Here is a 144,179-nt window from a genome sequence, read left to right as displayed (position 1 = left end):
GTCTCTCCGTTCCCTCAGGCCTGTGGTGTGGGCACTGACTCTATTTGACATCAAGTTGCAGTGCTGAGAAAGACAGAGTGAGGCAGAGACAGAAACACAGAGAGGGAGACATCAGGGCTCTTATGCCTTCAGGGGTTGTGTAAATGTGAGTCATGCCATGATGGGGCGACTTGTTCAGGGTAACATCACCCATATAACTTTCATTCCGTTTGGGGAGTTCAGACAGTTTCGACTTCCTTGCTCCTATTCTTTTCTGAAGAACTGAGATAAAAATACAAAAGTGGTAAACTGAGTTTAGATATTAAAGGGGAACAAGGTGATTTCTCACTGTGTCTGAACATAAAGTTCATGTGCTTTGGAAAAAACAAATAATAGAACTGAGATCAGGGAGGAAATTGTACAGTCCAATAAATACTGTAAGTACACAGCAAACTGCACATAGCAATAGAGCAGTGGTTCTCAACCTTTTTTGGGCCAGCGCCCCCCTATCCATTATCCAGGTCCCTTACCACCCCCCCCCCCCATCAAATAAAATGTACGCTTATTATTATTATTTAGTATTTATAATTTATATTACATATTGATTATATTAATTTAGTATTTCAATTCTTATATTTTTCTTATTATTAGGTGGCTATATTCTCTGAGAGAGCGTGTTATTAACTTCTTATAACAAATGTTTTGTTGTTTTTACCTTCAATTGCCCTGATACACCATGTACCCAGGGAGCAAACAAAGACATTTTATTAAGGAGTGTTAAACAAATGCAACGGTAGAAGATTCAAACTTTAATCAGTGTCATAGACTGCAGCCAATCAGAGACGGGTCAGACTTTCAAACTGTAACCGGTGTTAAACACAGCAGCCTCAGAACTGTGAAATAATTTGCACTCTCGATAAACGAGCACAAAGGAACAAGTCTGAGGCGCTGCCCCCCTCCAACAGAACCCTGTGTTTTATTTTATATAAATATATAGCGCCAAATGTGCACTTTTATTAGATAAACCAAACGCTAATTTTATTTATCTCATTTATGTGCATGTTTCCGTGTTTATGGCGTTGCTTTGCGCATTCACATTCTCTCCGTTTCACAAACAAACGAGAGGAAAGGAGAGGAGAGAACTACAAAGTGCAAAAAAGTCAAAAATCCAACACATTAATTATAAATGGAGCGACGTCGACCCCAACGTTCAGAAACTCAGGCGAAAATATCCACGTTTTTTAAACACACTGAATCAGCAGCTGTGATGCTAGTGTTAGCTCTGCAGATGTTAGCTCTGCTATAACGTTAGCTCTGCTGATGTTAGCTCTGCTATAACGTTAGCTCAGCAGGTGTTAGCTCTGCTATAACGTTAGCGCTGCTGATGTTAGCTCTGCTGGTGTTAGCTCTGCTGTTTGCTCTGCTGCTGTTAGCTCTACCGGTGTTAGCTCTGCTGGTGTTAGCTCTGCTGGTGTTAACTCTGCCGGTGTTAACTCTGCAGGTGTTAACTCTGCTACTATGAGCAGCCAGAGTGCAGCTCGTCTGCTGCTGGTCCAAGTCCCGACCAGAGTGTTAATGTTTTAACATTAATTCAGATTACTTTTATTCATGGTGTATCTTTGGAATTACATTAATGCTTTCGAACAGTGGTGGCTGAGGGGGACGGCTGCTTGTTTTTGTTTTTCTAGCAGCACTTTATCGCTCAGTAAAATAAAAATAAAAGCCTAAAAACACACCATGTTAACTTTATTCAAACGCACTCGACTCGTCCTTTCAGCTCGTGCAGTTTGGAATGTTTCGTGCTGTAATGCAGCTCGAGAGCCTTTTTCATGACCGCAACCACACAAACACTGGCCTTTTACTTCCACAAAGAAATAATAGTTTGTCTATTTCTCCTGGAACAGTGTTTATGAATTACCTCACGGGCCGTACACAGAAACGCCCCCCTTTCTAAAATATTGCTTCCAGCGCTGCCCCCGTTGAGAATCCCTGCAATAGAGCAATAGATAAACACTTATTTATACCTGACTTTAACTTTAATAAGCAATAAATCATTCATGTTTTGGTTCACGCTCAACGCTCTCACAGTGTTGTTTTAAGAGAAAAAGCTTTTTAAACTCACTGTACACCACCTACCCAACACTAAACATAAGACAGACAAAGCTAGCGACTAGCTGGGGATCATAATGTAGCATTTAGCCGCTAAATAGCTATATATTTTTCTCAAGAGTTGGTTGAGACCAGACCAAGAGCTAAAATAGAGTGAATATTAGACTTGCATTCAACATGTGGCAATAACCACTAATACAAATTAATGCTAATCTTGCTTAGTATCTTCTCTAATAGTACTATGAAGCCTGCATTGTTTCTATCCACGTTTGCTAGGTAGCAGTATTCTCCTTCCCTACATTTCTTGTGGCACATTGATACATTTCTTGCCGTGTTACTGCCACCAACTATTGATTAGTGCAGCGGTTCTCAACCTTTTTCATGTCAAAGACCCTTATATTGAACACAAATTAGGTCACTGACCCCATTTTATAAGATTTTGCCTCAGAGACCTCCATCTGGAAAGATTTCGGTTGTTAGATATGATTATGACCAGAATTCTATAGTACTACAGTTGAGGAGATGACAATAGTCACTCTTATGACTCTAACTCTCATTGGGCTCACTTTTAGAGTGAATTAAATAGTGAAAATAAACTATTCCCCTTGAATCTCCCTCAATGGCCCCTGGTTGAACCATTGGATTAGTGGAATAGCCAGAACATGGCAGCAGGAAAGTGTATTTTGTTGGCAAAAATGTAGGGATCCCCTCACATAAAAATTGCTCCTAGTGGTCACAAATTCCACAGGGTACCCTTGAGTGTTCCCTTGTAATGTGTTCATAGTCAATTTGAAACCAAGCAACCAAATAGGAATGTATTATTGCAAGAAACTAAAGTACGTTATCTTTTGCCTATTTTTGTTTGAATGCACCACTAAGAGAAGTTGGTTTCTTCGTGCAAATGCAACATCACATATATTTGTAGTCTAAGGTGACTGCTACCATCCTGAGAAAATGGAAACCAATAGTTGACGACTGGGTATGAAATCCATCTAAAAGCATGGTACGCTTTGAAAAATTGTTGGCAAAAATGTAGCATCCATAATTAGTGGTTAATGGGCTAAGACATGCACAAGCTTCAGCGTGGTCTTTTAATTAGTTTTTGGCCACATAATTTATTTCTGTTTTATGCTATTAATCATTTTTGAAATAGAGCTGTTGAGCCATTTCACAATGAAAGTGGAGAAGAATAAAACATGACTCTTCTCCCTCAGTGTTCAACACATAAAGCCTTCTCGTAGCCCTAACTCTATAATGTGTTTGACTGCAACAGTGAAAAGTGAGGCCAATATGAGACTAGCCACAAACCACTAGGGAGAGATGGGAGTAAAACCTTTGGGTAATGCACTCCACACAATGGCCCTATTTACTGAGGCACCTAAAAGAGAGCTACAAAACTGCACATTACTGTGTAGGAGGACTGTGTAGGATTTCGGACCAATTACACGGTGTCCTTCATGCGACTGACAATAAACGTGCAAGGGGGAAATTGGATATTGGCAATTCTAGGGTGTGCATGTGTTTAGGGTTGTATGGATGACAGGGAATCTATATATAGATCAAACATTGTGTGAGAATATACTATATGTGTGTGCATGGCATCTTCCTGTATAGTATGGGGTGTGCATACCTGCTGCATTGTTACATAAACAACCTTAAAAATACGGATGTTTATCTTCTCGGATGCTTTTATGAAATGTGACATAAGAAAAACCTGAAATGCATTTCCCTGAACTTTGTAACTGTTCACTTTTCTGGCAAAATAAATCTCAAATGAAGTGAAATGAAATAGACCGTTGGAATGCATTTCAAAGCACGCCACCTTGCCCTCTGTGAATGTGTCCATTTATTTGTCTGCATGCCTGTGTTGTATACCAGCTTTTAGTTTGTTGTACCATGGTTCATTTGGCCCCACACAGTAAGAACCCGAGTGGCCGGCGTTACAAATCCCATCTGAATTCCTCAGTGAAAGGGATTGAGTGCCCACCTTCTGACTGTGCATTCCAAAAAGCAGCAGGGTGCCCTCTTTGATATCTGCCCGAAGAACAAAACACAGCTCCATTGCCTATAAGGTGGCATTTTCTATCAAAGCAAAAGGCCATAATCCAGATTTATACTCTAAATCCAATGTACACTGACATAATGCCCCCTAAGCTGTCTAATTCCTTCTAGAGCCCTCAATGTTTTCTCCACTGTCTCCTTTTTCTGTCTGTCTTGCTGTTTTTCTCTCTCTTACTCGCACAGTGTATCTTTCCTTCATGTCTCTTTTCAATCCCCTTTCACATGCCTGTCAGTTCACCCACTTCACAGTATTGTTATTGCTTTTTTTTTTTGTATTCATCTTTCTCTCTGGACTTCTGTTTGTCTCCCAGCTCATACTTATACTCTCCCGCTTTTTCTCTATTTATGTTTTGTTTTTGTTCCGTGTAGGCTCTCATCACAATAACAACAACAATATTCTGTACGTTGCACAAACAAATGTTCGAGAGCTGCCGGTTGCTAGGATACCCCGCAGCCATTGCCATTGGTTCTCATTATAGCTGGGATTTGCCGTTTAATCCGGGCTATGTAATTGGCCTGCTCTCCAGTGTTCAGGCAGGCTTAACTCCTCAGAAGAGCACGCATTTAGCGATGATGCAGTGCTATCATGTATCAACAAATACTGCAAGCTAATACAGAATACTCAATTTCAGCCCTCTTGTCGCTCTGAGGAACACAAGTGATGATGAAACAATGTGTGTTCTGTTTGCCGGCCGGCTGGCCGGCTCGACAACAGGCCCCGTCAGTAGCAAAAAAGAGTCAAAAGTTATGTGTGACACGTGGTCAAAATTGCGCTCATGTACCACTTTCTGTGTGTGGGTGTCATGAATGGTCATCGTGTCGACACACACACACACACACACACACACACACACACACACACACACACACACACACACACACACACACACACACACACACACACACACACGCACACACGCAGGACTTCAAGGCGGCGTTGACACATGGGAACAAGCTGCCGATTCCTGTTGGGAGATGTGTCACACGTGCTGTGGGTGCACACAAGGGCTGTCACATGTGAGATGACTGTCAGTGAGGCAGAGTGGTGATGAGACATTAAAAAATGACGCAGGATGTGTGTGTGTGAGACACACAGAGAGGCTGTATTGATTTAGACACATGTTCACAGATGGTGACCAACTTGACAGAGAACATGCTGTTTCGTCGTCTATACAACTGGCATATTTCATGCATGTACATGTAGCTTTGATACGAGCCAAATGTATTCACACAGTTGCATAAGAACTGCTATGAAAGCTGAATCACATGATAAGAATTAAAGGGTTAGTTCAATCAATTCACAATTTATAGATAGAGGTCTGGCTCCAAAACATCAGACACAATGGAGGTGAATGGAATTTCTTTTGAGCTCCTTAAAGCATCAAAAATGTATTTTATTTTCAGGAATAGGTTACTTAAGATATTCTACACACCTAGCTGTGAACAGTTTATAACGGCTAGACTTCTTTTGTAGTTCCAAAAGAAACATTTTGAGAGTGAGGTCTTTGGATTGGTGACCTGAAAGAAAAAAGTTGAAAAGAAAAGTTCTAATCCAGTGCCTCTGTGGTTATGCATGTATCTCTTGCATAAAAATATTTTTGATAACTGACCTTGAAGAACTGCGCTTTCATAAAGATATCCAAGCTGCATTCCTTAAGCCACCTTTGATCAATCAAATCAAATCTCACAACTAGATTGAAATTCCATTCACCTCCATTGTATTGGGGACAGATATGAATGCCAGATTGACATTTGACCTCAGCAGAACCTCAACAAAACTAAAATACAACTTGTAAAAATATGTAATTTTAGTGAAGTGACCCTTTAACATGGTTTATCTTTGTGTCTTATATAATGGTGTCTGGTTTAATAATTACGAAAACGTTTTGCTGCTTTGGACACAGGTCACGCTTTCACCTACACTCAAACTTTAACTGCCATTGTTAATGGGCTACCAGTTTGACAGTGCACTTGCAGCTCTTTGAGTAAGTGTGTGTGTGTGTGTGTGTGTGTGTGTGTGTGTGTGTGTGTGTGTGTGTGTGTGTGTGTGTAGTGGTGTCTGGCTTCTGTTTCCCACCCAAGTAAACCTAGCAGACTGTTTATGTGCTAATGGAGTTATGGCTCCCATATGGCAGCCATGATTGTGTCGGCTAGCCCAGATATACACACACACACACACACATACACACACACACAAATATGGCGTCTAATACATGCATGCACACACAAACACGCACACACACATGCACACACACGCACACACACACACGCAGCAGCCTCTCCTTGTGACAGACCCAGGTTCGAGAATCTTAATGGTGCCCAGTCTGAGATGCAGGACCATCCCAACACAAACCGTATTTTTCAAACAATTTGTTAGATATGAATTACATCATTGCTTAATCACAAAACCAAATCAATAAGATAGCAAATTACCTAGAGATGTTTGGGTTAATACCATAAATCAGACCTCAAAATTAGTACATGATTTTTGCATAGGCTTTGCCCACATCAATATTTAACCTTTTGAACATGAGTCAAAGCAACTGGCTGTCCTCTGCAAATTCATAGCAGATACGGATTATATGGCGCAACATCCAGCATGCATCTGAATACAAATCTTAAGAATATAAATGCACCTGTATATATATTACACATTTACACTAGTTATCATAATTCTGTGAGTTATAGAACGTTATAATAAAATAACAATTAAAAAAATAAATCTAGGATAAAATATCTGCCTTTGCAAAATAAAGTGATTTGAGTATGATATTTGTGTTACCTTGATGTCACCTGTGTGCCTGTCAATAAAAAAAGAAAAGAGAATGCATTTTTAAGAATGTGTAAATACCCTTTTTATTTTTCTATTGTTATTCTCTTCGCATATCCAGTGAAAATGCATGTTTTGTATGCTAATGATTAGTACACAACACAGTACGTGTACACGTCTTGTGTGTGTGTGATAAATGCTCCTCACACAAACTTGATTAATAGCGCTGAGAAAGTATGTGATGATGGTGGCGATGAGGATTCCTAAATAAGGATTAGCCCATGGCCGTATTAAACCTGCTAGTCAGGCAGAGGAGCAGTGGGTCATGGAGTCGACGGCGCCTGCCATTTATCTTCATTCGGCTGTTTTCACTCCATCATTGCTGAAGGTCAAGCTGAGAGATACATGTGAATGAAACACTCTCCTTTTTTGCAATCAATTACATGTTCATGTGTCAAGGACATGATGGAGAGGATGTGCGAATGTTGGATTGTGGAGGCCTATGGTATTTTTCAATTTTAAGGTAGTAGCATCACATTGCTTGATATGGAGGTATATCATGTGAGGTGTGCCGGTGGGGAGATAGGACAATGTATAGGCCCATAAAATGGGCTTATCTTGCTTTCTTTCTGTCTTCATTGTTTTTGTGGACAAGATAGTAAGATATAAAAGAAAACTACATTGTGTCTATGTGGGTTTGAAAACACATTTTCTTTTAAATCAAATTACTATGATGTTTGCGAATGTACTGTAGCTGATGGCTAATAAATGATGTCTTAAACATTCACTTCAACTAAATTACACACAAATATATTTATTATTTTACCATTTAGACATATCTAATCATGCAGATGGTGGAGGTGGCTGGAATTCCATTTGTGCTAATCAAATCAATTAAAAATGACACAACATGACACAATGTACTAGCTATGCTGGATAATGGACAGGTCACTCATAAAGAATATTTCTTCACAAGGAAGTAGTCCCTGTAAAAGCTGTAAACACAGTGAAGTTGTCTGTTGATTGTTTCTAGAAAGAGGAGCACCACAAACCAAATTCCATTTTCTTCTGTTATTCTAGAGTATTGCCATTTTAGACCATCACATGGGAGACAGCCCTGGATGCCTCCCATTTAAAAACACTTCCAGTAAAGCATAAATCTCTCTTGTGCAGTGGACAAGACAGTGGCCTAGGGCTTGAGACGTTTTGACAGCGCCATCTTGTTTTATTGGAGCCAGAAGCCTCCCTATTTGAGCGAGACGGTAGACTGCGGAGCGGCAAGGCCCGGACTAGCCAGGTACCGCTAGCGCTAGATAACTAGCTTGGTTAGCAAGGTGAATCCATTATTCACCTTCATTTGGATGCTAATTTAGGCTAGCGAAAAACATGCTATAAAAGAAAATGTACAAACAGCCGTCCACCGAGCGCTGAATTGATACCATAAACTCATTAGGAAAAATTGACTCAGGTAATAAATCAGATGATAAGTGAAGTCTTTTTCTAATAGACTTCTATACAATCGGACTTGGTTATGCAACCAGCGGAGTTGCCCACTGCTGGCCATTTAAAGACTGCTAATTTAAAGCACTTCTGCATTGGCTTTACTTTTCAGGAGGTTGTCCGTTGGGTTTGAGTCAGACTGGGGACCTTTGTTGCATGTCATTCCCCATACCTCTCCCTCATTTCTAGTCATCAATTACTGTCAAAACCTTTAATGAAAAAGGCATAAAAATGCCCCGAAAAATAAAAAGAGAAGATGCCAAAACCTGTGGAAGCGAAACCATAACTATCTGTATTATTATTTTACATATTTGTATATGTGGTTGGTTAATTTACCAGGGACACTGCAAATAAATTGGATTGTATATGGGGGAGGAAATGGAAAGCAGTTTTCTGTTACTTTATTAAATATCATGTGACTATGAATATCAAGTTTCAAACTCATATGACTGTGTGGAGAGGGATGGCGGTGGAGGATAAAAAAAGCAATTCACGTGCTAGGCCAACCTTCCCAAAATGTGTAAAGGTTACATCAACCAGTGCTGCTGTCCATCCAACTCCCCCACCGCAGTCTGTTCTCAACAAAGCCCGACCGAGTTGCCGTTTTCATGTGTCTGACTTGTGTTGTTGTTGTTTTCTCTTGTGGGCTGAATTTTACACAGTCTGTCAATCTCCTGAGCGTCACACATTAGAAGGACCAGTGGAGTGAGACACTAAGAATGGTCCCTCTGGGGAACAACTCTTCTCCCACCCCTACCCCTCTCTGTTTGTGTCTCTTTATCTTCCCTCCCTCCCTCTCGCCTTCTCTATTTTCTCTCTCTGCATACGCTTCTCTCTCTCTCCTCATCCTCCTCTCATCCTCCGAATCCATCAACAACTCCCCAGACTCCTGGCCAAGTTTGAGCAAGTCAGATCCCCTCTGTTTGGCGAGGCTACGCTACATCTGTTGGCGCGCTCAGTGCTCGAGTGGTCGGCCAAGCCCAGCCAACATCCCCCAGCATGCATCACAGCGAGCATGCAACTAATGAACACGACTGAAGAAATGTGCCAGTGCCCGTCCCATGCCTATTTGTTTGATAAGTTTCACTCTCAATAGGGGCACTGTTTACAATGACTCAGTGCGGAACAAGGAGCGGAAACATCAAGTCAGATGACCGTGTAATGTTTGTGGAATCCTCTCAAATGAAACAGGAATCACACTCCGAACTCTCTTCTGACTTTGAAGGAAGAAAGTCAGTAAATCACATGAAGATCCCGTGTGAGCGGCTTCTCAAAGAAGCAGGAGTTTGTAAAACTTTAAAGGGGTGAGAGCATCCTGACCGTGTGAAGGCTAGAATGACTGCAGCCCAGAGATCTGAAAAGTCAAATGAAAAACAATCAGAGTCAAACGTGAAGTTCAACTTTCTTTGCTCTTACAAGTGACTTTATTTGAGGGATTGTGTCTTTGAGTATGGAAATGGGGATATGAGGGTAGGAGGGGGACTGAATGTTAAAGAAATATAAAAAGAAATGCAGAGCTTTTGATTTGATGAACTCAAGCCTCTGTGTGAATAGCCCCGACATTCTTCTGGATTTAATGAAAGCTTCCAAAGAGTGAAAGCTTTAAATAGCATTAGTTGGCACACAATAGTGGCCTTAACTGTAGGTATTAAACCTTAACAGCCAAGACCTAATTGGCTGACCAGTGAATAGACCAATGGGTGGCTAACTCTGAGGCTGCAATGTCAGAATGCCTAACCTTCTAACAGTTTGCCCTTGTCTCCTTCTTCCTCCTGCAAATGAGAAAAAGCTTGGACTCTTGATTAAACATCCGTATCGACCTCACATCTCCCCTCATGCCTGTTCTTTTGTTTGGGGGATTTTCTTCACCGAAACGCCAGTTAAATTCTTTATTTAACGTGAAGGTTTCAGCTTCATTTTTTTCTTTTTTTTGGGCCAAATGTGACCATTGTCAGTTCTTTTGTCTGTGTGTACTGGTTAGAGTTTAGATCCATTCGGCTTCTTGGTTGCACATTGCTGCCTGCATTTAACTTGCCTCCGTGTGCCAAAACCAACACAAAAACACTCAGTCAAGTGAAGAAAGCATCAGACTCTTGGATCTTTTACTACAGATGGTGAAACAGGAGGGGGTCCAGGGTGCATCCAATCACTGACTCCAATGAAGTGAAGTACTCCCTGGCCAATAGAGGAACAAGACAGTGGAATGGCGTAGTACAATCATGCAGTGAAACCCCCGTTATCCAGCCAAGTGTGCTAATCAAAACCTTGTGTGCCTGATCAATACCAGTGGACAGCAGATTGCACTCCTGGGGAACTGGTGGAGGCTAGAGGGGTGTATCAAAGGCCAGGGGAGAGGGGACAGATAAGAGACCGTGTGAGGGCTAGGGGGGTAATGCGGTAACCAGGGACGAGTTGAGTGATTTGAGTGGGTATAAAGTGAGACACTGGCTGGCCCAAGGATGGAGAAAGATCACACAAAAACACACACTGGGAAGTCATTTAAAAGGGCTTTGCCTGGTCTTTTTCAGTAAGAAATTCTTAAAGCGCAAACAGCTTGACAAAGGCCTTGTCCTCTGTAATGCAGATAAATGTTAATACACTCTTTTCCACCATTTTAGCCCATTTTCGACCACTAAAAATTAGCACTTTGAAAATGAGTTTGATAGAAATCAGTGGTGGCAGACATGGCTGACGTACATTCGCTATCACAAATTATAGGTTTTGCTTGAAAACATATCTGTAAATGTTGCTTATATGTTACATAAAATTGTAACATATACTGTATAAGATGAGGAAAACCTGATTTTCTTGTATTTGTTTCCATTTTTCTTCAAAAAATAACAGTAAAGATTTTCTGATGATCAAAATACTTGCTGCATTTTTCTGCCAATTGTCTCGAATATTAACTGAATAATCATTTAAGTTTTACTTACAGCATGTCATTGAGAGTCCTAATGCAAACTTCCCTATACTGTAATTATCTTTGGTAAGCAGGCAACAGGTACTTGCCTGTCTAACCAGAACAGGAAGTTACTGTACGTTATACTGAAAGACAAAATAAGATTTAGCAAAGCATTAAAGTAATGTGATTATTTTGTTTAGTAATGAAAACAATTATTGAGTCACTAAAATGATTAGATTTAGAAATTAACGAATGAATTACTTTATTTATTTTGACATTGTGGGCAGTCACTGATGCTAAGCTAGGTGCTAAACTGGTTAAATACGAGACGTGTGATGTGTGGGTATGGAGGATTTCGAGTCGTTTAAAAGCACCTTTGACGGAGAAAATAAAGAAATATTAATGTCACAACTTAACTTTTGCTGCCGAGTTTCCGTGAATCTGGGCAAACCCCTTCGTCTGAAGATTATGTGATTGGACTGAAAGCTCCAGCTCCTAAACTGACCTTGTGGTGAGATTCTTTCTTTTTGCGAACTGCTGTTTCTAAACTCAACAGTGAACTTTGAAACTCACCATTTTGCAGTTGGCCAATTAGCATTCAAATATAAGAACATTTGTCTTTAGATTCTATACTTTTGATGCAGTGTGGGTGGCAAACTTATAGACTCATCTGTGGAAACACAAAAGTGTCGACACCATTGGGATGTGGCCTAAATTCCCCCCACTCCTCCACACTATCCATTATAAAGTTTACATTGGAGAACAGCAAGAGAATTGGCTCTGGAGAGATTCAGGTGAAGACCTACCCGGTGGAAGTAACATTAATGTCCACAGTTTCACACTTTTAAAAGAAAAAATATGTTTTCACATCGTACACTTTTGATTAATTGATTAAAATCCAGCTCATTGAATCGAACCGCATTCCCAAACTTCAAGCATGAATTACATAGATGTCAATTTCCATAAGTGCACACAGGATCAGATTTTTACACTGAAGAGAGCAGATTTGTCTGCTGAATACTTTCTCTTATGAATGTATTAATACTAAACGGTATAATAGTAGGCCCGGCTGTAATTGATGCACGCAGATCTACAAAAAATTAACAACGTTCTTTAATCCGTCTGTCATCTCTGCATGCTTTGAAACAAAAGAGATCAAGGAGGGGGATTTAAAGCATTACACTTTTAATTCTAATCACATCAGTGAAGCCGGAAACCTTTTATCCCTAAAAAAAAAACATTCCTGTTGCTATTATTCAAAGATGGCAATCTGGAATCACGCAGCAGGAGCCTCTTTCTGATGTTGACCAAGTACTGTATTCTGCGATGTGGATAAACAGGAGCTAGGTGTGAAGGTTTGAGATTAATATGAGTCTGAAATACTAAAGTTGATAATCTTTGCGATGGAAACGAATGATTCAAGAGGCAGTTTTGAAATGAAACATTAATCTAAGATTATTTATTGATCAATCCTGATGATCGCATTAATCCTGGCAAATCACTGTCATTGATACAGCGCCATAATGGATTACTCCCCTAAAGAGCTGAATATATGCCAATGTGAGTTTTACTGTAATGTACAGGGGGTTTAAAAGGAGCGTATTACAGTGCAGACATGGCCTAACAATACCTATGATCTATAGAAATTCAATTACATAGATGATTAGTGGTGTGGTGATAAATCACTACACTATAAATAACCTGAGGTTGAATTAAAAAGCATGTTTTGCCATCCTTCATGTTTTTTTCCCAGCACGAATGACACAAAACGGTTGTCGACTAAGCAGAATATGAACGACAAATAAATATTCAACCTTTCCAGAATTGAATTTCTAACCAGATCTCGCCACTTTGTTGTTGACAGCTGCGTCTTCGGCAGGAAACACTCCAACAATAATACCAGCGAATGACACTGTAGCCATTATTATCAGCCGGTTTGAGCTTCTTGAGCGCGACAAGGATTTATGTGATTAGTTGTAATGACGATAACTAGTTTTGGATGTTTACGTGACGTGCTTCTTCGAGGTGGAGAGGGCATACTATTTTTTTTTTTTACTTTACCTGCAATCTTAGGCTGCATGCTGGTTTGGGGTGTTATTCATTGAAAATCAATATTTTCCATTTCTGAGGATGCAGAATGAATTATGACCGAGATGGGCATTGTGGGGAGATTGAAGGCTTAGTCTGAGGCATCACTCATCCGAAGACTTTCACAAGGACATTTACTTCGTCCCCCTCGGAGTTAACTCAGCGAACATGGATCTCACCACTGTCAGGGCACATATCACTCTCCGTCCTGAAGACTATATCTCACAGTAGTGGATGCATATTTGAAGATATTCAAATAAATACTGTGTGAATCGGTCAGGTCCTTTGACATTAATATTCTTTCCACGGTTGTCCTCAGGGGTTAGGATTATCAGATTTTCCAAAAGTTCTCATGTGGGGCTGGTCGGGGCGAAAAACTGCCATTTTTAATGAACGTGTCCGAAGAATGCCAACCGTGTAATTTGACAATGACCTCAAATCCTTTTTCGGAAATGATGAGCTAAGCACAGACACACTCTAATTAACGAGCCACTCACAATAGAGACGAACAAATTATGGAGCCAGTTTGAAATGTCAAGATAACCAACTATCAAATAAAAATGGCCATTAGGTGGTTCCTTCTGGCCACAGGTGATGAAGCCACCTGAAATAATGGGGAAAGTACAAGCATAATGGGCTTTTTAGACATGGTCAAAGGAGAAGTATTAGATTAACCATTAATGTAAGATGCCTTGGGGACCAAATTTCAGCAGATAGATTTCTCAAGTGTCCATACCTTGAAATGAAGGATGATTGGCTTCTTAAGTGATTGATGTAATGCACGAGTAATGATATTTTTAATGGTAGTATAGTGAAACATTATTCTGTTCATGTTTATCATCACTGACTTCTGCATTCTCAAATCCCTTGATGGATTACATGGCCAAAAGTATGTGGACAACTTTTGTGTACTCGTGGAACAGGATATGTACGTACGGTAATTATCTCCCCTACTTTTTTTTTTAACTTATTGTTGACAGTAGTGCATATTGTTGACAGTATTGAATATTATATAGTTGGGTTTTTTTGCTCATTATTTGTAAGTAAGTGTATATTTTTTCTTTATCTTTAAGATGCTGTAACAGTAAACATGTCCTGCTGGGATTATTATAGTACTCCATCCATTAATCCATCCATCCATTACATCATTAACAAGTTAGGAAAGAATAAAAACATTCTTTGTGCTCTATAGAAGGTAAATAGCACTGCATAGTTTTACATATTTAGCTCTTTAAAATGTATTTCAATTCATGGGAATCAACTGTTTTTAGACAATAGTGTTTCCAATAGTTTGGGAAAGGCTTTTCTGTTTCAACATGACAATGCAAAGCAAAGGTCCATAAGAAATGTTTAACTGTTGTTACCTTCGCCAAGGAGGATATGGTTTCGTGGTTAGGGTATGGTTGTAGCGTGGACCAAAGAGGAACCCATTGCATTTTGGGAGCGGCTCTGAATCACAGGGCAGATGCATGCATTATATTACACTTATGGAAATCAGTATCCAATCTCAAAGTCAAAATGCTTAGCCATGTTTTCAATATAATGGTGTGCTCTGTAGTATTTTCCGATGTAAACTATAACTAAGGTTTTGTTGACAATGATTGAAAATACACAAGGCTGCCCTTTCTCTGAATAACGTACATCAATTTCAACAGCACATTACTGTATGTCGGAGATTGATTGCAGGATTCACATTTACGTCGTAACTGTTTGTACTGTAACTTGTTGACGGACAATGTGATAAAGACAAGATAATGACAGCACTTTACATTCCTTTGTTGTTCCACCATTATTATCAGAAATTGTAACTCTGTGTTGTGCTCTGTCTATATATGGCGGCCGTTTGAAGGTTCATGAGATGCACCTCTGAGCTATTTCAGAGAAGTGGTTGATCTTACGCTTTAAGTCAAGATTCACCTGAGAGCAATTCATCAATTCAGGACACAAAAAATGGATATAAAATATACCATTTTGCATGTAATGACATAACTAATTCCACAAGGTTTTTTGGGGGGTAAGACTATGACACGTAAGACGTAGGCGATTGATAATGTAGGAAACATCAGACATTTGTACAAAATCCTTTGAACGAATGCGCAAAAGCATTTGCAATTTGCTCAGAATAATGAGGAATTGCTTTTATGATATGCACAAGTGACGACATGATATGGTTGAACCAGAAGTTTAAATTCTCATCTGAAAAATGTACAAAAGCGACAGAGGAAAAAACAATAATATGAGTATCGAGAGATTCTGACTTATCCAAAATCGTATGGAAAGTCTTTCCATACGAGGAGGCTGTTCGAATTAATGCCATGATTGTAGATGCAATTGCATATAGATAAATGTCTGGGTGTCCACATACTTTTGGCTATAAAGTCAAGAAAAAAGAAATCTAAAATCTGGTCAATCTAAAACATTCAAATGTCCCCCGCTAATTGACCCGAATGATTCATTTTGTTCACTTCGCGTTTTGTTTGTGATTTTGTCGGCTACAAAGATCATAATCGCATCTGACAAAAGGTACCAAGACCTGCACTGTTCTACAGAGAGGACCCAGGAGATAGACATCATGTTTTAGTGAAGAATGGACTTCTGAGTGACTGGCAGATACCTCACCGAGACAGAAAGCTCTGGCGGGGCTCCAGCGAGAGAGAGAGAGAGAGAGAGCGAGAGAGAGAGAGAGAGAGAGAGAGAGAGAGAGAGTTTTTATTCAGAGAAAAGGCAGTATTCAATGAGAGCTTCACTGGAGAGCATGAGTTGCCCTTTTCTGTGTGCGATGAAGGATGGACAGAAGGGGGGAGGAAGAGAGAATGAGGGAGCGAAAGAGAAAAACAACGAGGAAGAGAGAGAGAGAGAGAGAGAGAGAGAGAGAGGGAGAAAAAGGAGGAAACTTTTCAGTCTGTATTTTCCATTCAAAGACATTTTGACAGGGCAGAGCCCACTCTGTGGCGGGGAGTGGAGCCATTTTGAAGTCTCCTACCGGCAGCTTGAGGGAAGCGGGGAGCCAGAATTGATATATCTCGGTGCTGCCTTGGTTTTTTTTTTCTTCTCTCCTACCACCACACTTTCTTCCTGTTTTTGACAGCCAGCTCCGAATCGCCGAGCAGGTGTCTTCTTCTTCTTCTTCTTCTTTTTTTGCCGAAACAATGGGACAGTGCACACAAACACTCCAACGCTGTTCATAAACAGATAAACACACCAGCAGTCAGGGAAACAGACACACACACTCACACATGCATAATATCATAGCAGTCAACAAGTAACTATGCATTGGAAATTACTGTCCTTCAGCCCTAATGTTTTCCACACGTCTGCTGAAGTTGAGGGAGGGCGCGAGAGAGAGAGAGAGGAGGGACACACTCTGTGACTATTCGCACTGACACCAAATGAGTGTCACAAAACAGAGCCGCTATTTTCACTTTAATGTATGCAAATAACAGGCAGCCATTGACACCGGGGCAAGATTTAGTATGCTCTGAGATTTTTTGGTCACAGGAAAGGGAGGGGTAATTCATCCTTATTATTCCCTCAACAGATCCTAATAATGCAGCTAGTGTTGCATGCTCCGGCTGGATTTTTCTTTTCTTTTTTAGAGTAGGGAGGGGGTGAGGAATTACCAGGGTTATTGTGCCAAACTTCCCCTTTTAAGTGTCAGATTTTCAAGGCTCTTTCTCCGCGACAAGAGGCGAGCTCTTTGACGATCAGCGTGCGGAGGGGAGGAGTACAAAGTGTTGACACTGGAATTATCACAATACAAGTTGCCTCAGACCACGTTCGCTCCAAATCAATCTATTCATGGCAGACACAGCGACCCTTATCCCATTGGAAGAAAAAAAAAAGCGTACTCTGAATGGCTGCTTTGAGAGGTCGTCTTTTGAAGTTTGAGGGGCTTTGGAAAAGCAGGGTGTCTCTTGTGTCACTGGTGTCAGTGATTAAGTTGTGACAGACTAACTGGGTGGGGGGTGACTAATGCCTACAATGTATGTGCCCCTTGTACTGATGGGAGTGATATGGGGTCAGTACTTGAGAAACCTCTCAACTACAAGTATCATTTTTTTTTAATAATTACATTTAATGAATGAAATTAAGAAATAGGGAATACATAAAATAAGAAAAATTAAACAAAATTAAACAACTGAAAAATATATTTCTTTTTCTTGCATGTCAATTTAATTGAATATTAAATAATTGATGCAAAATAGCTCTAATTCTCGTATCATTACTTAATAGTAAGTATAGTATATACACAGCATCTTGCCTTAACCAAGCAGTTTTGTTGCCTAAACCTAACGACTAGCGACTGTTTCACAACGTTAACCGCGTGTTACAAAGCTAACCGCAACCGTTTCAAATCGTGTGTTACAACGTTGACATTTTGCGTCAAAATACAATGCAAATGCGTTGAGCAACAAGATGCCATGTATACTGTTTGTTTTATGTCCAGTTGTTGTTTATACAGTATAATATGTATTTATTGTATTACCCAATTACAGGGTTGGTGCTTCAATCCCTACTAATGTACACATGTCAATGTTTCCTTGAGTAAGATATTAAACTTCTCAAAGATTTAGGCAAGTGCTTAACAAGTTAGCTAGAATTCTTTTTGTGTTTATTAAAAACAGGTAAAGTAAAAGTGATAAAAGAGGGATAAAACTAGACAAACAACCAAATTACTATAAACAAGTCTTCTTGTAGAAGGTACTGTGTTTGCTTATCTGAAGTTCCTCAAGTAGGGAGTTCCACAGCTGCGGGGCTCTAACAGAAAACACCCCATTTCCTTTTGTAATGAGGCGGGCTATAGTACAAACCAACAAGCTGTATCACTCATGATAAGTCAAACCAAGGTCAATATGACTCAGGAACTCAGCAGTAATCCCACTGGATTTGACTTATTTTTAACTGAAGGAGAACAAGACACACTACTTCCTTTTATTATTCAAAGCATGGCTTCATCCATTTTACCCCCTGTGACTACCTGAATGATCTGGGTGGTATTGAAACTTTCTGAACCAATTCTATTGTGTATTATGATCTCTTCAACAGTTCTCGCAAAGCCCAGTGGGGGAGAAGGCAGAACAAGGCGTCGGGATTCCCGAAATAGCAACCTCGCCAGAGGGAGTTGGAGAGAAAAAAGGCTTGTAGAGCTACACTACCACAGTGCTGGACGCTTCTTTCCCTGCACTGTTGACTCACTCCTTGTTGATGTTTCTCTCCAGCCGTTCAAAGTGGAGGAAAGCTGTGACATATTACCGCGAGGGCAACACTACAAAGAGTCGCCTAAGAGTGGCCTTGTTGGCTTGCTGGCTGTCTGCCCGCCGTCAGCTGACTTTTTACACATTGTTGACGGATGCTTGTCTTACTCTCCCGAGGGCTTTGTAGTCAGAGAATACACAGCGACAGGCGCGGAGTTCATCCAGGGACAATGACTGACAGATACAAAACCTACACATTTGCATCGCAAGTGCAAATCAATGCTTGCACCCACACATGCAAAAGATGCATAGGGAGGAAGGAAGATAAGGAAATACACATTCTTAGTTGCTATGTTAAGGTCATTCCTCTAAAATCAGGGGGTGTTGGCAGAATGATGATAAGAGTGCGTGCGGTTTTCTGTGCTTACATAGCTCTGATAGGCGACACTGCAGTTCACCAAGAGGCATCGTCCGAAGCTCTTCTAAACATATCTTACTGCCTCCATTCCATTGCTTATATATACACACTGCAGACAGGAATAGCTTCACTTGCAAAAAGCTACGAGAGGAAATTATTAATTACAGTCCAATAAGAAAAGACGTGTTGAAGAACTCAACAAAACCCCTGGTTTGGTGTTAATGGGAATGAATAATGTCTCGCTATCTTCTAAAAATACACAAACGTGACTATTTCTTTACTTTTTGTTAAAAGGTAGCTGCAGAGTGCAATGTCATCATTAATTGGGTCCATTCACCCGCCAAGTGCGTCAGCGAGAGTGAAAACAAAACACACGGCAATGTGATCCGTCAAGCACCCACTTCAAAAGAGACAAAGTCTTGTTATTAACTGTCCAAGCAGCCGTCCAATAAGAGAGAAAAATCTGCTGAATTTATTCGTAAATGTTGAGAGATTGATGCTTAATGCACGCAAATAAAGTTGGAAAATGAAAAGCAAATGAAGAAGTTTTAAGCATCTTGGATCCATAGTCCAATTGTTTTTGCTTCTTTCCCAACTTTTGTGGTGGGCTGAAAATAAAAACTAAATGGAGGATTGGGCGTGGGGGGGGGGGGGGGGGGGGGTCGGTGAAGCTTTATCAGAGTGACAGCTTCCCGTGGATTGTCGACCTGATATTACTTGAATACTTTTCTCACATTTCTCGAAGCAAACTTTCACACTTTCAAAGCTGTAAACACAGCTTTTCAGTCCAACTTTTCAGTCCAACTCCTTAAATTAACATCATCTCGTGTTATAACAGAAGATGTACGTCTATAAATAAAACATCTGCTTTTATGCAGTTGTTATCCATCATGTCTTGTTTGCTTCTGGACAATATGCAACATTTCTATTTTCATCCTGGAGATTCTTCAACATGCGGTGTTTTCTATGTTGCTTTCAATTTCCGATCTGAAATCCCGTCAGAAATAAACACCTGATGTGTCGCTGGATAGCACAGCTGAATGCCAATTAGGAGGATTTTCTGTCACAAAGGAAGACTTAGCAATCACACAGTTGGAATGTGACTTTTCAAAGCGACACGAGACATGTAAAAAAAAAAAGAGCTCAATGGCGGCCAATTCACCTGCATTCTACTTTCAATCAGTATCAGTCAAAAAAGTCCAAAAGAAGTAGAAAAACAAAGACATTTCTCCTCCCTTCTCTTATCCATTCATACATTTGTCTAAAGGATGCAACGGCGTCCTAGTCTGAGCAATCCAATCAAGTTAAGCTAATATTCCCCTCACCTAAAGCCGATCACTAATCACCATCCCCTTTATTAATCCACTTAGCCGCCAGTGTGCGGCTTCCAGCTCCTACTGCCAACATCCAAGCACCAGCTCCTCCATCATCGCCAGCATCGAGATTCCACGCAGAGCCGTAACGATGGCAGCCAAGCTCGAGGTGGTAGATTGCTCATCGCCAGAGTTATCCCCATAATTAGGCATTAATCAACAATGTTTGATATTTTATACAGTAATATGACTGTTTGGTCCGTGGGCCGTATGTTTGACACCCCTGGCTTAAACATTTGGAGTTTTTGACCACTAGTAGTGCTGTGGAGCAAACGCATTTATGAATGAGGCCCATGTTTTTATTTTCGTGAACACGTTCTCGTCGCCGCTTTTCACGCTATTCCTGTGATTGTCAGTTTACTGAAGGTAACCTGCACACAAAAATGTGTTTTGGTGAGAAAAACATAAAGAAAGTTTTTGGTTTACAATAAAAAAGACTCCCCAGGGTATAGTTAACAACCATGAGCAGTTTTAGCTTCTCAGAAAAAAACTGTATGTGTGAATAAAACGGTTCCAATACCATGTTGTGAAAGGTAAATATAGTAAAACACTTATGTTACACCTCGTTTTTCATGTCTATTTTTTGTCTATGCTTCTATGTTGTTCCTCCATTCCTATTCACAGCAGAGTCAGACCCTCTACTCTTTAAAACTTATTTATCAACTTTAGATAATAGAATAACTTTATTGTCATTGTATACGTATGACAAGATTAAGTTTGCAACCTCCTTATCGATGCTATAATAAATAAGGTTATAGAAATAGCAATAAAATAACATTATAAACAGTGTTCAGCAGTATTCAAATACCACACGTCCCCCCCCTTAGATGTGCAATCCAGCATTAACACCAGAACAGATGAGTATTGGTTCATGTACGCCACTTGGTACTCTCAGGTGATTATTTTTCAACTGCAACATTTGTCACATGAACAGTGTGTGTGATAAAAGTAGAGAATGTGTGTTGCATTGCAGTACGACGAAATATGAACTATATAAAAAAGGCAGCCAGACATTTCTTCAATTCTTCATTTTTTTTCTCTTCCGACATTTCATTACGCTTATAGACTGTGCATGGGGGCGTGAGCAAAATAAGATAAAAAATACAAAAATTACTTTTTTTTAGGGGGGGGGGGGGGGGGGGGGGGGTAAGTGAATAATGAATCATCTCTTGTCAGGACTTGTTTTAATTCTGTGCTTTCAGTCATTGCGTGGGAGTATGAGTCACTTTTTCTTTTTTTAACACCTCGCTCAAAACAACTCGGTTTTTTTTTGCCGACGAGGTTATTTGCAACAGCGTCGAGTGCTTTCCCTAGCCTTCATTTTAGACCACTCATCCACTCGAGAGCAAGATCGATGCTACATACAGCTATGATAATGATTTCCAGTGATGATTTTCAAGCTTTGATCTACATGGTTCTGATAGTAAACACTTTTCTCCAAATTGCCTACGAGCTCAGTTCCACTCTGTATGGCATAACTACTCAATTAGCGGCCCGCGGGCCGGATACGGCCCTTCTGAACTTTTTTCTGGCCTGCAAGAGGTTGCCTGCAAATCGGGCTGGCATATATGCTATAGCATAAATAAAACTAAAGCCTGATTCACACCAAATGCTGCGAAAACGCAAGGTGTTTCAATTCCACTCCGAGCTGCAGCGCGTCCGGAAATAAACACACTCTGTCCGCACCTGCCATCGGCTCAGTCAAGCTCACGCTGCACGCTGGGTTGGCGGGCCACAGAGAAAGTCACTCCCTTACTTTAGCTCGGCACGCTAACAACACGCTTCAAGATGTTTCTCTCCAAGCCAAAGAAACCCAAAGTTGATTCTGAAAATCGTCACTTCCAGAGCGAATGGACTGACACATATTGATTTACTTTGCCAGCCGCAACAAGTAAAAAACTGGTGTGTTCATCGTGCAACGAATGTATTTCCGTGATGAAAGAATACAACGTGAAGCGACACTACAAGTCAAGTCACAACTCGTTTTCTGCCAGATTTCCCGTGGGCTCAGAGGAATGGAGAAGGAAAGTACAGGGACCTCTAGCATCATTTAACGGAGTCAAGTGGCTTTTGGTCGCTTTTGCACGGAACAAGAGAGCCACGATAGCATCCCTGCTTTGTTTTAGTCCTCTCCTCTCCTTTTCTCTGCTGTGTCTGACTGACTGTAGATGTGTGCGTGTTCACGTGTCGCGTGGTTGTGTGTGTGTGTAGCAGAGGAGAGAATGTGAACGTGCAAAGTAAGGCAATAAACACAGAAACGTGCACATAAACAAGATACATATCATTTAATAAAAGAGCATCTGTTCAATGTGAAAACTGAGTTCTGAATATAAAAAAACCCCAAAAGTGTAATTTCTCACTGACTCAAACAGGCTCAACATGACATGATATGTTTGTTAGTTCTATAGGAGTACATCACCTGACTCAGGCATGTAATGCATTCTGTTACGACTCGGACACAGGAAAGGAAGACTCAATTGCATGACTCCAGACACAAAGGTAGTGTAGAATAAACAAAACTTTACATCCATAAATCAAAACAACAACTGAAAACGCTCACTAGGAGGATATACAAAACTGATAAGCACACTTCATGGCTCGCTGGTACGGGCATAGGCGCTTACAAGGATATGACAAGACAAACTGACACACGACAAGGGGAGACAGGACAATTTATACAAGAGGTGAGTGGGAACAGGTGAAAACAATCAGCTGACGATGGAGGGACACCACACCAGGACAGGAAGTAAAGGGATCTGGGTTGAGAAACAAGAGGTAGGTACAAAATAAAACAGGAAGTGACAAGACAACATGAACTCAACAAATTCGACGAGACATGACACATTCTTAGTGTAAATGCAAAGGCAGATCTATGTTTGACAGATTCAAACAAGCCTACTTACTGTTAAATTGTAAAAATGTATAAGATATGTATGTTATTGTGAGTCTGATGCTACTGTTTCACTATGTTCTATTTGCATTTTGTATTTCTGTTTATGAATATGGACATGTTTCCAAAGCACCTTACATCTGTTTGGAAGTGTTGAGGATATTATAAACAGGGCTACTTACTGGTAATGTGATGAATACTGTTTTACTATATTCATCTTTTCTTTCTACATTAGTGGACATGGAGCTGTTGGGAAAACAACTCATGTCTCCTTGGTTTTCAAGATGCAACATTTTGCACATTTTGTGTGAAGCCTTGTAGCCACAGCTTTCCTACTGTTCTGAATGGACTGGTTGCTTTCTGTAATGAATTAAAGTGATACAAATAACGAAGAAAAAAGGGGATGCACGTGACTAGTTCATTTCATGTATTAGTAACTATCAACACTACTGTAAGTAAGAGTTATTTGTAGTGATTCATTGACAAAGTATTGTGTCACCCACAAACCCCCAGTGATTTTTCCTATTCGGCCCACTTGCTAATGAAGTTGAATAGCCCTGCTGTACAGTATGTGGCTATTCCGAAGACCTCGGGACACAGCGTTGTTATTTCCTGCGAGTCTTGTTTGATGCAGTGGATTCATTCTGGCTGATGCATACGAGGCTGTCAAGAAAGAACCATGTGTTGATTCTTTGGATGTTTTTGAAAATTGCCTTAAGGGTTGATTCAAATTTCCCCAAATTTAGTTTGATAATGGTTTTGATGTACCCAGTACCAATTGTCTTGTACCCAAGACAATTCTTTTCTTTATATATATATATATATATATATATATATATATATATATATATATATATATATATATATATATATATATATATATATATATATATATATATATCTGGGTTATTCACCCAAAGTAGTAAAGTATGGCGTGGTTGCAAACTGTTAATAATCTACTTTTTTACTTTAAAAACTATTTACTAGTGATTGTTTTGCACTTTTAATGCCATATGCACATTGTTTCGCACAACTTACAATACAGCTGTGACAGTTAAAGTGAAACATGTCTAACACAGGGGTCTTCAATGTTTTTCAGGCCAATGGATGCAGATGGAGCAGGGACCCCCCTACTATATATATTGTATACAATTGTGTTTTATATTAAACTGGGCCAAGTGCCGTGTATAACATAGCTACCCTGTTATTGTGCATTCAATACTAAGCTATTCAATTAATACTGAATGTGTGCATTGCTTGACTGAACGATAACGTCTTCTGCCTCCATTTATCCGTTCGCTACAATATGTCGGATTCATGTTAATGTATATTTAAAGACATTGAAATTTGTGGAACAAATAAATAAAAATAGAAATAAAATTGTCTTATCAACCAAAAATGTCGCGACCTCCCTGCAGTACCTCCTGCAGACCCCCTGTTGAAGACCTCTGGTCTAACATATAACCCTGTGTCACGATAACCATATTTTAGTTTGGGTAAAAAACACAAACAATATTATTTAAATAAAAAAACACTGACCCTGGGTCACAACAATCCATCAGTATGGGTTTAATTAACATACATGTGAGTTAATTGTTGATATTTAACACAGTTATTTTAAGTGTGTTAATTCTAACCTTATTCCTCATGCATCATAGTCCAGTATAATGTTGGTTAAATTACATAACAAAACATGCTCACATGTATCATTCTAAGAGAAGTCAGACCAATTCCCTAAGACGGAAATATTCTATATTAATATATGATAATTAAAACTGCCTTACTACATTCAAACACAGCTTCTGAATCATATTTAAAAAAAGATTCCTTCCCTATAATTATCTACCCTTCATCTAAATCAACCGCTATTGTGTAGGCTGTGTTTCTAGTCTGTTATTTGATCCTACAAAGAGCGAAACTAATCAACTAAAGGATGAAATTAACACGTCTACAAAACATGAATGGACCTACTCTCTATCTGCTGTACTTCCACTACAGCATTTTGAGAGGGTTTGGTTTTAATGTGACGATAGAGGGCGCTAGTAAGCAAGGATAAATCCTCTGCTGGAATTCAGACGGCAGTCTGAGAAAGATGCAGCTGCTGAGACTGGCTGCCTCTTTCCCCTCTTCCTCATACTCTCCCTCCCTTTATCCCACTCTGCCCCTCACTCACTCATTCACTGTATGATATCAGACACAGCGCCGCACTAATAAAACAGGAGAGCATCCCCAATTCCAAGTTAGAGGAGAACATCACGCACGCGCATTAAAGAACAAGTTTCTCCTTCTTCCCCCCCCCCCACCTTTTCTACTTAACACAGCAGTACAAATGCGCAGACGTGCTGTGGATGTCAGTGCGCCCTTTGGGTTGAATTTCAGCACGATTGTGGCCAGAGTGACCGCCTGCATCACATGCATGTTTGCTCAACACTGAACCCATCACAAGTACTTGGATGGCAGCTGTGGTAGGACACACACCGCGCACACTAATCTTACAAAAGGGAGTTGGGTTTGCGCAGTGGCCGAAAAGGATGTTGGGAGCGTTCACGCGGGAGAGGATTTCTGTCTTTATTCCTCTTTACGCGAATTAATTCATAGCCAAATATCTCATGTTCTTGGAGTGGACTGATCAGCACGCAGGCGAAAGACACTACAGAGCCCGCTGCGCCGGGGAGCACAGCCATTGGCGACCACACGCATTCATATTAGTAACCACAGGGAAACCACAGCACTGCGCACACAAGCCAGCCCCTTCCCGTCACGCCTGTCCGGCTGCTGTGTGTCCGCTGCTGGGCAGAGATTTGGAACTGATTCATATCGTGCATAAAAAACACAACTTGTTTCAATATCAGAGTGCGTAAAAGTAAGCTTTGAATTTGCGTTTTCTTGTCACACAATGAATCTCTTGCGGCTGCAATGTCCGCAACCACACTGCTCAGCCTTCAAAATGAAATAACGTCATTATTCAATACTCCTTGAAATAGTATTTTTTAAGGCTTATCTCGCCATATTGCCCACAGTTGCATTCTTATGCATCTCGAACTGTGCTCACAAAGTGCTGTGCCACGTCTAGAGAAAATACCGATAATAACGACCATTATTAATGCAATCCTACTTCTCTGTCCTCTTTTGGTCAAATAGTGTCTGGACCTGGCGATCAAGACCAAGTCCGACCCTGTTTACGTGCGCGCTTATGGGGAGAAGAAACCAGAGGGTAGAGAGAGAGCGAGAGAGAGAGAGAGAGAGAGAGAGAGAGAGAGAGAGAGAGAGAGAGAGAGAGAGAGAGAGAGAGAGAGAGCGGGAGAGAGAGACTGCAATATCATTTGTGAATCCCTCTCACAGTGCTGCAGATAGGGGCTGCCAACACATGCGGCGCGTCTGCAGGTGAGGGAACAGGCTGAATGTGCTGGACACACTGAGGAATTCAACCAACGTTTCTTTAACAAAAAAAAAAAAACTGCGTCGGATATACATTTTTAATTGTTTTGATTTTTCTTCTTAGTGCAAACTTCGCATTGTGGAGTTGCAAAAAAGAAAAGAAAAGAAAAAAGGAGAGAGAACTGTACTGCCTGCTGGCTGTGAGTGACTTGGAGGAAGAGAGCAGAGTAGGCAACCGGACAAGTAATTTGCTACGTATTCACATCCTCAAGATCGGAGAGTTGACAGGCTCCGCGCAGTCAACACTCAGTTTGGAAACTGCGCGGGCATTTAAATGATCCTCTGACATATGTGGACGTATCGTTGGGCAGAGGAATATTGTAGCCTCACCCAAAGAAAGGAGATTCGAACCACAGACTGTGAGTAAAACGGCGGCATATGGACTGAATTCACTTTCTGGTGATATGATACTCGGACTATAACGTTTTCGGCTCATACGCGCATGCAATTCAAATAATTGTGGGAGCGCACGGAGGCTCTCTGTTGAGTTTTTGATATCATTGCGGTTTTTTTTTTTTACTAAAACAAGGAAAGAGCAACTATAACATCCAGTGCTGGAGGAGCAAAAGCAGAGAACAGACGTGCACTTGCTGCTTTGCACTGCAGCAGGAGCGATGTAGGAAGTCGTCCGGAGGATGAAGTCTCACGCATCCCGCAGCAGAGGGCTTTGCGCTTTATGAAAACGATATTTCTCTTCCACATTCGGACTCTACGCTAGTGATTAAAATCTTTTTTTTGGACATTTTTTTTTCTCCAAATCTAAGTGGACATTTTTTCCAAGGGGGAACAATGAGGACTACTGGTGCAGTGGACTATTTGTACTATTGCATGCTCATCCTGCAGTTTGTGCATCAGCCTGCTGCCAAGCAAGTGCTCCGGTACCGTTTGGCTGAGGAGGGACCCGCCGATGTCAGAGTAGGGAACGTAGCCGGCGACCTAGGCATTGTTGCCGGGTCCGGCGAGGTGACATTCACGCTAGAGTCAGGCTCTGATTTTTTCAAAATAGACAACATAACAGGTGAGCTCACCACCAACGAGAGGCGCATAGACCGTGACAAATTACAGCAGTGCCAAATGATATTTGATGAAAATGAGTGTTTTATAGATTTTGAAGTGTCAGTGATTGGACCTGCCCAGAGCTGGGTCGATCTCTTTGAGGGAAAAGTAATCATATTAGATATAAATGATAACACCCCGTCTTTCCCCTCTCCTGTCCTGACACTGTCTGTGGAGGAAAACAGACCCATTGGAACCCTTTATCTGCTGCCCACAGCCACAGACAGAGATTTTGGCAGAAATGGAATAGAGCGATATGAGCTTATACAGGACAATGGGGAGAACTCAAGGCGCTTGGGCTCTTCTGGGGATTCATTCTCGGGGAAGAGGAGATTTGATGAAGGCGCAAGCAGGAGCAGCGTCTTTGAACTGCAAGTTGCTGACACTACTGATGGAGAGAAGCAGCCTCAACTTATCATTAAAGGGGCCCTTGATAGAGAACAGAGAGACTCCTATGAGCTCACCCTGCGCGTTAGGGATGGAGGAGATCCCCCTCGCTCCTCCCAGGCCATTCTTAGGGTGATGATCACTGATGTGAATGACAACAGCCCTCGCTTTGAGAAGAGTGTGTATGAAGCTGACCTACCAGAAAACAGCTCCCCTGGTGCCCCCATACTGCAGCTCAAAGCAGCTGATGCAGACGTGGGGGTTAATGGTCAAATAGAGTATGTGTTTGGGGCAGCCACAGAGTCAGTGAGGAGGCTGCTGAGGTTGGATGAGAGCACAGGGTGGCTGAGTGTCTTGCACCGCATTGACCGTGAAGAAGTGAGCCAACTGAGGTTCACAGTAATGGCCCGTGACCGAGGCCAGCCGCCGAAAATGGACAAGGCCACTGTGGTGTTGAACATCAAGGATGAGAATGATAACGTTCCTGCTATAGAGATACGGAAAATTGGACGCATTTTCTTAAAAGATGGCATAGCCAACGTGGCTGAGGATGTGGTGGTGGACACACCCATTGCCTTAGTTCAGGTGTCAGACCGCGACCAGGGGGAAAACGGCATTGTCACCTGCACAGTTGTGGGGGATGTTCCCTTTCAGCTCAAACCAGCCAGCGAGATGGAGGGTGAGCAGAATAAAAAGAAATATTTCCTCCACACGTCTGCAGCACTGGACTATGAGGCCACACAGGAATACAATGTGGTCATAGTGGCTGTGGACTCTGGAAGCCCCAGTCTTGCAAGTAATAACTCTGTTATCGTCAAAGTTGGCGACACTAACGACAACCCTCCTATCTTCAGCCAGAATGTAGTGGAGGTGTCGTTTCTAGAAAACAATGGCCCCGGCGAGAGGGTGACAACAGTGGCAGCCATCGACGCAGATAGTGGGAAGAATGCTGAAATAGCCTATTCCCTAGACTCATCAGTAAATGGGATTTTCTCTATCGATGCAGACAGTGGAGACATCCGAGTAAACACAATTCTGGATAGAGAACAAACGGAGCGCTACGAATTCAAAGTGATAGCCAAAGATAAGGGCATAAACAGTCTACAGGGCTCTGCAACAGTGGTTGTCCTTGTGGCAGACAAGAATGACAATGCACCTAAGTTCATGCAGGATGTGTTCACCTTCTATGTCAAAGAGAACCTTGAGCCAAACAGCCCAGTTGGCATGGTCACAGTCATCGATGCAGATAAAGGCCAAAATGCAGAGATGAGTCTTTTCATTGAGGAAGAGGAGGAAAACTTTTCTATTGAAAATGACACTGGGACTATTTTCTCCACCCTTTCCTTTGACAGAGAGCAGAAAACTACATACACGTTCCGTGTCAAAGCTGTGGACGGTGGTGACCCTCCCAGATTCGCCACCGCCACAGTTTCACTCTCAATCATGGATGAAAATGACAATGCACCAACAGTCACTTTCCCAATAAATAGCTCCTACACCCTTCTTCCTCCCTCCAGCAACATCAGAACAGTAGTCAGAACTGTCATAGCCACTGATACCGACACTAGCATCAACGCGGACTTGAACTATAGCATCATTGGGGGGAACCCCTTCAAGCTGTTTGAGATTGATGGGAGCACTGGGGTCATTTCACTGGTGGGGAAGTTGGAGCTGAAGCACTATGGCCTCCACAGACTTGTGGTCCAGGTGAGCGACAGGGGCCAGCCTTCACAGAGCACTACCACGCTCGTTCATGTGTATGTCAATGAAACTCTTTCCAATTCAACAGTTGTGGAGGCCCAGGTAGCTAGGAGCCTGAGCACATCTCTCAACACCAACATTGCTGGTGACCCCAACTATGATCTAAGCAAACAGCGGCTAAGCATTGTAATTGGAGTAGTTTCAGGCATCATGACGGTCATCCTCATTATTCTAGTTGTCGTCATGGCCCGTTACTGCCGCCCTAAGAATAAGAATGGCTACGAGGCTGGCAAGAAGGATCACGAAGACTTCTTCACGCCACAGCAGCACGATAAGGCCAAGAAGCCCAAGAAAGATAAGAAGAAACAGAAGTCCAAACAGCCACTCTATAGCAGTATTGTCACTGTTGAGGCCTCCAAACCCAATGGGCAGCGCTATGATGGTGTCAACGAGAAGCTGTCGGACAGTCCTGGCATGGGCCGCTACCGTTCGGTCAACGGAGGGCCGGGGAGCCCAGATCTGGCCCGGCACTACAAGTCCAGTTCACCACTCCCTACTGTCCAGCTTCACCCGCAGTCGCCGACAGCTGGAAAAAAGCACCAGGCAGTTCAGGACCTGCCCCCTGCTAACACCTTTGTTGGCACGGGAGATAACATTTCCCTTGGATCTGACCACTGCTCTGAATACAGCAGTCAAACTATCAACAAGTACAACAAACAGGTAAGAAGACACATCTCCATGTTCTTTTTTCCCCCTCCACCACTCTTAAATGTCTTCTGTTTCTTCCTCTTAGTGTTCTCTCTACCATAATGCTTTCTGACAGGGCTAGTCTCAGTAGTCTTGTTGCCTTTATGGTGCTAATGTGTGTCAAGTTAGCGGTATTGATCTGTTTTGGTTTGGAGTGCCATTCACATGTAATATTGAAAGGGAAGAGAAAGGTTTAGATTATTTTACGTAGGGGGTATTGATACCACTCGACCAAACATGTCCAACTTTTTCCCTTTCATCATGGCATGTGTTGAGGCTACCTCTTCCGTCCGCGGTGTCACATCTACTAACCTCAGCAACTATGTGTCGGAGTGTTGTAGACAGCTCACATAAGGGTTTGGTTTACAGTTATTTTATCCCAGAGGGGAACATGCCAGGGGCCGGCTACACTTCCCCTTAGCCATGTCAAGCCCTGCCCTGCCCTGCCCGTCCATCTGTGACAAAGCTGCTTTGTCTTCTTGTGAAAGAGAGATAAAAAACAAAACAAAAGAGGATAAGAGAGAAAGGTAGATGTAGGGTAATGCAGCACAAACATGGCTTTGTGAGGTTTTTTGTCAATTTTACAGTCTCGGCTTGAGTAGGAACATCTGGCCAGGAGCTCTCATTAACATTCTTCTGCACTTCGGGGTCTGCATCAATTCACTGACCTAGCAGTGAAATTGTGCATTTTTATATCATCTCCCATATTGTGCATCAGCTTCTTTTACTCCCTTTATCCTCATATATAAATGTCTACCATCTTATACCTGCTCTCCTTCACCCTCCAGATTGTCTCATCTCCTTTCTTGTTTTTGCTTTCCTTCCTTTTCCCTCCCAGTAACTATTTTCTTACATTTGCTGGAAAAAAAAAAGGGTGTAGGTGGCATGATGTGATATTCAAATGTGGGCTTTTATCAATCTAGTCTTTATAAATGTTGGCTGTTTTACTGCTGTGATGGGCAACAACAACAAGAAACAAAGTTAATACATAATAAAGTCATCTGATTTGCATTTTCATGAAAAAAGAACACTATTGTTTTATGTGTTGTCTATGTCAGTCTAATGAATTATTGATCCTTCTTTTACTTAGTGTCAGTATTACTCCTTCTTGATTTCTGGAAAGCTGTTTTCTCTCGGAACACAGCTGGATTGTTGCCTTTTTTCTCGTTGTGCTGTTGTTTTCCCCCTCTTTCTTTTCCTTGAGAAATCTCTTTAAATTCTTTTCATATTCTACGCCAACTGTCGCCCCCTCAAACCTTCCTTTGGCCCCGTGTAGTACATCCTTGTATGCCTCGCATCCACCCGTGCTGCTTGTTTTCCCACTGTATTCCTTTTTCTCTCCGTTTTTTCAGCCTCCGCCACATCATACCCTTTACATTAGTGCTCTCTGCGTTGCCTTTTTTTTTTCTTGCAGTGGTTTCTTTTTAAATCTCTACTCTCATCTCTCTATATCCCTCTCCCCTCCCTCTTGCTATTACTCCTCTGAAATCATTTCACTCCCCTTTTACTTCTCTCCCTTCTGTTCCCCTGCTCTGTCTCTAACAGCTTCTAATATGGTGTATTCACTGAGCTGTTTCCCAGAGTGTGAGGAGTGCTGTTGCTTTCGGATGTCTCCTGCATAATTAAAAGGGCACTCTATTTGCTGCTGCGGCAGCAGCATGTATTGTGTGTCACTATGCTCCACTTATATAATTATTTATTTACTCTCTACATTAATGCTGTGGTAACTTTTATGGACTGTGAGTTTGTTAGCAATCAGCGTCATGGGAAAACCATAATGCACAAAGAGTATTTTCTTATGATTCTTGGCCATTCAGTTTGGATATTTAAATTGTAATAGTGAAGAAAGTGTTTACTGGTGTTCTGGGCAATATCATCCATGTTTATTGTGGTGTAGCCTGTTTGGTATTTAATGTACAATAGCTAGTAGGTATTCAAATGGCCTTTTAAATCTCATGGGCTCAGTAAATACTCACTGTTGATACATTGTGTTGGGGTGAATAGGGTGTAATTTAATGGCTGCACAAGAGAGCTAATTGAGGAGAAGGTGTGTTTTCATGTGCTCCAACTATGGCATTAAACAGCCACCTCTGTATTAGATTAAGTAGCGAAGCGGTCATGCTCTCGATGTTAGGGATGGCGCATCTAGAAATGTTCTGTTGTCACGTAAGTGCCACTACAGTTTAAAGATATAATAAAACACTCAAGGGCACTCGTATTTCTCAGTTAACGGAACAATTTGGGTAAGATCTGGATAAAGGGTAGAAAATCATGCCGTCAATGAATACCAGTAACATCATATTTGTATTTTATTTTGTATTTTTCAAAACAATATGCTTTAACTTAACTGTATTTATATTACAGAGGTTGTATTTCAATCTTTTTTTTTTATCACATTTGGCCACAAACAAGGTTGAACCTGTGTATGGTTAAGATTAATGATAAGGGACGTTTTTCATTGTGTGTGCACATACACTCCCTCGCCCACAAACTCTTCTCTTTTACCACTCCCTCTCTTTTTGTCCGCCTGTGGAAAGAGATAGAGACAGGCACAAGAAAGAAGGCCCTGTTAGCGGTGTAGAGAATGGCCCCTACTGTTTCACAAGGGACTCGGGGGTCGGGTGGAAAGATAGAGAGTGAGACGGGAGGGCGAGAGAGAGAGAGAGAGAGAGAGAGAGAGAGAGAATAGTGCTGACCATTGACTGTAATCTCTAAGGTATCGGGTTCCGTCTTTCTCTCTCCGCACCTACCTAATCCTACAATAACTGAAAAGGCAACCTGCTCGGGCAGGTAACCAGGCAACTGAGGGAGTTAATCGGTGAGACGAGCCTTTCTTTTTAGCCCATCAGATATTTAAATAGTGATTAAGCTGATCTAACTGTGAGGAGAAAACAGCGTGTCACCCAGCATCTGTTGACGGGCAACAGACTTGACATTTCATGTCTTTCTGTACCTCCGTTGATTGCGACTTATGTTATTCGTATTTTCCTGTTTTTTGCTGGCGACATTAACACTTGGTTTATCTGCTCCTTACAAACCCGTGTCCGATTCTTACTTCTGAATGCTGATGAGTTGTGCGTGCACTTAACAGAACACTTAACTGTATTACTTTTGGCAGTAGCTTCTGTTCTATCCACTGCCAGAAAAATAATGCTGTCCAACCGTAATGTAGTGAGAAATGAAATCACTTAGCTATCGAATTAGCACGAGCCATCAGCTTTTGTTTTATCATTGCACTTCAAAGCGTCCACTCGTGCCCAGGTGCATCACTTTTAATCAGTGGTGAGCCACAGCAGCTTGTACTCTGTGCTCTCACAGCGTAGCCTTCAGGGCAGGCGAAACCCCGGCCCACATACTTATACCAGGTTATCCTGCCTCAGGGCTGATGCAGCAAGCATAACTGGACATTGTCCTTAACCCAGCCCCCCGCGTTCACCACCCGTGCTCTGGCCAGCTGTTCCTCCTCTGCCTTATTGTAGCTGCAACCTCTCCAGCACGAGCCGAAATACAGCCGATTTGCATAGGGCAAATCCTCACCCCGACGAACAATATCACCATGCAAATGGAGGTCACCTGGATGGTGTTTGTAGCCAAAACATAGGATGTGACTGCCCTTCAGACTACAGGCAGATCAGGAAACCAATATGGAAATCAAGTACTTTGCCTCTGGCCTCATTTGTTTTAATCTACAAAATGTAGCTGCCTAAAACACCTACGGAAAGCCACAAGTGACCTAATTAAAACACTCAAAGCTCGGGTGACACAGTATTTCAGGTGTCTTAAGTTTCATATGAACACCTGTGCACAGGATTAAATGAATACTTCATCGAAAAAAGACCATTTGTATTTCAATTACTTACCCTATGGATAACAGAGAGGAAGAATAAAAAAACGGAGAAAAGTCTTGACTAATTGAAGTCAATGGGGGCTGCGTTTAACAACAGTAAAACTATATAAAAACATCTGTTTAAAATATCTCACACAACTCGTGCAGTAGAATCAAAGTTTTTATTTATCCGATTGTTTGCTCACTACTTCCCAAACACGTGACCTTACGTAGAAAACATACTATTTAATACACTTTGGATATCCACGGACGATTTGTGGTAAGGCTTATGTGAAAATGCACGTGTTAAATCTCCATCTATGATTATTCGTTCACCTTGGAGGCTTGCGGGAAAAACAACGTTTGTTTTTACGAATTCAAGACGAGTAATTAATACACAAATTGGCATCTTGGGGGGGGGGGGGGGGGAGTATTCCTTCAAACAATCATGTTGTCACTATTGTCCGAACCGTTGTTTTTTTCCTTTGGCAGTCATCACCACTTAACTCCCCTGATATAATCTGTGGAACTGTTGTGGCAGTCAGTCACTCATTGAGCTCAATAAGGTAATTACTTGACAGGAGGCTCCACAAGAGCTTGTAAAATGTTTGTCCATCCCCTACCTTCCATTGTCGCTGATTCAGGTCATCTTATTTATTTTAAAGAAAGCAGAGAAAGTAGTAACTTTTAGAAACTGTCATTGAATCTGACTTTTTAAAACAGTAGGTTGCAAAGTCATGGAAGCAATCTGCTGATTATCACATTGGAAAAACAAAATTTAAAAACTGTTTTTATACCATCTTCCCTGAATTTGAAGATAAGGTGCCAAAGGTGAAAAAAACACAATCTGGAAATCTTGCATTCAGTAAGAAACGAGATTATGTGGAATGAGCTGGTTTGTTTATTGCCACATTATTATTAGGGTTTGCCCTTTTCTGTGGTGCTGCGTACCGCCGACTGTGGCTAATTTTATCAAAATTGTTTTGGATCTATTACGGCTTAATTCAATAGATAGCTGCTCGGGCTTTTGTTGTTTATGTTCTCAAAGGAAAATGGAAGAAGTAAGCATGCACGGTAATACTCATGAAATTGCAGCGGGCAGCATTTTCTGGTATAATTTGGTTTCGTGATTTAAATGCATTCGCTCTCAGGCAATTACTAATCTAAGGATTATACTTACCTGATACGCCAGCAGAAATGGTGGGGACTGAAAGAGGAAGTCAGAGAGAGATTGCTGGTTTCTGCTATATTACTCTGCATAATATGTTAATACTGAGGTTTTCCACTTTCTTTACCGTGAAAAGTGTTGCTTAATTTCTACTTCTTTGTCTTCCCCTCTCTTCTCTACATACAATAGATGAGCCAGTGAGCTCAGTTGTCTTTGCATGGAAATAAATACTTATGATTGAAGAAGTCCCAACTCGGTCGCCAACGTTTGTAATGATAAGATGCCAAAACACAGAGCAAAAGGGGAGCGTGAGGGAAAAAACAGACAAGAAATTTAAGCCGCATGCCACCTTGATTGCTCTCCACGCCGCTGATTGTAAGTGGCAGTGTCGGGGATGCCACCTTCTTCTCGCCGCTTCTTTCAATTTGATGTCATCGAAAATGGAATTTCATTTCATACTCGGTAGCGATTGCATTAGATAGGGCTCACCAGGATAAAGCCGATTCATCTTTGCAGATTTGCCTTTCCTCTGGTACTATCAATCATTGCATACACACTGTATTGAAGACTTGTTTTTCACGCCGATTGTTAAGAGGAGTTTGTACAGTAAATTGACTTTTACAAGGCTCCTAAGGTCTATGATATGCTATGCTAGCCTTGTTGTTTTCTCTATAGCTGTCCTCTTGTATCGACTGCACAAGCTAGAACTGACTAAATGAGAACATCGCTTAGCTCTTCTGCTGTACAGCCCAGGGGAATAGATCTCTGTCGACAAGCTGGATCACAACACGGATCAGGCGATAGGCTTGTTGTTTGTGAGACTAATAGGCAAAACAATATTGTTTTGTTTACAGTGACACTGTATCTCATCAAAATTGCAAAAATGTCTGGCAGAGTTAGTCCCATAATGATTTGTTTTTTGTTGTTTTGCAGGAAAGATCACTGGTCATTTGTTCTCTTGATGTTGATTCAAACAGGTGGCAGAGGGGTCTTTGCATTTGTTTTGTTTTTTAGATTCTCAAAGTTCTCAAAGCGTGCCTCGCTCTCCTCTCTCACTGTAGAAGAAACATGGCGATGAATCAGATAAATCACTCCCTGTCAGTGTTGCTCACATGGGTCCAGGGATGTCAAGGGAACTGCCAGCGGAGTCCGTGGCCCACCCGTCAGGGGGGTGGCGGCGATTTAAACCCCACCCAGCATCCAGCCATGTTGTCACACACGGCCTTCGTCAAAATGAAGATAAGAGCCATGAAAGCCAGACACGTTGATCTATGATTTATCCCCATGCACCACCTTTTGATCCGCCTGCCAACTGTAAAACTCAAAGTGAACTTGTTTATTAGAGGGGAATTACGGCCATAAACAATGAATTGGGTAAGATGTTATAGTGCTATATGGGTACATTTTTAGTTTCAGAATTGAGAACACTCCAACAGAATAAAGCTCATTTGGGTATTAAAAAGAAAACGGTGTCATGCCATTATTCCGAAACCCCAATAGTCCGAAAAATGTCCCATTGGACCGAAAACCCAACAACAGAAGCACATATGGCTAATTACAATGCAGAATGGCAGTGAAGGCTTGGCTTACCCTGATATTCTTACCCTCTCCCTACCAATCTCGCTCCTCATGCTTACACCTAACCAACCTAACAACAATGGCAACGAGTACTAGCCAATCGGTCCAATGGGAGATTTTTCGGACGATTGGGGTTTTGGAAAAATGGGCCTTCGGGAACAATAGGCGGTCCCCAAGAAAACAAAGCAGCTCCAGACTTAATAATTGATGACATCACAAGTTTGAGACTTGCTTCTTTGGTCTGGCTTTGAGAGAGAGTAGCTCATGATCACATATTTTGATTGTTTTTTCCTAGGCCATTTAGGTGGTGTTCCCCTTTAAACCTAAAGAGGTGAAGAAAAAGTGACTTAAACTAATATGTTGCCTTCTATGTGCACATAGGGAAGGTGCCAGACATAGTAAGAAGATGCGTTGACGGGGGAAAAGATAACAAGTTCAACTGTGTAATCGAAGTGCACTTAATAGGTACAACCTTCATCTTGGGTTCAGGTTCACATTGATTTTTCTTTTCTAAAGCTCTGACAGATCTGCACCTGTACTGCCTCTCTGCCCACATACTCCCCCATTTTCACTCAGACCTTCCTCTTTTGTATTGAGGAAGTGGTGAAATATTAAGATGTGCTGAGATCTCCGGGCTGCGTAAGACACATTAAGAATCGTCCAGGTTAAATAATGCATGCAAAAGCTTTTTTCTACTACAAAAGGATATAGCTTTTTATTAACAGGCTGCAGTCAAACATATTTGCTAAGCAGCAGAGTATAGTGGATATGGCTTGACTAAGAAAAGGGAGGACTACGACAGTTTGACTGCTTCTATTAGCCCTGTTTTGGTGCGGCTCCCACCATGTGGCCCCCAAATGAGATTATGTGTGTATGAAACAGGAGGTAGAGCACTCACCGACCATCCATCAAAGCCTAGGGGGACCTGTGTGAAAGTTTGTGCACGTGTACTCAGCGGGTACACTTGCTGTGTACACGCGTGTGTGCATGTGTAAGGGTGTGATAAAGCGTGTGGGTGTACAGTAGGAATGTGTGTGTGTTTGTGTATCCTGTGAGGGCTGGAGAAGAGGAGAGCAAATGGGGCCTCCACAGTTCAGCCTCTCCATCATCCTGCACGCCAGGCACACGCGCGGCGACATGCCTGAGAGGGTTTCAATATCCTGTGTGTGTGTGTGTGTGTGTGTGTGTGTGTGTGTGTGTGTGTGTGTGTGTGTGTGTGTGTCTGTGCTGCTGTGTTTACCGAAGGAATGCAGTTCATTATATTTGTATGTGTGTCTGGTTATTACATATACTCTCTGCACACACGAGTACAGACGCAGATGGAGCCTGAAGGTTGGAGTAATGCTTTATCTTCAACTATAAAAAATAACAAGCTTAAGAAGTGGATGATGTGACTCTCGGTAACCGCGAGTACCCTCGAGTACCCTCGAGCAAGGCACCGGGAGATCCTTCGCCCCCATTTGAGCTATTTATTGGACACTGCTGTGACCAATAATGTTTATTTCAAGCACCTGAATTAAACTCTGTAGGCGTGTGCAAAAGAGCTGAACTATTTAATAGCAAAGCCCTCGCAGGGGGGCAAGAGAAGCCCCTGTATCAATGAGGCCTTACCGGGCACAGAGCAGGCTATTAGCCGGGCCCCATAACTCTTGTCAGAGGCTGGAGGAGTCTGCCTGCCTGCCGAAGAATGAAGGTCACGGGGCAGCTGGAGTTACGAGCGGCCTCGCTAGGCACCTGCGATCAAATAAAATGAAATATTAAGTCCAGACAATTTTTCTTTTCTTTTTTTAAATGCTAATTTTTCAATTTGCCTCTTTCTTGTTGTGTACTTTCTGCTGCTCGCTCTTTTAGCATGCGCCAATGTGGGATTACATTGAAATGACGATAAGGTTACAGCCTTGGTATAGTTTGAAATGTACTGCTGACAGTACACAGACTTAGAAATAACATTGATGTTGAATCTTCACAAAACATATTCAGTATTTTTGTCCATCATACATCTACTACTCAAATAATGATTTAAAGTTATATAAAAAGGGAGGACAGAGAATCCTCTAGACATCCTTAAAAGGACAAACTGAGTAAAGGGTGATACTGACAGTAAGATGAGGCAAATCCTCCATTTGTTCTATGCTTTTATAACTTTATCTCGGTAATATTTAGACCGGAATAGTCTTTTAAGTCAATTATCAAGCAGAAATGCCAAACATTTGCTGCTGCAAGCTCCTTAAATGTGAAGTTTTTAAGCTTTTTATTGTCATAATATGAGAGTAAACTGAATATCTTTGGCTCCGGGACAAGTTCATATTTCGCTACTTTTCACTAAATTAATCAACAATGTAAATAATCATAAGTTGCTGTCCGATATTGATATCAGAATGATGTGTAAACAAACAAATGATCATATCTGGCCTCATGATATATCCAGGGAGTTCCCATACACTGTTCGTAGCTAATGCACTGTAATTCATGTGTATCCCACAAACATGAATTTGCATGTATTCCACTTAATTGTGAACTAACTAGGAAGTATCTCCCCTGATGGAAACTGCATCTACAGTCAGTGGGGATGACTGTAATGCTGGCTTTAGTCAGACAAATTCTACTGCGGATTGAGGAGCTCTAGACATTTAATATGGTTTCAGCTATTGATTTGAAGCACCTTGCCCTATAGCCTGTTTATTATCTAGCTTAGCTTTCACCTTTTTTACTTCTTTTCTTTGCAGTATCTCCGGAGATGCGAGTCATCCTCCTTATTTCTCCCTCTCTTCCCCAGCAACAATGTTCTTAGCAACAACTACAAATAGTCAATCAAACTGGCAGAGAACGGCCATTTTGGTTTTGTGAACGAGTGGGCGAACTCAGGTGCTTGAATAATAGCGCGTTGTGAGCTGTGGCTGTTGTTCAATTTGCTGCAATTATGGAGGGAGAGAAACAAGGGGATGTAATCAAGACTGAAAGACTGGTCTTTGACATGGTTTATTTACTATGAGTTGGTCCAATGCAACACTTGGGACACAATAGCCAATTGTAAATTACAGAGTGGATTCAATGGCGAGAAGTGCCTTGAGGGGGGAGCTAGTCCACAGAGGCGGGGGAAAATGGGGAATGTTGTTACATTTGTTGCTGGGTTTTTTTCCAGGTTGATGAGGTCTGGGATTAGGGGAGGGGGGGGGGGCAAAGGCAAGGACATCAATCAAATTGACATGTCTGGGGGCGGTAAAATTATTACAATAATAGTAAACAAAGCAGCTTGAACGAGCAGGTTCTTCATATTTTACCTCAACTTTATTTCAAACCCAGCCTTTGCTTAATAAGCTTCACTTAACGTCAGATTCATCACATTTAATCCGTCCGCGGTGATGTAATAATAATAGACTTCAGCGGAAGGAGGCAAACTGCTGGGAACATAAGTGCATAAAGGAAGCCTATCACAAAGTGAAGCGGTCTAATGAACCGGTGACGTGAGGGGAGCTCATAGCGACTTTGACAAGCAGCTAAGTGCCTACATGGGTGACATTTACCAGTATATCAAGTATACCCCCCCCACAGCCGGACTTAGAGAGGGGGAAGACTGTAACTTTCTGTGTAATCACCATCAGAATTCTGCGGGTGCTGCAGCAAATGTTTGAGTAGCGCAGATTACTTCACCCCGTGAAACCAATTGCAGGACGATCGTTTGATGTAAACTCAAATGTGCTTAACATGCAAACTGCTCTCCTTCCCCTCCACATTTGAAAGATTTACGTCAGGGTGTGTGCATGTGTGCGTCTGCTCTTTTGAATCTCTTTGAATAAGCCTTTCTTTGCCGAGGCAGCCTCTTCTCTCGGTGAATAGGGGACATGACATGACAATTGGAGACCTTGTAATTTATCTTTCAAATGCCAGCGTTATCTGTGCCAGCATGATTTTGTTTGAACAAGGAGGCACACTGGCGGAGGGTCCTCAGTCGCTGTTTAAACCATATGTTTGCTCAGGAATCCTTGGTGGGCTATCCATTGTTACTATGGCAATATACCTCCACAGCGCTCGCCCCCCCCCCCCCACCTACTCGCAACTTCTCCCATGGCCATATGCCTGAAGTTAAAAAAAAAAAAAAAAGGTTTTCACTGCTCTCTCATCTTGCTTGTAGCCGGTAATTCAGACGCATCACTGCCAAAAGTGGAGCTCAGGGGCAACGTCCTCCCGCAAAAAGCAAAAAAAGTCACGGTATTCTAACAGCAGTGTTGGCCTGGAGTTGGATGAGGCGTGGGAACGTTATGTTCCACTAAACTCTTTTGATAAAGCCACCTGGGCAAGCGGGGAGTGTTTCAAAGATGAAGGTCCCTGAACACTAAATTGGCAGTAGTTGCTTCACTACAATGGGCTCATCTCTTCCCTGTGTCACAGCTCCTTAGGGACCCGTGATTTACTGCCCTCTCCACTTTGAGTTCTTGATTCATGAGATCAAATGAGACAGTGAGGGGTTGCAGAATTATTTGCTCTTTAAAGGGGACATATACATGAACAACTCATTCTTTCAGTGTTTGTGCGCATACATTCGGGCATCTGGAGTGCCTGTAACGAGACAACCAGAGTCCGTTTGTTTAAGGGCTGCCTAGATCAGAAAACACGAGATTCATATTGCAGGCTCGTCTGAGTATCTCCACCAACAGGTTGAGAACTACATTTGCAAAGGTGCGCCCTATTTTTCTCGCAAGTCAATCAGAGCAGACCAGGCTTTTTTTTGGTAGGTGGCCTTAAAGAGACAGGCGGTAAAACAGAGCATTTTATACAGAAGGTGAAAACAGGTATATTCAGATGGACAGTATGAGAAAAATAATGTTTGTTCTGAACATTAATGCATGTAATCATGTTCTACTAGAAACCCAAAATACAATTACAAACCTAAAAAATAAGCATGATTCAGCCCCTTTAACTCAAGCCTAGTATTCCGTCACCGCCACCCACTGTGTTAGTTGCTGGTTAACCATTCCCCACATATATTCCTGCCCGGAAAATGTCCTGAACATTGTGAATTTCAAATACAATATGTCCACCATATTTAGTTTTTTTTTAGCCAGGAGAGAAGAATGAGCTTGATGTGGTTAAACAAAAGCATTTAATAAGATCTGAGCCACACATCCAAACCCTTTTGAGGAAAGACATGCCTCGCAAGGTCAAGTCTATTATTAATGTGATGCGCCACGTAGGGAATCTAGTGTTTTCAAACATTCCAGAGTATCAAATATGCTGTGAATCTTAACGACAGATGAAACAAGTCCTCTATATTTCATCCCATATCTGAGCACCATGACAGCCGAATAGCAATGAATTCATTCAGACAGATTAAAGGAACTGGTGTCAAGGATCAAAAAGGAGGAATGTTGAATACATACTGTGCGTATTCGTATTCATAATAAGGAACAACTCAAATGACCGAGATAGATTGGAAGGCGGCGTGATTCAAAAAAAGGTGTGCGGACGACACAGCCCACAGCTTAAAACCAGAAGCTAGAAAGACAGGAATGAGCTCAGAGACGTGTGTGTGAATCTAGCTGCAGTGACTCTTGGCACGCACGTGTCCTAATGAAGTGGGAATTTGCCTCTGTGGCGAAAGGAATGAGTGTGATTGGAAGTCACAGCAGAATCGCCCCGGGGGGTACCTGCAGTGTTTTAACATGTCTTTACGATAAATACTCACCTTTTTTAACCCTTGTATTTCAGCACCTTCTCAGGCACTAGCTCAACGCTGTCTTACCGTATGAACAGGTAGGATTTTATGCTAAGGGTTGGCAATTGTTCAACAAATGCAAATTTTAATCAAACAGGAAATACTAACCTTGCGTATATGGACTTCTTAAGGCATTGCCAGGCCTCAGCAGAAGCTTTAAATATAGTATTCTCCCGACTTAAAGCAAGGATTGGTTTCCTTTAGTAACACTGCGGCTCCTGTTTGATTATAGCCTCAGCGTCTCTGTAGACTTTCTGTCAAAGCTCATAATGAACACTGTGGGCAGTGAATGGTGTACACCTCTGTGTGTGTGAAGAAGAACAAAGGTGTTATGTGTGTCTTTGCATGTGGGAGACATGTTCCTCAGGCGTCAACCTCACCAGCTGACTAAATTCCACCTGCCATTGCCTGCAGTGGCCCGGTGGTCTGTTTTTCACGGCTTTCTGTGCGGCTCACCGAAGGCGAGACGCCGTCTGAGTCTCAGCTGTTTTTATTAACAGCCACGAGGTGTAAAAAGGTTGAGACTGAGGAAGACAGAGGTACAAAAAAAATAACATGGATCGCCAAGCAACTACTTCAAACTGCCACTGTTGAACTGCCACTAGCAATGTGTACAATCCTCTCATTGCTCAAACCATCACCGCTTATTTACACCAGTCATATTTCATTCCAGGTGTCCGTGTGATTTTTCAACACCTACTAAAATATGCTACGCGGATATTGTGTGCTGTCAAACTGCAAGTGCTAGAAAAAAAGAAAGAAAAGAAACGGTCCCTCCCACAGTAATGTTACAGTGTCATCTGAGAATGGGGAGGATGGACGACACTGCCTCACGTGTTTACCTCGCGTTGGCACAATGACAACAGCAATAGCGACTGCACTCGGAGGAGGCCCCTTTTGTGCGGTGCGAGCTGATACACCGAAAGGGAGTGACAGGTTTGAAAAATTGGCAAACAGTGTTTGCTGGAAGGCTTCCTTAGGGCTTGGGTACCTTTGGAATCATGTGCGAATGCAGAGGAGTGTGAATGAAAAATAGCTGTGTGATCCTGCCATGTTGCTTCTGTCAAGAATGCGTGATTTTTTCTTCTTCTTCTCTCTCCTTCCCTCCCACTACTTTGCTGTCATCCTCATCATCTGCCCCTCAAAGCTCGCTTTTTCTCTCTCCTCTCTCATCATCTCTGTTTTTAACACTCCATTCTCTCACCAACATACCCTCCTCCGTGTGTCTCTCTCTCTCTCTCTCATTCTCACACTGCCATCCTCCCCCTCTTTCTGTTCCTTCCAGCTTAGCGGACGTGGTTATTTGAGGCTTAGAATCCATAAAACCCACCTTAGGTGTGTTTGCTTTTGTTACTTTCCCAAAACGGTGCAGTGACTGCCACATTGTTAGCTGTTGATCCGTGTTCAGCCACTGCCCGTCAGAGGCGAGTTTCATGTGGTTTAGTGGCGACTTAAGCCTAGGTGGAGCCCAGCGATCCCATCAGCAGGTTTTAAGTGGTGTAGCTGCCACTTAGCGGGGAAGTCGGGAAGACATTCTCAGGATACCTGTCCCTGCTTTCCTTTCCTCCCCCCAAAGGAAAACCGTCAGGGACTCGCCCTGCAGCGCTGTGGACATAAGCTCTTTACTGCTTAGATACAGATTTACAGCAGCACATGCAGTTCTCAGAAGCGAAATTGCCACGACATTGTACAACAAGTGTTGGAATTTCTTGTTTCTGTCCCTTCTGTTTTCATGGGTGCAGCAGTCCAACAGTTTCAACATAAGCTCCTTAACAATACAACAAGACCATGCTTGCAAACCGTCACGCATGTGTGCGAGCGCGTGTACAGGAAGTTCTCAGAAACAATTAGTTATTTTTGTCTTTCTGGAACAGCGAGACGTAAACCGAAAACAGTCACAGGGTGATCCCTCCTGCAACAACATCTGTCCCAGATTTCTCTACCCCTTTCCTAATTAAACCCTGTTTACCTCAACATTCGTAAAGCAGTCTACTGACTAATTATAAGGCATAAGCTCCTCAAAGCCCTGTTTAAATCTCGCACACTGATGAGAGCGCTGGTGTCGTAGCTGGTGAGCGAGCGTTAGAAATTAGACAAGAGTGTCCTCCCCCCTTGAGCGTCCCCCCTTCTTTGCGTCCATGTCTGGCCTAGATGATGTCAAGACTCCACCAGAACGTATTGGTCTTTCACTGAAAAAAATAAAACTTTAATTAATACCCGGGAAGGCTCTGAACAGTGCTTAAATATTGTTTTCGTATATTCAACGGAAGGCAGTATAACAGGGGAAAAATAATCTAGAACTTGCGGCAATTTCCAATCATACATTTTTAATGTTTATTTCGCTGTTTCTTAATTAAACCCATGCATCTGAACACAGTAAGAAGCCTCGTATCAGGAGCGGGTTGAGGAGTAGACAAATTTATAATGCATAAATTCCCAGGGAGTATCCATGAGGGATTTGAATAGATCTTTTCTGAAAGAGATTCTCATGACTTTGTTGTAGAGTTATATATTTTTACCCTCTGGGTCTTGGTAGAAACGGGCGTTAAGGCTTGGTAGGGTTGTGAGTGCACATGCGATATTGCCATTCTGTTCACGTCCAAAATATATTGGATGGTTATCTGAAGCGAGGGTCAGACACATTTTTAACGATTTTAAAATGTGGTTTAACAGACTCCTTGCAAACACACATCTCCACTGTCTTTCTCACTATCACACACACACACACACACACACACACACACACACACACACACACACACACACACACAATTATCCTGGGCAGCAGCCTGATTCAATTAGTAGAAGGTGAGGAGCAGAGAGATGAGGGTCACACTTGCCATTCCAGCTCAAATGGAGAGGCTTCCTGGGAGACCCTGCTTGTCTCTAAATTTGGCAGCTCCTGGGTCATTGTTTCATCACAGCCCAGAATTGCTCCCGGGCTCGCTTTGACTCTATAAGTCTGAGTATCTATACAACTGTAAGGCACATTTCAATTTAAAAGCCCCTGCTCTCTCGGCGATGTTGTTTTCGCTCCGCATCGCTGCAGTCACAAGCCAAGACCCGCTGCAGCTACTAAAAGATGCGTTCTTTGCACTAGCATATCAATGAGGCAGAAATGTACAATTTAAAAGAGCTACAAGTTATGTATGCATGTAGCCTTGCATATTAAATCTTAGATATTGTTTGCATCCTCAGATTCTGACTGAAGGGGGTGTTTTTTAAAAAGTTATTTTTTTAAAGATGGCGGATGAAAATACTTTAAACAACAGAGTAAAACACGTCTACACAATCACTTATCCTCACCTACCCCTGAAGGAATAATGATAACTGCCGCAGTTACAAAATAAGCATTCCTAATAAGGACGGTATTAGGTATAGATTTCCTGTAATGGTAGTCCGTGACAAGGTGTAATGGACAGGGGGGATCAATGGTGGATAAACACCAGGCCTTTCGAGTTTGAAAGTTATTCAAACAAGCGCCGGTTCCAATCTCTAATGGGAGTGTTTATAAAGAGCACCTGGCACTGCAAAGCCTCCTCCGCCCTGTCTAGACGACCTCCCCTGGGTCTGATAGGACAGAAAGAAAAACTTCAAATGTGAATTTGTGTTGAAAATAACTCTTAGCTGTAATAATCTCAAAGTATTTTGATTATCGATACAGTCTTTACAGATCTTTAATACTGCAAAAAAGGTCAGAAAATGCTGTTTTTTCAGCCTTTGAAATAGGAAGATTTCCTGCTTTTCTCTGTTTTGTATCATTTTAAACTGAATATCTTTAGTTTTGATAGTGAAAATAACAAAACCCGGCCTCTTGCTGTTTGTTATGGTTGCTTTAACTCAGAAACCCTTACTGTATCTTTAAGGACTTGTTGTTTGTTGCGAAACATTCCAGACCAACAGTCCAAAGATTTTCTGGAGCGTTGTTGGCTTTTTGTTTTCTGAGAGGATCTGGATTTAATAAACAATAACTCAGGCCAGCAACATGTCCCGGAGGGGCCAGCAGTCAGAGTTACAGTAGTTCAACTCAACTCGTACAAGAGCAAAGATACACGGCGAGAAAGAGCACGAGCAGTGGTTTGCAAACATTCTACACTAAGATGGACAAGTGAAAAGAAAAAGAGTTTTACTTTACTACAGGAAAGGTGGATTTAAAAGAAAATCTTTTACCTGTTGTTTCATTTGCCTTTATCAAATATTCAATATAATAAAAATAAAAGTTGTATGCCCTGAAGCACAGCTTTCTTCTAAGCATCAAGATCTCTGCCGCTGTCTGTTTGCGTCACCTCTGTAGAGTGATATGTATCAAAGACAGAGAGACAAAGGCATTTTTGAAGCCACCCAGGTCTTTGCTCTGTTGAGAATGAAAAAAAAGACAAAAGACGTCAACATCACACACAAGCGTCTCACCTCTCTCACGGACGCGTCTGTTTTTATTAATAGCAGATCTAACAGGTTGTAAATACCCGGGCACGACTCTCTAATAGTTAACATTGTCTGAAGTCAAGTGAGTTCGGTTCCGGCACTCGGCTCTGAATCAAATTGTGTGTGAGGCGTCTTCCCCTCAGGGGAGAAAGGGAAGACGGGAGAGGAAGCGAGGAGCTCAACAAAAACAAGTTTGTCTTGTTTTTTTTTTATTCCTCTCAGTGATCACTAATTACATACTGACTATGCTCTTGTATAAAAAAAAATAAAAAAAACACACAAAAGGAGAAAAAAAAAACCCATGAGAAAAACATTAAATACCCAGTGTAATTACATTTATTGTGATAACTTGGAACAAACACACGCCTTTCATCCTCCAGGGACTTGAGTGCGTGTGTGTGGAAATGCATCTCTTTTATTTTATTAAGCAAACACTGATATCTGAGTAATACGCAATAGGTCTTTGAAGTAATGAATTATGTCAAAGTTAAGAGTCTGGCTGGGAGTTTGCAGTGATTTCCCGAAACCCCACTGGAAGACGCATTAGCATGCAATTTGGTGGAAAGACGTGCTGTTAAGTGTGATGGGGATATAAACAAGGATGCTTTCATGTTGACAGAAGGTGCTGACGAGGGCGTCGCTGCCCTAACTAGGCCAAGCTCGTGGCACCGCAACCGCTAACCCCTCCACAAGCTCCCCTCCACCAGAACGCACATGTCAGCATACCTACTGGAAAGGAAGGAAGGATGACTCAAATCTTTTGTCTGTACAGTATTTCCGTCTTAAATGCAGATTATGATGAGAATGGTTGTAGTGGAATTTGGATTAATACCATAATGGGCACACGGGTTAGGAGGTAGTTGGGTGTCGAGTTAAACATGCAGTGTTTCCTTTCCTAAAAAAAAAAGAATTGTTTAGGAGAGTGAAGTGGAAAGACAGCATTCACTGCCGCTAATGTTTTTGTGTTTGAGAGGGGTGCGTCTTTCCTGTTTGCCTGTGTCTGCATTGTCAACAACTTGTTGTCAGAATGGAATTTAAAAGCGGCTTTCTGTCATGTGGTTCGAAGGTATGTACGTGTAGCTATTCAGAAAACCCTGCCCATTAGTGGAAGACGCATTCAGACACGGAAGTAAAAGTACTAATACCACACTGCAAGTAAAAGTCCTCCTTTCAAAACTTAAGTATTATCATCAAAATGTACTTAAAGCGTCAAAAGAAAAAAAAACCTCTGCAGTACAGTGTTCCCTATCAGTGTTTTTACTACTATATGATGTTTCTGGATGAATATTACTCCTGCATTGATGTGTAAGTGGCGTTTTACTGCTGAGATGTTGTGCTAAATGTAACTGCTGCAACGGTGGAAGAATGACTCAGATCTTCTACTTAAGTAAAAGTAACTTTACTACAGTGTAAAAAAATTACAAGTAAAAGTCCTGCAACAGAATTAACAAGTATAAAGTATTAGCATTTAAATATACTTAAAGAACAAAGAGTAAAAGTACTCATAATGCAGATAATTCCCATTTCTCAATTACCGAATTACAATTAGTTATGCATTAATGTGTACGTCACTTGTTGCAGAAACTTTATCAATAACAATACATCATCCTTTATTAGTTGATTTATATTTATATTAATAAAGTTAAGCAAAGTGACTGAAGTGTAGTAAAAAGTACAATATCTTCCTCCCAAAAAATCCAGTGGAGTAGAAGTACATAATGTAGCATAAAATAGTAGTTTCCTTCGCCTTTTTTAAAGTCATAGAAGAAGAAGAAGTATGAGTCACTGCTTTTTTTCAGATTTTTATTTTTTACAGCAAACACTTTTTTCTCTCCTTAGATAAGGCCTTTATTATATTCTTAATTCAAATGGCTACAGTGAGAGTAATGGTGGCCTTGCATTCGCTGCTACCCACGTGACGAGAAGAAGAATTTCACAGAACTGATGTTCACATCGACTCCAGAGAAACTGGAAATGGCTTCTGTGAACTCATGCTTGAACTCCTCCGCAGCAGACGAACCCTGTCTTCTTTTTCCGCTCACATCCTCACATCTTTTAGGCCAACGCGACACTCAGCTACCTTTTTTTCCATCCCTGTCGAGTTTATGAGATACTACAAGGAGATTTTTGGCTTCTGTATACAGTAATAATTCAGTTCATGTCTGAGGCTCAGAGGAGCTCCGTCTGTTGCTCACGTTTCTCGACCCCTGGATCATTAAAATGCCTCTGGCAATGCACTCCTCATGTAAGCTGTTTCTTGTCTTACACTTAGCTCCAACATCTCATTTTGGCAAGCGCACGGTCGAAAAAAGAAAAGTCCAAATAAGGTGTTTTCTGCACAAACACCTTTTTTTTCCCCCTCCCTCCTCTCTCCACTCCGGCTCTTGCAGCATGCTCTATTAAAACACAGCCAAACAAGGCGCTGTAAGCGAGGAAACAAACTTAGGAAATTCATTAGTCAGGGCGTTGATATCACAAATTAAACATTAACTTTTCATTCTTCATTTTTTCCTTCCCCGTCCGTGACTCGCATGAGACACGGTTGCCCGGGTCTTGTTTGTAGCGGTTTCATTCGCCTGGGATAATGAAAAGATTCTGCATATCAATATTAGCACGAAGAAATCTCATATCCATACTGGGATGATGTTGGTTCATTTGAAATGATACAGTCTACAGTCTATGCTTTTCATACAAGAAGGCAACAAGAAAGGATTGCATGGTTTGGTTAACTTTATCACTGGAACCCACATTGGTCGACACCCTTTTTCGTGGCGTTCTTGCTCTCTCGTCTGCCCATGTACATAAATTATATTAAAGCTTGTTGGTTGGGGAAAGAGGGAGCTGGTGTTTGCTCAGTCATGATGTGCTAAACCAGGCAGAAAGAGAAGGATAGAGCCTCGGTCTTTGTCTCTGTCATGAGGTGGGTCTCACAGGAAAGGAAGCCGCTGCCACTGCTTTATGTCTGGTCTCAGGTCGGCCAGTATTGGGGCCACCAATGTAGATACAGGTAGCTGTAATTCTGCCTGTTTTCTCCAACGTTAGGGATGTTTATTGTAGTTTGTTTCTTCCGGAGTGGTACCTGGGTACTAGAAGGACCCAGATCCGGCACCACGGCCAAATATAGATCAAAAATAACTTTGCGAGTAAATAAACAAATGAAATTACCAAACAATATGCAATCATTTCTGCTTGTAAACCTCTGAACCAATTAGAGAACTAAAATATGTTCACCTTTAATTATTAATAGACATGCTTTTCTAATACTCCCAGAGCACACGGTGCTGTTAATGTACTACTTGTGCTCTTTAGAGTAAAAGAAAAGAAGATGCCCAAGAGGCTGCCATACTTCCTGGGGTCCTCTGTGTGGGTTGCCTTGGTGATACTGACAAACGTCCAATTTTTTGATGATGAATATTCCTTCAAGCATTCATAAAAGATTCTGCTTGGAGGTTTATTTAAATGTCATGGGATGAACAGCTTTGAGTGCTGCATTCAGAAAGTACTCACGTGTATGCTTATCAGAAGAATACACACAAACATAGTACAACCACACATAAAACTAAATTCAGCAATGCCCTAAAACCATGTAGCATAAGGCCGAAGCGTGCCACCATCGCTCGTCTCGAACGAACGCATAAATTGGAGCCCATCGGTCAACTCTCAAATTTCACTTCATTACTGGAGGTAACCGAATACATTAACGTACCTCCACATGCGGAAAATGTGTTCGCCTCAGCATTTTAATCCATAGAAGGCCCCTTTAATTAGAGGGATTTTATACTACAGTGCATTATTCAATTAGAAGGAAGGAGTAAAGGAAGGGCTGCTGTAAAAGTCCCCATTGCGGGACACTCGCCAGGTGGCTGCAGGATCAGAGATGAAGAAAGAAAGGATTGAGAAGGAAAGGGATGATAGTGTCATGGAGGAAGGAAAGGGCGAGAGAGAAAAGGAATAAGCAACGCAATGCATGACACAGATTGCATGAATACATTCAGTCCCGACCAGCTTAATAATGTGCTACCCACTTACACACACGCACACGCACACACACATACATACATACATACATACACACACAGACAGCTATAGCCTTGCCAGTGGCAGCAGCACCATCCACATACGAAAGCAGAATGATAATTTTATATTTTGGCTGGATTGACGTAGTATGCATTACCACTGATGACAGTCGTTGAATTGCAAAAGTCCTCGACGGCATGTTTTTGCTTTGGTGGATTATTAACCCAGTTGTTTAGCATTTTGCTCCCATTTCTCGGTGTAAAAAGCAAAACAACACGTTTCTGTGTTCTCCAATAAAAGCTCAAGACCATTTTTTTGGCTGCTGTTTGAGCTTGAATGATGAGTAAAATTGATATCTGGAACATTGTCGCTTCATGTCTTAACGTGTGCCAAGTCGTGTTTGGTTTTGGTTGCTGGCAGAAAACATTAAAAAGCAGGCAGGTGCACAAACATACTGTAGCTGCACGGAACAACACTTGTCGATGGTTCCTTCCCACTCTGTCACTAGTGAGGCTGTGAGCTCAGTTTCTCGGGGTCCCTGAACAAATGAGCACTGATTGAGCCTGATGTTTTATAAACGCTTCAGTGCTTTCTCTTTCTCCCTCTCTCTCTGTTCACACACACAGACAAGCATACACATAAAAGAGCGGGAGTCCTGTAAAATGACCACATTGACCCCCGACCTCACACATTTTGAAACAGAGTGGTAATAAAATAGAGAAAATGAGCGAGATTTGCCTCAAAATGGGAGCTGCCGTGTCGGTTTCTGCTCGGCGCGATTTCTCTTCCCGAACAATAACCTGGAATCAGAAAGGCAAAAAAACTGGGACACAATGTCGCTCAGTGGCCAAAGCGGGATAAGAATACAAATGCCCATTTTGTATGTAGGAGAGAAAAAAGCGAGGCAGGCTAGGATTGCACACAAAGTCCTTAAAATTCTCTGAGGCGCTAGGGGCCGTCATGTGCCGAGCGGTAAATTGATCATGACATAGCAGCGTGGAAAAAAGAACCCAGAACGTACAAGCGTGTCAAAGGCACAAAAGATGAGGCAGTGGATGCAGGGCCTGAGAGAAAGGGAACACACACAGACCGCACCATTTTAACATCTTTACTGAAAAGCGGGCAGCAGAGCTTATGTGTTGGTGTTTTTATATTGACACACATGTGTGCATTCGCATATGCAAAAGATGCTGCTGTACCATATATAGAGGGAAAAGTCAATCCTTTGCAGTGTCTTGATGGCTGTACTGTCATGTTCTTGCCTTGCCTCCTCTTAAAGTTGAATTTGGGTTCATAGCCAAACCCTAGGCTGTGTACACAGATTCAGATACACACACTTTGAAACCATCCATTTTATTGAATTGCTATATTTTCTAGGTTAAACACACCCTTCATTTGAAGTGAATTTCCCTGTCCCAGAGCATGCAAGTATTATGCTCACAACCTTGAAATATTAAAGGCAGAGTGCTGCAAAGATATCTCGGTGAATCCTCTCTTTTCCCTTTTATTGCATTTTTTCGACTGTCGCATACTGGGTGGTGGCCATCTGGATAAACCTTGTAGGATTTAGTAATATATCCAAAGGGCCAAAGAAAGTAAATCTACCAATGAAGTATTAGGTGGGAGGTCAGACGATCGACTGGCTTAACCCAAACAATCTGGCGTTCGGAGAGCGAAGACAGTGGAGCATTGTGGCTTTCAAACTGCCTGAATTTAATACTTAAATATTAATCATGAAATATTTTATTTGACAGGCTACTTTGTTTTGGTTGAGTGAGAGCTAAGGTTTGGCTAGACGACAAAAGGCATTTATGTCAACACTCTTTTTAACACGTAGATTTGAATAGTTAATCAGGGGCCTTGTCACTGAGCTCTGTTTGGACGGGAATGTCAAAGCGATGACGATCTCTAAATGCGAAGCTTTTTCACTACAGACTGTAGCTGTTTTTGGTGGAAAAATGTGTCCTTGTGTGAATTGAGCGATTATTGTGTCGCTACAATATCTGGATTGATTTGAATTATGGTCTAAATTGAGATTCGTGAATCAAAATGTCTTCGTTTTCAAATGGAATGCAGCTTTTTAGTCAAACCTGTAGTTATCAGTTGGCTTCCGAGGGTCTGTTGGCAGCCGAGTTAAGTGTCCTCTTTGCTAAGCCATTGTCCGACTCTCTTCCATACAACTGCGCTGCCTTCTTTTGAAGTGACGCTTACCCTCAGTGTGCCCTTTGATCTGCTCGCCTTGGCCTCCCTTGAACTCTCAACACAAAGCATTCCTACACTGCGGACTACACGTAACATGGGAATTAAAGAGCAGGCTGAATGAGCAGGGATAAATAGAGGCCATCACCCTATCATTGTTACTCCAAGGGAGCGATGAAGCATTCTTCAAGATATTTAAGGAGCTCTGGAGTGGTCTTTCTTTTCTTTTGCTCAAGTGCCTAGTAGACGGATTTCTCCATATAAAAGGCGTCCTTGCAAATGACAAAAAAAGCGCCATTGTGTTGCGAAGAGTAAGTGCCTCTTTCCGATCGCACATTTAGCTTTTGACCACAGAATTATGTTGGAATATTTCTGTCTCTATTCATAAGACACCCTCTACCCTGTTCTTAGCGAAGGATTTGGTTCACCATTGAACAAAGCTAGTGGTGAATCTTTATGACTCATGCCAACATCTTTTCCCCTCATCGTGGTGGGGGGTACCACTTTGTCTTTTAAACACCCAACAACAATAATAGGAAGTGCTGTTGAGTTTCATTCCCCTTTTGACATCAATACCGTTTTAGAACTATGCTGAGAAGCAGCTCTTCTGCGAGCTGGCCTCTCTGCCTGGGGCTACCGAGGATGTGTGCAGCATACCTCAACAGTGTTACACAGCTGAAGAACCGTTGCTACGGCCCCTTCTTGTCTCCAGTCCCCTTTTCCCCTACTCTCCTGGCCAATTACCAATTCCCTTTTGAGATACAATGACATTGAGTTTTGACAGCTGAGGGTGTTTTTGTTGTCATTTCACTTTTTTTCTCCCCCCCTCTCTCTCTTTCACCCCTCTTTTTCTGTCTCTGTCTATTTTTTGAAGGTCTTTAATCTTGGCTCAAAGACAGGTGAGGTGGTTGAGCTGAGCGCTAAATGAAAGCATGTGGAATTGTAGTTGCCTCTTTGACCTTAGGTTCTCCTTCCTCGACAGCAGGCCTCGTTACTGGCGGTGGGATGTCGCCTCAGTGCGAGCCAGATCAAACGCTGTGTGAAGTGTGCGCTCGCGCGCGCACACATCTGTGTGTATCTGCCAGAATCCTATTAGAACACCTGATAATGTCAAAAACTGACAAGAAAAGAGATTTAAAAAAAACAAACTCGACACGGACACATTTTAACAAACTTTTCAGAGTTCAAACTTCTCTGACGGACTCAAAGTTTTATCCGAGGAATCAAATCCCCCTCGGTTGTCATTCTATTTCTGCTTGTCTCCCGATAACCATCTGCGATTTACAACCTAAAGGTCAAAGTCTGAAGACTGAAGCTAATCCATCCGCTGGGGATAACTCTTTTTTGATGACACTTTGTGATGAATATGGCGACATCCTGGGTTTGGAGAAGATCTAATATTTGCAACATGCTGTGTTATTGAAAATGAGATTTTCCATCGAGGATAGAAAAAGCCTCAGCAGACAATAAAACAAAACTATTTATAATATTCTTCCCCTGTAGCCTTGTGCTTTTGATGCCTGAAGCAGCATCATTCTTGCCTTCCCTCTGTCTTTTTTCTTTCCCCTGTTTATTTAGTTTTCTCTCCCGTCCGCTCATTCAATTTTTTTCTCAATCTAGCGTTTCTGTCTACTGGTGCGGGAACAGGTCAAGGACACGAAAATGATACCATTCGCTCATTCTTTGGTCAAATTAGGAGAGCAGCAACCTGCACAACCACATTGTGATGACGAATGAAAGGTCTTACGCCAAGGTTCTAAACATGATTCATGGCTTCTTCGTGGGTATGAGTCCAACACACATCCACATAAATGTTCACACAGAATATCAACTGTACTTCAGAAATGCACTCTTTTGTCAACACATTTCTTCATAATGCCAGATGGATTCCTCCTCTGGCACTTCACTAGCTACAAAACCTACTACACTGTTTGAATGTCAACAACAAGAAAGAGGCAGTGAGCATTCAACACACTGCCTCCAGTCAGTCACGGCAGGTGGAAGCAGGTTCAAGGAGGTGTGTTATACCCAGACACACACTCAGACGCAGATGTCGAATGCCTATGATAGTATTAGCTTTGTTTACACGCGCAGTCACACACACTTCAAGCGAAATGACGGGGCGACTCTTTGTTGATTAATGTTCTTTTTGCGTCTCTTAAACAGGCATACATCAGTCTTCACAGAGTCTCAAAAACTGAGTGGGAGGAAGTGAGAGAGAGAGAGGCAGGCATAAAGGGGAGAGAGATGTACAAAGTAGGGATGAAGTGAAGAAGAAGGAGGGTGGCAGAAAAAAAATAAATGGAGTTAAAAGAGACAGAACTGTAGAAAAAGACAGATGAAGGAAGAAAGAAAGGGAGATGCCTTTAGGGCAAATATGCTACCATGTTCTATCAGTTATGTTTAGATATGAGTCCCCTCCAATGCTCTCTGCAAAAATATATGCAAGACACACTGGGTACAATGGATCAGTACTGCAACACAGGGAAACAAGACCAATATACAGTTTAGTAGAGTATACAGCCACGCTAGCAGCTCTGTGAGGCACAGAAATGCTAACATCGGCATGCTAACATGCTCACAGTGACAATGCTACCATGCTGATGTTTTGCAGGTATAATGCTGACCAGTTTTAGCATTATAGTTAAGCTCATTAGCTTTCTAACATTTGCTAGTTAGCCCTAAAGACAAAGACTGTACTTCCATACCCACTCTTCATCTACTTTCCATCTCTTCTCCCTGATTATTTTCATCGACTTTCTTCTTCTCTTTATCATATTTTTAAGTCAACCCCAGAACAACACAGAAATCTTTTTTTCCCTCCTCATTCTTCTTTTTTCTTCTGTGTGCTTTTTTGTTGACACAGTACAGAAGACGTCTGTTTTGTCCCTGTGCTGGATGCTAAAGTATGACCTATTTTTGCTAAAAGACTCGGAGGCAGGTTTTCAATCCAGTCTAGCAAAGCAAATTGTATAAAATCCTCATCGCATCATCTATTGCGAGACATTGCTACCAAGGTAGCCAAATACAGATAAATGTTACTGTCACTGTGATTTGAGACGACATTGACGACGCAGACAGCAATCTCTCAGAATACATTTAATTAAATTCTCTTATACTTTTTCATCATTTGTCGCAACAGACATTTCACTCCCTACACATTGCGCTCGCTAATTCTCTCAAGCTTCTTTCTCCCAATTACTGTCGTCTTTGACCATGGGAAGGCTCATGGCTCACCCATTGGGTGCCGTCCAACGGATTTGATCCCCGGCTCTGGCCACGACCATCTGTGTCTGTTGGCGTTGTAATGAGGGGGAAAAAAACGCCCACTGGTCTCTCCTCAAATCCCCAGCCTTCAGTTTTTGTGCATGAGCTCTGGACAACAGTAATTTGGTATCAGCCTTTCATATGTTCAACCTCATGGCCCTGTCTCTGCTCATGCTTGCATAACCTTGTGGATGATGAAAACCGGATAAAGGGATAAATATATATTTGGAAATGGAAAATGAGCCAGGCATAAAAAACTATTTTGCTGTTGTCTGCTCAGTTAGGCTGAACAGATATGGGAAACATTCTGCTTATCCCCTGAGCTAATCCCTTTAGACAAACGTCCAATCCCTCAAAGCATGGTGCTCATTGCTACACTAGCCAATGTACCGCATTGTCAAATCATGATTGTTTACAGTCCTATATTTAAAATATTTGATTTGATTTTTTTTTTTGGACTTTCTATTATTGCCACAGGGTTTTGGCTTTATATGTTTTTTTGGAGAAATACAAAATGTTATGTTTGATTGGTACAAAAGGTCACAGCCTGTACAGGTTTCAATCCCAAAATCTTCAAAACAGTACAAATCAGTCCATGCTCACAAACTATGAGCACGGCAAAAGTTGTTGCTCAGCTACTACGAGTTTTTCAGCCAATCCCCCATATAGTATATAGCCTAAAGTTCAATGATATTGTCATTTTCAACACACGTTTTTTACTTTCTTGTGTGAGAAAAACAATACCACTATCATGTAAGTATAAGGTTAGCCAGTTAGCTTAGCTTAACCTGGAGCTCTATGACTGGAAACAGAGATGAAAAGCTTGCCTAGCCATGTCAGAAGCTGACAAAATCCAGCTACCAAAGCCTTAAGCTCACTAGTAAACACGTTATATCTTGATGGTCTAATTTGTATACAACTCAAAGTGTTTAAACAACAAGGAGTTACACATCTGATTATTTAATAATAATAATAATAATAATAATAATAATAATAATAATAATAATAATAATAAATTGTATTTGTAAAGCTAAAAGCAATCTCAAGGCGCTAAATTATTTTGTGGCTGGGAGCTTCCAAAACCAGGCTAGCTGTGTTCCCTCGCTTTTATGCTAAGCTAACTGAAATAAAACAGGAAACAGAAATAAAGAGATCTCCCAAATGTATAACTTTGATAATGAAGATGTTTGTGAAAAGAAATCACAGAAGTACTGGCCATAACTGATTGGCTGGGTGATATGTAGCATCGGATGAACAAGCCTCTAAATTGACTGATGCGCGTGTGTGTGTGCGTGCGCGTGTGTGTGTGCGTGTGTGTGTTTGGCTTCAAATCCCATAGTGGGTGCCTCCCCATAATAATGATGCTATTAAACCCTGCTCTTAAGCTGACTTTGCTTTCCCTTTCCCTCCTTCTTTATCCCCTCTTCCTCCTCCATCTTTCTCTGTCTTTACACCCAATACCCCCCACACACACACACTTTGTGAACACTCAGTTGACCCCCACCCCCACGCCACCACCACCAACCTCTCCACACCACATGCCCAATCCCTCCATTTCTTCCCCCGCTGCATTATTAGTGCGTATAGCTCTCTCCTGGCTCTGCAGAAGCCATTAGCTGAGATTAGCAGCGGAGGAGCCAGGCTACTCTCTCTCTCTCTCCCTCTCTCTCTCACACACTTTATTTCTCTCTTCTTTTTTTTTTTCAGGCTAGCCATAGCTGCCACGCTCGCTGAATGATTACCATCCATTATAGGGCCTCATTGTGCTGACAGAGGCAACTTCTGGCCCTGGCCCCAGTCGTAAAAAAAAAAAAGAAAAGAAAAGAGAGGGACTCATAATCATAGACACACTCCCTGTGAGTGTAATGTGTGTGTCAGGGAGAGAGAGAGATGATGTGACTGTAGGGAGAGGAGGGAGGCTGAAAGGATGAGGAGGAGAAGATAAGGCGAAAGAGTACTGGGATGTTAGCATAAGGGATTTGGAAGCAGGAGGTGCAGCCATGAATGCGAAACAAGGGAGAAATTTGGTGATCGGCACCATTATTACTTATTTGTTGATGGATGCTACAGCAATGCACCATGGGAAGTGATGTTAACCTTCTCATCCAGGTATGGGGCATGCGCTCCCCCCGCTATGATCCCTCAGTCAGAGGCATCCACGCTCTCACAGGTTGCACCTTTTTAGCTGCAGGAGTCACACACAAGCGCGCTCATACGCCAGCACACACACGCCAGCACACACACGCCAGCACACACACAGTGAAAACACCGCAGCGAGGGTGACAAATCAACTGTCATCTTTTATTTACAATATAAAAAAAAGAAATAAAAACTTCCAACAAAACAAAACAGGCTCATTTCCTGGCTGCTGGCTCAGGTTGTTAGAGAGACACAGAGAGATAGAAAAACACAGTGAGAGGAATTTTGTCACTTGACTGGAACAAGACGGGGACGGAATATCAATCATTTCTCTCATTTTCTACCCGCTTCTCCCTCTATGTATAAAAGCAGAGGATGCTCCCTGTCGACTGCCGTTTCGGCCCACCAGGCCCGAAGTGAATAATGTACAGCTCAAACCCCTATCATAAAACATTTTGCGATGTGTTCTGGAGAGGAAGCTTGCTTTAAAAAGGTTGTATTGGTGTTTGGAGGGGGGTTAAAGAGTACAAATCTGTGTGATTTTTATATAACGTGCAGAGGGATTTCTTTCAAGCATTAACAACTCTCAGCACCCTCCCTTTCTCTATCTCTCTCAGCTTCTTCTTTGGTTGTTTGCTGAGCTGCATTTCAATGAGTCTGTCCCAAAATGCCCGGTCAATATTCTTGACAGATCTTCAAAGCGCGATACTGTAAAACCGCAGAAGAAATGACAAGCGGCGGAGTTTCACCTGAGTTTAAATCTATATTATGATTTGTAGTTTTTAGAGAAAAATAAGAGAGAGAGAGAGAGAGAGAGAGAGAGAGAAGAAGAGTGCGTAGACAATTTGCCTCTGCCATCCATCAGCTCACGGTCATAACCATGTCTGGCGCCCAAACCCCGGCCCTCTTTACAAGGTCTAGATTAGCATACCGTCAAATGCACACCCCTCTCACTTTACTGGTGATCACCGAAACCTCGGCTTTAAAAGAGTGTGTGTGCACAAGTATGTCATACATAAAGGTGACAGCTTGCATATACGCCACCTCTAAACCTCTAAACATGAGATTCCTATATAGTATTCATACATTAGCACCTTCTATGATTGCATCCCCTTCATCTCCACCCTCCCTTCCTTTCCAGATGCATCACTCTCAATCACATCCATCTCTTTGGAGTACCCCCCCCCCCCCCATCTCACCCCTTTCTTGAGCCTCCTTCTTTATTTGTAATCTATTTTCTCTCCTCTTTTTTCTTCTTCTCGCCAACACCTTGCTATCTCTTCCACTTCTCCCTTCTTTACTACTTTCAATCTCTCCCCTGCTCAGGCGTGCTATTCTCTTTTTGTTTTCCATCTCGTCTCGCTTACTCTCCCCCCCTCTCTGTCTCCCTTTTCTCTGCCTGTGTTTCTCACCAGTCAATAATGAAAATTGCTTGCTACCTTGAATGGATTATGGGTGTGCGCAGGGGCCCTAGGTAGTTTGTTTGAAGGCGCAGCGGTGTCAAATGAAAAGGCCCGGGCCATTTTCTACCTGCCACAGGCCTTCTTCCTCCATCACACGCTGCACACAAACAAACACACAGGTGCAGAGACACACCAATAGCCACACGATGGAGGCAAACAGAAATAAACACGCGCGCGTGCACACACAAATCTGATCAATGACAGCAGATCAAGCATTACCACTCCTGCCTGCACACTCAAATGCTCTCCTCTACCTTTCGTCTCTCTCTTTCTCTCCTCCCCTCCCTCCCTCCCTCCCTCTCTCCCTCCGGTCATGTATTATGAATGTTGCCTAATTACACAGCCCAGAATTCTTCATACTGGTTGGCACATTTATTTGTTTGCTTTGTATCTCTTTACCTTTTCTCTTGTATGCAAAACCCTTCTGTGATAGAGTTGTTTATTCTTTGGCTCTGCCTCGCCAAGATCAAACAATGAGCAGATTGAACAGGGACTGTGTGCGATTGATGGTCAATTCTCGGGTTGATACACACCGAGAGGCGGGGAAAAGTGGTAAAACATGTTAGCGAGGGTACGTGCCTCCCTGCTTCTTGTGGAATCCAATCCAAAGCACATATGCTTGGACTGCGAAACAAATCTAAAAATATGGGTTGTTTTCCATCAGCCTGCCATCTCCATTATGCTGCGCAGTTTGCAGCAAGAATCTGATCTGTATGTATACTGAGAGGCCTCAGTTTGATATAATGTATCCTTTAATGCTGCTGTCTTTTTTCCCCTCATTTGTATTTTTCTCTATTATCGCAGTAATTGCTTCTACCGGTGACTCATAACAACTATTGAGTGGATCCGGAGAGTGGGTGGGTGTTTTGAAATTCGGTCAAGCTTTGACTGACAGCTGCTGTGCATCGTTATTGAAAACAGAATCCCATAAAGCTCTGCATATTGCATCTTCCCCCAGCAAGTGTAAAGTAGATGCATCTGTTTGACAAATATGTTAAGACATCGTTATTTCAACATTGATGCGGAGAGTGAGAGAGACGGAGGGAGTGTGATTCTGAACCAATCCGAACGGGGCTGCCCGTTTTAGTGTCACATCCATTTAAACGCTACGTCCGTTGGCTTCGAGCGGGCACATGTGAGCTGGATTTGCATTATTGTGTATGGGGGTGTGTGTGTGTGTGTGCGTGGTTGTATGCTTTTATTTAATGTATGAATGTCGGGGAATGTGTGGGCTCTCTCTAAAGATCAGAATTATTTGCTCGCGATCCCTTGTTTCTGATCTGTCCAAGCTATTTATTATTTATTTATAAGATAACGAAAGGATCAAATTGACATAGTGGTACCACCTTGCGGGGGTTGAACTTGTACAATTTCCATTCATCGATTTTAACTGTGAATTTAAATGCACAGCAAATGTTCTCAGTCAATGGCCAAAGTCTACATAGCCAATCAGCATTCCTGCAGTGAGTAAATTTGCGTGGGATAGAGAGAAGCTTCCTAATCTCTAAGAACATACTATATTAAACAACTTATTTTCTTATGCTTACAGGAACAGTCTGAGCTAGTGGGAGATATCAGATATCAGGTTTTGGACATAATAGTAGCTCCTCTGCCTCGTTCTTTCCAGCGTTCACTCCTGTATCATTTTGTGCAACAAAAAAGAATCCTCTTAAAGAAAAGGAATGGTGCTTTCTGACTGAAGCCTGTAAATGCAAGAGAAGCTTTGGGGCTAAGATTTCACAGCCACTAATAAGCATTCAGCCTCATCTCCTCCTCTGCCTTGTGGTGACTTGGCTGCTAATGTGTGACTGACAAGCCTCGGCTTCTGTGTTGATTGGAGCAGTTTTTTTCAGGTTGGCTAAACACATGGCTGATGGACAGATCTGGGCTGCGTGTGGGATTGGGTGTGTCTCGATCCGGCGCGCACCACATCATACGCGTTCATATCAAAGTTGCACTCCGTGCCGGCTTCACCTTCACAAAAAAGGTGCCCGCCGTGTTCTCTCGTTTTAATACGAGCGGTTCACTGGCTTGCATTGCAGGGTTTTGTTGAGACTAACTGAGGAAGATTCAGTGGATTTTAGCCATTTCTCTACATGATGGCCTTGGTTGGCTGGCTGCAGCGGGGAGCATTGGTTTTTATTTTTGCCAGATTGCTGGTCTGCCTCTCTTGTTTGCCTGCTTAAATTAGCCCAGCAGGGACCTTCAGTTGCCAGAGTGATTTTTTTTGGTCGAATTTTAAAATGTATTCTGTCCATATCTCTTTCTCACTCCCTCCACGCACTCCCTTCCCCAACAACAGATCAATACGTATTAGCTCTAAGCCGGCTGCCAAACAGGAAGGTCACAAGGTCATGTATTAGAGTGCATTGCGGGTCAGGGTTCTCAGTGGTCATTGCTAATAATGTTCCCAAATCAGCAACACAGACGCACTCCTGACCCACATAAGCCCCTGTCAAAAGCATTAAACAGGCCTTAAATGAGAACATTGTTTTCATTTAGTGGTCTATAAAAGCATAATGAGCCCTTCTCTGTGTTTATGTAAACTCTACTCAGGATCTTAAGGAGATAAAGGCCCAGTGATCTTTTTAAATCCATTCCAGATCCACCATGTTGAATTCCTAATGGAAATAACAGCAAATGGCTCAATGATCACATCTTTTATCACGTCCTATATTTGAATTACACAACAAGTGCGAATGGTGGCGATCCCCTTTACATTTACTCATTCCGTCTTGTTGCCGTACTATCATGGATGTGAACACACTAAGACCGGGCATCCTATTGTTAAGCCTCCTAATGCCGCGAGGTATAGGCAGGGTTAATCAAAGATCTTGCAATGAATGAGGCATTGTTAATCCAGTTCAAGTACTGTATCTAGGGTAAACCCACAGATTCCACCATGCACTTAAGACCCATACGACACAACATTAATGCGCCTTCACAGATGTCCTTTGGTTAGCGCACATGTAATTACACACAAACAAAAAGAAAACACTCGCAAGTTCATTATAAAAACAAACAAATACACATGATCACACAAACTGGTGTAACTATAATTAGCCGTGGTTTCCAGTTCATTGTGTCTCCAGCAACCATGGAGATATCACATCCTTAGTTTCCTAAACGAGAGATGTGTCCAAGGCTAAAGAGAATCTGTACCCAGCAAACAACTGGGAACGCTTCTCATTTAGCTGCGCAACACTTTAGAACCCAGAATGTTATTTTATTCATGTAGATTCGGGTGGTCTGTTCGCTATCTCTGACTCTCCAGCTCTCTATCTCTCACATCAACCACCACCACCCCTTCCTCCCTCCCTCCCACCCCCAGCCTTCTTCTCGGCCCCTCCGCCTGCTCTCGGCCACTCGTGGCAATTGCTCTTATAAGGACTTCAGCGAGGGCTCAAATTAATTTCAACTTGTTAATTCCCTTTGAAAAATAGGGTGAGGAGAAGAAGAAGAAGGAGAATTAAAGAAGCAAGCCAGGTCGCTGTTTGAGTTTCTAATTGCCAAGGCCCAGAATGTGACCTACAGATGTGAAATTCCCCACTTGATGAAATATTAACTAGATTGCGGGGCTCGACGGAGATCAGCGGCACTGTATAGAGAGGGAGAGAGAAGGAGAGAGAGACACTGATGAAGCAGAGAGATGGTGGCATTGCAACTCAACACGACTGAGGTTGATAGGGTCGTGTAATGGAATGTGGGAATGAAATGGAACTCATTAGTGGAGAGAAGGAAGGATGACAGGGACCTTTATTCATGTGTGTGCTTAGGCATGTGAGTGTGAAGAAAGTTCCCTCATGGTATAACGCAGGCTAAAGCGCTAATGTGAAACACGCCGCTCACCTTATCTGCGGATTTACGACCCAACAAGTCATTCGTCTTTCTCTACCTTGTTAGTATTACGCCTCAGCGCCAAAGTACGGAGATAAGCCAGGCGAGAGACGTGAGAATTAGGGAGTGGATTGAGTGTGATGGATGACTTGGTGGGTAATATTCTTGACAGATGGATGAGAAATGAAAAGTTGTCGGTGCTGAAAAAACAAACACACTAATGGTGATGATCACATCTGGATGGGCTAGTACCTGGCACATGTCACAAAATAGCCACACCATCAGCATTGTCATGTTGGACCATGTACTGAAGCAAGAAATACTTTCATTTGCTGTTTACATGTAAGCTGCTACAACTGATTATAATACCACTGAAGCAAAAGACTCGGTAGATGCATCTTGGGAAAAAAAAGGACAGCCACCTCACACCTAACGCTCTTCGAACCCTCTCCCTTGGGATTCCATGTCAGCAGTTAGAACTATACAAAGGCAGATTTTTTAACAGCTGGAATAATATTCGAAGAAAGATTTGTAAATTTTTCCTCATAGTGGCTATGTGTTGCATGCTAACAACGATGGCCTCGACTCAGTTTTTGGTGTATTATACTTAGCTTATTGAGTTGTCATTCATGTCTGACCTGCTTTTTATTCTGGCCGAAGAAGAGGGCCAGAGGCACAGTGAGGGTTGGGGTGGAGAGTAGGGGAGGCAAAGTAAATACATGGGGGACAACAGAAACTGTAGCCTTCTAAATAACTTCTCTTCCAATGCCCCAAATTCATAATAATGTGGTCTACACTGCAGATAAATAAAACACACCCTATTTTCTTGTTAGCATAAAAATGTGGGCCAAGCAGCTGTTTTCCTTTTCTTTTTTTTCTCTTTGATTATTGTTTAACCCTCTGGAGTCCGGGGGCTAATTTGGCCATTTTTGCATACTTTTGACTTTGCCTTACTAAACCCCATTAAGAAATGTTTAGCATGTCAATATTTGGTATCTTTTTTTTCAGCACAACCTCACCTATATCTGATAGTTATTTTATCATTTTGACATACTATATGAACATATTGGACCCAAAATCACACAGAAAACGTAAAAACAGATGTTGAAAATGACATTATTTTTACTATGGGTGACACAAACATGCACAACGAAACATTTTGAAAGCTGGGAATATATACATGGGATGTCACTATGATAATATGAAAGTTTAATTGAGGTAGCATGAACCTAAATACACATTTTATGAACAAAAAGCAGGTGTATCCAGAGGCGTTTTCCCATCATTCCCTCATTCTTTTGTTTTTGCTCCCATTTTTCATGAGTTTAAATAAAAGATCTAATACTTTCTCTATGTACTTCTCCTTTGCTGAGATAATCCATCCACCTCACAGGTGTGGCATATCAAGATGCTGATTAGACAGCATGATTATTGCATCATATATATCCTTATCCTTAGGCTGGTCACAATAAAAGGCCTCTCTAACATGTGCAGTTAGATTTAGTATTGGTCCGAATACAAGATACATCTAACTATCTCTCAATTCTCAATTGTTTGTCTGTCGCTTTCCTTCAATCGCCGCCTCCCTTCGTCTCTTTCCGTCTATTTCCGTATCGCCTCGTTTTGCTTCGCATCACTCCGTTTACTCGAATACCCCACCCCCTCCCTGGTAAATGCTACCTATTCAACTTCATTAGCAAGTGGGCCGAATAGTAAAATCACTCGGGGTTTGTGGGCCACACAATACTTTGTCAATGAATGGAGATTGGAGATTCTACAGTCTCCAGCGTTATTTTCCACTTTGTAAAATGACAAAATACGGCGAAGATTTAAAATACGTATCGGCCGCCACATTGCATTTCTCATACTTTTGAGCGTGCGAAAAAAACATTTTTGCATCAACTTTATATATATATATATATATATATATATATATATATATTTACGTGAAACTAAGTCTGACAGAGAGTTTCAACCCTGTACTTTCGACAGAAGCAGTCGGCAATGTTGGCCGGACTGTTGATTTATGCAGCGCCGGTTTGAACAGGTCATGTGATCTGATCTCACCCCCCCACGATCTCTGCCTCTCAATTTACATAGGGGTTTAAATTAGCAATCCTGATGGGGGCCATCATTAGTGTGGCGGGATGCTGTGCTATGCTTTTTTTTGTTTTTGCTTTATGAAGCGGTAAATGGTTAGAGAACCTGCTCAGCAGAAAGTAGGTATGGGCTTGGAGGCGACCCAATCTGAGGCAAATCCTGGCCATTGTTCTTAGATCAAAGAGAGAGAAAATGGCAATGTAATACGAGCTCAAATTAAATGGATGTTTTGTCTTTTAATGTGACAGCCTCAATTCTGGCCTTGAGTTTTGATGTCAGGTTATTGTTTTTTTTTTCCCCCCAAGCGATGCTGTTGTGGCTGGGTGACAGAGGGAGGAAGATTGAGAAAAGTGAAAGGGGGGGGGGGGGTGTGAGAGGTGGGAGACAGAGAAGGATTTTTCTGTTCTGGCTGAAAATCCACAAGGACTAAGGAAAGCCTTTCTCAAACACACACATTGCTAACCCGACATCCATGCCTCCGTATTGATCTGGAATCATGGATCCTTGATGATGATGCATGTGATTTACTGGCCTCTTTTACCACTCGTCACTATTATCTGTCACGCCGATGCCACTGTAAATCAATAACCATCTTGGAGTCATTGACCTCCCCCCGACACACACACTTGCCACCAACACCAACACCAGCTTCTTCAAGGAGTCAGTGAGCAGAACGGGTTTCTGTCACTAAACAGACTGTGTGTGTGTGTGTGTGTGTGTGTGTGTGTGTGTGTGTGTGTGTGTGTGTGTGAGCGCCGTCTGATGTGTCCACACATTGGCTATCTTTCTCCGCTAGCTTAGGTTACTTCAATAGCATCCATTATTTTCTCTGTTCCCCCTCAAAGCTCCCTGTCCTCTCATTTCTGTCCTCTTGATTAGAAGTACAGAGGAAGAGGAGGAGGAGCAGGAGGGGAGGGTCATACTTACAGTTAGGTGCTTTCACCTGCGCACGATGGGGGAAGGGAGGGCGGGGTGGGGGAATTTCAACGAGACACAAGATCCGTTCCATCTGCTAACCCCGCGCACCGCTGCCACAATCCCACCCACTGTCCCCCTTCATCTTCTGCCTCCGCTGGCCGTCTCTGACGATTCTTTTATTCCTAGGATACCAGCTGCCAGTAAGGTGATAGGTGAAACACACTCACGTACACACACTTTTTAGGCTTTTTTTTCACGGCACAGGGGCATTGGTTCACTGAGCTCACTGGATAGCAGGCACATGTGTCCAGCAATAATGCCCGTTTGACCTCTCTGTAACCTTTGATTAAGGTGGTAAAAAAAAAGCTAATCTTTTCTGCATTCCGTCTGTTTACTTAATATCTTATAAAATAAAGAGCTTCATTGTTGGCAATCTCCCATGTAACCTGACTACATTTTTTTCTCTCCTGCTTCTTATTCAATAAGGAGAGAGAGAAACAGCTTGAAGCTTAGAGAGAGTTAAAACAGGGACAAATTGAACGACGCATTTCTTTTGTGTTCCTCTTGCAAATGGTTTTCTGCATTATTTTGACTTTTTGGGCTGAAATACCAGAGGGAACAAACAAGCTGCACTGTTAATTGTGTTTTTCCGACACTCCTGTGCCCCCTTAACAAAGTGCCACTGCCATTGACAGCCGAGTGCTGGAGAACTCGTGACAGTGGGGACCAAAAGAAACCGGACACCATTATCAAATTTCCCATTAGCCGCCCCAAAATGGCTGCCCAGTCAACAACTGAGTAATGAGATCTAATAGGTCTAGAGCTGAAAAATGAGACCTTAAGAGCACATTGTGGATCTTCTGTGCTTTTTTTTCCTTCCTACGCTGGGAATAGTGTCAAAGAAAGCAAAAATGCGGAAAGGAGAGACATTGTTAGCCAAGTGCACTCAAAGAAGTGCCTTGGAGGAGAGGACTATTTTACATACGGATTAGGGTTCATATCACAGTCATCAGACAGTGATACGGGGGCTTGATATACTGTCTGTCTTTGATGCCTTCTGAGGCACGGGGCCTTATCCCTTTCGCCTATCTTCTGCAACACGCTCCTCCATCACACATACACTGATCCAGCCCTTTAGAACTGCTGAGATTGGAAAGATTGGATTGTAAGATTTATGCACCTATGTGTGTCACTTTTTTGTATATCCATACGCCTTTCAAAGTCAATGCAAATACCTGAATAAGCATGTGTAAGTATGCAAACATCCTAACATTAAACATCGCACGTAATTTCGAAATATTTAATCTTTGAGTGCCACACACAAAGACCCACAGGTGTGCATGCTCCCAACACAATCCCTCCTGTTCCTCTGAATGGCTGCATTGTGCACTACTTCATTTTGCATTCCGACTTCGGACAAAATGAACACTGTCGGCTGAAAAAAAAAGACACTGGCTTTCCACTACACTACCCCTCAAACACTATTAAAATTTTTGTTATGTTTTCCACTTTGGCCCCCTGGTGAAAATAACACATGGGGATTGTCTGGGCCTGAGCCAAACACACATAAATTTTAATATTAATTTGGTCGGCACCTCAGCAGCCTCCCCAGCTTCCTAATCTCCCGCCGCATATCTTCATTATCTGAAAGTGTGCTTTCATCTTAATTCCATTTTCATCCATCAAACGTCGGGGAGGTTTGACCTTGCGTGATCTCGACAAAGATAGCAAGGTAGGGAGGGAGTGGGCGAGAGTGACAGAGACTGGAGATAGGGGAGAGAGGGAAGTTGGGAGATAAGGGGGCCGAGTTGAGATGATGAACGAGGATGGAGGACATGACAGGAAGAAATGTGGGGGGAGAGACATCTTCAATGCCAAGTTTCGAGGTCTGTTAAATGTGCGAGTAAGTGTGTGAAGCCAGTCCATTTCTCATAATCCTCATGTTACACCAGCAGAGTGTAGCAAGTTAGCGACCGCACACTATTCCTTTCCTATCCCTCCGCTCTTTATTCATTCCTTCCCTCACTTGCCTTGGGCTTTTTTTTTCTATCCTCCTTCACGCTCTCCCTTCTCACCGTCAGTTTATTCATCCTGACATTAGGGTTTAATTACTGATTTGTAATAATTGTTTTCATAATTGTTCAGATCCTAATTGTCTTATGCTTGTGTTGTCGGGAACAGGTGGTGCATGGGACCTGTAAGGGAGGTGTGTGTAAGTGATATGATCAGGACATACAGTTGGTATTCATTGCATTAAGGCAAAGACGCGCCACCTGGTGGTGCTATCTTGATGGAATAAGGGGTGATTCTAAAGAGGACATGAGGACACACACACACACACACACACACACACACACACACACGCAAAGAGGCACGAACAGGCACGACGCATACACACAAGGACACACACTACTTATCCTACTTGAATGATACATGTCCGCATGATCATACTCAAATAGAACGCCTCATTAGCAGATAAGCTGGATATGGTCTCTAACCTCCCCCAATCTATCTCGCTCCTCTCTTTTTTTGCCTGTTTGGATGGCAGCCCTGATCCCTTAAACACAGGTTATCTTTCATCAGTGACTCAGAATGGTAAATAAAGAATCATTTATCTTTCTCACCTCCCTTATCTCAGCCTTTTTCTTTCTTTATCGTTCCCTCCACATATCTGTCTATCCCTGTATATCCTATCAGTGTTTTTTCTCTCAGCGTTGACATTAATTTCTTTAGATATAACATTTGAAGGCTTCTAAATCTCCCATCTGAGTGTATGTAGGACAGGTAGCAAAACAAGTGAGCTGCCGTTTCTCATAACCGTGGCAGCGAGTGCTCAGCTCTGGCATTTGGCCTCTTTGGCTCCGTTGATGCCATGTCATGCTTTCTGCTGACACCCAGTCCTGTGTCACAACAAGCTAGCGTTAGCGCCAGCCCCAGGCTCGTCACAAACTGACAGTAGTAGGCCGTTGGTCAGATGCAGCGCTGCCACTGCTGTGATGGATCCCCACACACGACACCTAGATCCACCCCCCGCCCTCCACCCTCCAAGCCATGCCAGAACTAGGAACCTAAGCTGATGGCAGGGTGACATGTGAAATGACATGACAATGCCAGAGAAATGACACATACACTTTCACTCAGATAGACAAGAGGTGCTTGCACGCCTGAGCAGCCATCTCACTTGCTCACACGCCCGCGCACAGCGAATGGAACGCCATTCAGATGTCGATGTACAAACAAGGGCGGAATTCGAAAAAAAGTAGGAAACGCGATCTCAAGACTTTGCAGGCAGACTCTATGTAAGCAACACCAGGGTCAGGGTTTGGTTGACACTCATTCCAAGCGTCTGCCAGCGCTTGTGTCAGCAGCTCTAACACGGCGACACAGGAGAAGGCCCCATCCATTCATAATGAGAGGATGTAACATAATTCACGGCTGACAGACGCGGATGTTGCTGTGGAAATCCGCAAAAGAAAATGCCACAGCATGAACACAAATACATTAGTGATTTCGTCGACAATGACAAGCCTCCCTTTAGAAATTATGAAGCCTTCATGTATTGTTTTTTTATGTCCTTTTTAGCCTCATGCTATCAGCTACATGACACCAGGCTCGCTGTGTTGGTGCTCCTGTAGCCCAGCAGAAATGCAGCAGAATCCCACAAAGGGCATTATTTGTCAGTTTGAAGCTAATCCACTGCCACTCAACCACCCCCCCCCCCCCCAAACCTATCTCCGCCCCCACCCCACTAACGTAACACTCTTCTCTTTTGCCATTCAGAGCAGGTCAGGGGTTGGGCTAAGCGTCTGAAGATGTTCAAACGCATCCCCCCTGAATAGTATCTCTGTTACACCAATGGCCTAATCCGCCACTTGAAGAGCAATTAAAAGTTTAGCCCAGACTTTAAGAAAGTAACCACGTGTGATCTTCTTTTTCTCTCCCTTTTTTTTTTTCTTTCTGCGGATCTGCCTTTCCAGCTGTGCACATGGGGTGCATGCTAATAGGAAAGTGCTAACTGTGGCACTCTTCCAAAGGCATTCCAAACACACTGGGAAAAGAGTAGACAAAAGGAGGATGTGGATGAAGGAAGAAACCGAAGCTTGGGATGGAAGGATCACCCACTTTTTCATTTGCCTATCATCCATTTCCCTTTCTTTGTTCTGTTCTTAGACTGTCTCCAACTTTCTTTTTTCCTCCACTCCAATTCCCACTTCCTTTTTTCTCAATCCAAAATGGTTCCCAAGGCACGAGTTCTGCGACTAAGAATGTATCCCTCCAGAGTTCTTTCGCAGGACTTTTTGCGCCTAGCAACAACTTTTTATGGCACAACCCCAGCCATACAATCATCGGAAGCTTTAGGGAGTTCGTGTTTTGGGTTTCATTCTGTCTTTTTAGATTTATTGAATAGCCTTTTCTTACTGGAGCACATATTATATTTATACAGCTATTTCTTCTGCCAAAGAGTGCAATAAATGGTCAGCAAAGCCAATGGGCGAGGGCTGAAGGACATCCGATTGAGCGGTGTGCAGTCAGATCATAAAACGAACACATGGTAAAAGGGAAGGGTAAAAAAATACTCACGGTTTCAAAGATCGACAAGAGAGTGCTAATAGCATCATCAACTCTTAACGAGGCTGTGTGCTGTGTTGCCCATAATGTCTGCACTCCTGTAATAAAAGTATTTTTAAAGGTATTTAAAACTGTTATTATCAAGCTTTGTACCCATGTGGATTGTATCTACCTGATATGATTGTAAATGAGAGATTGGCTTTCAAATCTATCCATCTTATTTCTTATTGTGTTCCAATCCATTATTGCGGGCACTGTTAAGGTGAGGAACAGGCAGCTGGATGCACTTGTGAGAGTTGCTGTCTAAAAACAATTTTTTTAATAAACTCAGCAGACTAGAACAAGAAAAATAAAATACTCTTAGCATCTTTGTTGAGTCAGAAGATAATGTCGAAAATATCAGACACTGAACTCGCAAGAGCCTCTTTTATATCGACGTTGCTTTTTTCTTTTGTTTTCTCCCGGAGTCTTGGGTGTTCTTTGTTAATGTTACTCCGGTTTCTCCTCTTCATCCTGAATGACCTGGGAGGAATGTGTGCGGAGGAGTGAAGCCTCGAAGAAGACCGGGGGAACGTGAGGAAGTGAAGAGGAGCACTGGAGCTTGACAGGGCCAAAGCTATCAGTCAGGCTAGAACATGATACCTGAGCCTCTGCAGGCGGTTGCATTAACAAAGCTGCAGCCAACGACTCCCCCAGAATTCCCACAACTTACTCGGCCCTGACAGAAACCCCTTTTGAAATTCACCTGGTCAACACACTTGAGAGACCATCCACATTCGGCCTCTCTTGTTTTTGACTACTGATGCCAGACTGCAATCTCTGCTTAGCTTAGCTTAGCATAGTAATTAAGTGCAACTGAGCAGCACCCAAACAGAACCTGAATCCACCCTGATCAGATTACAATTGATTTACAGTCAGACACTCACCTTAAGGGCATTTGTCTCATTTATAGCTTCAGCATCAGTGTATCTCATGGTCTTCTTAATTCACCAGTACTGGAATTACAGCAAGCCTCACCTGCATTTAAACTTTGCAAAGCAAAGCAACCCTGATTAGGTTAAGGCAATTTAAGATCCCGGCGAGTATGTTGTTTGGTGTACTGTGGCTATTTGGCACTTTCTATGCGTCTCAGGTGGCGTATCACAGGTCGCTGTCTGGTTGCCTATTAAAAATGAAACATGGCTTCTTAATTACCGACTGGCACTTTTGGCAATCATGGCCGTACTCATGTGTCAACCCTTTCTCCCACTCTCTCCCCCCACCACCCCAGTTCAAATGGCTTCTTTATCAGTCTCTGCATCTCACTTACTCATACTCTCCTCTCTGTATCCCTCCATCTCTCTTGGTTGACTGCAATAAGACACAAGCCCTGCAGTTTGTGTTTGCTCCCCTTGCCCCAAGTCCTGCACAGCCACAATTACTTCCTGTGGTTCACGGTAGTGGGTCACTGCCATCCGCCAAAGGTATTTACAGCTGAAATTACACACACTCTGTTTTCCAAGCAGACCTACCTACATTGTTCCATTATCCTTTAAACCATCCGGAGGCTCTGGCGAAGGTGGGCTTAATTATAAAACCAGACATCCAGAGAACGGGCTTCCTCAGTGGACGAGGAGTGGCAGTAGAGCGTAAACAGTCATTGTGTGTTCTATGCATGGACTGTATCACGAGTGACATATGGCATGCCAAATGGGAAGATGATTGGAGATCTGATCAAGAGAACTTTTTTTAAGAAGTACTTGACATTAAAGCTACTGGATAGCTTTAAGTAATGTACCTTGACTAATGGCACTGATGTGAATAACTGAGGTTTCATGCAAAGGCAGATTGGGTAACAATTTGTTACCCGTTCTGCTAGGTCATAAAAGAAGAAGTAAGGCTTAAACAGGGCGCTGCTGACAGCGGCTCAACATTTTGAAAGGGAGGTGGGGAGGAAATGAAAATCAAATCCAAGAGGTCACATATTATTGACACGAGTGGCACGGTCCTGTTTTTATTAGCTCCAGCTTCGCTCGAGTCAGGCACCCCATGTGTTTTCCCTTTAGCGTCCAGAAAAAAGGCCCGGCCAAGCTTCGGCCAGAACTCCCAGTAAACCTGTGGCTTGTTTGCATTGTTCATTTTTTGGGATGACGGATTTGCTCAATCACCCGTGGCTGTCACAGCTGGCTTTCAATCACAGACGCACCCCCAAAGAGGCCCTCCGAAAAGGGGTCCCGGCATCTGGTACATATAAAAGCAAACTAGTGCTAACTTTTAATGAAAGCCATACATTGAAAGCTTGGCCACTCTCAGCCAGGACACAGCATGGGCGTTTGTCATTTACTTTATTTATGGTCATAAGTGTTAAGGTGATTTGATGAGTTTTTGTTATATTTTTCATGATTTCTTAATCTAAAACTTTAAAAAGGACCCATCACATAATACCCAGTCAATAAACTGAATTGGCTCGTAAGTCATCTTTTTTTTTTTATAGTGGCTGTCCTCTAAAATTAAATGTGATGGGGTCATGGCATTTCAGTGTGTGTGTGTGCGTGTGTGTGTGTGCGTGTGTGTGGGTGTGTGTGTGCACACTGCTAGTTTGATTGACAGCTGAGCGGACCATGAGGGCAGGGAGGTCAGGGAAGTAAGTAAAGGGACCGCCATCAAAGGGCTTAACAAACTCACCGGGTCTGAAAATGACCACTATCTGGTGAGAGGGGCTCAGCTCTGTGCTTATATGACAGCATGGACAGACAGCGAGGGGAACATTTTCACTGTAACACCCACAGCTTGCTTTCATTTCGCACAATGTTAAATCTCCCTTGCCATTGCTCATGCATTTAAGTATCTCCAGGAGAGCACATTTTGTTAATTTTTCCCTGCGTTTTAGCTATTTGACAAGCCCCAAAATGGTTCCCTATGAATAGTTGAAAGAGAGAGAAAAAAAGCATATGGGATTGCACGTCATGTTGGACAATTCATTTTTCCTCCCTGGCTACTTCTGAGACACACACTCCGAGACTTACACACACTCACAAATATAAGTGAAAAAATGACTAAGAAAGAATCGCTTTTTATTTTATTCATTTATTTAAAAGACACAGAATGAAGGGAGCGAAGGTCGCTGTGCAGACGGCGGTTGCTGCAGATTCTAATCCAAAGCCTCCGGCGATCTCGGCATGAACTCCATTTCTGGTCTGCAAACAAATTAGCTTTTTTTTTTTTTTTTTTTCTCTCGCTCTTATATCGCGCTTTCCCTCCAGTGAAAATAAGGGGAAATTCAGGTGAATAAAATCTATTTGTTCATTTAACTTTTTTCTTTTCTTCCTGTCAGCTTCTTTTCTCTCTCCCAAACTCAATTTTCCCTCGGTGCGCGCCTGCTCGAGTGTTTCTTTTCTTTGCGCCGGTCTCGCCAGCAATTCATTAGGCAACAGTGGTTTAATTTGTATCATTAGAAAACCATGTTTCCCAAGGAGTATGGCACTCCACTGAATCTGATCCACACAAAGTACTTTTCTTCCGGCCACAAGCAAGCTGTGTGAATTGTTAACACACACCTCACACCAAACAAGTGTTTCGGATAAAAAGAGTAAAAACAAACAAACAAAAACAAACATGGTTTAATATCTCAGCATCTCTTGAAGTGTTATTACACTTATAGAGAGCAGTTTTCCTTCTGGGCCCCGATTTTAATTATGCAACAAATGTTTGACTATCCGAGTGAAATTTGCATGAATATTTATACCAATTCATTTGTTGAGTGTTGATTGTAATTACATGGAAACATGATTTATTGCCAAGCTTGCTGTGCTAGCCAGCCAGCCAGAGAAAAGGAAACGGGCAGAAATATATAAATAAATGCAAATTTCCATACAGGCACACACAGCTAAAGAAAGCACATTTTCTTTTCTCCCCCAGTGGCTTGTGGGAATTTTCATTATCAAAAAGAGAATCTTTCACAGTATGTGTCTGGCAGAGATTCAGTGGTGCTTACATTAGGTGTCTCAAAATAACAAAGAGGTTCACCTTCCTATGGTGACCCGTCAACACTCGCTGAGAATGTTCCCGTGTCTGTGTGTAGGTGTGTGCTTTCGCTTCATTTGTCACTCTTTTTCTAAAGATGTATATGTAGATGTAGACACGATAAGAGTTTGACATGATGTTTTTGGCATCTGGCTCTCAGATCGAATGACTGCGGTAGATGGGGAATGGATAGATTTTTACAAATTAAAGACGCAGCTACGGATCACAGAGGCTGATAGCACATTTCACCTCATCAGGTGAGACAATCTGGGGAACGAATGGAAGGAGATGGAAGGAGTAAGAGAAAATGTTTGAGTAATGGGCCTATGTCCTGTTTAATATTCTCATGATGGAACAAGGACATAGGGAGGAGGAGGTAGGGGAGGGCAAAAGCAGAAAAGCAGGACAAGTGATGAGGTCCAGCAAGTAGCTGGAGGAGAAGCAACAGAGGCAAGCTCGCACTGTGTTTGTATCTAATTAATGAATGGCATTAGCCATTTGTTATGCCATTTATTCTGGTAATGACCAAGCCTGATCTTTCATTCCTCGCATCATGCTCATTCTCCCTCTTTCACTCCCCCCCCACTCACTTTCTGCCATTACCTTTGTACAACGGCTCAGACAGGGATTGAGAGATGTTGAAAGGAGGAAGGGAAACGGACTAAGACAATGAGAAAGAGGGCTCCGATTTAATGACATGCCCTGTTACTGCTTAACTCAGGACACTGTTCAATGATGTGTTCAAGCAGGCCACACTTATTTACAGTGGGAACCCACAGCTCCTCTCGCAAAAGCTTTTCTGCACGTTCATGTGCTCACGCACAATCTAGTCCCCGTTTGTATGCACTCGTCTTTTGTGCTTTCGCTCTGCGGAGTCGAATCAGACGTCCTGCGGAGATGGGCCCTTGTTCACCTTGTCCTCTTTTTAGTGGGCAAATAAACAAGTAAATGAGGCCGGTCCATGTTTTCCCTCCTTAGCTGTATTTAACAAACAGGTTTAGCCAGTTGCCATGTGGTCTTGGTCCCTTGAGCTACAAGCAAGATTTTAAAACCCTCCCTTTGTAAAGTCTCTGCCATGCCCTTATTACAATGTCTTCCTATTGATAGTTTTCAGGGTGAAAGAAAGGCATGACCTAGTTTGTGGTGATAAAAGGCCTTTTGTTGTGATAGAGCAGATTATGTTGTGTGTCTTATTTTTGGGGTCAGGAAAGTGACATCACCGATAGCTCGGAGGTTTATGTTAGCTATAGCACACTTCTACCACCCCTACTTATTCCTTCAATAGTCTCCTTACCCTTGCCCCCTTTTTTCTACCCTATTTCTCCACCATCCTGACCCAAAATTCCTTTCCAAAATCTAGAGGATCCAACCCCTTAGCTGTCGTCAAGCAATACAAAGAAAAGTAAAACAGTCCCTTTTATAGTGACCCCCGGCCGTTTGGTTTCTCTTGTAGCCGTTTCGCCGAGTGACCTTCTCGGTGGTGAGCCAGCCCCAGGACCCTCACCAGCAGGGATCGCTGCAGAGCTGCTACGACAGCGGCCTGGACGAGTCGGAGACGCCTAGCAGCAAGAGTTCGTCGGGCCCCCGGCTGGGCGCCCTTCCCCTACCCGAGGACAGCTACGAGAGGACAACGCCGGATGGCAGTGTCGGTGAGGCAGAGCACATGGAAAATGGTAGGGGCAAACACTAAAGGAGATTAAGAAAGCGCTAAGATACAGGAAACACGCACTCACATAGTGCCTAGAGCATTCACGCACAGTAGCAAACCCAACGATAGACAGTGTCAGAAACATACAAAAACATATAAGGTTCTGTCCTATTTAACATTTGTTATTAAGTAGACATTTATTTAGATGTTTTTGGCTTAAAGACTATTGGGTTTTAAGTTCTGTAGTGTATCAAGTGTGATGTGGTGTTGACGTTGTGATGTAGAAGCAACTTTTATTAAAGCAAACGCTCTTCCACAAATGTACATCATGCAAAGACGAGGTGTGAGATTTATTATAAAACCTGTGGTTCTGTTCCAGAAACAGCCGGCTTATTTGATCAAAGGCGCTACACGAGGGATTATTTGAAACAGATATATTCTTTAAGATCAACACCTTTCAGGCCCTCTTTCTCGTTTTAGTTTGCAGCTATTTCCTTACAATTCCTGTTGAAATTTGTTCGTCATCTGGGTTTCAACTTGACTAAGGATAGATTTTCTAAGGAGGAGTAACAATGGGGGGTTAATACCCAACTTGAATTGTTTTGAAGCTATCAGATAGGAGCCGTAGTGATTTGCAATGCGTGCTGGCTTGAGTTTATTTTTCTATATTTGGAAGATAAGAGCTGATGTTCTGTAGGGTGTAATGTAAAAAGACTGCAGTGAGTGGGAGCAATCGAAAACGAGCCTATTGTACAGTAAGTACAGTACTGCATCTTCCCTTGCAGAACTATCTCACAGCTAGCCTGAGCCAGTTCCTTACCAAGACCAAAAAATGTGCGAGTGTGTATCTGGGCGTGCAGTGAGAGATGGGGGTAATGGTCCCATTCATAGTCTAGGAGTCTGAGGCGATGCTTAACAAGGAGGAGCTGTCTTGAGAGCGCTAAGCCTAAGTGCAGAGGTTCCCCCCACTGCAGCTTAGGATAAAGATATTCAAATGGCTTAAAGATTCCCATCCTCTCTTTTAAGATGGAGTTGTTTTCAAGATGATGTGTTAACTTATCTCAGATCAGTGGGGTCAATGTAATGAGGAATGGACATCATTTAGGGAACATCGGAGAGGGTAAGGTGTCTAGTTGTGGGTTTGCAATGACCCCAGACAGCAGGTAGAAAGTCAAGCCAAGCACACATATGTGCACAACAAACAGTCACACAGGTGCCCACAGAGAGCTTTCTCAACTTTTGGCCTTAATACAGATTTAAAGAGATTTTAACCACTTTAATGTGAGCTGATAGGGCTACCTTGTGGGTACTTCAAATCTCCTTTTTTTCTCTCCAGACAATAGGCACCCATTTACTGGCCAAATTAGACCGATTAAAAGTCTCATTTCAATTTGGTCTCAGTTTAAAGTGATAGGAGAGAGACAGCTGATAGCAGAAAACCCAGGTAGGTGATATGTGTGATCAGCCTGTCAATCAAATACACCTTGAGAACAGCACAATTGGAATTTCGAATAGAGAAAAAAGCATTGTGAAATATCGTCCAATGTGAAATGTCTTACAATTAGCACATTGAGGTAAAATACATAGTAATAAAATCCCCATCTATTTTGGTTTCAGCTCAGTGCGCACATGTTGTTAATTCTCCCTTTTCCACGGTTTCAGAGGGTACTGTTACAAAGTAAACTGGAGCTTTAGAGCAGATTTGTTGGAGGAACAGAGTCAAGGTCAATTCATGACTCAGTCTCCATCCAAGAGAAACAACATGCTCTGCTGCTGCTCGCTATCTTTAGTGAGATCAGCTCAACTGGTGTGTGTGTGTGTGTGGTGTAGATGGAAAGGCAGCTGTACAAGTGAGTGAATGTTGGCCTGTTTTGTTAAACACATTGTTTTCAAACTCAAAGCAACCTCCAAAATCATTTGCAGCATATTTATACAATGCTGAGCTCTTACCGTTTGTACTATGATGCTATGACGAGATATAATCTAGGTATAGCTGGCCTTGTGGTCTGAGAGGTCGTTCTAACTCTCAAAAACAGCAACTATATGCTTCCTGTTAAAGTGTCCTTGAGGAAGACGCTGAGCCCCTGCTTGCTCACTTAAGGTCAACGTGGATAAGGGCATCAGCTAAATACCTAAGTGTAAAGTAAATGCAATCATCTAAGGTTAGGGCAAATATTGGCAAAGTGCTTCAGCCTCTTGAGGGATGCTAACTACAGTCATTAGCACTCCAGAGCCAGAGCACACACAGCACATCAGCACCGCATTATATGAAACCTGAGCCCTTTTAGAAAATGAGGGAGTTATGAGGAAAGAGGGAGAACAAAAGCTAGCAGATGGCTTGCTGTGATGCTCAGTGTTGGCGTGGGCATCATTAGCGACAGGTAATTGCAGGCATTTACGTGCGTAATGCGACGCTGATTCGTAGTAAGGTGTTTTTGTTTTGTGGAAGTCCGTGCGTTGATTTAAGCGACTGGAGTCAAGACTATGAAGACCTTGACCTTGGGGCTAGAGAGTCAGTTTGCAAAATTGAGGATTTGATTTTTGTTTTCCATCCACAGCGTTACCGATTCATCATGTTTGATTGTCGTTGCTTTGTGTCAGGTTGAAACGCGGACAAAGGCTTGTGTCCCTTTTTGATTCCGTGCCTTTTCCAGCTCTAACTTCCTCGTTGTCGATCGATGTTTGCACAATGTGCAGGAACAATCGTCCTCCACTGCAGCTGCTCGTCTGTCTCACACACATGAATGCACACACACGCACACACACACACACATATGCAGGCATCCGTACTAACATGGACCCAGACAAACACACGTGAAGACGCACACACACAGTCTGTTTTTCACTCCCTGCCTCCCCTTCCTTTATTTCTACCATGCACAGATGTGCCGAGGGACCGTGTTTTCTTTTCCTTATCTCCTTCATCAAGGTCAGGTTTCGAACTTTATTATTTTCTATTGGTTGACTTCTTTCCATTGGGAGTGTCAAATCAGAAAAAAAGAAGAAAAAAACAACCTCTCCATCTCAGACAGATTCTTCTGTCTCAAAACAGGGAGTGCTGGGGTCATCGCGGGAATATGAACACATTCTTGACCCAATCCACACTGCACAAACTATCACACAAGACTCTTCTGTAGTTTCTTCTTAGCCGTTGTTTCAGAAGAGTGAGAGACAGTCAAAGGCTGCATGTCAGCAACCTATGAGAATTTGGCTGCATCTTAACAGAATTTGTTCAGTTGAAAAACGCACAAAGAATTCAATTTGTAGTTTTTAGAGCAAGAACAATAAACTACATTTTACCATCAATCTTGAGCAGCACATGTGTTGCCCATCAAATGGCAAGCATTTGGTACATTTCACGAAGTCTTGATCTTTTTGATGCACAGCTGGGCCCCTCACTTATTCATAAGCTCATCAGATATTCATCAACGCTGAGTGTTTGGAGTCAAACACCCGATTAGGTCGTTATAGATGTCAAAGAACCCTTCCAGATGTACAGTGTTATCGGTAGGTCAAAGACTCGCGCTCCCTTATTGATCTGCACATCGCCAGGGGGGGCAGTGGATTTTTCAATTTTTTACCGTGTTAGTTCAAGTACACCTCAAAATAACATGCTTCCACATTGCCCTTTCATCATGAGTGAGCTGTCTGAGGTGTTCAAGGTGTGTTCATATAAAAACCTCTGCGCGAATATGAACAGCTCTCGGCGCTGAAGATGTAATATTATTGTTCAGTACATCACTGCGGGTATGCTGTGCTTCTTGCGGTAGGTCACGCTGCCAACGATTTATCCTATTTTATCCACAGCGTGAATCATTATATAGGGACTTTTTTATAGAAAGAATGCTAATTCATCATTTTAACCCTTTACTTTAACTTCCCCCTCCTTACAATTACTTGTTAGTTAATACAATGTGCTGTGCTGCCAGGGGCAAATGTTATACACAGGTAAGCAAAGTCAATGCATTCTAAGTGGACATGATTGTGTGTGTGTGTGTGTGTGTGTGTGTGTAGGAAGAGAAAAAAAAAGTTTGGTGTAACTTTGTTATTTTTTAACCTAATATCCCATGTTTTTGTGTCTAAGTGACTAATGGGGACACCAATTTTTTGACATTGGCCCAGTATTGATGGAGAACGCTTCCGCTAAATGGGCTCCCATTTAATATCTCGGGGCAATTCCGCACCGTCAATGTACGTCCACTGAAAGTGCTTGTTTTTGTCTGACAACACTTTGGAAAGGACCCTACAGAGAAATACAAAGTTATTATTACCTTTTGCTTCATCCGGTCTGTTTGTTATTGTGTCATCGTGTGACTTGTTGCGTTGAGAGTTGAAAAGAGGACTGCGTAGCTGAGGTACGGGATCAAGCGAAAGGTTAAAAAAAGTTGTATTTCTGTGTAGGGTCCTTTGTATAAAGCTGTCAGACACTTTGAGTAAAAAGGAGCCTGTCACTGGCAAAAACAAGCACTTTTAGTACATTGATGGTGCGGAAATGCCCCAAGCGATTTACATTGCAGCCAGTTTAGCGGCTGCTGTCTGCAGCATTCTCCCTAATACTGTTAGACCAGTTTAAAAATTGTTGTCCCCATTAGTCACTAAGACACAAAAAGATGGGATAATTGGTTAAAAAACACCGAAGTTACCCTTTAAAGTGGAATAAGTTTTACATATTGCCAGGTTTATTCGTCCCTTATGATGATCACCAACTGACAAGAGGAAATATATTAGTTTACTCAACTTTTTTTTAACTTCGCACTACATCACCGAGTGCATCTCACAGAGGCTGATGCCTGATTTCATTTACGCTGGCTGCTAAGACAGATGAATAGTGCAAATTTATTGTAGCCTCTAAGAGAGTAATAGCACGTTCTACTGGCTGCTAACGTTAGCATGCCTTGCACGTTTCTGTGCTTTGGCTGCCAGACAACCAACCCCCTAGCACACACACACACACACACGCGCACACACACACACACACCATGCCTCTATCTCTCTGCTGTCTCTCCTGCTGAGAAATCTTGGGGTACCACCGTTGGATTACAAACATCATCATTTAGTGTTGGCTAGCTTTCCCGATAGAGTTGGACAGACAAGTGGCACATCGCAGCAGTTGTAAGTGAGGTAGCTTGTCAGTACAGACACTGTCTGAGCCTCCACTATTCCAACACAGACATCCTGAAATGCACACTTTTACACAGAAAAAAGGAACACACATGCTCAGTCACATACAAACACATAGCCACACACACACCTCATTCAGCACAATGAGGCTCTGCATCATTTTCCAGCTCTGTGAAGCACCTCACTAGATCACTTCATAGTTGTTGTTTCCCTCTATTTTCCGAAAGCTTTGCCCGTTGGAATGCTGCTTAGCCTGGTTAATAATGTGCATGTGTGTGTTTGTGTGTGTGTGTGTACTCTGTTCATTAGGCAAGCTCAATTGTAGGGCCAGATGGCAAAGCGAGTTTGTTTAATTAAAACCATTCATATTTCAAGAGCCGAGCGGCAGCAGCACTGGTCTTAGGTCTGATTTCCCCCAACATGGTGGAGGGATGGGAGTATGTGCGTGCTTCTATGTGTGTTTCTGCGTGCCCATCACCACCCGGCAGAGAGTTGTGTAGGGAAAAATCACCCAGCGGAAGGCACTCGCGCTATCAATCAGCATGTTACACACGCTTTTACCCCCATCGCACTCCCCAAGGTCACAGTCCATGTGTGCACAAGTTAAAAACACTGCAACATTAATTGGGAAAAATTTAAAATCAGGATAGAAATGAAAGAAATAATAATGAGTTACACATAAAAAGTGTTTAAAAGATTATACTTCAGTCGGGTTTGTACGAAGTGTGTGCCTGCGGTCCTCTGCCGTGTGTCTCTCATTCATTTCCATCTGTCCTTTACCCCACGCCCCTTATTTCTTTTCGTGATATCCTCAGGCAAGTCGACAGCAAGGGAGACAGAAAGAACAAGAGGACCTGGTGAGATGATGTGAGAGAAAGCACTGAGGGAAAGCATGGCAAGGCAAGAGTAAATGAGTAACACATTGCACAGGAGCCCAGAAACAGATCGAAGGATGGGAGGGTTGGAAAGAGACCAAGAGATAGAGAGAAAATTAATATTACAAAAAAACAGGAGAGATCGAGAATGAGAAACAGAAGGGGGTAGAGGGAGTGAGGGATGGGGTTAGATGCATGGAGAAGTTGCCAGCAGGGAGTGGCGCTTGACAGAGAGATGATTGATCACTGTTCAGCCAGAGGAGGCAGGTATTCAAATCATACCCCAGTGTCACATCCACAGTCCTGTCTGCCTCTCTGCCTCTCCACATGGGCACACATGGACTGTAAAAGGCCCACCCAGTGCAGTCTTAACTCCAGTAACACACCGCACGGAAAGAATTAAGCTTGACGAAAATACCTGCTTTTAACATGACGTACAGAGAGAGAGAGCAAAGGACTCGGTGCGGAAAGTTTATTTATGTTTCCTTTTAAATGTAAATTTCCAAATTGCAGAAGAATATATTTTTCTTATGGATCTCTATTGGCCTCTAGTCAGGCATAGCTTTGTTTGCCCAGATTTGACACTGAGAAAAAGATACATTTAAAAACAATTCAGCAGCAACATTTCTTCCCAGAAAACTATGTCCAGGTTGCTGAGGATAATCCACAGAGCTCACTGTGGACAAGTTCTCATTGTAGCTACTTGATACAGAAGAAATAGTCCCTTAAGAGAACTGTTTGTTCTGTGGATTATTTACAGCCCCAACCTGGGGATCGGAACCCTCCCAAGGGGTCCCTTAAATCAATCGCAGGGGTTGCAAGATTAACAAGGTAGAAAAGCAGAAAGTAAAATCATATATCTACATATATCATAAAATGTTTGTTTTTAGATTTTCTTTCCTTGGGAATAACTTATTTTACCTCTAAAAACAAACAAGAAATAAATTGAAAATGATATTTTTGGTTGATAAACCCTTTTTTTAAGAGATCTCAAGCCGGTTTAAGGGTTTGGAACCACTACTCATGAGTATGAGTAGGTGTATTTGTTAAAATATTATTTACAGCCATCGAATTTGGCTGGAGGCAGGTATTTCATTTTGTCCATTTGGATGAACTGACCCTTTAAAATCAACTCGTGTAATAATATAGAAGGAGGAGGAGGAGGAGGAGGAGGAAAGATAAAGAGGAATTCTGTCAGGTCTAGTTCAAAATGGATGTTATGCTTTAATAGTACACTCCCTGCGATGTCAGATATAGAGGAGACAGGCAAAAATAAAGAAGAACTGATGAATTTGGTGTGCAGACACACACTCGCACACATATACTGTGGAGGTCCGAGTGTGGATAATGGAATCGTTTTCTGTGGTGTTTTGTGTAGCTAGAGGCGACTGACACCCACTCCTGACAGAGATTAAAAAAGCCATTCAGCTGGCTTACAAACGCTGATACACAGAGAAGCACCGCACAGCCGCGATGGCCATTTGGGTTGAGAGAGAAAATGTGCATGCAGCCACAAATGCATTTTAAAAAAGGCGTTATTGTCAAGTGCTTGCAATAAAAGCTCCTCTCAAGTCCACGTTTGTTTCGGAAGGGGAGAGTACGTGCGTCGGTTTTCACTTCAAAACGATGGTTGTATTTTTGCATTGTCTCCTGCAATGTGGAGTTGATAAAGCTAGCAGTTGCAGGAGAAAGAGAAGCAGAATGCTTTTTCATGGCACCAAAGCGACATGACTGTATTTTCAATGAGCGCCTACAGTCATACACACCAACATGTGCATTTTGTGCCTTTTTAGGTGCAACGGAGCGGTGACTAGCAATTTGGCTTGTTTCCAAATGGCACGGGTATTTGTTATGTTCGGAATAAAATCACTTTCTCTGACAGCTGTTAATTTTGAATGCACCTTGCTGTTTTTTTTAACCTTTTTTTCTTTCCCACCCTCAAGATATCATCACTTCTTGACTAGGGTATGTGTGTCAGGTTTAGCGTTTGGTGGGGCGGTCTGCAATGAAGACAATTAAACACCTCCAAGGCAGTCAGCCAAAGCCTCCCACCCTCCACCTCCTTCCTTCTGTCCCCTTCCTTTCCTCCCAGGCACTCTGTCTTCTGCTTGTTTTCCTTCCTCCCCCGCGGTCTCCCCAGATCTTTCCCTCCTCCTCCTGTTCGTGGTCTTCCTTCTCGCTCTAACCACTTCCGATTCTGAGCATGATTGCAGAGAAGACTAGGTGAACAGGTTGGCGTGGAAGGAACATAGGAGGTGCGCAGCACTGGGACACCGTTTTTCCCAGTGTGAGGTCTATAGCACGGGAGGGCGCGAGCTGCGAGGGATGCCAATAATCTCACTCGCTCGCTGCAAGTGTTTATTTATTTATTTGTATATTTTCTGATCCTTGATCACGAGCCGAGATTCACTGCAAGGAAACAACCATACATATGTATGCTCGTATGTTGCAGCATGCCAATTTCACACCAGGAGTGTATCTGATAAGAACAATGAGAACGGAAGAAGGCATTCTTTTTTCTTTTTTTTCTCACTTCGGGGAATTTGTCGGAAAAAGCACAAGCAAACAGATTTCAGAAAAACACATTCAGGTGTTCACACATTCTGTAGGCCGACACCACGCTGGGGCCGCTCATGCATTCATTCATGCCTTTGCCACACATACTATACTTTATGTGCAAACACCGTCTCTCACTAAACCTCCTTATATCTCACAGTTAAGGCACATACTCAAATCCATGCATAATAACTCGGCTGGAACTATTTTCTCGCGCTCAACACATTCTTTCCTCGGGTCTGGAGAACCGGCAATTTAATTTCGCACACTTTGAATAGACTAGACTTTCGCTATTTATGAAACACATGAAATTCATGTGATTAGCGACGTTTACGACAAAGCGCTAAAAAGGGAACATGTTTTGCCAAACCCAACAGAACCAATTGGAACAAGATGTAACCTGCTCGCGGCAAATACACACAAATTTGTTCAGTTTACTGAAGCTCTGCCAAAATCGTTAAGAGATTTCCTCGTGATTCTCAGTGTGTGTGTGTGCTCAGGTTTGAATATAAGCAGTGACTCTCGTTTTGACCTTTAAAGGTAGGAATTGCAAATTGTGTAAATCTTTCTGGCTGTGTTTGTGCATAAGCTGACGCGTGCATGTTTTAGGCCTTTCTCTGTTTATCTTACACATAGTGTACGTGGCATCTGGCCCGCCAGACGCTTAACCTTTGACGGTTCCAACGCTTCACATTATGCTTCTTTTTTTTTCAGACCGCCCACAACTTTGTCCCAAACCCATTTAAACAAGCAAAAAACAATATCTACAAACTTTTGTTCACCATTGCTTCCCCGTCTGGGTTCACCCACGTGTGCCTATTTGCAGAACAGCTTGCTATGCCACATCTCCAGCAGGCATGGCTGTAAACTGGCATTCCTTCTGGGAAGGGATTTTGTCAGGAAACACCTCACAGTGCCAGCAGTGTCGGCTGCTACCACTAATTGATACCAATTAGGTTGTATTATTTAGGAATTTGACATCATGTTCGTCTTTAATCGGAGTGGTTTGATGACTCAGAGACGCAGCTAAATGCTGTATAACTGTCAAAACACAGGCAAACAAATGATCGCTTGCTGCAGGCATTATGTGCAAAGCTAATGATAATCAGTGTGTGTGTGTGTTTCAGTGTGAGGAGATGGTCTTGTTAGTGTGTTGCGGGTACAGTACCTTTAATATACACTGAGAGACATTCCTGCAATACAGCACAGCTCAAAGCCCTTTTATAGCAATACTAGTGATAATAGTTATTACTGCGTGTCACTCAAATTTAGCATTTATATAAACACGCAATACATGATTTTAAACACACTATGATTCACTGTAAGGTTTTATTTTAAGTTAACAGTTACAACTTCTTCTGTGAACCACCTGTAACTCCTGTAATTTAATATAGTGCAATTAAAACATTTTATATATTTAATTATAATGTGGAGTCATTTTGTATTATATTTAATAATATATTATCAAATTAATTACATTTACATATTATTTGTATTCGTATATAAATTAATCTAGGGCTGAAACTACCTTTTAAATGACATTATCTAATTTAATCTGCCACTTATTTTAATGGTAGTCGATTAATCTCTTTGGTCTGCAGAACATGGGTAAACTAAGAATAATACCAATTCTCTAGAGCCCAACCTCGCCAGACGTCCAGCAACAGTCCAATTTGCTAATAAAGGTCACGTAATCTCCGGGAGAAATATAGTATATTTTTAAACATTACAGTCACAACTGAAATGAGAACAAAAATGAAGAAGTTTGCTGATTTCACACATCTCCGCAATTCAAATTAGCGGCCAGGAAGTGGTTGTTAGCGCTACGTCGCGGTAAATCGGTGTTGTCAAATGCACTAATCAAACTCTTACTTTTGTTAGGAATCATATATTTAGTGTTTAAAGTAAAGTTGTATCTTGAAACGCTTTACAGAAAAGTGGTTTCAGATTCATACTGAAGAAAAATGTGTGTGTGTGTGTGTGTGTGTATCCAAGCATTCATGTGAAGTATACCCGGGTGTGTGCACACATGCTTCTCACATGTGTATGGATCCGAGCGGGCGATGCATCATACTCTCAGCGGTGCAACAAGACTAGCGCGGCCCACCAGAACTTATTTTTATTCCCCTCCATCCGCTGCCTCTCTCTCGCCCCTCCGCTCCTTCGCCTTATAAAAATAGATGAAAGCGTGTAACAATGGAAGAAGGGGGTTATCCTCCCGCTCTCTTCTCCCTCACTCTCGCCTTCTCTCTCTTTGAGGACACAGTTAATGTGTCTCATATGGAGGGGAAATGGGGTTGGGGGGGACTTGGTGGGATTTAAATGAAATGCTAACACGGGTTATAGAAGGTGGCTCTCTGGCCTCCCCGTGGCAGAGCTCTACAAGTGGCGCACGCTGCGACCTTTGACACCGGTGATGTGTTTTATAACATCCCCCCAGAGACACATACAGAAGGCACAAAAACCCTCCAGAATTCTTGCACACATATGCTCAGAATCCACCTGCAGGGACAATATCCTCCTGAGTTTATTGAGCTGAAGAATTTCATTATTCCGTCTCTTCTTATTTCCTTTTGGCAGAGGTTTTCAATACACCGTGCTCATGAACACAATTACTCAGGGTCATATATGCATTAGTGGAAAAAAATCCCCTCCCAAAGTAGATGTTTTTTTCTTTATATTTCACGGTGAAAAAAGAAAAAGGATACTCATTATTTTTCTAACCCTAAATCTGCGTTTCTCTCAGAAGTCTAAAAGAGAACAGAGGGGAAGGTTTTGTCCGAGCGTCACAGAGCATTGTGAGTGACTTAATGACTTATGCGAGAGACTTTAAAACATATCTTTTTTTTTTTTACAAAGGCTTGTCCATTTAGTCCATCAAACCGGTTTCCCTGGAAACTGCGAGGCAAAGCGTTCACATAATGGTCAGCATTATCACCATACATGTTTTATGAAGGCCGAGAGCTCACCCCTACTTAAGACAAACATTCGCCAAAGCATTCACACAGCCGTGAAATTGGTGTATGTATGTGTGTGTGCTGCTAATATTTGCGCTCTCCTTGCTTCTCTCTTGCAAGTGCGAAGCTGCCTTCTTATGCATTGTTGACCCATTTAAGGGCTTTAGCACTATTGTGCCGTCTCTCGTAGCTCACAATGTGCACCGATTATTCTGATACATACAGCACCTGCACAAAGCCACTCAAAGGAAAAACAGTATGTATTTCGATACAAGAATACTCTTTTGTCTGTTTCTCTCTATTCCTTATTCATAAATACATTATTTCTCTCTCTCTTCCTGTTTCCTTCTTTCCTCTCTGTCACCCTTTCTCAGACATTGGAAGGCAAGTTGCAATGAAATGTCAGAGTAGGGGGTGCGTTGTGGAATACTACAATCCGCTGACAACTCTGGAATTATTTTCGCGTCATTTCCCCCTTCGCGCCGGGATGAATATTCATCGGCACCCGGTAATTGAAGTGCCGCGTCAAACTTGAGCCCGTGACTTGACAAACTTCACCTGAGTCTCTCTCCATCATCGGCGCGGCGCTCTCCTCCTCCGTGTTGTTTGTCATTTATGAGCACCTGGTTCGCCGAGGCGAGGAAGCGTGCATCTAAAACATACAGATCTCCACCCTTCCCCCAGGTGTGGATTTTTTCTTTTTCACCTCAAGGTCACAAAACAAGGAGCAGAAATGAATTCTCCTCTCTTTTGTTCACCATCCACCGTGGCAGCTGCCTTTTCAAGCCTATGAAATGCAGCAATCACCTCACAAAGCTCCAGCTCAGCTAGGCACTTCTGTGATGACTGTGGCCCTAAAGCACAACTTCCTGTGAGGGATGAGGAATGACAAAAAAATGGCAGTCAAAAGCTTCCATTTAAAACAACAAAAGGAAAAAAAAAAACGCCCGAAAGCCAAAACACGTCAGCGGACACAATCGGAGCAAAGTAACGCGACACCGAAACCAAACAATGGAGCTAAACGCGGTGGGGATTTTATGAGGGAACGCCAGGTGAGTTGTTTTTCTTTCCCCAGGGCGGTTTACAAAAAGATTAACCCTTTTAACAAACGATAAAGGGGGGCACACCTGTTTCTATCCAATTGTGGCAAAGCGTGTAACTCTTTGTCTGTTTCCTGAGTCCCGCCCGCAGACTAATGGCTACCTTGAAGGCTAAAACAATAGCATTTATCTTGTCTGTGGCTCAAAGTAAGCCTCAGGCAAGCACTTTAGCAGAGGTTGTGGGACGAGTCACAGGAGCGTCTCCACAGGGCACGCGTGATTACATTTAAGTGAGGGGGAGTGGGGGGGGGGGGAAACTAACTAATGAACAATGGTCAACAGACAATTGAAGCATTGTTTGAAAGGAAAGTTGAACCTTTTGCTTCACAAGTCATCAAACTTCCTAGAGTTCTACTTATTTCCTGTTTTTTTAAAGACTTTTTTTTACACCTCGTCTTAGCATCAAGCAACCCTTAAATGTTTATCAGGCATGAGGAGAGAGAAAGAGAGAGAGAGAAGGAATCAGGAAGGGACTGACACAATGACAAAAGACAACCCCTTCATGCGCCCCCGCCACTGATGGCCTGACAAAACAGTGCATCCTAATCCAGATGATGTGCCTGCTCACAATGCACGCACACATGCATGAACACACATATAAATACATATGCGAGGGACCAGATTTAAACATGTAAAAATCTCTTTAAGTGAATGCCCTGAAATCAGCTTTTGGCAGCCTTTGCAAACATTGTTTCGCCTGCAAGTCACTGCGAGTGAATGGATTTGTGTAATTGTCGGAGGGATGCTACTGGGAAGAGGCTTACCTCTGACAAATCAAGAGCTTGTATACATAGACAAGAAGGGATCCTTTGTGCTGTAGGTGTAAGTGAAAGCTGCATGTGAAAAAAAAAGCAGAATGTTTGGACTGCTTTGAAATTAACACTAGAGTGTTTTTTGGGTTTCACCAGGCTACTGTACTCTTCGCTGCACGTACACAGGGGCTGTGGGATGCAGAGAAGCGCTGTTGAGCCTGCCTCCCACTCACAATGTACGGCTTGGATTCGAAAATCTTCTGGAAGTGACAGATTGGGTTCACACACTGCGCAGGGAAACAAGTTGCAGTCATTATCCAGTTATAGCGGTCATGATGAACTTGTTTTTTTAAACTACTCTTTGGGCAGTTGTCTCCTATCAGGACAGCCACACACACACACACACACACACACACACACACAACACACACACACACACAGTGTTTGCCATTTCATTGCTTTCTCTAACTTAATATAGAACTGCCTTTAACCAATTAAAGGGGAATTCCACCAATGTTTGTAAATTAGTTTTCTTTTACCAGACCTCTGTAACTAACTCCACATCTCTGCTTGAGGCTAACAGCTTTTGGCGGCATTCGTCGCGACTAGCATAAGGCTGCGTTCACATAAAATCAAGCGTTGCTTCGATAAGCGCGGGGTTTGTGCGGTGGTGTGGGAGCGTCACTTAAACGGCAATTGTGTGACGTAGGTTTGCGTTTTTTCAAAAGTTGACTTTGATTTTTTAACTTTTTGCCTCTGCAGGGGTTTTTCCCCACCATCGCAGCCCAACCTAACAACATTTACTTGCGTTTTGGTGTAAATGCAGTCCAACACAACCAAACTGTTGGTAGTCGAGTTGCATTGTGGGTAATGGAGGTGCCTGATTTTGACCCGAAAAAAGAACGTATGGAATATAAAACAAAAAAGGCTGAATCTCTAGTCTATAATGAGTCTGACAGTGTTATTGGAGTGCAATGCTAAATTGTTGGAGTACTCTTTAAGGGCAATAACAAAAAACCTTACAGTTAGATTAATACAAGACATGGTAAGAATTTGAATAAGAATCTAAACTTTTAGACAGCCTGAGGGGAATCGAGTCTACGAGTAAAGATTTTACTGACACCGAAGAAGAAAAAGAGAGGGTGAGAGACAGAATGGTGAATGATGGTTCTACCACCCCTCACGTTGTGAATCTGAAGTCACGCCAGGGCAGCATAAATCATATTAATCCCTGAGTGATTGCAGATGGAGCAAGGGCACACACATCCAAACACACACACACACACCCACACACACCCACACATGCATAAATACACACATATAAACTCACACCCATCACCTTGTTCCAGAAATCCCTAAATCACTATTTAAATCACTCATCTATATATAAAAAAAGAGAGGCTGCACTTCTTTAATGGCTCACGGGGGTTTGAGCGAGGTTTAATCTTAAATCAAAACCAACCAGATTATAAGCACCAAGAACAGATGGTTTCGGAGTGAAAATTGCATTTTCCAGACATTTTTATGATTGTTTGCTCTTTTATCCCCCCCCTCTTTGGTGTTATTATTATTATTATTATTACTACCCCTGCTTTTGGTGATTTCATTTTGGTCTTAAAGGCATTATCTGGGCTTAAGACTCGCTGACCAATTCCAAATATGCTCCTGTCAGGACTTTTCATTAGTGCCAAAGTCTTAATCCACCTCAACATATACATGCAGTAATCCCCCCTCCTCTTAAAAAGACCATAGCTGTCAACACTCATGTTCTTCCACTGAACTCTGCGTGAGGACAAAGCAATTTGTTTCCAAAGCATCAAAGGAGGAGCAAGGGGGGAGCCTTTGAGGAGGCAAATGCAAAAGCCGGCTGCAGAGGGGTGAGAGTGTATACAGTGTATAAACAGATTTCTTTTTGCAGAGACACTGCAAGAATGAAGACGGTGAGCTCCTTTTTGTGGTTTGAGGCTTTGATAGAAAGCCTGCAAGCCAAAAAGTTTATCCTCTGGCAAAGGTGATGATGGTTGAGAGGAAGGAGCGAGAGACAGAGAGAGAGAGAGCAAGTGTGGGAGTGCGTAGACGCGATTGTATTCTGTTCAAGGTGTTATGCAACCCGAGTAGACTCTCCCCCTTTTCTTGTGATTAATTGGTGTGTGTGTGTGTGTGTGTGTGTGTGTGTGTGTGTGTGTGTGTGTGTGTGTGTGAGTGTGTGTCACTGTGTATCCTCACGCTCACGCAGGAGATTCTGTCAGCTTAATCTAAAGTGCTGATGATGTGAATAGGGGAACAAAATAATAATGAGAAACAAAGAATGCACGGTTAAGATCCAGAGAGCACTTTCCCTAATGAAATGCAATGTCTGACACATTTTCATACACACACACATGCACACACACTCGAATTGAAGCCTTAATCTCTTGAGCTGCTGGGTATAAAATGCTAAAGAAATAATTTGCCTTATATGTCGTGTTTGTAAAACTAATTCAGAAAGCAGGGCCAGAAAATACCCATAATATCAACAACTAATCTGTACGTGCCGTTCGTTGCAAACAGGAAGTCAACCGTGGTGGGTCTGGTGTCAAAATATAGGCCAAGAAGTACAAACTTTCCCACTATCACTAGCATGAAATCACTTGTTTATGTTGTAGTGAAAATGAGGCCACAGGCGAATGTGTTCCCCTGAAAAAATCGGCAGCAGGAAGAATCTAAAACGAGTTGCTTCAAATCAGGCAAAAGGCAAATGTTCACAACCCACTCAGTGACACCAGGGTTTGGATTTTCAAGCATGATGTGTGTGTATTTATGCGTGTGTAGACTGTAAAAGGTCCACTGGACAGGGCTCTCTTTACTCACCCTGACAGGCACAGCGTCGTGAAAAAAAGAATTGCACCATATTTCCTCTTAAATCTCTTCTGATACTGAGAAGCAATGTTTTCACAGCTGCCTCATTTTCTCTTTTCTCCAGTTTCCCACTGTGCTTGTGTATATATGCGTGTGATTGCCTCTGAGTATGTGTGTTTGCATACTGCTTTTTCCCTCTTTTTAGCCAATGTGAGCAGAAATAAAAAACAAAACATAGGTGCCAAATGTTTGAGGCACAGAGAGACGTTGAAGAGAGGGTCTTTCTTTGTTCCAAAAACTTCTTCCCCCCGCCTTGATGTCTCAAATCTCTCCCCCACCGCTCCTCCTTAGACGTCTAGCTGTAATCATCTGTTTATGCAAAAGCCTCAATATGATACACAGCGTAATCAGCTTGCCACCTCCCCAAGAAATGTTATTTCTTGCATTTTGGGGCTTATTTAATTGAAATTAGGATTCTGTCCATTCGCTGGTCGTTCGCAGTGTGTGAAACATGGATGCGGCCCCCTCTGTATACAATTAGAAGCCAGTCATCTATAATGACAGCGCTGTGTCGGCAGCAAGGGTGGGGGGGAGGCAGCCGCTACTGCAGTTAATAATAGACTAATAACTCTGACGATGTCTGATGACAGTGTTACGTTGCTATGAGATGTTCAGCAGTGTAGGAAAGTCTTGGGTTATTATTGCAAGTGTGTTTGGTTGAGATTTGCATTTGTGTGTCACCAGCATAGGTAATCATAATCATGACGTTCGCACTAAAAGGATCTTTTTAGTGTGGACATCATGAATGGGTCTCCTGTTAGCTGGAGGCAAAATGAAGCAACGCCTGGAGGCTAACATGACTCACCTCAGAGTAATAAGCTAAAGTGACACATCCAAAATGTCATCTTGCCTTGTTGTTGGGTGTCGGAATTGAAGCAGTATGGCTCCAACTTGAAATTTTCTATCATAACTTTGAGATGAGAGAATGTGATTTGAGCTTCTAGAGAGCTAAAATGTCGGCAAAGTATTTCAGCAATGGAGAGAAAATGTAGCTAATAATTTAGCCTAGCTAGACTAAACTAGCTAAACCACAAGACAGATGAAGAGAAAGTGATGCTAATAGGCTTAACTATTGGAGAGATGGAGAGAAAATGCTAACTGTAGCCGCAGCCGTGAGCCTTTGGCTGCGGTTAGCTAAACTATTAGCAACATTTTCTCCATCTCTGAAATGCTTCGCCAATAATGTAAGACTCTTTCTGATAAGTTCGTCTTAATTTTTAATGTTGCTTTACAGTGGCAGCTGTTGCCAATGCTGGAATAGCAATTTATTCTACACACAGTTATAGGTATCAAAAGATTTATATGCCATTAGTTACTTTTCTTAAGTAACACTCGCGGTTCCGGAGAGTGAGTAACTGCACTCACAATGTTAGAAAAACAAGCCAACAAAACTTGCTAGCCGGCGTTAGCTAACCTTTTCAGAGAATTATTCTGCCTCCATCTACAAAAATACGTTATAGACATAACAGAAAAGGGGTCTATACAAATATGCATTTAATCAATAAAACAATTTGGGAGTCTCTTTTAGAAGCCTGTCTTGGTTTATTCCCTTTGCTGTATCACTAATTGGTTGATTATTATTCTGTTTATCAAGCTCTTACTGGTGATGAAAATCCATCCATCATTGCATTGCTCTAGGAGAGAAATCCAACAGAAAAACAAGCTGCAACTAGTGTAGCCTGTAAACCCCATGTCTCTATTCATCCTTTTCTTTTTGGAAACATAGGTTAAAATGCAGAGGGTTGTGTGTTTCTCTGCTTATGTTACTCAGCAGCCATCGCACCCTATGTTACAGCAGCTACTGCGGGGAGAAATATTGATCTAGACGTCGCAGACAACCTTGGCTGTCGGAGGGCAGACATTTGTGTTACAGTATACGTTGCTTGACCTAAAATTGTCTCTGTCTCGCTGAATAGACAAACCACCGCAGAAAATGTCATTAATTATGTATTTTCTCCTGAAAACACACATACTTGTTTTGGTCTAAATGTTTGTGAGCTAGTTAATTACGTTTCCCCTTTGGAGAGGGAAGGTGGCGGATTCCGCAGGCAAGGCCGACACACCGGCTTGCGAAAAGCCGACGCAAATGAAAATGAAAAGCAGTACCGGTAGCTGGACAACCCTTCTCTAATAATAGAAGCAAGGTAGAGTGTGAGAAGAGGTGTTTGCATAATGGGGAAGAGAGTATGCACGCACAATAGAAACAGAGGTGCACTTTGTCTCACTCGATTTCTCTCCTTGTCACACCTAAACTCCTTTACACACACACACATCTACTGTACATCACAATGGCTTAACTGCCACCCATATGCCAGGAAATGAGCAGCAGGACATAAAGCCACTGAAAGAATGCTGTGAGTCTAAAAGCTTAGGAAGCTCAGTGTGTAAATGTCAGCCTTTCTTAAACAAGTCTCTAACCTTGGCTGCCAAACTGTGCCCTTATTCACCTCACATAAGGCCACTGGATTAACACTGAACTGTCAGAGTTGTAGAAAGATAATGACCACTGTATTACTATTGCTATTTTTTACATCTTGGTATCAGTCCTGGATGTAGTTGCATAGATTATATAAGATTCATTTTTTAGTAGAGTAGAATTTCTATTACTTTTGATTATTTTGGAATGGGTTAAAAAAGCAGAGCAAAGAAACAAAAGTGTGGTTAAAAACATTTTGTTTTTGTTTTTTACGTAGAGGAAACCATAATCACAAACGTATGTGTGCGCTTCATTTTTTGTTATGACTAAAAGCATTTTCTTCTGACACAAACAACATTTGGAGGGTTGGGTCGTAAAATTCAGGTGAAACATCGGTTCAAATGGTTTTTACTTATTTTTTTAAATGTGGGTATGGTTGTTGCTTTTAAACACATTTATATTAAAAGGTATTGTGCATGCTTTTAACTGGTTATACATTGTGTGTGTGTGTGTGTGTGTGTGTGTGTGTGTGTGTGTGTGTGTGTGTGTGTGTGTGTGTGTGTTTGTGTACAAGCCAATAATGTCTGACTCTTCCTAAATAATTTTCAACAAAAATATTTTCCGTATAAAAGGAGAGCAACAATATATATTTATAAATTTGATCAGTTATCTCCCTTACTGCCATAAAATGTGTTTGCTACAATTCCTCCCATTTTGAAAAGACAGAAGATGTGCTCTGTTGAGCACATCCCCATGTGTGTTACATCACTAGAAAGCCCAGTTTGTGCTTTTCACCGTACATTAGGTCTCAAATATACTGCATGGATGGTGTTTGAAATATAGGCCTCAGTGTCGTGTCCATCGCAGAGGACACATATGAATTGCCAAGTCTCAGGAAGAGCGTAAGAGACTTGTAATGACAGTTGATTAGAATGTGGAAGCCTAATATCATTAGTAGCTGTAGTGATCTCATGGAGGCCAGCAGTGTGTGCATTGCTGCTTACAGGGAGATGATATACTGGCTGTGGCAAGTGTTGTCTGTCAGTAAATGCCTTCCCCCTTCTCCATGTTTACAGTAGTAAATGGGCAGCTCCACAGCAGCCTGCACAAATGTCATCTCCCGGGTTCACATGCGCCTCTCTGTGATGGGAAAGAGAGCCCGATACTAGCATCTTCACACGCGCCTGTGTAGCCTTTGGTTGAACGCTAGCGTGTCGCTAATCACGTTAGCATCGATCATGCAAGTGCCCCGGCTTTGACCTCGCTGCATCGCATTCGCTCTGAACTTAGACTGAGGTACCCAAGCTGCACCTCTTACAGAGCAGATGAAAAGGCCCAAGGCTAACAGTGTGAGTGCATTAAAGATGCGCACATATGTGGGAACCCGTGTACAAGCTATTACTCAACACACTTTTGGCACATGGGACTGTGGTTGTGACCGAGAGCTTACATGTTTTATCTCACATGTCAGTATGATGTGTGTGGGCTGCTGCCGCGGTACCCCCTTGTAATACGATAATATGCATTAGAATTAAGCTCATGCCTCTGAAATGAAAACACTGGAATTAGCCGTCGAAATGAGAGCCAGATGGAAAGAATGGGGGGGGTTGGGGGGTTGCTAATATTGCGAATGTAATTTTTCTTTTCATAAAGTCAGGGATGAGGTCGACACAAATGACTCCCCTCGACGTAAGTCCGGGAAATGAAGCTTGCTCTTTTCAACGGGGATAATTAGCCGAGCTGACAGTCCATCCCTATTTGTGACACTGATTTTCCCTTCCCCCACTCTAGTTTGGGACTATAATCCCTCCTTTGAGGATGTGCAAGTGACAGAAGTATTTTTGTGTCCTTCTAGAATATTCCAGCAATTAGAGAGTGTACAATAATACCCATCAACTCCATGTAATTAGCGAGCATTTGAGATGATGCCAGAGAAACTGAGAGCCCTTTTGACCTAGACAGGGGCTGAGCACTGATACATTTTGTGTCTTGCTGCGTATTTGTGTGTCTCTGGGACTCGGTATGCACAAGGGAGTCAAGTTAGGATGAGTAAGCAGATTGCAGCTGCCACAGCACAAAGTGTACCTGCATGTACCACCCTTCGGCTAAACCTCCGATTCAGCATTAATGCGTGCGCACGCACATCCAAAGAGCGGTGTGTGAGGTTGAAGCTAAAACCCAGGCCTGTGCGTGTGTGTGCCTTTTTTGAAAAGTTCTCTTTCACGTCTGTTGTTTGTCTCCAGCTGCCAACTTGTTGTTGACTGTCTGTGTCCAGCGATGGTTATCACAGATGATGATGCCCTTCCCTGTCAGGCCGTGACCCCTTACTCCCACTGAATTATCATCTGTCAGAGTCTGGGAGAGGGGAGCGGGGAGGAAGGGAGGAAGGGAACAGAAAAGCAAGGGACAGAGGGAAGATTTGGCCGAGTGCCTCCGAGGTGTTTAATTGTCTTCATTGATGACCGCCCCACCATCCCACCTGCTCACTTGACACACATTTCCCAGCCAAGACATGTCACGTATAAACAAATAACTCATGCACCAGGGGGGAAGATTTATAGGGACCTGTCCAACCTCACTGTCTTGCAGGAAAGGATAGTTTCTGGCAAATTGCAAGATTTACTATTAGTCAAACCAGCCCCAATTAAAAGCATAAGGCTTTGCAGATCAATGATGTTCAGCAATACTAAAACTTTCTTCCCAATTCCTCTCTCCTGCTGCTCCATGTCTCAGTTGAATTTCAGACTCTTTGGAATGAATGAATTAACAAGCTAACGCTCAGGGTCATTAGCTAATGAAACATGAGGAGAAATGTGGCACATCAGGCCTTCGACCTTGGCCTTCGACCTTAGCCTTCGACCTTGGCCCTCTCCCGCTGTAGTTTGCCAAAGCTAAGTCACTTCAAACGATGTCGACTCGCTCTTGTGTCATTAAATTTAATTGCGCAGTGAGGGGGGAAGAAGAAAAAAAACGTGAGCTCCAAATAACACCCTCTCTCCCACTCTCGCACTTGCAGCAACCTAGATTTGAACATAAACACAAATGTGGTGGTGATGGTGGTGGTGGGGAGTCTACTGAAAAAGAACAAGTCAAAACAGAAGCTACTCCTCTTTTCATTTTTCCTACCCTAAAGTTTAGCTCAACATGGAAAAACAGTTGAAAAGTTTCAATTAGAAGTGAGTTTGAGCCATGGCGGTTTTGCGATTCATCTACCCTCCCCCCTCCTCTCCCTCTCTCGTCGTTGCAGACAATAGTTTGTAAAGGTCAGCGCTGTCTGTCGGCTTTATTTGAGGGTGTCTGAAGACCCATTTAAGACTGACTTTAACTTCAAATGTGCTGACCTAGACAGCGCTTATTTGCTTGAGCCCAGGGTGGCATGCTGTGATTTCCCTCGCTCTCTCTCCAGCCATCTTTCTGCATTAGTCTCTCTACCCGCTTCATTCATTTAGATCACTTCCTGAAAGCCCTTTTAAAAACAGCTTAAGCAGGCTAAATTTCATGTATGAAATGTAAATAGGTCTTTAGTTGAGATTTGGGTAGGTTTTTTTTTGTTGGACATTATACTGCTTACAAACACATTAGCTTAAATTGTACCGGATTTACACATGCAGAACAGGAATCTGATGGAGGATTACTTGGATTCTGATTCTATAATTAATCCGTCAACCAAAAACCGTTACACGTTTAAGAACGTTAACTCGTAAAAACGTGAAACCACCTTGTTTTAGGAAGCTTACTCATTTCAAAGACCCAAGACTCTGCTGCGGCTGAAATCTCAAGGGAAGGTATTCCGTAGAAGAGCGAGCCTTCCCTCTGTAGGTTTGCAGGTCTCTGCAAGTACGTGAAGTGACAGATCACCAAGGATGAGCCTAACGTATCAACTAGGGACGCGATAAACTGTTGTGAACCTGCCACATCTTGGTAATCATTTGATATTTTTTGGACAACCCATATTTTACTCCTATGAAGCCATCTCGCTGGGTGAGATTACAGTGTTTTTATATAAAAGCTATTGTGGGGCAATGAACAGTACACTAACCTCATAGCCAGGTATGACACTAATAGTTTCAGACCAGGATGGAGGCACTAAGGGACGAAAAAAGAGACATGGGGGGGGGGGGGGGATGTCGTAGGTGGGTGTAATGGAAGGAAAAGAGTCAAAGAGTGAGAGTCATAAAATGGCCAAAGGCGATGCTGTTGGCCAAAGTGGGCCATTTGTGTGTGTGTGTCCGTGTCTGTTTGCATGGCTACGGTAAATACATGTCAGGCCCTATCATCCTTGCCAGCTTAACCAGCCATGGCACTCTCACTAGGTGAGGCCACGGGGGCATGCAGGTTAGTAGCTGTTACAGTGGCACACAAACACACACACATACATGCGGGGCAACCTTTCTCGCTCATGCACACACACACACACACATGTGAGAAAAACACTTTGCCCCGATGCAGACACTCTTTTAATATCAGGAGAAAGAAATGTGTCGTTCGGTTCACCGACGATAACGTTAATACTTAATTGTCTGATCAAGTCTGATCAAGTCTGACTTTGTTCTTGCGTCACAGCAGCTCCCATTTGCACCATTGCCAAAGACAAATATTTAAGGAAAGAAAGCATTTAACATAACATTACAATCACTGAAGACGATATGTTCACGATCCTTCAACGTAGATTTGATCTGGGATTAAACTGTTCTGCACCTCCGATTTGAAGTGCCATTCGCTGTTCAGAAGGCTTTGAGGCTGGCAAAACAAGCTTGTTCCACTAATGTCCTTTGTCGTAAATTTAAAAACCTTGTATCTTTAAATTATTTTAAAGATAGAACAAAGAGAAATTCTCACATTTGTTAGTGTTTTGGCTCATAACCTCAGGTCCACTGGGTGTGATTAAGCAGAGGTAAGAACATACTCGGTCAGTTCTCCTCACAATGCAAAGAGCCCTTTAAATAATAATAATAATACAGCTGCTGCTTGTGCACATTCGGTAAGAGCTTATGTGTGTGTGTTTGCGTGGAGGACGCTGAATATGTCCTGCCCCACTTCTCTCTCCTCATTTCTTGGTGAGAGTACGAGAACGAGACTCTGCCGTCCGTCCCTTACTTTAAATAGCCATTTCCCTGGGGGGGCCCCCCCATTGGACACATGCAAGGGCAACCCTGCTAACCCGCCCACATTCTCTTGCACATTTACCCTTCAACAACACGGGAGACACTTTTGTATCAGCGGTGTTAAACACTGCGAGTTTGAGGCCTCAGATTGGTCAAATGAATACTAAAATCAGTACCTGCTCTCTGTTTTCACAAACCATCTTTTTTACTATATGTCTATCCTCTCACTTGTCTCCCAACTCGTCTACTTGTCCATCAAATCCTTCCGCCACTCGCTCATTCACTCAACCCCCCCCCCCCCCACCCCCATTCTTGCTCTCTCCCCTCACTGTCTCACTCCACTCTACTAGCACATCCAATTTGCGGGGAGTGAGTTAGAGAGGGACGATATGAATCTTATCTTGCAGCTTCTTTAATTATTCCATCTTCAAGGTGCGCTCCTTTTTGAGGGGGCTGGGGGTTATTAAATAGTGTCCGTTTTAATCAAGGCATACTATAGCCCCCAAATTGGGCAAGTAATTAAGGTGGAAAAACGAAATTGAATCGGAGAGTGTACTACATTTACACTGGGTTAGGCTCATTTTGCGCTCGCTATCAGTCCTCACAGACAGGCAGCAGTCCCATGAGAATGAACTGGATTAGTTTCTGAAGGGTCTCTCTCTCGTACAGGCATGTGCACCTTCTTTTCCTCAAACTCTACACCTTCTCGTTCCTGTGTTTCGAGACAAACGGGCCAGTAATGATAGCCCTTCATCGCCTTCTTTCCTCCTGGCCTGTTCTCTTCTCCTCTTGTCCTCAGTGGTTCCTGTACTTTGTAATGAAGCATTACTGTCTCTGTCTTCCAGGCAGACAGTGATAATTACCAGTAAAGTGAAGTAGTCTGCAGTGCAGCAGCTTCATACACCACAAAGACACCTTTTATGGGATTAGAATGTCCCTTTTATTGAGTTCTTGTCATGTGGACCGTGTGCATGTGTGTGTACGTGTTTCCTTAGCAACGTGACACATCGCAGCGACTCTGAAAACAGATTTTTCCTGTTTGTCAATCAATGTTCTGGTCGATGTATGCTGCTTTGAGTATAAATATAAGCTTTTAAATGGAGCTTCATGGTAGATGCTTGCTAGTTAGGTACATGTTTCTTTTTGCCAACCATTACTTGTTTACCTAACCTAACATAACCTCTGATTATCACTCAGCAGGACAAGACTAAAACATGAAATCTAGTCATTTTAAACGTAATAACCATACTTATAAACAACCTCGTAAAATGCACTGCATTATGATTTGGCTGTATGATGATATATGTAGAGAGATTTTGCATCAATATGATGTTTTTCAGTTATTTAAATAGTGGATTAGCCAAATACCGACAAAAATGATTTTCCTGAAAATGTAAAAAACTAGGATTTCATATATCACTTTCCACATCCTATCTGCCAGTACATTGATAAAAGTGGTATTTTTCTTGCAGAGTTATACAGTAGGTCACCTTGACTCTGAGTCCAATGTTTTTGTTGTAAAGCTCCAGGGCAGAACGTGGCTAAAACGAAGGATCAAGGGTTCTAGCTGCATTCGTGTCACCCAAACTTTAGGTAAAAAGTCACCACCTAACAATGTAAACACACGCCGCTTCGCCCTGCGAATTCCTCCGCATCTACCGGACCATCACATCACTTATTTCCTCTTTCCTGTCACCTCATATGCCTCTTTCTGCCTCCCCGTCTTTGTGCCCCAAGGTACCCATGTGCCCTATCAATTGCACTCCAAACAAACAGCCGCTGGATCAGTCGGGCTCCCAGAGATATGCCTTGGGGAGGAGAGAAATAGGGATAGAGAAGAAAAAAAGGGATGAGGAGAAGTGAGACGCACAAGGAGGAATTGCAAAAATGTGAAAAAAGGTGAAGAGACAGAGACGGGGCGGAGAGCTTGCATGTGAGAGAGTATGCTTGTGCATATGTGTATGTGTGTGATATGCTTAGGGGATTGGGCTGCAGAGAGCTCATTAGTCCTTAGTGTACTGTATATTTCATGTCTCTTCCAGGTAAATACACTCAACACAAGGGCAACTCACACCTCGGAGTTATGAGCAATATCCGTTGCACATGCAAGTCTGTGAGTGTTGTTTTCGATTTTACTGTATCTATTTGCATATTCAGATTCATAGCCGCATGCATATGAAGTTGTTTGTCAGCAGCACCGTTTGTGTGTGTATTTGTCTGAAGCAAACAACAAGGAGGGGTTTGGTTGTGTGTGTATGAGTCGGTAAGACATTCTCCGCAAGCCCGAAAAACATGGGTGACTCTCACTCGCGCTCTATTTCTGTTGGCGTCTTGGCAGGCCTAATGCAGAGCCTCTGTACGCAGGTAATTAATGGGAGTGAACACTGCAGCTATGGATGGAGAGCAGAAAACAGGAGGGGGCTGGTTTAGAGGAAAAAATTCTGAGCAGAGACATTTACTCTATGGAGGAGGAAACAACAGCAGTCTAAACTTGACGTTGTGGATGTGTAATCAAAATGGCTGCCGTGGAAAGGGCTTTTATCCTCAGTGAATGTGCAGTTTGCTGAGTCACAGCTTAGCTCTTTAGCAACGCTTTACTACTCATTTCACACATTTGAGTTTTGCATCTGTCAAAGACAGAAAGAAAAAAATCAGTTCCGGGGAGGAGGGGGTGGTGGGAGTGTGGACCAGGCGACATTGATTGACGGCCGACAGTGATGAGCAATCCTAGATTGAGCGTTGGCAACCCCTCCGTGTTAATGCAGGTGGCTTCACAATCGACCCGGAGCACAAACACGGCGTCGAGGCAAGCCACGTGCCACCAAAAGGACAAGTAATTTAAGCTTAATGATGCGACTGCGCGTACCCACCTGCATCGAGTCCAAGTTGGACACCCAGAGCTCACTTCTGTCTACGCACTGGCATCATTAGCCGGCTTGTGTCCACTTCCCGAGTCAAGGGTCACTATGACAATTCGCCAGTACCGTATTTAGGAACATTACCACCATCACTCACAGCAATAATGAGGAAGCAGCAGATGGATGCCATTCTAGAAACCGCTTTTAATGACCGAACAGGGGATTGAGCTCCCGTCTCCAATTGGACCCTGCAGACTCTCACTCTTAAAGGGCAACTGCCAGATATCCAAGCCAGAATGGAGGCAGGAGGGCTCATTTCTATCCTTTTCCCTCTCTTTCTCTTTTAGCTCAGTCTTGCTCTGGCGATTATGCTCTCCTTTATGCTTGTGGCGCGTGGAAACAGTAGACGAGGGGGAGAGCATTATCCTCGATTTTCTATTTTCTGTCTGCGCTGTCTCTGTGGCGCTGGCTTTGGTTTTATCCAGTGTCGGCCATTTGGGAGCGCCTTGTGTTGCCTCGTCCCCCCTCTCAATCCCCAATTCCCCCACAATCCGCTGTTTTGTAAATGGATGCTTACGATGGCCAATCAATACTGGCAGATTAAGAATGGGATTTAGCATTACAAAGGTGGTCCCACAACATTGTAATCCCCCACCCCCTTTCCTCCACCACACTTTGTTAGGAGACAGAATATACAGTATATAAATAGCTTTTATCAACATAGACGAGCTTAAGAGCTCTTTTCGGTTCCTTTTTTGTGCTTTTGCCTCTCCGCTGCAACATTGATCATTAATGCAACCATTTTGCAGACTGATATTCCAGGTTTTAATTGCTGCACAGAGAGGCTGAGAGCTGGAGAGAACAACAACATGCCTGTTTTCTTTAAGCTTGTACAACAGCCAAACGGAAAAATAGCTGTTTAGAAACTTGTTGCGAACCGTGACCCTCAAGGGAGGAAGAGGGGCAGGGAGGGAGTCAGGGTGCATCTCTAAGCCCCAGGAGGCTTCCTGCCGTTACCTCATTTCCCCTGTTTGTAATTAGCGATGTGTATTAGCAGTTAGCCGGTGCAGATGCAAGCCATTCAGGACCTCCAGGAGACCACTGGGGGACCCTGCAACAGGATATCAGGCCCTCTTTCTCTGGTCCCTGAGGGCGAGCCAGGAAAACAGCTTAAGCAAACAGCCTCCCAGGTAGTGTCCTCATTAGCGGCATCATCACTATTAACAGCATTAGTGCCAGTGTTTTGATTGCCGTCATTATCATTACCAGCTTGAGAGGCGCAGCTACCTACCAGGTAGGGGTTGACAGTGGGGTATGACAGGTGTGTTAACTGAGCTCTTGTAGACAGCTAGAAGTTTACAGGTTGTTGTTTGGAAGGAAACAAGCCAGTGCATTCTCCTAAAGAATGAACATGTCTCCTGAAAAGGATAAGATTTTATAGAATCTACAGACGGATCTGTCTGCTCCTTGACCTGTGCAAGAACTTCCTAAAAGTTTCACAGCAACCCACCTAAAACCTGTTGTGTGTAATAACAGTGGCAGATGACAATGAGACAGCACAAAAGGACATTAACCTGTGGGTTGAGATAGCTAGAGGTGTGACACTTCTTTTTGTAACAGAATGGCATTAAGTGAAATCTCCAGGCAGCATGTACTGGTCTCTTAACTGCTCTCGCCTTGTCCATATTGACTTGATTCATGAGGCCATTGAGCCTTGCCGCAGCAAATTGCTTTTTCTCCCATAATGCCCCGCTGGTAACTGCATGGCATTGTGGTCAGCGGAATCTCATACAGCCCTGATGTTCAAATATATCTAATGAGATTTAGCCTGCACATGTCACTGGTTTGCCTCTCTCTCCCTTGTGTCTCAGTTTTAAATCTTAACTAAAATGGCAATGTGTCTTCTAAACAATTATCAGCTGGCAACTACTATAGTAGGTACATAAAGAAACAAGTACCCTCTTGTGAAAGAGGGATTATACTTTGTTCCAAAGCAGGATGACAAGGACAGTTTCTGGTGGAGGTAAAAGGTAGAGAGGAAGGAGGGTGGGGGGAGGAGATAGTGGGGTCAACAGCTGCATGTAGGATTTGTATTATTTCCGGCTTGTTGCTGTACTGTAAGCACACATTTCCCAGGCCATCATGATTGACAGCTTCGGTATCAGCAAGGGAATGTGTGCATGGGAGAAAGGGCGTGCTTGCACACATGTGCAAGTGTGCATTCCCCTGTTAATGTCGTCCGTTTTGCTACTGACCCCGATGTGCAGTGTGCACGGTTGGCCGGAGACAGCCACCTGGGAGAGGAGAGGAAGTAGGCGCGAGAGAGACAGACAGAGAGAGAGAGAGAGAGAGAGAGAGAGAGAGAGAGAGAGAGATAATAGAAAGAAAGAAAAGAGAATGTTAGAAATGCAAAACATCCAAGTCTGTTACGTGTTCCACCCTTCAGCCAAAGCACACAGAGGGACTCAAAGCAGAGGTTTGGAGATGAAGCAAGCAGAGGAATAGAAAAAGTCAGAGAGGTAACCAAGTGCAGAGCAATGCCAATGTACAAGCAAACTGAGGGGTGTGTTAGAGAGAAGCAAGTGAAGGGAATGCACAAGTAACACTGTGAAAGCACCTTCTTCTTCCGCTCTTCGTTATGACATATCCACTTGAATAATCACAGAATATATATGAGAAACACAAGGAACGGAAACAAGAGAGATAAAAAAAGATGCATCAAAGATGGCAGCCATTCTTTTAGCTCATCTTTCTCATTTCAAATGGTCCTTTTGTGCGCGTCGTGGCATCCTCCACTTCAGGCCTATGATCAGGTCGTGGCACTAACAAGCATTCGACAGGGAGAGATTAAACACGCAACTGTCAGACGCCACACCAGACACATTCAATTACAGCTTCTTACATGTGACATTAAGAAATCTGCTAGTATTAGACACACAGACAAAAGAAATACAGAAAGTGAAAGAAAAGGGAGGGATATTGGCGCTGGATGTGATGTCAGAAGAAATTAAAGCTTTCAACTACTTACTATTATTGTAGACTCAGTTAGGAAGTGGGAGAAAACGCATAGAAAGTAACTTTGAACAAGTTTGGAATGCATAAACATGTATAATGCCAAGGCAGTTTTGGTTGTTGGTCACTGGCACTCTGTTTACCCATCCAACATGATATAATGGGAAGAATATTTTCCCATTTGAGTGGAAGGTAAAAAACAGACATTGCATTTACAGGTAAGAATACCTGTCAAATGTATCACTTGATAACTCAACAATGTTTAAATGCCACAAAGCATTAGATCCCAAGCATCCGTTACTGAGCAAGCAAAGACAAATCATTTGCGAATACTAACCCGAGTCCAATTGTATCCACCTTTTCTGAAGAGCAGCTGTTGACATTTGTACACTGCTCACAGGGGGAGCTAGTCTCTAAATAACTATTGGCATCAACCCAGGATACCAACATCTTTACAGTCTAATCCTTCATTGAGGCCATTGTCAAAGCAATGGGGGCGATATTGACTGTAATCTGAAAAGAAAAAATCTATGGTTTTTACACACTTAGTGGCTGCCTCCCTGGTGCCTAACATTGGAGATGAATCGCACTCCCCTTAAGGCCCATTATTCATCCATTATTGGCAAGTACTTGTGCTGACTTAATTGGACAACTTGTCTGCAACTGCCAACCCCCTGGGCTGGCCAAGACAGAGCCTAAGCCAATCAGCCTAATTGATCCCAGCAAATGGTAGTAGCCACCGCTTATGGTGGCTGATAGTGGAATCAATTCTGGAGAGGTTACGGTGATTTAATTTCTAGTGGACAAATGAGAATGTTGATAAATAAAAAAATGATGTTTTAGTACCAACAGAAATATACTAAAGTTGTTTATTTACTCATCTCTTTTGGCATCTCATTCTTGCCAGTTTTTTAATGCCACGATCAGCCCACTGAGAAACAAATGTTCAAATTAGTTCTTTAAAACACAACACATAGATGTTGAGATATCTAATCAGCAAATGAAAACACAACAATTGGTAATCTTAATCCCAAAGGGCGATGTAGGCCACCCAAGTAGAAGTGTCCTCTAACAAAAGAAGGACTCCTCCTAAGTGATTTAGTGTGGTATCTGTCAGGAAACATCTTTCCATGTCGGTAGCTTCCAAAGCTAATACGCCTCAATTGTTTGGAGAATTACGATGTTCAGATGCACTGCCAAAGACAGAGCTGTTATTTCCAACTCGTTTCATTTCTGTGGTGCAATAAAAAAGGGGTGAGAGTCAAGGGTACATGGGTAGAGGGCGGAGGGAGGCAGGAAAAGAGACTTGCCCCGGAGTCAAACTTAGACATCCAAAGCTCTTTGTGTTTTTCGTTAAAGCGCTCACAGCAAAGAATGATGCACTATTCATGGGTCCTAAAGGAGAAGAAAGGCTTTGGCCCAAATAGAAATAAATAGCACAAGGAACGAAATGCATTAAGAACAGAGTATTCAGATCAAATGAGCTCATCTTCTTTTCTAAGATGTACAAGCAAACTGTTGTGTGATAAGGTATTATCAAATGGGAGCGGGGATGGAGGCGGCAAACGGGTTCAATCAGCTGAACCAGAGTCCTAATGTTGTGTCTTCTGCATACACATCAGCAACAAAGTCAGAGGAAAGAAAGAAGAGTAGGGAGAGAGGAAGATAGAGGGGCACTCAGCAGGCATTTTAAACACTTTGGCGTTAAGCAGACACATACTGATTCTAGTCCCATCACTCCAGCTGGAGCCAAAGACGCATTTACATTCAGTTGCTGATTAGAAACATAAAGAAGAATGTTCTGTGGAGTTTGAGATTTCTAATCACGTACTGCTTTTGCGAGTGTACCTCTTCAAGATTGCGATAGAGTAGAAGAGTACATTTGATGTGTTTTTGATCTAATCTGGCAACTCCCAAATATATGGGGGGTGAAGAAAGAGACACAGAAATAAATAAATAAATAAATAAAGGGGAGAAGCAGAGTTGGGCTTGTGTGCGGACACCTGCCGTCAGGTCCTTCTGTCAGTGTGAAATATTGCTGATCCCACCACACCTCCAGTGGGGAGGTGCTTGTAATGATTCAGTCCTTGCGGGGGTTCAAAATGTCATCTGTCTCACCTACCTCTGAGTGTACTGGTGTCCTCTAAGTGGAGACTTCTACAACATAGAGATGGTTATTTAAAGGGTATAGGGATTTACTATTACATAGGGAGGTATTTCAAGCTCATGCTATTATTAGCACTGTGAATGAGCTAGCAAGGTATTCCTTCATTAAAAGCTGTGTTTCTTTTACCGACATGGCATCAGAACAGGACATACGACCACCTACCTGACAATTCAACTGTGTCAGACTGACGCCTCATGGATGTGAGAACATTCCCTTATACAAGCAAAAATGTTGACTTTGCAACAGCCCTTTTCCATCCGAAGAGAAATTGACTCCATTTCTCATGTTAATTCCCAGATTGCGGCTGCGCTTTGCCTTTCCAACGGGCTACATTCCAACTTCTTTTTACTTCTCACGCTTGACCCCTCGCTGCTCTTCCTCAACCAATCGATAACCTGCCCTGATGAGTGGAGACTCCTTGTCACCAGCTACTCAGCCAATGGAAATCAATAAAAAAACAATACCCATCTAGATCCATGAGCTCTCAGACCATTTGTTTTTCCTGTTTACCAGTGTGGCGAAGGGCTATTCGGTCAAAATGCCTTTGAACAACGGGAAGAAAAGGTATGAGGGTAAAAGGGAAAAAGCAAAAGATACATGCCATTATTTCAGCATCTGTTGGGAAGAGTTCAGTGCACAGATGGCAAAGCTTTAATCTCTTGGTATTAAAACTCCAACATTACAATGGAATGCATTAACAAAAACAGTCACTATCTAAATTTGTCATTAAACCAACCTTTCTCCTCAGAATTTACCAAAATAATTACCTTTAAATCCGGTAATATTGAACTGAGCAGCCTTAAATGCAACAGTAATGTTTATTTTATGCAACATATGTCACAGCCACACATTCTGAACCTTCATATAGTCTAATTTAACATTCATACGCTGGCAGAGCGCAGTGTGCATCTCGATAATATGCTCCCATAGCTTGTTTGTGTCAGTAAATATGCGTTCATTTACAAAGAAGATGGCCTAATCCATACTCAGCTGTTAGCGGCTGATATGTTTGTTGTGTATTAAATATTTTGTGGGTTTTCCTGCCTTTGCTATGATATCCACAGCTCCAATCGATTGGTGGAGATTTAGTAGTCGGAATGCTTCTGTGTTTGAATTACAAAATCTGTGCATGTGTGCGTTGGAAGATTGGTTGGCGCATTTGTATGTCGTTGCACTCCCACACATGGAAGCACACAAACAGAAGAAAAAAAGCTTTGTTTCTGGCAATTTTAAGGATGACACAATATGCTGTATATAATGCGCAGAAGAAAAGAGAGATAAATTATCTAGTACTGTACGTGCTGTGTTACTGTCCTCCACTGTTTTTCACCATGGGCACCAAGGCCTTTCATATGACAAAAAGCACACTATAGCATATTAATTCATACTATGCAGCAACACAGTAACTCCCAAAGATAAAGCACAAACACACTCTAAGAATAGATGCCGTTTCATTGCCTAAACTCATTCCTTTGATGCTTGCCGAGGCTCCCTTACTACAAAATCCAATGAAAATGTGATTTATTCTCCCCTTCCCTTTTCTAATTTATTTCACAAGCGTGATACCAGACAACATGTCTCAGAGCTTGGTCTGCTTTAAGCCAGGGGATGATCATGAAATATGTAGTGATGAGGGGGGATAAATAGTTTTGACTCATCAATGGTACACCTCCGTAGCCCTGAAATGGCAAGGCTGACCCGCAGAAACAAACCAAGGAAGTCATTATCTCCTGAGACCAGAGTCAGCCCCCCCCACCCCTTTAGACTGTGTCGGATTCACATCAATTTAATACGCTACTGCCGGCGCTCACATAGCATTCCTGTTTCTTCTGGACAGATTTGAAGACTAATCTCATACTTTAGGCCTAATACAATTAAATGGTATTGAACTGATGCGTTGCTCCATACATCAGTTCTTATCCAGTGTGTGCGTGTGAGTGATGGAGCTCGCTGTTTCTCCGCAGGCCTGAGAGAGACATATGAGCTGGGGTGAAAAGGTTATGATTGTGGCTTGGGGTAGGTCCAAGAAATGAATCTTGCGGTGCTCCAATGAAAGAAAACCAAGACCGTTATAGAGCATGTATATATTACATTCATCTGCTGGTAGCAATCTTATATTTCCTTGTCTGCTCTTGTAATTTGAACGGGACTGATGTGGTAGATTCATCCCGTGAAAGCATATAAAACAAGTGTCTCATAAAGCAAAAGATGAATGACTTGCATGCTTGTCTGACAGTGTTGTGTCTTGTGTAGCTCAGTTAAAAAGACAATGCTTCCTGATTGATAAGCAAGCTACAACGCGAGGTAATGTAGAAAATAGAACTGATTTTGTGTCCATGTGTCACACCACCGACTGTCTTGTCAAGACAATAGAAAATAAACGTCAACATGAGGAAAGAGAGATGCCTTGCTGCACTGGTGAATAACTTATAGACTGAGCTTCACTCATCAAGAGAGGAAAAACATTTTAAAAGGTTGAATTGTGCAGGTAGCTCAGTCTCTTTGTCCTTCCCACACCCAGAGCAGGAATGATGTGGCCTGATGTTGAAAGGTCCGTGCCACGGCGACTATTCATAGATGAGCACTTGCAGTTGTTTGAAAGATATGAAAATATGACAAAGAGACTTCAGAAAGGAGTGCAAGTCTGTGTTCAAGGTCTGATCACAGGTCAGCAGGTGATTTTCAGCCGTTGGCAACGCCCTGCACAGACCCTCCATCATTTTGTGCCTGCTGTCAGTGAGAGGCTACACACTGTGCCCTGACAAGACAGAGAACATTCATAAAAGTTCCTGCAACGTCTCAGCAACCTTGACAGAATGCACTGTGTGTGTGTTTCACCCCCCCAATTGTATCTCCAGAGGCAGAAGTTGAGCGAAGCTCCGCTGTTCACAAGTAGCCTAAGAGCACCTGCCACATTCACGGCGCAAAGACGTCAATAAATCTGGCCGCTAATGTACCGCAGAATCTTTTTCTCTCACTCTCTCCCTTCCTCTGCCTCTAATATTAATGAATGTCAGCTGAATGCTGCCATGGGCAAAGATAGAACCATGTTCTTTCCACTATGCTAACATGAACAAGGTTATAACTTCCTTATTCTGAGTGCAATTGGAAAAAAGCTCACTTGGCTAGCAAAGGTTTATTGCAGAGCCATGGGTGAGCATTAGCCAAGTGATAGGCAGGAATTAATGACTTTATCCATTCAGAATGGTTATTATTGAAAGCTGAGCCAATGAAGTCCCCAGTACCAGGCAAGTAATTCTCAGCTAAATGATTAAAAGCTGTAATGAAGAGAAATAGTCGGCATGGTGGTTGAATAACAATGAGCACAACCAGTATAAAAATATGCTCTTCCACTTCCTCCACCCAGTGTGAGAGCATAGAAATGGGTTTACGGCACATGAAACCTTGAGGCTATTTTTAGAGGCCGCCCTTGCCTGCTACTCAGCAGTTATAGCAATGAAAGAAACTCTCTATTCTGTATTCTTCCCCCAAAAGAAATTGCGATAATGAGGCTTCACCAGAGACCATGTGCCCATTAATATTTCATGCATCTGAACACACACACTCAGCCTTTTTAAATACTATACACAACATATACCATTGAGAAAAAAAAAATGGCACATGTAAGATATTGTGTCGTCTTAACATCCCTCATTTCTCATTTTCCCGCCACTCTTTTTTAGACAGAACGTCAACTCACGAGGGAAGTGTGTGCCTTGATATACTTGGCCTATATCCTGTTGTGATCGTCACATAGCTTCTCTGAGACAGCAGTAATTTGTTACTGTCCTTTTAATCATGCTAATGCTACCTCCCTCTCTTTCGCTCAAAGAAGCGAAACACACTCACACTTATATATATATATCAGCGAGAACTCACATGCACACACATGGTAAAGAAATAAGAAAGAAAGAATGGAGTGCCCAAGTTCCCTTAAGGCTATGAATATCTTAAGTGGAGAGTTCTATAACTCTGCATCTTTGCATGCCTGTGGGCGCACTTTACACACATATTCACATAAATTGACGCACACTTTGCGTGCACACAAACACGAGGCAAATAGAAACTGGAGATGCTACAGTATTGAATCAAATTAAGTGGTATTATTTTTTTTAGCACCAATGTCTTTTCCCTACTGCTTTTTCTCCAGTGCTGCACTTTATTAGTATTCCACTCAGACGTTACTCCGCTTTCTTCTCCTTCTCTCCTATAGCCTCTCTCTCTCTCCTCCCGGGAGTTGAGCCCAGTGCATGTTAAGTGATAGGGTTTCAGAGTCTTACCGGCAGGGGTGTGGGTGCCACATAGCGCGTTGTGTAGGAGCCGTGTACTGAGGAAGAGAAGAGAGTGGCCCTTTTAGTAAATCCACCCACCCGTGTAAAAATGATCAATCTCATGAATTTGCCAATAGGGAGTCGTTGGCCGATCAGCGGAGACAGAGGCAGATAATGAGAGAAATGGGGGGTGGGTGGGGTAGGGGGTAAGGGAGAAGAGAGAGAAGGTGGGGGGGAGATGAAGAGTGACTACAAGGAGGATATATTCAAAGGTATTGAAGAAAAAAAATGGGGGAAGATTGAGCGACCGTGAGAGAAGGGATTAGTGAAGACAAAAGAGCAGGTGAGCCTTGATCGACAGCTTCCATGAAAGAAAGAATGTGAACATCAATGTCTGCCCATATAGGAAAGAGAGGAGGAAGGAAGGGAGAGAGGAAGCAAGAGAAATGGGCCATGTTTTTTCCTCCCTTTCACGCTTTGTGTCCCCTGTCTGAAAGCCAGCAGCCCATTTTGGCGGCACTGAAGCAAGGTACATGTTTGGGGTTCTTGTTGTCAAGCGTGAGCAGGACCTGGTGAGGTAGTGACAAGAGAGGAAGGGGGAGGTGGGGTTGGACTGAAAGTGCCTGTCCTAAATTCAAGGCCTGGTATAGCCTAAGGGTGATTCCTACACTACCGGGCAGTGTGGTATGTAAATGTCATAGGACTCAACAGAGCGAGAGGCTGTCTTTCTCTGTTTGTTTGAGAGGACATGACAGGTCATGGGGGTGCATATCTCCGTTGTGTTGGTGTCGACACGAACACATTGGGTTTGACTTACATGAGTAGGGTTGCACTTAAATGCCATTCCGAATAAATTTGGGAAAAGTTATACGGTAGAAATTCACACATATGGAATCACATGTGATAGTACTCATTTGTCGAACTACAGAGCACGGACGCCCCCAATGGTCGTTGAAGATCTCCTTGTGGAGGTTTTGATGTTGGTGATTGAGCCAAAAAAGGTAACAGTTTGGAAGTAGTTTCAACTGTTTTTAGGAAAATAAAGATTCAATGCAGTCCAACAGCAGTCCAAATGTTGACACATGAGCACTTAATACACCAAGTTAATCAATAAATTCCAACCACTACCTGCCAGCCAAAAAGAAAGAAAAAAGTTGACATCTCATCATTTCACAGTATCATATTTTTACTAAACGATTACCGTGGTCAAAATAATTACGATAATCGCAAACAATATCAGTTAATTTAAACTTTGACTTTCTTTATTGTGGCTTTTTACACAATTTTACATTCAAAATACAAGTGTAGGGAGGTGGAGAGGGAGTCTATAACCATAACTGTACAAAAGCGTACAAAAAGAACAATTACACTAAAGGATAGTGAGAATTAAGCAGCGCTGGATTATTTACACCATTTTATCATCAATCATCAATACCGATATATCACGACACCCCTAACTCAACCTAACTCCAGCCCCTTTAGTTCCAGTTAAGTAAAATAGTATTGTCACAATACATAAGGATGTTTTAGACAGAAAAATATGCTTTTCAAGCCCTTCACTGTTTATACATAAAAATGCTCCTGTGCACAATGCAAAGTCCAAAGACACCTTTTGTGATGACTTGGCACATCGTCAGCATCGCCCAACACGAGCGGCCGACTTCACTGAAGCTCTTGCGAAGCATAGCCCTGCAGCAAGGTTCCAAAATCATGCTGATAGTGTATTTACTTACAGTACAGTCGGAGGAATCACGGCCTCTTATTGTGAAAGTACTTCTTGCTCATTGATCAACTTAATCATTCATAGAGTCAAAGCTGTGGTGCCATGACAAATCCTACCACAATTTCCTGTGTATTCGTATTCATGGCCGGACAGGCTTGAACGGTCACACACACACAAAAACACAAACAGGAACTCTTTTTAAATGCAGCGGCCATGTCCACTAACAATCCTGTAAATAAAGCTGACTTTATGTGCAATGTGTGTGACCTTAAAGAGGAGAGTTTTTGTTTGTTTGTTGAGAATTGCAGCATAAGGAGAAGAAACGGAATAATTCTTTAAAGTGTAGCCTGGGGCACATTAGCATGTGCGCTAGCAATGGCGGTGGCGGCGGCGCATGGTTGTTCTTTGTTTTTCTGGGGGGGGGTTTCTACTGCGCTTTTAGCACACCCGCTTTGTCAGAAGGAGGCATCATCCTTTATCGGCACATTTCATGTTTCCCAGAGGACTCTGTGAAGCGGGTGATATTATTGAGGAGAGCTGAGCCTTATTAAATTCCCAAGCATATTACCAGTCTCTCTCTCTCTCTCTCTCTCTCTCTCTCTCTCTCTCTCTCTCTCTCTCTCTCTCTCTCTCTCTCTCTCTCTCTCTCTCTCTCTCTCTCTCTCTCTCGTACACACTTGCATCTCTCACTCCCTCACTGATTATGTTTCTCTCTCTCTCTTAATTTGGTTGCACACTCCGCTGTAGCTCAACGAGCCCCCTCCCATTCGTCTCTCAAGAGGAAACAAAGGAAGTAAATACATGCTATTACTTCAGGTATTACCACAGCATGTCCTTCCCAAGCAGCAGACCCTCATATGACTCACTCACTGTATATGCTATAGTGTTCTGTCCAATTCTTGGTGGATTCTTTTCATCAAAGGACATAGATAATGCTAATCTTTCAACTGGATAGAAAGCAAATACTCTGTCAGCTTTGCTTGGATTAAGTTGAGAGTCATCAAAAGGATTTTTTTTTTTGCTCTAGCTCTGTGCATAGAAAGCGATAAATCCAGAACTATTAGTTTAATATAATTTTACAACTACAACTACAACTTCTTTCTTGCAAGCTTCCTCCACGATAAGGGTTTTTAATAGGGCCCAAAATGAGCTGCAAGCCTGTTTCTGGTCTCAACACTGTGTGTGTAGGTGAGGGTGAGGGTGAGGGTGATAATAAGGTGGGAAGTGACCATGTGTCGTCATTGCCCCTGAAACTTCCAGAGCTCTTCTTTTCTTCATATACTATTAGCTTAGGGTCGAGGGGAATGTGTGTGACGTGGCGTATTTATCAAACATGGCTTTTGCCATTTTTTATAACGCTGACACGGATGGTGATGCCTCTGTCTCCCTTGCTGCAAGGGAAGCCTATTTACATATGACCTTGCATGCAGCAATTGGTGGAACGAGTTATATTTTGTGAGAATGATGTGCTTTTATCTTGGATGTGACAGCAGAAAATGAATATGAAAATATAAAAAGAGCAGTTGAGTCACATTGGGTCGTGATATTCATGAGGATTAAACATAATGTGTTTACTAGTTTGGCTGCCAACTGTACTGTATATTATGTCAATGGACTGTACATTACTGCATGTGTGGGCTGCTGGCTATTTAAATGTGCCGCTTATTTTACATATAGCACACATAGTGTTGTCTAGGCATAAATGACAACCTGTTACTAGATACAGGGGCAGAAAAATCCTTTTCCTGTCAATATTGCGGGTCAATAATCTCAGGTATAGGGCAAATAGTGAAGTAAGAATTAAATTAAATTACAACAAGTCTTGCTTACTCATTAATATAAAAATATAATTTAAAAATCCTTAACTAATACATGGCTGACCAACGTGTAATATAGGATTTTTAACTTACTCCATCAGAGTGCATCAGATGCTTTCCAGACTTACCAACCCCATACCAAGGACTTCTATTAATAAGTAAGCTGGAAAGTCATTGTTTTGGTAAAAAATGGTAATTCAGCCTCTCTGGGAACAAATTCATGTTTCTATGTGTTTTTGCGTATGTACAGACAGCACAGCTAGTAAACAGTGATGTTGGTGTGCGTCCATGCATGTGAGTAAGTGCATCTGGGGGAGAGCATGCATACAGTAGCAAAGGCCCTTGAGGAATACCACTGTCTCTGAACCATGAACCCTGTCTGGATCCCGCATACATAAGCCATACTGCATTCTTTCAGAGAGAGAGAGGCAGAAAGCTTCAAGAACTTCATCATTGTCACGTGTGAGTGTTTGGCAGACGGGTCTGTCGAGACTGCTTGATGGTATGAAAATTTGATGCGGAAAAATATCCTGACGGCGGTGCATTTTTAATGGAGACCACGCAGATGCAGGAATTACCATCTGAGCGCTCCCTCTAGCTCCCTGTATTGCGTCATGCACAGCACCCAAACCAACTATGCACCTCCAGGCCGAATTTAGTCCGTGTCTGGATCTGCTTCAGGTATTTCAATAACTGACCGAAAATGTTGTCTTTTAAAACGTTGTCTCTGAGCACCGACAGCTCGCATCACAGAATACACAAATGCTCCACGGGTCAAAATGATTGCAGTTTGGTGTATATTTTTCTCTTCTCTATTCTCTGGTAGGAAAATTAGTCTGGCCTTTGGGGCAATAATGCACTCATCTGCAGTCTGGCCTGCACTTCTCCCACTGGTGATTGATATTTGGAGACATCGGTGGGCAAAAACAGTTTGAGTTCTGATGCTCATGAAAGACCCATCAGCTCCGTCGTCGATCAATGCGAATAAATATTTCCCACAACCCAGAAGCATTAGAATCAACGATGGGGGAAAAAAAGAGGCAGACAGAGGAAAGAGGAAAAATCAATTGGTCCAGAGCTTTGCTAAACAGGGGGTGGGAGATGAGGTAGAAGGGGGGGAAAATAGGCCTGTCAAGCTGGGTGAATAATGAAGCATGTTTTCAGTGCTTCAAAGGCAAAGCGGTAGAGGCATGGTGACAAACTCTGTGTCATCTAATGTCAAATTAATTTGAATATCATATGTGCCACAAATAATATAGAATGATGAGATGAACGTGGGACATTTGAACTCTTCAAGTATTAATTTACCATCTTCAAGTGTCTGTTTAAGGTGCAATCAGTAGTCTAATATTTGCACCAAAGATCAGCAGGGGTTCTCAAGTAGTGCTGATTAGTTCCAGGTTTGTGTCGCGTAACAAGTTTTGGCTGCCAGGAAATAAAGCTTTCAAACCAGCTTGTCTTAACTGGCTCTGTGTATGTGCTGGAGCTGCTACCCACTTCCACACCATTACCAAATACCTTCTGAATTAGCCACTCATCAACCTTTTTTTACCACTAGCGCAAAAAAACAATGATGTAGCTGAAGTTAGCCACATAAGCTAACAGCTAATGTTTGTTCGTCCGTTCTCAATATCACATTCTTTTTTTAAACAATTTTGCCTTTAAGGTATGTTAAGGTATGTGTTAACCAAAACCGAGTGACCACATGTTCTGTCAAAAAGGACACAATATACAAAACGTCTATAGATAAGACCAGAAATAGTGCAAAATGCTTAAAAACAGGGCCTTGCTGACCACATATGTAATGTGGTTCTCATAGAAACAGCCTGCAAAACTAAACCATTTTCTTGACCACTATGACATTTTACACACTGGCCAGAAAATCTACTCCCTTTAGCTGAAAACTGACTCCAACTCTAATACAGTGTTGCCATTTATTTCATATATCCAACCATTTTCAGTCAACATAAAGAGGCTGAGAGTCCATATTGCCTAATTTCTGCCCACCTGTCCAAACCTCGTCCATCCACAATATGAATCTCTTTCTCTTCGTCGGTCTCCCTCACTCGCTTTCGTTATTTTGATAGGGGATCCATTTGGTTTAAATTGACTCATTTTGTCAGTGGGAATCGGAGCAGGGAAACTGAAGAGGGAGAAACGGGCAAGGCTGCTGCTGCTTTGATCCCTCCGACAGGCAGCGTGAAAAGTGCATTTCATAAAGGATGTTCGTCTGTGATGAGCCCGCCAGAGTGACAAATTGGGCCCCTGGTGCTTTAAATAATATACTGTGTATGGCTCCAGCCATGGCACAGTAGCTCTATATTGCTAAACTGGCCTGTTAAGAAGGGTGTGTGTTGCGGGTTGAAAGAGAGGAATGGTTAGTGACTCCAATCCAGGGCCGGTTTCACTTCTAAATCATCTACCTTTCTTGTCCATCCGTGTGATACATACACATGTTAATGTGAAACTTGCTTTCAAGTGTCCACTTGCATTCAAATCTAGATTTTGGAGCTTCGAGGATAGGAAGCGACTTTTGAGTGATGACTGCAAAGAGTCTTGTCGTCTCCCTGTGGCGTTTGTTTGCTGGAAACAGAATCATGCACTGATGAATGTTTAAGATGTGGTGTGCCACTGTCGCTGAAACCCCCTTAGCTGGTGAAGCTAGGCAAGGAAAAGAGGATGGTGAAAATGTTCAGACGGGCTTCTTGTTTCTTCACGCTGCATAATTTGACCCAGCATGCTAAACCTCTAGGGATGGAGAGAGGATATGGGGAGTGCACACGCAGCTTGCATGTCCTTGCGTTGACACATGCATGCATACAAGCCCAAAGAAAAATATGTACATACATTACTGTGCTCTAAGTACATTTAAATATTATTATTATTATATTATTATATTATAATATATTGAATTGCTCCAATCAAAACGCTGGATTGGGTGTCGGTGTCGATGGAGCGTATCTATTCAATTCAATTCTATGTTTGATTACATATGGGCATATTACATCATGCATCACGCCAGAAGCCCACATAGTTGAGGGAGCTAACAACACACTTGTTATACGGCTATTTTCTGTCTAAAAATTAATTGTCAACAGGCATGTTGTTTTACAAAGTTAGAAAAGCAATGTTTAAGTCAAGCCTGATGTTGCCTTACACATAAAAAGATAACCCTTAGTCACATCCTGCAGTTAGGCATAAAGCGTATAAACTAAACACTGGTATCAGACGATACCCAAAGTCCAGATATCGGTATTGGGACTAAAAAAGTTGGAAAGATGCAATCCTACTCAAACCACATAATGGAGACTGTAAATGCCCATCACTCCCCACCAAACTCTTTTGCACGTCCTCCTCTCTCTTACGGATGCATTTCATAATGAAGGAATCACCAGAGGAAATCCACAGTTGAGTCTCACATCAAAGATAGAGAGTGAATAAGGAAGGTGACAGCACAGTGGCTCTCTGCAGCAGCAAATCCAATATAGTGCTCGGGGAGGGAACAAACTGTGGCCTATCTGTGAGATAGTCTATAATCCAGGACATCTTGGTGTTATCGGGCTGTATCGCGCTGAGCTTCTGCCCGAGCAAGAGCGGTTGGATAGTGTTTAAGGCACTCGAGGAATCAAAGATCACGATTCTCTCAGAGCTCCCAAACCTCACTCCTAGTGGGATCAAGCCCAATATTGAATGACGTCTTGGCATCATGCGGCATATGTGGACATGTTTTTGTACATATGACTGGTATGCAAATTGCGGTGATCAAGACTCCTGCACCAGATGTCTGCTGTGTAGGATAAGGCCTTCATGCTGTCATAGAAGCCTCAAACACAGTGGGAGGTTTGTTACACAGCAGAGCCCCCCTGGACAGACTCAGTTATATATTAAAGAGGTGCTGGAGAACCTATTTGTTGACTGGCACATCCTTTTAGCACTTTTATCAGGGGCTGCATTGTGCAGAGCTATTTGATGCGGTTTGTTTTTAACCTTGCTAGTAGGTGGTCTGAAGAGAGTATTCTCTAAAACCTGTCTGATGGCTTGTTTGGTTACCCTGGTCACTGTAAAGCTGTGTCTAGGAGGGTCGTCACACCCCAATATCTTTACAATTGAGTTTGTGAGTTAGAAGTCATCATGATGGATGGAGAAGATGACCAAAGACTACAAACAAAAGGATTAAAGGCAGCGGTTTTCTTTAGGTGTTTGGCCACTGCAACATGTGCACTATCAGGAATCCACAGTCCACCTACACTATTATTCAATTATTTTGGTCCCTTTGTGCATTTTAGGGGTGACCCCGAATAGTTGATTATTCTATCAAAAAGGAGCCCGACTGCAAATCTCACAGTCGAATTGTCGCAGTGGTGGGAAAATATGGTTATGAGACAAAGGATCATTAAATTTGGGCTATATGGCTGATTTGACATAGAATTGCTTGGGTTCTCCCAATAAGTCATGATATTTATAGCTTATATTGGGTAAAGATATCAGCTTATTAATAATACTGTTAATAAAATTTGCTTTCAAAAAATATCCTTAGTGCTCAAGATGTGTAGACTAAGTTGCACTCTCCAAATTTGCAGGACCATCCGAATAGCATCTTGCCGATAATGGAGTCGACGATAGGCAAGAATCGACCAATCAGATTTGAGTACGCAAATTCTAAGCCGGGCACGCCGCTACATTATTTTATTGTTCCACTCAAACTTAATGAAAAACAATTTACAAAGTAAACAGTAAGCAATTCTCCAACTAAACCAACAAGACTTGATCAGTTCAGTGTCCCGGCAGAGCTTTGAGCTAGAACACAAGAGTCCATCATGTTTTGTGAACCTGCTGAAACACAGAAAACTAATCCCTCTGGAAAACACAGGGCCTGTAATAATTTGCCTTTTATGCCCTGGAGTGGAGCTCACTGTGCCTGTTCATGATCCTACACGCCGATAAACAGAGAGCCTGTCCCTCGAGGTCAGCATAGTTAACCCCACCACATTTCCACCGCTAGCTTTCCATTTAGGTCGTGACTCACCGTGCCCAGCTCACTCTGGCCGAGAATGCGCTAACAGCTGAGAGCTAATTGCTACACTCAGGATGACAAGCATGGTAGATAGTAGGTGTTATTTGGCTGACACTCAAGCTAACTAGCTAGCCGTCACTGCTAACTACTAATCACAAGTGGAACATTGGTTTTAGACATCAGGTGCTGAGAGAGTACATTTTGTATCAGTAGGAAATGCTTTTATTTTGTTATATCCTTTATTGCAAATAAAGAAATAAGGTGGTTTAGTGCTTTTATTTTAATTTGAAATGAAAGTTATGCCATGCGTGATTACAACATTATTTGCGATATGTAGGTCATGCTAAATTTAACACACATAATGAAATTCTGATGCAATTTAGGTGCTACTGTTATGGGTGTCTTCACCAAGTGGTATTATACTTCTTGTAAAAGCTTCATATTTCATATGCTGCTTAGGGCTGAACATGAAGTATGTTCTGCACGGTCACCATTCATTTTAACTGTATAAGAGAATAATTCCACCAAAGGCCCAGTTGCTATGATATTATTTTTAACCTGCTCCTGGTCATCTTTCGAAACTCTCCCTATGTAGACCTACAGTATGCCTAAGCATAATTTAGATGTTTTCTCTTATTACTACAATCGGTGAAAAGGCACAAATCACAGACTTTTTTCTCTCTTATTTTTATTTTAGGGGACTATTTAATCGAAATTGTATTTTGACAAATAACCATTTAATGGTGTAAAACAGGCCATTGTGTGAGTGTGCCTGCGAGTGTGCGATAAGAGTAACAGTGGAGGAGAAGCAATGACACTTCTTTTTCCAAAGACGAGAGAGAGAGAGAGAGAGAGAGAGAGAGAGAGAGAGAGGAGAGAGAGAGAGGAGAGAGAGAGAGAGAGAGAGAGAGAGAAGGGGGGGGGGGGGGTGTTTGTGAGAGAGAATGATTTTAGAAGAGTAATAAACAACACACATTTAACCCTTTGCACACAAACACACACACACACACACACACACACACACACACACACACACACACACACACACACACACACACAATAGATCAGTAAGCCCTACCATTTTCTACACACCCCTTCATCCCTATGCTGTGTTTGTCTTATCAAATAATACTGTGTGCTCGTCTTCTTGTCTGTGCCTGGGAATGCTGAGCATTGACACACAAGCTTCACAAGCGCTGCATGGTTAATGTAAAGGTTTTGCAACAACCCGCAAGGTCTCTGTGTGATGTGAAAATGAGCTGAGGATGCCATATTGTTTTATCGGTTGCTAGCAGTGTTGCATGTGTGCACCATAGCAGAGCGGCTAATGCTAATCCTAACGGGTCTTCCCGGAGTATTCAAGTTTAAGCTCAGAGTGCCATGAAGAAAACTGCACATACAATAAAAAAGCGGGGTGACACGCTGCTTTATTTCATACTGTAATTTGGAGTTTTTTCGAGCATAAATTAATTAAATATACGAGTTGTAGCTCGTAAAGCTGATTATAAGTGTTACGCATCAAGGGTAATATGAAAGCCTCATGAGTAAATCCCTTTGTTTTAACATATGTGCGGATTTTCCGAGCACACTTTGGAGTTGTTCTTTTTTGAGTTCCAGTACTTTGGTGTCTATGTGTGTGTGTGTGTGTGTGTGTGTGTGTGTGTGTGTGTGTGTGTGTGTGTGTGTGTGTGTGCGTGTGGCAGGAAGCCAGCACCATCTTTCTTATTAGCAGAGTGGATGAGTCTGCTTCTCTCCTCTCCACATCATCCTGTTGTTGTTCCACTTAAAGATGAGGTGATGGGTCAGAAGTGATCTAAGGACGCGGTCCGTGGTGTCTCTATTCATGTGTGTGTCGCGAAAATGCGCAAAGCACCCGCCGTAGCTTCGCTTTGCACAGGCATGTGAGCGCGCATAATGCACGTACGATGAATGAGGGAGCATGACATGCAGGGACACTTTATTTATGGGCACTTCGGGGCTTGAGTGCTGACTGTTCAAATGGGCAGAGGAGAGGTTGAGACCTGTAGAGCGGGGATGTGTGCACAGGGGAGGGAGAGTGCATGCCACATTTGATAATTGGCTGAGAGATCGTCACCAGAATGAAATTATGCTAGTTAATCTCTCCTCAATTAATTACCGCGGGAGCAGGCCGCAGTACATTCATTATTCCAGAAAGAGTATTGACCCTGCTGGAAGAGAAAAGCAGCCATATCATACCCACAATGCGTACCTGCAGTGTCCTCATATAGCTAGTTCGGGGATAGCTAAGAAGAAAGTAAGAATGAAAAGGAAGTTGTGTCATCATCTACCTACCTAGAACCTATAAAAGTTCTCCTATATAAGTATTGGATGGCCTCATGTGGGTTTTTTATGCTGAGTTTTTGTTCCACGCAGAGGTTGGGCATCTCGAAAAGCGAGGCAAAAGGAGGTGACAGCTCATTACAAAACTCCAGGGCTCTGTATCTTTCCCCCTTCGCTCACTCACTCTCTCTCCTTTCTGTTTTTCTCTCTGCGCCCGTCCTGCACCTCTCAAGGCATGGCAGGGGGTGGGGTGGGGGGGGGGGGGGTTCAAGATTATTCCCTTAGTTGCCCTTGCCAGGCAGTAAATACTTCAAGAAGCTCAGAAGGCAGAGAATAGATCACCTGCTGCCACTTTCAACAGTATTCCTCCATCTGGCGTATAAACAGCACTGCTAGGTTACATAGAAAGATGTTGAAAAAGAGCAAATGTGAGTCACATATGCTCGTGAACGGGCTGCTATTTGCATTTCTTATGTATTGAATTGTAATTAAAAGAGACGGAAAGTGTGTTACTTTCTGCTCCTTCGATCAAATTGACCTCCCTCTTAGAAGATCTTAACTGCACTAATGGGGGTTACATATTTGAGGTTTGGCTTTAACTTTAATGTGCCACCGAAGGAATCTCAAATGCTGACGTTAATGCAATCAATTAATGTCGTCGCCAGCGGTGCGCGCCATGACTGCGCATTTTTTCAAAGGGCACTGCTCCCCAGGACTCCCCTTTTGTTCTCATTTTCCCCTGCACCGCTGCGTAACTTTCCCTCTCAAACCCCTCCTTAATTGCCTGGCAAACATCTCAGCAAGAGAAAGACAAATATCGCTTTTTTCCCGTGGATATTGTTCTGTCTGAACTCGCCGTGACGGCGTTAATAATTTAGCACCTATTCTTTTTCTCGACGCCCCTACATCTTCCTTTCTCACCTTCTTTTCTCCTCTTAGGCCTCTTTCCTCCTCTCCCCCGCCCCTCCATTCGTTCCCCACAGCCACCTTTAGTCGTGTGTGTATTCCGTGTCTGTCTGCCTGTCTGTCTTTGATGCCGAGGACCTCGAAGCTGCGAGGCAATGCCACGGGGGCTCTTGCACAGCGAGACAGCCAAACACAGTGAGACTCGCTCTTACACCATAATTAGTCGGCAAGTTTCACCTAATTAAATGGGACCCTATTAGAGGCGAGAATGAGTAGAAAGGGAGAAACAAGAAAGACGACCGCGGAGCATGTGTGGCGACCCTCTTTGGATTTGTTTTTGGTTTGAGTTTCATTCCTATCTCTGTCTCTCTTGTCTGTTTGCTGTCTTTCTCCTTTCCTTACTTTGTCATAAAGGCCTGAGCATTTCCAACAGCTGGATTTTCAGGATAAATATTTCATTTTCCTTCCATCAGCCTGCGTGGAGTAATCTGTATGACACCCCGCAATGTACACTGTCATCTTCACGGCGATTGCTCCGCCGTGTGAAATAGATCTGTCCGTACAGGGAGGCCTTTGATGAGGGGGGCGGGAGACAATCTCAAGCCCATTTCCAAACCAGACTCACTGTTCTCACACAAGCGCCCTCTCGTGCCTTTTTCGCCCAAGCGTAGACAACTTTCTTTTTGAAAATGTTGTGGCTTCAAATTGGAAGCACATGGACCTTTTGGAGGTTAAAGTGGTTTGTTTTTTTTGTTTTCTTAATACGGGGAGTGTGATGGAAGTGTATTAGATTGAGTTAATGGAGAGGTTTGAGGCGCCTGACATCTCCCTGCACACAGGACTTCATTGAGATCATTTGAAACCTTATAGAGGCTAAATCAAGGTCCTTGCATTGATGAGTTAATGTGAGCATGTGTGAGAGATTTATTTACAGCACAGTACGTCTTCTGTTATCAAAAGTTCCCTTTATCATCACTCTGTCCTTTCCTCATGTCTCTGCTAATGTCCTCAATTCTTTCTCCTCTCCTCCTGTCTTCCCTACTCTCTTCTCCACTGCTCTCTTTGGCAGTGTGTTTGGCCTGTGACGGCCCAAAGGCAGCCATGCTGTCTTCTCCACTCAATCTGCTGTTTCCCTTCTCCCAGGCCCTGACCCTGCTATACTCAGCACACACACTCTCCCTCCTTGTCTCCCTCTCCTTCTATCCCTCCCTCTTTACATCATTCCTGTCGCCCTCCTCCCTTTCTGCTCTGACCCCTATCTGCTGTCTGACAGACATTGCATTGCCGAAGACACGGCGTGTAGACACAAAAGCGCACGCGGGCACATCACCTCTGTTTTGTCTACTCTTCCCTCTCTGTCTTTTTTTTTTTCTTCTTTTCCTTCCATCCCTTCCTCCCAAATCCTCAGCAGTTTGGGTTGAATCAGGGCAAGAGGTCGAGGGGCTTCAGTCTGTAGCAGCGGTTCATAGCTTAATATAGAGAGAGGAAGGGAGTGATGTTGCGGGGGACGACACAGCTTGAAAGTAAAAGCGCTGGTGACTTAGATGAATGCAGACTAGCAAGTGGACTTCCTGACATGCCGTGGAAAACATAGTGTACAGTACTGTGACACAAACAAACGCACTAAACTGTAATTGCCCAGAAATGCCCACGCAACAGACATTAGCAAGCATATGGCCATAAGCGATGACAGTCTAACCCTCCATTTTTCCCCCCTACCACTAAAACATCTTAGCGAGTGCTAAAGACGCCGCATCAAATTGCTACTGTACCCCGGCAGTAGAGGTTCTTTGAAATATCCCACAGTGTAAACTAGTCAGACTAAAGCCAGCTAAGAAAAGCCGCAGCTGAACCAGTGCAGCCACTGGCCCACTTTCTGCCTGCACAAATGAAGAAAGTCACACAGTATGAGGCACATATATGTCGGAGCGCTGCTCTACAGTGGAATCTCTGGGTAATCGTCACTTTGGCGGCAGACTACTTTTGTCCATATGAAATTACATCTCAGGGAAGGCTGCTGCTCACCCCTCTTCCTCATCTGCCAATCACTCCCCCAATCCACCATCGCCACCTCCTCCTCTCTCCTCCAGAAGTTTCTTTTGAGTAAATGTAAAAGAGGGCTAATGGCTTGCGTTGCGGGCCATTATGAGAATTGGCTTGAAAGCTCTTCTTCTCCAGCGACGGAGATAGCGAGCACCTAGATTGTGCCCTCTTGTTCCCCAAACAAGGCCCGAGCCCCGGGGACATAACCTGGTATGGAGGGTCTCCTTGTTTGGCTCTCAGTGTTGCAGGGAGGCTTTTTAACACAGCCGAGTGACCCACTTGTATTGTGTTGTGTTATGGTTGATAGTGTGGGCTCGCGGGATGTTTGTGAATATGTAACAAAAGCCTGCTACAGTGCTGCGAGTGCTCTAAGGGCTTTTCTTTGAAGATATTTTCTACGTCCTGATTTCTGAATTGGGTCTTGAAAGGGCCTATGGATATGTTTGGAAGCGATGTTGCGTGTCTTCCTCATAGAAATACTTCATTACAATTGTGGGGGTTTTTTATCAGCCGTTTTTGTAATGCATTTGCTTTTATTCTGCCAACTTACATTCTTAGATATAAGTTTGAACCAATTCAGCCAGCAAGGGTTTATAAAAGGAAATGTGAAGAGTGATGTTCTTGCTAAGAAAATAATAATCTGATGGATGTTGATGGGACATCAGAATTAATTTAGCATTACCTACAAGAGGTTAAGGTTGGCTGAATCCAACTCTAGGGTACTTATTTGTCCAGAGCTAAAGGACACGTGCACTTAAGTGGTTTTAAAGCACTCATATTGATGGCCCATCCTCAGAGGGAGGTGACACTTGTGAAGACATAAGTAGACATAAAAACACAGCATATTTGCTTTGATATAGCTCAGTGGGAAACATCTTCATTTTTAGCCAGCATGCTGAGTCAATGGACCATGGCTAGAAAATAATCAGCCTCCTTTCAGTGCACACAAACCACAGAGTGCCGGCTAACTACCTCGGCAGCTCACCGCGCACGGCGGCGGAGATGTGTTGCCGAAGGTGGGCCGCTTACCCGCGAGAGCTGGCGGAAGCAAGAGGTTCCTCCCTGTTGTTTTTGTTCCCCTTACAAGTTTGTCTGAATGTGACTGGGGTGAGGAGGCAATTGAATGAGCAGCCAGGAGCAAGGCAGGCCAGGGGAGCCTTGTGAGAGCCGCCGTGCATTGTGGGTAGCATGATGGCTCAATCGTAGGTGTAAATGAGCAAGACAATCAGGACCTGGTATCCGCTTGTCTCTTTGATGACTGTGTTTATCAAGCTGTGACAGGGGGAAAAGGAAGGAGAGGGAGACAAAGACATCTCTTCTTCCCATGCCATGATCCATAGCAACTTTTATCATTTTTACCATCAGCTGGCATGTTAACTATTTGATTGCCAATGCATCTCTCTGTTTTGTTTTGTTTTGTTTTGTTTTCTTGTCTGTCGTCTCATTTATTTAGCTATTTACATTCCATTAAACAGAACTACTCAGTTGTTTGGGCTCACTAATGACAAAAAGTTATTTGATTTTTCTATCAAGTGGCAGTTGCTCCCTGAGGCTTTGGCTATATAATGACTGGCAATCATTAGCTGATGCTTTACAAAGGTAATTTGTGACATGAAAATGGATTCTAATAGGTATTTAGTAGGAATAGGATTTCTGGCAGCACAGGAATGGCACTCTCGAAGTAATATCGAATGTTTTGCTGAAAGGCATTCAGAGTGAACGTGATTCAAAGGTTGATTAAACACTTGAATCAACAGGACTGTATTCTGTTATTCCTACCTCCTCTTCCTTAGCTGTCCTCTTCTCGGCTGCATTGTGTCTGCTCTGCAAACGTTGTTGTGGTGCTTAGCTACAGTGCAAGGTTTCTCATACAGTATACATATATCTTTTATTGCATAAGTGCAAAACATTAAGAGTGATTTCTGTTCTATTTTTTCTTTTACAGGAGAAAAAGAGCATTGAAAGTAAGCCATGGTCCAAACTCTTTTGATTTGTTTTTAATATTAGGCAAAAGGCATGCTTGGCTTTGGTTTGCACTCACCCTTGCTTTTGCTTGATTTTAATTTTCCATACTTCAGGTCATGAATATATTACATCTAACATAGCATCTTTATAACATTGGCACTCCTATTAACTTTGTGTAATGTCCAAGCATTCGGTCAGAATCCTTCCTTCCTTCCAGCTTTTTTTTTGTCTTATATAAAGCTACGCAGCTTTGGTTCGCTCTATTTGGGATAATTGTCTTTCACATATTGCACTGAAACAAACTCTTGCACCGTCCGACAGAAGTCATTGACAGTCGGGTATCTGTCAAACTTGTTGTTTTGGTTTAGCATCGTAAGCACATAATTTTCTTTCCACAAATAATACAGTAGACGTAGTTAATCTGAGGCCAGCTCCCAGCTAGGTAATTGGTTAAGACCCCTATTAGTGGATTTAAGAGGATATCAAGGCGCTTTAGCCACACAAAGCTATTAAGCTACTTAGATCAGAATGTGATTGCTGTCTGTCAATCACCAGATAAGAAAATAGGGTTTTGTTGGTGCTCCCCTCTCACAAACATACTCACCCACACACATTACAAACACACAAACACAGAGCAGGCCTGATTATGAATCTTAAATTTTAGATCAGGGCAAGCTGAAAACCACAAACTGACCTCCTTCCCTACTCTCATTGCTGCCACTCCCTCCTCCTTTCCCTTCCCCTTTCAGCACAAACACGTTTTGAAGCATGACAATATTTCAACTCTGATTCACGGCACTGTTTTTTAGTTTGAGGCTGTTGTCGTAGCCAGTGGAGTCTTCTTTTCATTGGTGTTTTACGTTACCGTTTCTGTCATGTGGTATGGGTTCTGCATGAAATGTAATTTTATCCGAACAAACCTGGATTCTCCTCACAAGTGATAAAATTCAGAACTCGCATTGGCTGTGTCAATAGGTGCCTTGTAACCATCGTGACCAGTTTTTTGTTATTTTTTACCTTCTCCATTAACATTTAGATGCGCTGATGACCTCATTAGGGAGAAAATACAAATTCACGCATCTAATGAAGGAATTCATAATAGCCAAATCATGTGACACATACCACACCAAACACTAAGTGCTAGGAAATGTATTTACTCATTTTAGTTGCTCCTTAAATATCCCACTTTATTGGAACAAACAGTATCATTTACTTTTGTTTTTCTCCTTCTGCTTCCTCTAGACTCCCGGCCCTTGCCTGACGTAGCTATGACTGGCAAGTGCACCCGGGAATGCGACGAGTACGGCCACTCGGACTCCTGCTGGATGCCTGTGCGCACGTCGCCTGAGCGACGGCCATCCAAGTCAACCACTACCCCTCAACAACCAAAGCTTTCCACTTTCATGAGCGGCAACGGCAGCGGCAGCAGCAGCGCCGAGCAGCCCGGCAGCCAAGAGACCCTCGCCATGGCCGCCATGGCCAACGGAGACCCCACCGCCTCTCACATGATGGGCGACCGCAATCGCAACCTGCTCAACAAGAAGATGGCTTCCTCCTCCTCCTCCTACGAGGCCTTCGGCTCGCCTTCCTATGGCTCGCCAGGAAGTGGGGAAGAAGTGCTGGGCCACCCCACCGAGGAGATCCCTCTGGCACCTACTGGGGAGTACAAGCCCACGTCCTGTGGTACTCTGACACGACGGGAGGTGTACCTGTGAGTGTTAGACAAACCCGCTGTGCCACAACATATGGCATTAAACACTAAGCATAGTTGCTTACCCACCATCATTACAGCTCTAGAAGCTTTTAGCCACCCTTGTTCTGCAAGGTAGGACTAAACTTTATCCAAAGACTTTTACGACAGCTTCTTAATGAAAAATCTACGCGGATATATAAACATCATTTTTAAAGTGCTAATTCTGGCCATGACCTGGAAGAAAGGAGGAGGAGGAAGAACTGTTGAGGGGCATTGACAGGACTTGGGACGAGGCTGTTCTACTGGCGAGTCGGGCTCTTGGGACATGATCTGCTGCTTGACAGTCAATCTGTACAATACTCAACTCATTTTACATATACAGTACATGCATGCATTACCCGTCCCATTCCCTGAAGGTGACACTGTACAAAAGAGACAATTTCTTTTTCTGTTTGTGTTTTTTCTAGAAACAAAAGCTGTACATGTGGACTATTTTGTCTTTAAAGTGCGTCTGGCTCTGCCTTTTTTTTATTTCAGAACACTGCTCTGGCCGTGGCTGCAACAATATATTGGACATAATGGTCTATATCATACTGAGCTTTCTATGGATTCCATCACCTTGACTGTGATAAAAGTTGCTCAATGGCAGACCAAAACGTAACCGTATACAATTCTCATAAGGACAGGAAGCTTTAAATACTCAGCTCAGAAAACAACACTTGTGTCAGTACTCTCTTGAGATTCTTGGACAGACATGGGAGCCAATGGAATTTGCTGCAACAACACCTTGTTTCAGACTACAACACCACTGGTATGATGGACATATGATGACTGATTCTCACCTACCAGTGTGAACGCTCTTCACAGTTGTACATAAACATTGGACCACAGCAACAACGCTTACTGCTCTCATTCCCCTTTGTCTTGCTACCTTTCCTCAGTCTCTTTGTCTTTGATTGGCGAGGTTGAGACTAAAACCCTCTTTACAAAATGCAAAATCTTAGATCTATCGGCTGGAAAAGCATGTGTGTACATGGTCATGCATATTCGAATCACCTCATTGGGATGCTACTGTTTATATCGAGTTGTAATACTTACCCTGTTTTTCCCAAATCACATATGCAGACACAGAAGCAGATTCATATAACTGAGGCCAGTGGCGCTGCCGGACTGAAAATCCTGGGTAAGCACAGTGTGTGGCATGCCGAGATTAAAATTCTGGAGGTGCAATTGAAATTGTATGTGTGTATGGGCCCGATATGCAGTATATAGTGCGTGTGTGTGTGTGTGTGTAGGCTATATTTAGTGTATACTGTAGATGTACACCGATAATAGGCTTCAGAGGGCGTAAACATGGCCAAGCTGATCCTAAAACAGCTGCAAGGACAGCTTTTTACTGTTATTCCTTTCTTGTTGTGCGATAGACTGAGCAATAAATATCATAATGTACACGTGACCAACAAGCATCAACTTCTTTTTCACTTCTCCTCAAGCCTTCAAGGTGACATGAATCCACACATGGCTGTCCAAGAGTCCTTTTAAAGCAGTGGTACTGTAGATGTTGCTGTCCATAGTACATGGTGATGGCATCTTTGAGCACGAATGTAAGAATCAGCTCAATGGAGAACAATCAAAACGTCTGTATGCGCAGATAGCAGGAGGTTTTTTTCTTTTGGAAAAATGGTGTCAAAGTGAAACCAAAGCTTCGCAAAACAGGATGAAGCGTTCCCATCATTACACACACAAATAGCTTTTTGTTAGGGAGAACTTTGCTTTAAGTACACATTACATGAAGGATTGAGATAAGAATGTGATGTCTCAACTAAACATCCTCAGAGCTGACGCTTAATGACCACACAGACACAAGACAATGTTGAGATGTTGTGCCTCCCTGTCTACAGTGATGTTTCCTTTTCGCAGCTACAGAGGCGCAAAATCCCATGACTGTAATAAAGCAAAATAATATCAGATGCAATGGAACCTTTTTGTATGTTAGCAAAACCCCTTTGGTTTGACCGGAGCTGCTCTTTCTGCATTCCGGCGATCTATAGTCTGTAAGTACTACTCGTTGTTCGAAAGAAAGTGCTCCTATACTTATCAACTGTATACATAAATATTTACTTTTTACTGCACGTTTAATGGGAACTTACTTCACTTACTGAGAAGGAAGAAGAAAAAAACTGTAAAACAAAATGTACAAAAAAATGTTTTCCCTGTAAACATGGAAATCCACCTTGTTGCTTGCTTTTGTTATACCTGAAGAAACATGTAGTACAACTTAGTACATCAGTTAAGACCATACCGTTGATCTTTCTTTTTTTAGAACGTCATCGTCGTCTCTTATATCACCACACAAACCCAAATCTTTCATACATTTTATTTACATAAACTTTATACCATGATATTTGCAATTTCTTTTTTCCATCTTGTATTTTACTTTGTACTCCCATACATGTATTTGTTACACAGTCAAAAGCGTGGAAATGATCACGACAATATACTATGTGTTTTTCTTTTTCTTTTATTTTCTTTATCTTGTGCCACTTTGTATATTTAGAGTGCTTCTGAAAAAAGAAAGAAAATATATAAAAAAAAAAAAAAAAATACAAGAGTGAATGCAAATATGCAATTGTGCCTTTTTATACCAATTGGTATGATTAAATGTTGGTTTGGAATGGTGCATAAATAATTACGTTGACATGCTTACAAAAGTAGATGGGGTGGCATTTAAGAACGGACTAAAAATACATTTGCATATCTTAGATGAAATCCCATGATGTCAAAAGCTTCTTGGAGGACAACCAGTCAAATGTCAGTGAGCCTGTAGGTATAAAACCCAAATGGCTATTGTTAACCGAGTTCAATTATCTTGTTGAAATATCCATTCCTAGCATAGTGCATTACCGAATGAGTACAGGTACATTCAAAAGTTGCTTGTTGGTAGTAATATTAATGATATAATGGATTTTTTTGTCGTGTTCCACTCACGTACATGTATGACATCAGAGGTCAAGTAACCTTCTTTGTGCATGAAACAAGCTCTAGGACTGAATATAAAAGCATAGAAAGATAGAGGCAGGGGGGGGGGGGGGGGGAGAAAAAAAAAGAATGCTTGGAGACATTTGACTGCTCAGAGTTGAGGGAGCCTAGAGATAAAAATGGTAATGTTACGGTTTACTTGGAGGAGTGGAAGTGGAGAGGGGGGTGGGGAAGCTGCAGGGGACAGTAGCTGACAGAACACACACCTCAAGATGTGCGGAGCAACACAACACACACACACACGCGCGCAGATTTACAGTATATGCATATTGGTAGGTGATGAAACCCTGTCCTACAAATAAGCGTGGAATGATGTGCGCTATGATACCGCAAGGTGATGCTTTGAATTTCTAGATCAGATGGGAACAAAGACTCTGTAGTGTGAACCTCAGACATAAAGAGAAGACATGAAAGAAAAAATGCCATTCATTGGCAGCTACACTGAGTACAGTGTACACTTGTTCATTTTTTGATCACTCGTTTTCTTGGTTTTTTCTTTTTTATATTCACTGGAGGTAGCTGCTACAGAATTCTGGACTTTTTTATGATAACATTAGACAGAAAACATGAAGTAGCTGCCGTCAAAATGTTTGTATCTTGCCGTCCGAGGTGTGTGTTCAGTCTGTGCTCTCCTCTAATCGTATAGCCTTCACAGTGTGTAATGAGATTTGTAATATTAACCATTACTATTTGTCCTGCGACTTGGATGTTGATATAGAAATTTGAGGAACAAATGTATCATCGTTTAATATGAGTCACTATGCACGCAGCTTAGCTGAACATGGCAAAGTGTATTGAACGCAAGTCCACTTCTATTTATGAGATATTTTACATAATTTAATTTGCTTTTGTACAGGTTTGTGTAAATAAATTGCTTGTCATTTTTGTCTCTGCAGAAATTAAAATATAACATGGTAAAACAAGTCCATTCGGTTTCATTGTTTTTTTTATGTGTATGTTTGTATTTTCAATCAATAAAACAAAAATTCATTCAAGAGCGTTTAATTGCCTAAATCATAATAAAACCAGGTGAGCTACCGCGGCGCTGCTAGGCACTACATGGAGCGTGACTGTAACTGTAATTTACAGCCCTTAAGTGGCTTATTGCTTTTATGAAATGGTTACTACATTTACCTGGCAAGGATTCATAAAATAAAACACACAGCAATACAAAATTCAATCATATATTGATAAAATAATGATTCTTCTGCCAAGCAATGTAGTTCTTTAGCGACATTTACCAGAGTGGTTGTCAAGCTACACACAGAAAACATGTTTAAAGATCGAGGTGATTATTAACATTTATCTGGATATTGACATGTGTGTACAATTGTTGAAGTTTGTTCAATCATGTTAGCGCTCTTCTTCTCTGTGGTCTTTCTGGTAAACCTAACATTAGTAGAAAGAAAGAACAAAAACTTCTCATCATGTTGCTGCTATTATTACCACACATGCATCTACCATCGGCAACTATTATGCTCACTGTAACTTGAGAAAAGTCGGCATAATAGACTACGAATAAAAACATGCACGCTAGATAATAAAGTTATATCGTTAGCATGTGTTGGAGAGAAAAGGCTAGTGCAACAACAGGTAACGTAATTTCTTTAACAAAGTGACAGGACACGTAGGGCCCCCTGGCTTTTGGTTTTAATGGCGGGTTGTCCATCTCTTCATACCACTTTTCACAAAAGCTGACAAACTTTCCCAGTGATGCTGTTGTGATGCGGTCACAGCTGTGTGTTTGTATGCAAGTATTTTACAACAGGTTTCGGGTGCGGATCAGCCAATCATAATCAAGGGCCGGAAATATCTGTTTTATAATGCTCTTAATCTCAGTTTGTTAACTAAACGGTGTAATTTAAAAATGTAATATCCAACATTAAGTAAACTATTAATATTCTAGTATACTTGTATGTAGGAATGTATGTACTTCATGTAACGCCACTTGGGGGCAGCAAAACAAGCTAAAAAGCAATGCTTTCTTAAGCATTTATGACTAAAATCAGCAAACATAGCAGACACGGAGCAACATTAGCATTCATTTGATGAACGCAAGACTAATATTCACTCCATCATTTTAGCTCTGTTTTGGTCTCAACCAACTCTTGTGAAAAACTGACATGTTTAGCAAATGTTTCACAAGCTAGCCCCCTACATTTGTATGCCATTAATTTGCTAGGCAGGTACCGTACAGCGAGTTTCAAAGAGCTTTTTCGCTAGAATTAGGTGATAATGTTCTTGGGTCATTTGATCAAAATATTAATATATTCATTAAAATATTGATTAGTGCAGCTTTAAGTTTGGACTCAATGTAAAAAGGTTTGATTCCAAAATGTTTTTAGGGTTGAATGAGCCATGTGTTGTCATAATTAAACCAAAGATATTTGGTTATGGTATAAACTGGTGGTTATACCTTTAAGAGAACAAGAATATACAGGAAGTAGAGTGACATTTGGTGAGTTTTGTGTGTTATTTATAGAATTAAGTCATGATATCCAAAACATATTCAAAAACTAAAACTGTATGTGAATGTATACATACTAAATGTGCATCTGATAACATATATTCATATGTTTTTAAGTGTGCATTTTCTATCTTTCCTTCATGTCTGGGTGATGTACTGAGGCGATTACAGTCGCCCCCACGCCGCACACTCCAACACACTAGAAACCAATAATGGCGTCTTAATATGAAACTACAATGCACCGTAAAACGACATAACCAAAGTTCAATAGTTTGGAGAAAGTTTTCCTCTCCACTGTCACGGTAATATTAGAGGACGTACGGTAAAAACACAACTGGAGAAAAACATTATTTTCCCTACAAGGCTGAGAAGTTTTGTTTATGGACGATTTCAATTGAAATTCAAAAAGTGTAACCATTTCTTTTCTGCATGTTTGTCTTCAAAAGATGCCACTTCCAAGAAATACTAGCTTTGAATCATGTTGATATGCAAATGGTCTCGCTCGTTTTCTTGTCCTTTCTGAAGCATTTTGAATTGCCTGGCATGGAATAATCAGCGGGCAGTAATAATGTTTCTGTTTAGAGAGGGGGGAATTAAGACAAATTAGAATTAATTTGAATGTAATTAATGTTTAGGCGATGCATACAAATTAATTGAGATTTTTTTTTTATGAATAAAACAGTAACTGAATACTATGAATAACATAAATAGGGAAACGAGCCAGTTGTGCAGAGATTATTACATGCATTGATCACTGGAGAGTAGGAGGCGTAAGTCAATAATACAGTTTATGTAGAAAATACTTTTTCTTAAATAGGTACATACATCTATTTTTAGCCTTTAATTACTAAAAAATATATACTTTTTGGAATTGTGAAACAGGTTTTTATCAGGTTACCATGTGGGTTAAAATGTCGTTGTGAGCGTTTATCGGATCGATCGCATCAACGTGCTGGTTCATAGGTCTATAAGCACCTGATTTCCCTTTTTCATTGGCAGCAACAAACACCTTTTGGCAGCGATCCCCAGCTATCTGACATTGCCCTCTTATCAACCGCTTCCATACAAAGTTGCAAACAGGCTCCCACACATAAAGGAGGTCTGGACGTGAACTGACCTCCCACACAGGTTTCACTGTGAGAAAACGAGCCCTTAAAAGAGTCATAGGTGAAGTCTCGATAATAATCGCGCATTCACCTGAATCAAAAGGTGTTTTCTGCAGTGGTGTCGTGTTCAACCAGCCTATGAGAGGAGATAGTGTGGGACAGACGGGCAGATAAAACGGCAGGCAAAAAGGAGGAGAGGAAGAGGAGCAGCCTCGATGTGCTACAGAGCAAGAGAGAGATATCAAAGATTTCTATTCCCTAAGCTCAAATATGTAAAGCTAATTAATGAAATCATTGATCACTTCTCTAACATCAAACATGAGGTATGCCATTTTTATATGAATTCCATTCCCGTTTATGCTCACTGGTGCGAAATAACGACTTAAAATCACATCAGCGAGTGGAATTTGACCATAAACCTTAAAGGAAGCTGTTTGATATCCACAATTTATGACTTTTTTATTGTCTTTTCGATTTTATTTTGCTAGCGCGACGGCGGGAAATGGCATCCGAGGAATAGCAGTTAGGGCTTTGTTAAATTGATTTCTATTTCATATTTATTTTATGAACGTGCTGAGGGATTGAGGGCTAACTTTTTTTTATGTGTTGTGGATGGTAAAAATAAACAAGTTCATAAGGAAACTCCTGCAATAACTTTGATTTAATTGCGATCACATAAATTCTATCAGCGCTTATATTTTGCCAGCGATCACTCCCCCGAGGATGATGTCATTACAGTTAATTTTATTGCTTGCACAGCGGAGATGGACACACGCATGGAAATGCAGACTGGCTCACGCTGTGATCACACTTGATCTGCTAAAGTCACCATTTTCTGATGGAAATTCATTTGTTTGAGTGAATTTGGTGCAGTTGCTTTGTTTTGCTATAATTGTAAATATGGTGGAATTCTTTTTTATTGTTTTTATCTGCCCTACAAAGGCAATGCAGTAACTATGGATGAAGTAAAAAAAAAAGAGGGTTTAAAGTTTTCATGCTGGACGGCAAACTCTACAACAGATAGAAAGGTTGTAATGCTTCCATTTTATGTATGATTATTTTACTGAACAATGATTGCCATAGAACCCTAATAGATAATATAATACTTAAACAATGCACTGCACTCTGCCTTTAGATAATCTTCATGGAATGTTTTCTCTTAGTTTTCTTATCAATTTGAACTAGTTTAAGAAAATGTACTTGAGTTTACAGTCCATAGCTTACAGAAATCAAGTATCTGTGTTACTATCTGTATGAGTACAATTACTATTTACATTTAAATCAATATTATACTAAATACTGACTCCATTTTAAGTGATGTAAAGGTATCTTGACCAAACCAAATCACATGAACTTCACTAGAGTCAAAAAACATAGTCGGCAGCTACTGAGGTCTGCTAAGCTAGCTACCTTTAGCAGGAGTTTAGCCGTTTCTTCTTCTGCTCAATCACAAATTGATTTAGCTGGTGCCTTATTTAATTATATGTAGCAGCCTAACAAATAGGCAAATGTCATTCTATCAAAATTAATATTCTGGTGGAAAATCAGTAACTAAACGTAGCTTTAGTTTTAGCTAAAGCTAGCCGCGACTATCTTAAATGCTAACTTTCACTTAATAAAGCCCTCTAGCCTAGCTTAGAAGAATCGGAGGGATGAAACCTTCTTTTTAATGGCCACACATGCAGAGCACACAGCACACAGCACACACAGTGAAATGTGTTCTCTGCTTTTAACCCATCCTAGTACCAGGAGTCTACTACTAGGAGCAGTGGGCAGCTAATGTACAGCACCCAGGGAGCAATGGGAGTGAGGGGGGAAGTGTATGGTGCATTGCTCAAGGGCACCACGGCAGGGCAGGAGGTGAACAGGGACCTCTCCAAGTAGCAGTCACACCAGAGCTGTCTAGTTCTATGGCAGAAAGTGCGTACAGAGGTGGAAAGTAGGCTACTAAGTACAATTTTGACGTACTTGTACTTTACTTGAGTATTTCCATTTTCTGCCACTTTATACTTTTATTCCACTGCATTTCAGCGGGCAAATATTGTTATTTTTTGCTCCACTACATCTACTGTTTGATACATAAATTATGTTGCAGGTTCAGATTAACAATACAAAATATAATCAACAAATAAATAGTAATGATAATGTAGTAGGTTAACATATGATACAGTAAGATAAGTTGTGTAGTTACTACAAATATAAAATTATTAAAAATGTCCATTTAAAATCACACATTCGTAGCGCATATATATACACACATATATTTTTATATAGTAAAGAAAGTAAGATACGGGCTATACCTCATGCTTTATCAAATATGTAATCACTGCATTTTGCTACTATCCTGATCTCCTAAGATGTATGAGCCACAGGATCCTTACACAAAACCTTCTGTGACATAAACAGAGATTGCAGCATGTGCATATCTCTGCAGATTTTTAGTTCCATCATTTATTGTTTTTGCTCACATCCTTCCAGTTGTGTACATGACAAATAGTTTTCACCTGCAAACAAGGACACGGAGAAGGCAGAACAGAGCTGGACTGGCAGGGAGGAGGTAAGAGTGATATCTTTCCAGTGTGTGTGTGGGTCACTAGTTATTACCCACAAGACTCTCTGTGACCCCTGCTGTCACATGATGATTTCCCACAATGACCTACAGCCACGAGTCGCTCACATGATCTCCCACCAAAGATGAGGTATGAAATGCTACTTGTTGCGAGGCCAAAAAAAATCTGCTGAAAAAAAAAGGCAAATGTACATCCATTTATCACAAATCAGTTGTGAGTCGAATGCACACACATTTATATGTGCTAGATTTATGTGGCAGAAGCAATTTGACAAAAATCCATACAAGCCTTAGTAGTCGGAGGCGGGCTGTGATTAATGAGAACTACTTACATAAGAGAAAGTGAGCGGGTGAGAAGAAAGGGGGAGACAGAGCTACAGAAGGCAGAGAAATGACAAATAGATGGTAGTAGACTGTGGGGGAAAGGGATTGAGAAAAAGGTGACTGTTTGATTGACTATCCGACACCCCCCCGCCCCCCTGACAACCACACTTTATGTTCTAAAAAGTAAGCCTCGACAAATGACGAATACATGTATTCATTGCAGCCAAACTCTCATTTCATAATCTACTTACTTCCGAAAGTTGTGGAAAAGATCATTAGAAACCCCAATTTCTCCAATTTCCGCCCAAAGACGAAAACCTTGTAAGAAATATTGAATTGGAACTTCTACAAATGCTTGACTGTGACCCAGGTGAGTAAATCTTTTTACAAAAAGTGTTACACTTTCACCTGACGAGAGACATTGTGGCATAACATTCCGAGTTAGATACCCTTTATTAAAAATAAACTTTCAGCATTATTTGAGTATGAATGATGAGTGAGCAACAACAAAAAACATTTTGAGGATGCTTGTCCCTCTGAATAGTTTGTTTTTGTAAAACTTAGGGTGTAAGTAGGGTGTCCAATCTTAAGGATCAATACTGAATAGAATCGTGGGGAAGAGTCTGACTGTCACGTTGAAATGATTGGAGTAGAAGTAAATCCAAACAAAATACTCGTTTCATTTTTACAGTCTGGATCCTTTCTTTTAAAGACATTATAAAAGATTTATTTGATTTATTTCATGTTTTCTGTTTGGAAAATAACTCTTCAACCAACTGACCAACTGTCAATCTTGAAACAATGGAGAAATTGCTCCATAGCGCTACTAGCGGCCAAATATTCCACTGGGTAACCTTTTTAAAACACTCAGAATGAGCCAAATCCATGTAGTCATGAATATGATAAGAAGCCACACACCACTAAAACACTAAACAGGTTTCCATCCAGATTAAGTGCAAATTTTAACCAATTTAACTGACAATTTGCAAAATAAAAGGACCTTTCCATCCATCAATGTACCCTTCAGCTTCAGTGGACTTTTAAGTCACATGCTAAATGTACGTCAGGATGCGGTCACTAAGTCTGTTTCCATTGCACCCTTTTATGTATGAAAATGCACACAAATTCCAGTGGGCCTACAGGTCTTTTCTAAAGCCAAAAAATCTCAGAATTTCAAAAATAAATGAATCTTTCAATCAGCTGGAACAACCCTTTATTTAATAATCAGCTTTAACAACCCTTGCAGACAAATCGGGACTGCAAATTAAGATTTTTCGGAGATAGTTGAATGTTTTGTAGCTAAACAAAACTGGGAAAATGGTTTTCCAACAGCTTCTACTACTAAAACTATTACTAAAAATAATATTTGTACCTTTTTAATGTTTAATGCATACTTTCTACAGGTCAGTTACATATGTGAAGAAGCACACTTGCTCTTCATTTGTATGAACAATCGGAACATGAAAAAGACCTTTAGTCACAGGGCATTAATAATACATGCTTACAATACTGAGGCTTTCAAAACGATCAGAAACTGGTGCTCATTAGTTTGTGGAAAGGCCACCGCATAGAATTTCTCACTTATGAAAGACACTGTGAAGATGATCATCTTTGACATATGAATCATGGGGTGATATCATGCAAGAGTAGCCTGTTTCGCCGCTTCCACTTGGGCAGTGCGAGTCATATCTTATCTTTGCCCTTTTCCACATCCACAGCAATGCATTTATGTTTAGGATTCGCATACACAATGGCAATGTTTTTACTTTAACCGTTTATCCTCGCCTCCAGTGTGACAGTGATGCAAGTCGTCAGACTAAACGCTGACCCTGCCGTCAAGCTGCCGAAACAAAATTCACATATGCTCTTCTTTTCTTTCACTCCTCTTTGTTTTTGTTTCCCCTCCTTCTTTCCCCCTCTTATTCCCCGTCTGTGGGATTCCCATGCATTTTCTACACATGCTCTAATTCTTCTTGCATTACGCACAAAGCCAGAAGGAAAAAGCGAGCGAAAGAGAAAAGAGAAGAGAAAAACAATAAGGAGGGAGAGCGACGCGTGGAGGGAGAGTTGATTTTGCTCCTTGCCTCATGCTGTTAACATGCAGAGGGTACCAGCCACGAGAATGCAACGGATTTCCTTTTATTAGGAGAATGATCTCAGTGATCTCATTATTTCCCATGTGGATGAATGTATAATGCACGGAGCAGCTGTGTGTGAGGGCCAGAACAACGCCTTGAGTCCTCTAGCTCAAGAATTAACCATTTCTTGTGTTGTGTTTGTTGACAATCCATCTGTTTTCTCTCACACTTCAATGCCTGATCACGAATACAGGGTTTGACTCAGCAGGGATTGCGTTGACCTTACAGTGTAGGTGTGTGTCACTGTGTGTGTGTTGAATCCCAGACTCACCCTTGGCTCAAGGCCAGAGTGCAGCACGGCTATATTCCATTTTGACACTTTGATAGACACCAAGTCATTTCCGTCCCACTGTGCCCCGCCAGCTCTGCCACTCTGCTGCACTTCTCATTACTGTTAGACCAAAGGAAATCACCAAGTAGGCATACGGATTGTGAAAATGAGATGTATAGAGAAGGAGTGCTATTTCAAGAAGCTACACAGTACGAGGCCCTTTCTTTAATCATTACTTAGCTGTGTGTCAAACAAATCCACCAAGATATCTTCCTGCGACAAGTACACAGGGCAAAAAGAAACATATCAATTAGAGTCGAGAAAAAATGAAATCGCACCACAAGATTAGTAGGCTTGCAAAATGATGCACCACATTGCTCATATCCCTAGATCTCTCCAAGTAACTGGTTAAGTTAAAAAGTAACTTAACATTTATTTGTATTTCTTCTGACATAGAGTGGTTTAACTTTCATCAGTTGGGCGGGATTAAGGTGAAACTGGCTTGAAACTTTCAGAGTAAGAGTAAGTATAATTCATATTTATATCATGCATGTTATACACATATGATTATATCGTGTAAATAATCCAGTGGATAATAACCGCTTTTGTACAGTTATGGTAACAGAGTCTGTCTACCTCCCTATACTCTTTTTATGGTAAATTAATTTAACTTTAAAAAGGAGAGACAAAACGCTTAGAATAAGTTAATTTCACTGATAGCATTATTGTTCTTTTAAAAAAAAGAATGATTTTCTATAGACATTGCAATAATAACAAATGATTTCTGATATCTGAATATATAAACAAATGATGACCCTAAAAAGGCCCTGTGCATCCACACAGGTGTTTCCAATTTTTCTGGCTGATTAAACCTCTTGTCATTGGTCCAAAAATCTCTGGAGCATTATGATTGATAACAGGGTCCCGTCCTAACAGGTGCCAACAGGGGAGTCCGGGAGATGTCAATCAAGCCCAGTTTGTACACGCCCACACTGTCCTGAGAATTAGTCTAATTAGGCAACAAATTGAAAACACCTGTGTGGGTAGACTGTTTGGGGCTTTAACTGAGAAAGACCGACTGTCTTTGTGCATCATTCATCTTTAATAATAATGAAAGTATGTATTTTCCTTGAACTGAGATTATTCCTTAATGGCCTCAGCTGGGAACCAACTTATTCTTAATAACACACTTGGTCAAAACATAATTTTTATTCCGTCTGTGTGCATTTCTA

General features: G+C 42.3%; 1 protein-coding gene across 3 annotated transcripts; it reads left to right on the top strand.

The window, feature by feature from the left end:
* The first annotated feature begins 27,194 nt into the window (after window positions 1-27,194).
* pcdh7b (protocadherin 7b) lies at window positions 27,195-134,995 on the top strand. 3 transcript variants are annotated; one of them, XM_029454665.1, is made up of 4 exons: window positions 27,195-30,587; window positions 77,289-77,508; window positions 129,321-129,339; window positions 130,583-130,705. In XM_029454665.1, exons 1-3 carry the CDS (start codon window positions 27,513-27,515, stop codon window positions 129,335-129,337), a joined length of 3,312 nt encoding a protein of 1,103 aa, XP_029310525.1. In that variant the 5' UTR covers window positions 27,195-27,512; the 3' UTR covers window positions 129,338-129,339; window positions 130,583-130,705. The 3 variants fall into 3 exon arrangements, with proteins under 3 accessions (XP_029310525.1, XP_029310524.1, XP_029310523.1); XM_029454664.1 differs by lacking the exon at window positions 129,321-129,339 and having other exon boundaries at window positions 77,289-77,484; window positions 130,583-134,995; XM_029454663.1 differs by lacking the exon at window positions 129,321-129,339 and having other exon boundaries at window positions 130,583-134,995.
* Window positions 134,996-144,179: the final 9,184 nt, after the last annotated feature.

This window comes from Cottoperca gobio, chromosome 18, assembly GCF_900634415.1.
Source record: "Cottoperca gobio chromosome 18, fCotGob3.1, whole genome shotgun sequence".
In the NCBI taxonomy this organism is placed as follows: Eukaryota; Metazoa; Chordata; class Actinopteri; order Perciformes; family Bovichtidae; genus Cottoperca; species Cottoperca gobio.
This window is presented reverse-complemented; position numbering and strand designations above follow the sequence as displayed.

Excerpts from the sequence above, each read along its gene's own strand:
- pcdh7b (XM_029454663.1), top strand. The coding sequence starts at position 27,513 with ATGAGGACTACTGGTGCAGTGGACTATTTGTACTATTGCATGCTCATC. Across the intron at positions 30,588-77,288 it reads TCAACAAGTACAACAAACAG|CCGTTTCGCCGAGTGACCTT; the intron begins GTAAGAAGACAC and ends TTTCTCTTGTAG. Across the intron at positions 77,509-130,582 it reads GGCAGAGCACATGGAAAATG|ACTCCCGGCCCTTGCCTGAC; the intron begins GTAGGGGCAAAC and ends TGCTTCCTCTAG.